The 144,179-nt window shown below is 32.8% G+C and overlaps 8 protein-coding genes and 2 pseudogenes across 10 annotated transcripts; 2 read left to right on the plus strand and 8 right to left on the minus strand.

Moving 5' to 3' along the window:
• Nucleotides 1-25,707: 25,707 nt before the first annotated feature.
• LOC120201033 lies at nt 25,708-38,942 on the plus strand (annotated as a pseudogene).
• A 3,917-nt stretch (nt 38,943-42,859) lies between these two features.
• LOC120201035 (30S ribosomal protein S31, chloroplastic-like) lies at nt 42,860-43,554 on the plus strand. Its single transcript, XM_039201727.1, has 3 exons — nt 42,860-43,043; nt 43,131-43,195; nt 43,352-43,554. Exons 1-3 carry the CDS (start codon nt 42,878-42,880, stop codon nt 43,484-43,486), a joined length of 366 nt encoding a protein of 121 aa, XP_039057658.1. The 5' UTR covers nt 42,860-42,877; the 3' UTR covers nt 43,487-43,554.
• A 1,128-nt stretch (nt 43,555-44,682) lies between these two features.
• LOC120201032 (E3 ubiquitin-protein ligase APD2-like) lies at nt 44,683-51,520 on the minus strand. The gene is made up of 10 exons (XM_039201726.1): nt 51,181-51,520; nt 50,943-51,049; nt 50,711-50,836; nt 50,531-50,624; nt 50,335-50,409; nt 50,177-50,259; nt 49,177-49,323; nt 48,890-48,962; nt 45,029-45,377; nt 44,683-44,833 (listed from the first exon to the last, which is right to left on the minus strand). The coding sequence occupies exons 1-10, from the start codon at nt 51,503-51,505 to the stop codon at nt 44,758-44,760; spliced, it is 1,455 nt and encodes a 484-aa protein (XP_039057657.1). The 5' UTR covers nt 51,506-51,520; the 3' UTR covers nt 44,683-44,757.
• Nucleotides 51,521-60,934: 9,414 nt separating this feature from the next.
• Nucleotides 60,935-66,019, minus strand: LOC120201022 (annotated as a pseudogene).
• A 1,875-nt stretch (nt 66,020-67,894) lies between these two features.
• LOC120201013 (mitochondrial inner membrane protease subunit 2) lies at nt 67,895-69,847 on the minus strand. Of its 3 annotated transcripts, none has more exons than XM_039201710.1 (5): nt 69,720-69,847; nt 68,960-69,172; nt 68,802-68,874; nt 68,186-68,345; nt 67,895-68,108 (listed from the first exon to the last, which is right to left on the minus strand). In XM_039201710.1, the coding sequence occupies exons 2-5, from the start codon at nt 69,123-69,125 to the stop codon at nt 68,001-68,003; spliced, it is 507 nt and encodes a 168-aa protein (XP_039057641.1). In that variant the 5' UTR covers nt 69,126-69,172; nt 69,720-69,847; the 3' UTR covers nt 67,895-68,000. The 3 variants fall into 3 exon arrangements, with proteins under 3 accessions (XP_039057641.1, XP_039057642.1, XP_039057643.1); XM_039201711.1 differs by lacking the exon at nt 69,720-69,847 and adding an exon at nt 69,566-69,697; XM_039201712.1 differs by lacking the exon at nt 69,720-69,847 and adding an exon at nt 69,403-69,493.
• A 6,108-nt stretch (nt 69,848-75,955) lies between these two features.
• Nucleotides 75,956-79,522, minus strand: LOC120201036 (probable envelope ADP,ATP carrier protein, chloroplastic). The gene is made up of 10 exons (XM_039201728.1): nt 79,117-79,522; nt 78,342-78,398; nt 78,114-78,176; nt 77,945-78,001; nt 77,763-77,846; nt 77,390-77,458; nt 77,200-77,312; nt 76,947-77,116; nt 76,531-76,609; nt 75,956-76,237 (listed from the first exon to the last, which is right to left on the minus strand). The coding sequence occupies exons 1-10, from the start codon at nt 79,447-79,449 to the stop codon at nt 76,105-76,107; spliced, it is 1,158 nt and encodes a 385-aa protein (XP_039057659.1). The 5' UTR covers nt 79,450-79,522; the 3' UTR covers nt 75,956-76,104.
• A 6,405-nt stretch (nt 79,523-85,927) lies between these two features.
• LOC120201037 (vacuolar cation/proton exchanger 3-like) lies at nt 85,928-89,666 on the minus strand. Its single transcript, XM_039201729.1, has 11 exons — nt 89,385-89,666; nt 89,206-89,273; nt 89,044-89,072; nt 87,858-88,054; nt 87,563-87,775; nt 87,350-87,475; nt 86,977-87,093; nt 86,835-86,888; nt 86,613-86,729; nt 86,047-86,137; nt 85,928-85,977 (listed from the first exon to the last, which is right to left on the minus strand). Exons 1-11 carry the CDS (start codon nt 89,649-89,651, stop codon nt 85,931-85,933), a joined length of 1,326 nt encoding a protein of 441 aa, XP_039057660.1. The 5' UTR covers nt 89,652-89,666; the 3' UTR covers nt 85,928-85,930.
• Nucleotides 89,667-94,183: 4,517 nt separating this feature from the next.
• Nucleotides 94,184-94,755, minus strand: LOC120201023. The gene is made up of 2 exons (XM_039201720.1): nt 94,618-94,755; nt 94,184-94,535 (listed from the first exon to the last, which is right to left on the minus strand). Exons 1-2 carry the CDS (start codon nt 94,713-94,715, stop codon nt 94,184-94,186), a joined length of 450 nt encoding a protein of 149 aa, XP_039057651.1. The 5' UTR covers nt 94,716-94,755.
• A 10,080-nt stretch (nt 94,756-104,835) lies between these two features.
• On the minus strand, nt 104,836-105,808 carry LOC120201014 (probable pyridoxal 5'-phosphate synthase subunit PDX1). Its single transcript, XM_039201713.1, has one exon. It carries the CDS (start codon nt 105,791-105,793, stop codon nt 104,861-104,863), a length of 933 nt encoding a protein of 310 aa, XP_039057644.1. The 5' UTR covers nt 105,794-105,808; the 3' UTR covers nt 104,836-104,860.
• Nucleotides 105,809-124,506: 18,698 nt separating this feature from the next.
• LOC120201021 (transcription factor MUTE-like) lies at nt 124,507-126,264 on the minus strand. The gene is made up of 3 exons (XM_039201718.1): nt 126,120-126,264; nt 125,617-126,006; nt 124,507-124,599 (listed from the first exon to the last, which is right to left on the minus strand). Exons 1-3 carry the CDS (start codon nt 126,213-126,215, stop codon nt 124,507-124,509), a joined length of 579 nt encoding a protein of 192 aa, XP_039057649.1. The 5' UTR covers nt 126,216-126,264.
• Nucleotides 126,265-144,179: the final 17,915 nt, after the last annotated feature.

A 144,179-nucleotide genomic window follows, 5' to 3' on the forward strand; every position in this document is an offset into this window, starting at 1 on the left:
TGAACTAATTTGATAGATACGATTATCTTATTTTAATATAACGCTTTAATCAAATTTCAAAAAATTTATTTTATAATTAGATATTATTTAAATTAATTATAAATTGTTTTTTAAATTGAAAAATATTCAATTGTTATATAAATTAGAAAATTTTAAATTTTTTGGTTAATTCGAAAATGGACCGAATTAACGGAAATTTGTTCGGTTCGGTTAATAAATTTTTATTCGGTTAACGGTTAAAAAAAAGTTTGATTAATTCGGTTATAGTTAATTTGGTTCGGTCGGTGACAGAATTAACCGTTTGAACACCTCTAACCAAGGTGACAAGTTATCGGTTAACATGGACTACGTGGGTGTTTTGTGTGGAATATTATTAACATTTCTTCCGTTTAACATGGACTTTCTTCTGCCTTTGTACCTGGTGGCTCCACCATCCAGCACCCTTGTCACCGTCACTTCCGTCCTCATCTCGTCCTCCACTATTTGTCTTAATTTGGATAATTATGGTACAAAGTTTTATGATATATTAAGTCATCTTTTATTAAAATTAATATTTGTTAAATTACTTGATTGATTTTTTTAAGTAAAGTGATATTACATTTAAAGTAAATATCGAGATTCAAACTCAAACAATATAGAACAATATAAATATCTTTAATCATTCGACCAATTAATAAATCTTTACTTGATTGATCTTTTGTTATTAGTTTTTGAACAAATTAATCCTATTATAAAAGTAAACATTTTAGTCTTCATATGTTTTACTTGATTTTTTAGTGTTAATTATCGTCGCAAATATTTATTTATTTGTTCTTTATTTTTTTGGCACAATGATAAAATTACCCTTAAAGTTTACACAAATGTTCATTTTGTTCTCTTTTTAGAAGTATTTTACTCTTGACATTTTAATATTTGGTCAAAACAAACTTTGTTAGATGAAAATCATTAGTTAACTAATGATCAACCCATATTGCTGACATGTCATTTTTATATGTGTATAATTGATGACGTGGCACATGTCTTGTCATCATTTTAAGTGATGCGACACATGTCACGTCATCATTTTGAATGACAGGACACATGTCACACCATCAATTGAATACATATAAAAATATCACATCAACAATATGGGTTGACCGTTAGTCAACTAATAATTTTTATCTAACAATGTCTATTTTGATCAAAAATCGAAACGTTAGGAGGTAAAATGTTAAAAAAAATGAATATGAGGCAAAGTGATCATTTATGCAAACGTTTGAGGGTAATTTTTTCATTATGCCTATTTTTTATCTCGCATCTTTATTTTTTTTTCCCTAATAACTCTATCTTTATGGCATGATTTTTTTTTCTGTCTTTATGATATGTTTTCTCTGTCTTTTGACATATTTTTAGAGATTTTCTTCGTTCATTTGGCCATTCCTATCATTTAATTTTCTCAATGTTGAATTTGACTTCACTGCGGTTGATTAAGATGATGCTCATATGTTATATTGTTGATCTTCCCTATTTTTTTATCATCAAATTAAATTTGGACACGCAATGTGCATTCGTAGATAGTTTTTTCACGATGTTTGACTCTGATTAGAGTTTATCGATGGTCTTTAGTAATTAAATCTCATGTTGTCGTTCGTTTACCATAACAATCCTATATGTTCGTATCTATCTATTGTTTGAGCTTTTTTTATGAGTTTTTTTACCTTTTCATTGTACGATCCTTATATCATTTAAGTGGCTAGTTTCTTATTTTAATGGTTATAGAAGAATATTCTAATTATGTCTTTAATTTACGAATCTAGTTATAAGCTCTCATTTTAATTTTAGATATATTTTTTTATTTTTTAATAAAATTAATTGCTTTTATTTGAAAATATAATTAAGATTATTTAAGACTATTAGATTTTTAAGAATAACTTCCAATAAAATATCCATTCGTGAATAAAAAACTACTAATATTATTTAGTTGATGTTTATTACGACATTTTTTCATCTTTTATCTCCTTCAATTTTTTTAATCTTTTTGTAATATCTCAAAATTTGGATAGACGCATCTTGTTTATACTCGAGTAGTCGATTTGAATTCTATATTTTTTTAGAAAAATTGAATTATGCAGTGAATTCTATATTGCCAATGGTTCCACATTTTGATTTACTACACAAAGAAGTAGAGTTCTCATATATGAAATGTTCTTTTATTTCAATGGCCTTAAAACAATAAGTAGGGGTAATATAAGTATATAGAGCATACAGTACAAGAGATTCACGCCAGCCTAACAAACTCTATGCCAGCTTCAACAATCAGAACTACGCTAACGTGAATTGGCAGCTAAAATTCAAATATGTACCCAGCGAAGCAAACAGGGTTGCAGACATCATGGCAAATTTGGCATGCTCACGTGCATTTGGCTATCAATGCTTCGAGCAGCCATCACCCTTCATCAACACATCGCTGAATGAAGACAGTGCAAGCAGTGACGGAACTCGAAATTACTTTTTGAAGGGACCATTTAAAAATATTAAGCAAATCAATAATATTGAAAATGTCTGATATTTTTCTCAAGTACGCTCGTCGAATTTCATCTCGTTGATTACTTGGATATTTTCATATTGGCTTACATAAGGATCTCATTCTATATACGGAAGATTAACATCTTTAGCCTTAACAATCGGAGACTTAGGAGGAGATTGACTCTAACTATACTACTCATACCTTGAAATTTTCAATGACATACTAATTTCTATAGGAAATTCACATAAAAATCTAATCTTTTTTGTTTGTCCATGATTTCACACAACATATAACCATAAAAATCTATTAATTTAATTTCATAATAAATTCATATAGTACACAAATTTAATTAATAATTTAAAAAAAAGTATATTTATAGTTATATAATCAAGATATTTAGAGACATTTTAAAATATTTTCTTATATATATAAATATGTGTCTAGGTTATTTTAGAGATGAAAATTAATGAATCCACGTAATAAATATAGATATATGAAATAAAATCATTAATACAAACAAAATTACCTTCCACTGAAATGAAATACTTTATAATTTGATTGAAGAACTCAACACAAAGAAAAAACAACCAGAGAGAAAAAATATATATAAAAGAAAATTGTATCTTGAAATCAGAAATAATAAAAAATAAAACACTAAAACTAAAATATTGGATGTTAATTTTTTTTTAAAATAATATTTAAGTAGTTTCCAAATTTTAAATTCCAAATTTAATAACTTATGATACACATTTCTTGAAGAGGTCAAATTTAATAGTTTAATATATATTATAACTATATGGGTTAATTACTCGATTCATACATGAGTTATGCCCGATTCTTCTTTTCATAGTTAAAGTTTAAAAATTATCGATTAACTACAAAATGTTTTCGGTTGTTAATGGGTATACCCATTTTCGTCACGGAAGATGACGTGGAACCTTTGACCTATAAAAATCTGACATGTGGCAAATAAAATAATATTTTTAAAGTTTTTTTTTAAATATATTTCACCCATTTGGCTCCTAAGTTCCACATCGGTTCAACTGTCAGAAACCCATATTTACAAAGGGTTGTCTTCAGAAAAATTGAGGATTGCAATTCTCAGAATTACGAATCAGCTCAAGGGTTGTCTTCTGAAATTTTAGGTGTTCGTTTGGATTTCATTTGGTTTTTATTTGGATTATTTTTTATTTGTTTTGGTTAATTTGACAAATTTGTTTCTAGGGTTCTTCGTTTGGGTAATTTTACGAATTTGTTTGCAAAGGCAGTTATTCATTTGTGTATTTTCATGATTTGTTTTTAGAGTTCTTTTCAATTTTGTATGGATTGTTGCTTATTTCGTTTTGAATTTGTTTTTCATTATATTTCTTTAAAGGATATAATCATATTCCTTAAACTCAAAGGGAAGAATCTGTCAAGAATTTGTCTGCGATTGTGAGAAGAAAGTTGTAATTCGTACATCCAGAAAAGAATTAAGCAAAGGCCAGCGATTCTTCGGTTCCCCAAATTGGTTCGAGGTTAGTTAATGTACATGTAAATTCTTTTGAGTTTATGAAATGTGATGCATATTGGTTAGTTATGAAATGCTTCACTGTGATTTGTTCTTTTATTTTAACTAGACTTTATGAAATGTGATGCAGGACAATGGATGTAACTTCTTTCGTTGGGTTGATGAAGATATTGGAGACAAATACGATAGGGACATTCTTCTTGAAGTTGTGAAAGAAAATAACATGTTAATAGAGAATCAAGAATTGAAGGTTGCTCAAGTATTGCTGAAATGAAAAAGAGATTGTTGTGTAAATGATGGTTCAAAATTGTTGGAAGTGGAGGAGAAGTTGAGGAAGGCCAAGTGTGAAGCATTTATGTTCAAGCTCATGATATTGTTGTTTATGTTTTTTGATGTATTGTTCTCCATGAGTAATTGATAGATTATAATTGGTTTAGGGTTTAGGGGTTATTTATAGTGTACTTTTTATGTAGTTGTTAATCTTAAGCTTGTTTTAGTTGTATAAGGTCGGTGTACTTGAACAATTGAAATGTTTATGAAATATTACTTTTTATACATCTATTGCACATTTACAGTACCAAAGATGTTAACCTTCATTTAAATTTATAGTTATATAAAGTTGACCAAAATTTTCATTCAAGATTAATAAAATATATAAAGTTACCATATTTCCATTCAATATTTGACAAAATACATAAAGTTTAACTAAAGGTAAGTTGTACAAAATATGATAAAAGGCAGTTCATTTAGTAGTTCCTTACAGAGTTTAACACAAAATGCAAAGGGACAGTCCATCTACTTCCATGGTGTTGTTGCATGTGGTGGTGATGCCTGTTGTGTTGTTGTTATCTGTTGAGGTTGTTGTTTATGTTAAAAACATTTTGATGTTTCAATATAACAAATAGAGTATTAATGAATTTTAAGATTTTATATTCAATTTCAAAAATAATATTCGATCCAATTAATCGAATATAACATATATTACTCCAAGTTTTCAAATGTCAATTTTACTCCTTATTTAAGTGAAAATTTGTGGTTCAATCTTAAAACATTTTTGAAATAATTTTTACAAAGTATTTTGAACCAAAATCGACCCAAAAATGAGTTTTAAATAGGGAGGTATCGATACCCCTCATACATCGAATGCAATAAGGGTACGGATACCCTATAGGGTACGGATACCCTATAGGATACCGATACCCCTATGCAAAGAGGTACTGATACCTAGCTCAAAGGTATCGATACCCCTTATGTTGATTTTGGCTCCGAGAAAAACAGAATGTCATATGGGTACCGATACCCCTGAGAGGTACTGATACCCCTAGTCTTATAACGGTCGAAATATTTGAATTTTACACAGGATGTATCGATACCCTTGAAGGTGTACCGATACCCCTACGCTCCCAATAACTTTTTGAAGTCGAATTCACACCACAACGATTCTATTTACTTTACCAATGATCCTCAACATTCAAAATTGATCCAAGGTGTATTTAAACAAGTTCTGAAGCCTATGATCATCAAGTATTGAGAAAGAATCAAGAGAGAAAGCATCAAACATCAAGTTTGTGAAATTCAAGCCAATTTACATTCAATATTCATTTTGCTTTCAAGAACACATTTTGTGCTCAATTGTATTTATTCTTGAGTGTTCTTTTCTTGTTCTAGAATTGTGCAAACAATCTACCTTCTGAGGCTTTTCTGTAAAGTTTGTGAATTTGTAATTTTCTCTTTGGGAGAGAGTGTTCTCAAGAATTTAGGGTATAATTCTTAAGGGAGTTGTAAGGTTACTCTTTGTCCTCAAAAGAAAGACAAATTAGTATATTTTTCGAAAATCCTTAGTGTGGATAGCTAAGGTATTGGACGTAAACTTTGGTTGAGAAAGTCGAACTACTCTAAATCGATGTCCAAATATTTTCAATTTTCTGTCAAAGCTTCCACCAACATTTTAATTGCCAATTCACCCCCTCTTGGCCAATTCATTCGATCGATTAACTCAAAATTGGTATCAGAGCTACACTTATTTGAAGGTTTTACCACCTCTTGAGTAGATTTGAGAAGAGTTCGATCGATATTTAAGTCATCAATGGCCTCCACATCAAACTTCGACTTCATCATTGATTTTTAACCCGTTAACAAACCTCTTTTCTTCAATGGAGCTAACTATGTTTATTGGAAGAATAGGATGAGGTACTTCATAAAAGCAAGTGACATGGGAGCATGGAAAATCATGATGAACGGATACTCTGAACCATCCATAAATCTGAATTTGTGGAGTGAAGAAGAGACGAGATTATTCCAGCTCAACTCAAAGGCTATCCATATTCTTTTCTGTGCACTTGGACCAGATGAATATGGGAGAGTATCATCTTGTACAACCGCCAAGGAGATATGGGACAAACTACAAGTTACTCATGAAGGAACCAACGAGGTAAAAAAATCTAAAATCAGTCTTCTTACTCATAGCTATGAAAATTTCAGGATGAAACCGGATGGAGACATCAAAGCTATGATGGATAGATTCTCCGTGATTGTAAATGGCCTCAAGGCATATGGAGAAATCATTCCAAACGAGAAGCTTGTGAGGAAGATAATTTATTCTCTTCTAAAAGCTTGGCAATCGAAGAAGACGTCGATTATCGAAGCTAAAGACCTAAAGTTTTTAACTCTAGATGAGCTTATTAGTTCTCTCCTCACACATGAAATGATGATTCAAGATAAGGTAGACCTCGAGAAGAAGGGCGAGACAAAGAAAGAGACGGAGAAAAAATAAGAATGTTGGTGTTGCTCTCAAATCCACAAAAGATGAGATTGATTCTAATGATAATGACGATGATGAAGAAACGGCATTATTTGTCAAACGGTTTAGAAAATTAATGAAGCCCAACAGAGGAAGAAGTGAAGGATGAGGAAACTCAAGATGCCTTCAAGAATCTAACGATTGAAGAAAGGGAAATCACATACCCAAGAGAAGTCAACTATGTCAAGGATGGTGAGATTTTAGGTGATTCATCCAAAGGGCAAACTACTCGATCTTCACTTAGGGACATTTGTAGTTATGTTGAATTTATCTCATGCATAGAGCTTAAAAATGTTAAAGAAGCATTAACCAATGAAAATTGGATTACGGCTATGCAAAAAGAGTTAAATCAATTTGAGATAAGTCAAGTACGGACATTAGTTGAAAGGACTGGTAATATATCTAGTATATGTACTAAATGGGTGTTTAGGAACAATTTAGATGAAAGTGGTAACATAGTGAGAAACAAGGCTAGACATGTTGCTCAAGGCTATACTCAAGAAGAAGGAATAGACTATGATGAAACATATGATTTCGTAGCTAGGATGGAAGCTATTAGAATGATATTAGCATTTGTATGTTTCAATAAATTCAAATTATATCAAATGCATGTTAAAAGTGCATTTTTAAACGGTTTTATAAAAGAAGAAGTGTATGTGGAACAACCTCCTGGTTTTGAAAACTCAAAATTTCCAAATCATGTTCTTAAGTTGACAAAATCTTTATATAGTTTAAAACAAGCTCCTAGAGCTTGGTATGAAAGATTGTTAACTTTTTAATTGAAAAAGGTTTTTCAAAAGGGAAGGTTGACACTACATTGTTTTTAAAGCGAAAAGGTAAAGATTTATTAGTAGTTCAAATTTATGTTGATGATATAATATTTGGTTCTACTAATTATGCTCTTTGCCAAGAATTTTCAAAGTTAATGCAGAGTGAATTCGAGATGAGTATGATGGGGGAGCTTTCATTTTTCTTGGGGCTCCAAATCAAGCAAAGAAAAGATGGCATCTTCATCGATCAAGCAAAATACGTCAAGGGTATGCTCAAAAAGTTTGGATTGGAGAATGTGAAACCCTAAGTCACTCCAATGAGCTCATCTGTAAAGCTTGACAAAGATGAAGGAGTTAAATGTGTAGATGTTAAACTTTATAGGTCTATGATTGGCTTTTTGCTTTATCTAACCGCAAGTAGACCAGACATTATGTTTAGTGTTTGCTTATATGCTAGATTTCAATCATGCCCTAAGGAATCACATCTACAAGCCATTAAGAGAATATTTAGATACCTTAAAGACACTCCTAGTTTAGGACTTTTGTATCCTAGAGACTCTAACTTTAGTTTGCATGCCTTCTTTGATGCGAATTATGGAGGATGCAAAATAGATACGAAAAGCACCTCCGATACTTGTCAATTCCTAGGAAATATGTTGATTTCTTGGTTTTCAAAGAAACAAAATAATGTTGCAATGTCTACCACTGAAGCGAAATACATTTCAGCCGGTAATTGTTGCGCACAAGTTTTATGGATGAAACAACAATTTTTAGACTATGGAATTGAAGTTGGTACCATATCTATCAAATGTGACAATACTAGTGCTATTTGTCTCACTAATCTAACACTCTAGAACTAAACACATTGAAATTAGATATCATTTTATTAGAGATCATGTCACAAAAGCATATATAGTTCTAGAATTTGTTGATATTTTGCATCAAATAGCTGATATTTTTACAAAACCTTTAGACAAAGAAAGATTTTGGACACTTAGGAGAGAATTAGGTTTAACTTACCTACCTTGACTTAGTGTTTAAAATAATTTTAGCACTTTTAATTAGCAAATGAAAAATGCTTATAAAAATAAAAAAATTTAATGCATTCTATGGTAATAGTTAGGGGGAGTTTATGATCTTTAGTGAAAATTAATAATATGTTCAAATAAAATTTTAAAGATAATTTTGATTGATTGAACATAGTTAATTTTCGAAATATGAGTTACCAATACTACTAGAGCTCATTAATTTAGCACTCTAAGTGTATAAATGCAGGTTTTTGACATTTTTGTGCTCTAGATATCGATACCCCATAAACAGGTATCGATACCCCCTTGCTAGGTATCGATACTACTTCAACGTGTATCGATACCCTCTTTGAATGTGTATCAATACCCCTCGATGGGTACCGATACCCCCTATCATGTTTAGGTTTTAAAATCCCTAAAATATCAAAATTTTCCAAACCCTTTCTCTCAAAACACCACGCTGTTTGCTCCTCTCTCACTCAAAATCTCCACATTGCTCATTTTCAATGAAATCAAGTCGGAATTCTTTTGTTCTTCATTTTCTAAACCTGTTACAATCATCAAAATCAGTGCAAACAACAACAAAATCCACTCAATCTTCAAATTTTCACTGTAACTTTTCTAAAACCACTATTTTATTGATTTTTGAACATAGGACTAGTTATAGTTCGAAATAATGATTGGGCATTGCTTATATTATGATTGTATACTAGAATCTACAACAAATTTCATCAAAAACACATGATTTTTCAAAAAAATTTAAATTTTCGAAATAAAAAAAAATGTTTTGTTTTTAAAGTGTTGTTTTTGATTTAATTATGTTGTTTTTAATGAAAACTATACATATAATGATTTTTCAAACTTAGTTTTTCAAATAGTTTTCAAAATTGTCCATTAGGTTAGTTTTTAGAGAACCTTGAATATTGAGGACTCATATTGAGTTTTGGGATTGATTGTGTTGCATACATGGGTTTTAAAATTGCAGGTACTCTTATTTCGATTTCGTAAATCATGTCAAAACGCCCTAGGTCATCTTCGAACCGTTCAAACCGACCTCCAAACCCACCTCCAAATCCTAATCCAAATGAACCCGATATTATAATTTGAAATTATTACTTTAATGAACCTGGTCGTAGTGGTCTCTACATTAGGTTTGTTAACCTCTTCAGTCTTATAAAATTCAAGAAGAACGTATCCCTTCTCTTCAAGCCATGATAGATATGAACTTTAAATATCTTTCTACTCCAAGCGTGGAAATTTGATAAACGTTTTTAGCTCGAACCAGTTGTTTACCACCAACTTGTTCATATTTTCTACTCCAATATGGTATGCATCCAAAACGAGTCCCAAACCGCCACTGTAAGTATTAGGTCTTATCTCCTAGGCCAATACATTTATATTGACTCATACTACATCGCTAACGCATTTGGTCTAGATAATAGCGACTTAGATAATGAGCGAGAAATAGTAGGTACTCCTTATAAAGCCAAGTCTAGTACAAGTACGTTGTTAGATCACCACGAACATTTTCTTCATCTGATCATCTTTTGGTGGTTTAGACCATCCGAAGGCAAATACTCCACTCTTAGAGCTTTAGATATATGGTGGATACATTGTATCCAGAAAAATAAGAAAATAAACCTGCCCCAAATTATCTTTGTCAAACTCTTTGAAACAGTAAACAATGTCCCTTCTAAACGCGTAGAGACTTTAGTTTACAGTTGTCTTCTGAGTAATATGTTTATCAAAGCCAAGCTTAGGGTAGAGCTTGATGTAGCCATCCCTTTTACCACTCAAATAAATATCAAAACTTTGCATAAATCGGGATGGACTGGTGACAAAGATCAATGGGTTCATTCAACTCATAAAACACCGGGTGCTAGCTCCTCACGAGCTGCTCCGGCTTCGACTGATGATCCAGAGCTTGACGAAATTCTCCGGAATGTCGATGATCCTGTAAACCTAGCCGAGGATGAGCCAGCACAGGAAGAGAGCTCAATGTCTCCATATTGTAGCTCATTCATGGAGATATTGGATATGAGGTTTGCATTATTAGAGTCTCACTTGACTGCTATAGGGACTCAATAATTGGAGAATCAGCAAGAAATTCGAGCTAACCACGAAGCAATGAATAATCAACTCAATGCTATGGATGAAAGACTTGATGCGCTTACACGAGATGTGGCTAATATATGGGCACATCTATCTCCTTCTGATCCTCCGATAGATGATTGACCCTGATTTGCTAGTTTTCTTAGGTTGAATTTGGACTTAATTGTTAAACATTTTGATGAATTTGGATTGTTTGTTTTGGATTGTTTATGTTGTGGTTTCTTTGAATGCATATGAATGATATTTAGAATTTGAACTTACATTGAATTTTTTCTGTTAGCTTATGCATCATTTAGATCAATTATGATCAATTATCATTACACATTTTATGAATATTGTTTATGGACTAATGGCTAATATTCTCTTGACTTTGATCTTAGCAACTATATTATTAATCAATTTTCTTTAAAAACCTGTTTAAACGTTTTAATATAGTATTTTTTATTTAACAAAAAGGGGGAGAATATAGTAAGGGGAAGTGAGAGTAAATTTTTCAAAAATGATTTTTCAAAAGAAAATCTTAAAATTTCTAAAGTATTTTGTTATATCAAAAAGAGGGAGATTGTTGAAAACATTTTGATGTTTCGATATAACAAATAAAGTATTAATAAATTTTAAGATTTTATATTCAATTTCAAAAATAATATTCGATCCAATTAATCGAATATCACATCTATTACTACAAGTTTTCAAATGTCAATTTTACTCCTTAATTAAGTGAAAAATTATGGTTCAATCTTACAGTTTTGAAATAATTTTTATAAAGTATTTCGAACCAAAATCGAGCCAAAAATGAGTTATAAATAGTGAGGTACCGATACCTTCTTAAGAGGTATCGATACCCCTCATACATCGAATGCAATAAGGGTATGGATACCCCATAGGGTACCGATACCCCTATGCAAAGAGGTATCGATACCTAGCTCAAAGGTACTGATACCTCTTATGTTGATTTTGGCTCCGAGAAAAACAGAATGTTGTATCGGTACCGATACCCCTGAGAGGTACCGATACCCCTAGTCTTATAACGGTCGAAATATTTGAATTTTACACAGGATGTATCGATACCCCTTGAAGGTGTACTGATACCCCTACGCTCCCAACAGATTTTTGAAGTAGAATTCACACCACAACGGCTCTATTGACTTCACCAATGATCCCCAATGTTCATAATTGATCCAAGGTGTATTTAAACAAGTTCTGAAGCTTACGATCATCAAGTATTGAGAAAGAATCAAGAGAGAAAGCATCAAACATCAAGTTTGTGAAATTCAAACCAATGTTCATTTTTCTTTCAAGAACACATTTTGTGCTCAATTGTATTTATTCTTGAGTGTTCTTTTCTTGTTCTAGAATTGTGCAAACAATCTACCTTATGAGGTTTTTCTATAAAGTTTACAAATTTTTAATTTTCTCTTTGGGAGAGAGTGTTCTCAAGAATTTGGGGTATAATTCTTAAGGGAGTTGTAAGGTTACTCTTTTTCCTAAAAAGAAAGACAAAATAGTGAATTTGTGGAAATCCTTAGTGTGGATAACTAAGGTAGTGGACGTAGACTTTGGTTGAGAAAGTCGAACCACTCTAAATCGTTGTGCAAATATTTTCAATTTTCTGTCAAAACTTCCACCAACTTTTTAATTTCCAATTCACCCCCCTCTTGGCCAATTCATCTGATCGATTAACTCAACAGTTTACTAGGACATTTCCTTGAGTTATGTCCCTGTTTGAAACATAGTTGACACATTTGTCTACAATCTTGTTTCACAACTACTTTCACATTGTTCTTGCCTTCTCTTCTTTTTCTGTCTCCCAGGAATTTTCTTCTCAATGGTGGTTTGAGATGACCCAGATTTGTCCTTCGCCAGAACTTATCACCAGGTAATGTAGGGAGGACACAACTATAAAGATTATTATTAACTTCTTTCTTGTAAAAATGAAATACATAATCCTCAATTGACTCATTTCTAAACAAAATGACACATATAGTATGAGGGTAAGATATACCAGTTAAATCCCATGCCTTACAGAAACATCTTCTTCTATTCATGTAACAACATAAGTATCTTCCCCCCACACTACTTCATACCCATCAAAACCATTCCAAGTAACATGACAGTAAGAACTCAACTCCTTATTGGCTTGAAGTTTTCCCATGATTTTAGGCCCAAACATTGATTTCCAAGACAGTTTTTTCCTGTTTTCCACAATCCTATTCATTACATAGTACCTAATGTACTCAAGCAAGGATATTATGGACATGAACCTTGATTGTAGAATAGCAGCATTAAAGGATTCAGCAAAATTATTATCAACTACATCACTATGAGAAGTTGTTTTTAAAAAAGCCCTACACCAGTGTACTGGGTCTTTTAGTAACAAATCCTCTAAAACTTTACTTTGCAACTCACCCAATCTCGATGCATGATGATAGAAATCACCTTCATTGGTGCTCTTGCAACAAGTCCAAAATAACTTATTTAACTCAATACCCTTGTGATTTTTTCCAAGAAGCATAGAAGTGTCTTGCACAAAAATGATGCTCCACAACTAGCAAAACTATGTTGATTTCTTTAGTTAAACTCTGTATTCAAATAATTAAATTATAGTTAGAGGTTAGATAATTTAGAAAATGTTAATGATTTATATAAGACAAAGTTTTGCATTATTTACCTTTTCATATCACTCATTATGGTGAACCTTGAACCATCACCTAAATGGAGATCAGACTTCAAGTTCTCCAAAAACCATTTCCATGACTGCCTTGACTTCATTTCTACAATAGCCCAAGCTATTAGATAAATATAGTCATTTGAATCTCTTCCAACAGCTGCTAGTAATTCTCCATTAAAATCACATTTCAAAAAGCAACCATCTAAGTTAATAATTGGCCTACAATAGTTTCTGAAGCCCTCTTTGGTTACACCAAAGAAGATATAAATCCTTCTGAACATCTTAGGGTGATTGGGACTAGCTCTTACAACCATTAGATCTACATTACAATTTGGGTGAGCTTACCTTAAAGCTACAACATAGTCAAACAAACCTGTCAAACTCATATGTAACCCTCCCATTAATCTAATACTTTGCCCACATCCTTGCTTTACTACATAAATTGATAGGGACATCCACATTTAACTCTTCTTTGGTTAAACGTTGCATCTCTTGCAAAGTTAACTTTTGTATGATCCACAATTTCTTTAAAAATTGTTTATATAACACCCCCAACCCGTATCTGACCCGAATACGAGTCCCAGATGTCACATCAACTTTACAAACCATTTTCTTATATCAAATGGAGAAATATTCAAACTCAATTTAAAACATAGTAAGTAATTTACATATAACTACTCAAAACATTTACAAAATTGTTTAGAGATTATACAATGTAATCCTTTAAATACATGCCAACATTATATATATATATATATATATATATATATATATATATATATACATTTACAACAAAAGACATACGGATAGCAATTCTTCTGATCTGATCTTCAATGAGGTTATATTGTCTCCACTACCTATCTTCTCTTTGTACTTCTTGGATCCTACGTGTGAAACACTCAAACGCTAAGTCATAGACTTAGTGAGACATGTAAATAAATAATAAAAACTATAACTACTTAGCAAATACATGTACATATCAGGCAATACAATACTTACATATACATATATATCATCATTAACATGCAAAACATTAATTATATTATTTTCATTAATTCCTTTTTATCATGTAAATATGTACTTATTATTTCTATACACATCATAAAATGAATAGATCATTTCACTATAAAACACACATAACATCAAGCCAAATTTATTTATTTGTTCACTTTAAAGCCCATGTATACTTCTGAGAACATAAGGTATGTGAGTACATAGAGGTTGTGCACATATGTTGTACCACAACTCGTATAATTTCCACTAGGGGCACTTAGAATTTGTCCCGAATGACCATTATGTCCCGAATAACCATTATGTCCCGAAGGACCACTCCTTAAGAACCATATACATAATACAATAGACCAAATAAGTGTATCGAAGTACAACATATATGTTCCACAGAATTACATATATGTCCCGAAGGACCACGTAGAACCCTCGACTCTTGGCATGCCAACTATACCCCTAGCTCTCATAACACATAACATAGACATTTTCATTATGTCATTTCACATATACATATAATCACGTGGTTCACTTACACGTAGCATATTTTCATATAATTCACTTTCACATATCTTATCACATATACTTATAATCTTTTTCATATCATGTCTCATGTAACCACATATGTCCTATCTCATATCATATATCTCTTTAGCTCATAACTTATGTCACATGTTCACATTTTCTTGTATTCATATAACTTAAATCACATATTCACATAGTTTAACACACATACATGCATTCACATATATCACAAACATAGATATGCACTTACATCTAGACATATGCATGGACTCATATATCTCTAAACATCATATCACTACATTCTTACATCTGGGTACTCGTATAATCTAATATCAAAATTAGACTCCTCGCAAGTCATAATTCCCTAACATAACTACACTTCATATCATGTACTCACCTTGGTTTCTTGCCAATATCAAGCTCTCGCTCTCTCTCTCTCGAATCTTACTCTGACAGCCTACCTGATACTTTCGATCGATATCTACACGAATACGAAATTTAATGAATGTCTAGATTTGAATTACTTGATACGATTCATATTAATGCAAACCAAATAAAACTCCAATTCCAACTTTCCAACTTAAGTAGTATCGGTACTACCCTTAGGGTACCGATACCTCTATGCTAGGGTACAGATACCCTACCCCGATATCGATACCAAAATTAGCTTCGATGTTCCCTGGTATCGATACCCTCCACATAGGTATCGATACCTCCTCCATATGGTATCGATACCTCCTCTATATGGTATCGATACTGTTAACACAAGTATCGATACCCCATGCATCATTTCCACATAAATTGCCTTGTAGTATCGGTACCCACTCAACAAGTACCGATACCACTTACCCAGAAAATGCTTCTTAGCCCAAAAATATCCAACAGTTTACCCCAAACTCTAATTATTTACCTCTCCTCATACCCTTAGACTTATCCATACATATATAAACCCTCTTTAAACACTATTACACTTCATTATCTTCAATATCTCATTATAACTCTTGAATCAAAGAATTTCATCAAACTTTTCATTTGTTCTAAATTCATTTCTACTACATCTAACTTCTTAATTAGACCCTTGACAAGTCAAATTCATCATTAGAACTTCAAACACCTCCTCATACTAACAATTCATTTCTTCACCCTTTTTACAATTTCCTTTCTAATTATCTCTTCTTGTTGATTTGATCTTAAATAAGCTTTCCCAAAGCTTATATAACACCCAAATAACAAAACCCAACTTAAAAATCCAATAATTAAACAACTAAAATTAAACAACTAAAATTAAACTCATCTTTGGAAGCTGGAGCAAAAGGGAAGAAGAAGAAGAAAACACGAAGAAATAAGCTTCTGGATATTTCTCTCAATCCCCACACGTTATCTCCCTAAATAAGGAGATAAAATATCCTTTAAGCTAAATTTACCATAATACCCTTTCAATCCTTCCATAATTACCATTTAATCCCATACCAGAATATTTCAATTTTAATCCCTAAACTTTTTAATTTTTCCTAAATTGATCACCAAATTCCAAAAACTCTCATTTTAGTCACTAACCCCGATTTTGGGATATTACAAATAATCTCCCCCCTTTTTAAGAAAAATCATCCTCAAATTTTCACTTCACGACGAGATGGAACAATCATTTATAATACTCAATAAATCTTGGTTTACCCTTACAATTAACCTTATACTCATACTATATACAAACTCAACATGGCTAATTCACTTGAAAACCATGCCCTATTAATCGATCTCTAATAGTTCATTACTTATCACCTCAAATTATTTTTCACTTCTCCTTCTAATTGTCACTAGCATATAACTATATCCATCTCAAATCTATTTAAACCAAAACTACTTTACCACATTATTGAAATTTACCTGCCATAATCTCTGGATCCTCGAAATCTTTATTTGCGTTCAAGTTATAAACTTGTACAATTGGATGCATATCCTGTTGAGTAGATGACTCATATTGATTTCTTCCACGACCTCCACCTCTATTTCTCTGAGATACCGTAACAGATTTCTCTCTCTGTACAGTCTCATCAGTCAAAAAAGGACAGTCTCGAATAAAATGTCCAATATTACCACATTTAAAATAGGCTTCTGAAATCACTCTACAAACTCCTGTATTATTCTTTACACAATATGAACATTGCTTGGATTGACTTATATTTGACCTTTTAGCTGTAGAAATAGTTGTTTCAAACATATCCTGAGTTGGAGAATCCAAATCTCCACTTTTATTTGATGGAGAAGAATTCGATGAATTACCAATTCTCTTATACTTCTGAACCTTCCTCTCTTTGAATCTCTCATTCTTAGCTCTTTCTAATGCTTTAGCTCAATTAATCACTTCTTGAAACGATGAAAAATTTAAGGTTATCGCCAACTCTTTTAGCTTCGGACGTAAACCCTCCACAAACCAATCACAAACATCATTTTTGGTCGGGATAAGCTCAACAGTGAAACGACTTAACTTATTAAACTCACAGTCATATTCATACACTGTATAATTCCCTTGCTTCAAATTCAGAAATTCTTGTTTCATCTGTCTGATAAATTGGTCACCAATATACTTACGCTTTAATTCATCCAGTAAGAATAACAATGTCACTTGATCACTTCTCAATCTCATGGTGACATTTGTCCACCAAATTCTAGCTTGACCGCGCAACAGGGAAACTATTTCATCTAATTTCTCCACTTCAGAGCAGTTGAGTCCCTCTAAAATTATCTTAACATCATTCAACCAAAGATTCGCGGAAACAGGATCTTCCTCAGCTTCACCCTTAAACTCGGGTGATCCTAAACCTTTCAATTCCTTAACTATATTCATTCAAGGATCTGAGGGAATAGGAGGTTGAAAACGCGACAAAATAACATTTAATGTCCCGAAGAACAACCTTTGATCTCGTACTGGTATTTCTGGAGGTGTTCGCTCTTCACCCTGCCTGGCTAGGGCAGGTGAATTACTACTACCTCCAGGTCCATCACTTATTCTTTCATTTCGAGAACTCTCATGATCAGACATCTAAGACATAACCATATAACTCTATTAGAAGATAGCATACTCTTGACTCTATCATATCAGAAACTTTCACTCTTTGTTGGCATGTATACATTTTAAAACACTTTTGACATTGGTTTAAGCCTAGAATCGACTAAACCTTAGCTCTGATACCATTAAATATAAAACCCCTAACCCGTATCCAACCCGAATACGAGTCTGAGATGTCACATCAACTTTACAAACCATTTTCTTATATAAAATAGAGAAATATTCAAACTCAATTTAAAACATAGTAAATAATTTACATATAACAACTCATAACGTTTACAAAACTGTTCAGGGCTTATATAATTTAATCCTTTAAATACATGCCAATATTATATATATATATATATACACATTTACAGCAAAAGATATACTGATAGCAATTCGTCTGATCTGATCTTCAATGAGGTTATGTTGTCTCCACTACCTATCTTCTCTTTGCACTTATTGGATCCTACGTGTTAAACACTCGCACGCTAAGTCATAGACTTAGTGAGACATGTAAATAAATAATGAAACTATAACTACTTAGCAAATGCATGTACATATCAGCCAACACAATGCTTACATATACACATATATCATCATTAACAAGCTAAACATTAATTATATTATTGTCATTAATTCCTTTTATCATGTAAATATGTACTTATTATTTATATACACATCATAAAACAAATAGATCATTTCACAATAAAACACACATAACATCAAGCCAAATATATTTATTTGTTCACTTTAAAGCCCATGTATACTTCTGAGAACATAAGGTATGTGAGTACATAGAGATTGTGCACATATGATGTCACACAGCTCGTATAATTCCCATTAGGGGCACTTAGAATTTCTCCCGAATGACCACTATTTCTTGAAGGACCACTATGTCCCGAAGGACCACTCCTTAAGAACCATATACATAATACAATGGACCAAATAATTGTACCGAAGTACCACATATATGTTCCATAGAATTACATATATGTCCCGAAGGACCACGTAGAATCATTAACTCTTGGCATGCCAACTATACCCTAGCTCTCACTACACATAACATGGGCATTTTCATTATGTCATTTCACATATGCATATAATCACGTAGTTCACTTACACGTAGAACATTTTCATATAATTCACTTTCACATATCTTATCACATATACTTATAATCTTTTTCATATCCTGTCTCATGTAACCACATATGTCCTATCTCATATCATATATCTCTTTAGCTCATAACTTATATCACATGTTCACATTTTCTTGTATTCATATAGCTTATATCATTTTACACATATTCATATAGTTTAACACGCATACATGTATTCACATATATCACAAACATGGAGATGCACTTACATCTAGACATATGCATGGACTTATATATCTCTAAACATCATATCACTACATGCTTACATCTGGGTACTCATATAATCTAATATCAGAATTAGACTCCTCGCAAGTCATAATTCCCTAACATAACTACACTTCATATTATGTACTCACCTTAGTTTCTTGTCAATATCAAGCTCTCGTTCTCTCTCTCGAATCTTACTCTGACAGCCTACCCGAACTTTGCTTTCTATCGATATCTACATGAATACAAAATTTAATTAATGTCGAGATTTGAATTACTTGATACGATTCAAATTAATGCAAACCAAATAAAACTCCAATTCCAACTTTCCAACTTATGTAGTATCGGTACTACCCTTAGGGTACTGATACCTCTATGCTAGGGTACCAATACCCTACCTCGATATCGATACCAAAATTAGCTTCGATGTTCCCTGGTATCGATACCCTCCACATAGGTGTCGATACCTCCTCACATGCATTAATTCCTCATAAATTGCCTTGTAGTATCAGTATCCACTTAACAGGTACTGATACCACTTACCCAGAAAATGCTTCTTAGCCCAAAAATTTCTAACACTTTACTCTAAACTCTAATTATTTACCTTTCCTCATACCCTTAGACTTATCTATGCATAAATAAACCCTCTTTAAACACTATTACACTTCATTATCTTCAATATCTCACTATAACTCTTGAATCAAAGAATTTCATCAAACTTTTCATGTGTTCTAAATTCATTTCTACTACTTCTAACTTCTTAATTAGACCATTGACAAGTCAAATTCATCATTAAAAATTCAAAAACCTCCTCATACTAACAATTCATTTCTTCACCCATTATACAATTTCCTTTCTAATTATCTCTTATTGTTGATTTGATCTTATATAAGCTTTCCCAAAGCTTATATAACACTTAAAGAACAAAATCCAACCTAAAAATCCAAGAATTAAAAAACTAAATTTAAACTCATCTTTGGGAGCTGGAGCAAACGGGAAGAATAAGAAGAAAGCAAGAAGAAATAATTTTCTGGATATTTCTCTCAATTCCCACGTGTTATCTCCCTAAATAAGGAGATAAAATATCCTTTAAGCTAAATTTACCTAATACCCTTTCAATCCTTCCATAATTACCATTTAATCCCATACCAGAATATTTCTCTTTCAATCCCTAAACTTTTCAATTTTTCCTAAATTGATCACCAAATTCCAAAAACTCTTATTTTAGTCACTAACCTCGATTTTTGGATGTTACAGTTTACCTATAAACTTGTAGTTTGCCTTTGAGTTTTTTAAGGTTATTGAAAAATCATGTTGACTTATTAGTTTTTTAACCTTAAGCTACTGTCAACAGAGGCATAAATCTCCCATTTACATCTTCACCCTTGCATTTTGCACTGACCTTGTCTCTTTCATTTCTCACTAACATATAATCAAACCTTTTTGACACAACATAATTAACTAAAGCATCTTTGAACTATCATGTGCTAGAAAAAATCAACCCAATAGCTAAATTAGGGATTGGAAAAGAAGGGTCATAAAATACCTTGTTACTTTTCTTGTAAACAACTTCTACATCTTCCTCACTTTCATAACTTCCAACATCTGATGAATTAATATAATTTGTGTCTTCTCCACTATCAGAATCCCTATATTCCTTATCATCCCTGTCACTCTTCACATTTGAGGCTTCATCAGTTGCAACATTTTCAAAAATGGGCTCCTCATGCACATCATCACTTGACAGTTTCTTACTATTTTGCTTCTTATAGAACTTAAGACATTTTCCCCTATTCCCCTAATTCCATCATCATCATATCCATAACCATTTATGTCTACAAAAATAAAACCTAAACCATCAGCAGCAGCAGAGCTATCACTCTCACTATCAGTCTTACCCTTATCACCCTCACCCTCATTGTTAAACTTCTCAGCCTCACCATCAGCACCCTCACCCTCAGTTTTAGACTTCTCAGCCTCACCCTGAGATGTTGGGACCGTCGGCGCACCCCGCAGCGGAAACAAAACTTGACTGTCTCATCAACGATCCAAGTATGGAAAAACTGAAATCGAGAGGAAATGATATGAATACTTACAATGGGTTCCTTGAAAAATAGAAAAGGCAGCAGCGACTAATAGTGATCACGAACGGTTCAAATCGTAAGCCTCCACGAAAACACGTCTCGGCCTCTACTTAGATCACCCGATTGAAAGAAAAATTTTCTTTTCCCAAAAACAGTTTTGAGAAAAACAACTGAAGAAGAAGTGGTTGCTAGACCTTACCTCACATTAAATATATCAGTTACCCTAACCTCTTAGGGATTTTAAGTTATTTCGAATTAATAAAAATCTTATTTAATTAATTTAAATTAAATATCCATTAAAGACTTATAATCTGAATTATAATATTTAACGTTTATTTAAAATCTTATTTAATTATTTTGAATTAAATATCGATTAAAATAGTAGTAATCAAAATTACATTATTTTAATGTTTACTTATTATATTCGGGATAATTAAAATCTTATGTATATCAAATATACATATATTAACTCCAGATATATTTTAGTAACATACAATAAATTGTATATCTTTACACATTTCAATCCTAGGGTGTGACCCTGTAGGTTCTTGTAACGTTAGTAGTAATTATTAGAAAATTTCTAGTATTACATACAATAAGTGACATCTAGCATTATATCATTGTCACCTATGTTACAAGAAATAATGATTCGACATATTATCTTCGTGATTAACTCTTTTATGTATTACATCCTTTTTTCCTTTATATCTAGAATAGGCACAAGTCTTGGAATAGTCACACTTGTATAGCCCATCTATTGTTTCTTGATATCTAGAGTAGACTATAATTAACGAATAATTTGTGATATCTCGTATCAACTTATTTGAGCATGGCCATGCACTTCTAGTCTCACTCAATCAAGTGGCCTGTGATATATTTCCTATTATGTATGAAGGACAAATCCTATCTTAATCATATGCACCCACCACATATATCAAGATATATTCAATAACAGTCTTAGTGCAACTAGTTACGGAGCATGTTTAATTATATAAAAACATACAACAATATATGTTGGGATAACATTGATCTCAAGTCTGAGGATCATACATATAGTCATCACCATGAGCAATGTTATTACCGTTACATAATAATCCAAGACATATGCTCATGGTGGGTCAATCCAATACATTGTTCTCTAAAAATATAATCATGTATCAATTCTGACATCTATATATCAATGACAACTCGTTGTCATCAATCAATAACATGTTAGTCTTAAGCGTATTATTATTGTCCATGCCCATAATAATACTTGACTATGGATCTTTTAATTATAATAATATTATTATATGAACTTTATTATGTTTCAGTTTATTTTAAACACGAACATATAATTGAAAATAATAGTGGCAATGCCTTCATTCAATAAAATCGGTAAACAAATGTATTATTACAATCATCGTATGATTGGTCTTTGGGCATACTCTTACACCCTCAGTCTCACTTTTCAACTTCTCAACCTCTGTCTCAAGCTCAGTCTGAGATTCTACCTCAAACTTTGCTTCACTTATATTTTTGTTTTCATTCGACATGTAGACCCCACCATCATTTGTTGTCTCACCTACACTGTTGTTAAGTCCATCAGTATTATGATGTGTACCACCAATATGTGACTCAGACAACATCTCAATGGGTAGACTTGATTGGTCTTCATCAACATATTCTGGGATATCCACTTCATGATCAATATACACATGCAGTACCCCTTTTATACTACGTAAAATCATAGTCCTAAAATATGCATCATCATAACAAACTATAGGCCCATCCTTTAAAGTTTCTCCTGGTACCAAATAGCTAAACCACTTTACTCCTCTATAACCAGCCTTATGTACCAAGTCAATTAACTGAAAATAACTTAATAAATCCCTCTCAATTTCCCACTCAACCTCATCTCCACAAACATATTCCAAATCTCGGTTCTTAACAAACTTGCCACCCATGTGCATAACAATTATTGTTCTGTCTACACTCATTTTTCAATTGAAGCCTAACATATACAAGAACAAATTTAACTCAACATTATATTCAAATTTTTAAGCATTTCTATTGTAAAGATGAAAAATGCATAAAATAAACAAAAACGTTGCATCTCTTTGAAAATAATCTCAATAATTCACACTTTCCCCAAATCTCCACTAAATTCAAATCTCTAAAAGCAACAGTAGTCACTCTCTAAAATAAATCAAACATACAAAATAAATTATAAAAAATTATCCCAATTTATAACCGTTTTAAAAATAATAACACCCAAGAACCTCAAACCCCTATTCAAAATCGAATAACAAAGAACATTTCCCCCAAAAAATCGAATGCATTATTATTATTTAGATAAGGGTACTTACCTCAAATCAGATGCGAATACGAAGAAGATTAAACCCTTTTTTTTAGATTTTAAAATTTCCTTAAAATCGATTAACACCCAAACCTTGTTCTCGTGTACAAACCCTAACCTTGATTGTTTAAAACCTCAGTAAAGTCAAAGTTGAAGTGGGTATTCGCGTAGAAACATAAGTATGCACACTTCTCTCAGATGTACAACCTTCTTCTTCGATGAACAAAGGTGCAAAAATGAAACTGGTTTAATCCACGTGGGAATGAGGCAGTTTAAAATCAAATGGGGTTTCTTTTGACAGTCTAATCCACATGGAAAATAGGAGCCAAATGGGTTAAAAAATTCAAAAAAATTGTTTAAAAATTATTTTTTTATTCACCACGTGTCCGATTTTTATGGGTCAGGGGGTTCCATGTCATCTTCCGTGACAGAAATGGGTATACCCGTTAACGACAGAAAACATTATGTAGTTAATCGAGAATTTTTAAACTTTATGTATGAAACTAATAATCCGGTATAGTTTATGTATGAATGAGGTAATTAACCCTAAGTATATAAATATATATTTTATTTTTTAATAATCAAATAAGTGAACAGTTGAGAGATCAAAATTAAACAGATCGATAATATAAGAGATTAAAATTAATATTTTTTTAATCAGTTACCAAGATCGAACGAACCGAAAACATAAGAAATTACCATGGTAGTTTATCCGCAATTTTTTGATGATTTTAAAGTTTAATTAAATATAAATTAATTTTTTTTAAAATTCAAGGATTTTTCATTCGCTTATTTTATTGATAATTGTATAATATTTTTGAAAAGAAAAATCTATATATAAAAAAATGGGCCTCTAAATTTCAATGGTTGGTTGGGTTAGGCGATCCTTTGGAGTGAAACCGCGCAAAACGTACCACTCAAGTACAATTCAGTTGTTTTCACGCGCGGGACAAAATGAGTGAGATGAGAAAACAAATAAAAAAAAAGGTGGAATTTAAGAATTATTGACTGAGATTTGGATCTGAGCTTGCAGCCTTCAGCCTTGCTCAAGGCGGCAAAAGAACACAATCATTTTCTTAAAAGCCTTAAACTAAAAACAATCCCTAAACTATACTTATTTTTTGTTTTAAGCCCTTAAATTATTATATGTAATCATTTTAAATATTTAAACTATTTTTTGTCAAAATAAGTCCTTAAACTATGCCCCTAAATTATTTTTTTGGTCAAAACAACTATCTAATTTTATGTGACATGTCAACATCTCATTGGACAAAAAAGAATTTTCTAACTGAAAAAATAGTAAGACCTAAAGTAGTTACATATAATAGTTTAAGGACTTATTCTGACCAAAAATACTTTAGGGGCTTAAATAAAAAAAGGATTATAGTTTGAGGACTTTTTGAACAATTCCAAACTATGGGGAAATAGAAAGGAAATTTTACTCCTAATAGATAACGAACTTACAATCTAAGAGAGAAAAGGAATATCAACTGAGAATTTTTAACCACATATTATAGAGATTGTTAACGTTGAAAGATTTTTTTACATTAAGCCTTCTCAATATATATATATATATATATATAAACAAAGTTTTAAGTGCTTTCAAATCTATCTCTAAGCCACCATTTAATGTCCAACTGAAGTATAATTTCAAAATTAAATATGTTAGGTTTTTTGTCAACAATTTGCTAGAGTAGATAATTAAAAGTTCTCAATTGACATATTTCTTTTTCCTTAAATTGTGGGTTAAATACTCATTAAGAATAAAATTCTCATTCCACCCCTTAAATAGAAATTATTCCAAAAAAAACTATATCGAGTCCTTCAAATTATATATTAAATTTTCAAATTAGATATCAACTCCAGCAAAGAACAGTCTTTGAAGATCTCTTCTTGATTTTCTCTTTGGGTTTTGCTTTGTGAAAAAACATGTTCATCGTGGTTATTTTTTTTATAGTCCAGATCTACTAGGATTTAGACATCAATGTTGGCCCAGAAGCAAACAGAGGAAGCAATAGTCTCCTACATCAGCGAGGCCGAGCAGCATGTTGCAACCAGAGATGAATAAAAAGAATAAGAACAATCATTGTTTAACGTTAAGAACCTCTTCTGGCATGATAGCTCTGCTTGGGATGTCTGGTTCAGCTGCGCCTCCAATCAAGTAAACCCAATTTTCCTATTAACTTTAGCATCCTTGTTTTTTTCTCAATTGGGTGGCACAAGTGTTGTTGATACTGCCATATTCGTTCTCTGAACTGGGTATTGTAACATCCCAAACTATGGGTTAGTGATTAAATTATAAAATTTTATAATTTGGAGATTAAAGTGGAAAAGTTGAAAAGTTCAATGATTTATTTGAAAATGATATCTGAAGGGTTATTAGTAATTATTGAAAGATTCAAAGGGAAAATGGGTCATTGAACAAATAAAGGAATAAAATAATGATAGTGGGTATTTTATAAACCCATGTGAATCATAATTTGGGAAATTAAGTTTCCAGATTGCTCTTGCCTCTTCTCTATTCATCTTCTTCCTCTCCAACGTGAAACCCAAGCCAAGGTGAGTTTGATTTTTCTGGTTAATCTTTAAAATTCAAGAGTGGGTTTTGATCATTAGATGATAACTAAGCTTAAGGAAAGCTTAAGTTATCTTAAAATCAAAAGATAAAGGAGTTATGACAGATTAAAGAAAATGGGTTTTGAAGTGAAATTTTGAATAGGAAGATTTAAATGAATTTGGAGGATGATTTTGACTTGTCATCTATGAGAACAGGAAGTTAGAAGTGTTAGAATTAAGTTTGGATAACATGGAAAATTTGGTATGGTTATTGATTTCTATATGGAGAATAGAATTTTTAGATTTAAGATGAAAGAAATGGATATAAATTAGTTTAAGTATGTATATTTGAGTTAAGAATATGAAAGGGAATAAAACATGATGAATTTAAGTTGATATAGTGAATTTTCGTGCATGAATAGTGATTTTCTAGGCAGGTGCATCGATGCACTATGAGTGTGTACCGATGCACTAAGACAATTTTTGAATGTGCATCGATGCATTAAGGGGTGCATCGATGCATGGGAATTTCGAAGCTATTCTAAAGGAAAACTGAATTTTGGGTTTATTAAATTAGCTCAAGTTATTAGTATTGAATTATAAGTTTTAGGCTTCTGAAATTCATCTTGAAAATTATGTTCATGTAGATATTGAGCCTAAACAAGTTCTGGAATAATCAAAGGATTAGGATCGAATCAAAGCAAGGCTAAGATGAGTGCAATTTAATTTGTGCTTATGTTATAGAACGAACATTGGCTTGCGATGAGCAGTGACGAATTTACTATGGTAAGAAGTAAATTCTAAAATGTTATGTGATTTATATGTGTTAACAGGTTATAATATATGTTACATGATTTGCATAAGTATATGTTAGTGTGATAAATCATATGAAACAATATAAATAATCTATAAGATTATATAAGAATATGAAATATGTTATAGAAATTAAATGATGACATGTTTGTTCCTTGGTGTTGTGATATATATGTGTTATTTGATATGAATATGGTAAGTAAAATGGGTTAATGGGAGGATAAGAATAATAAGGATAATGAAATGACATGTATATGGGAATATATGTATATTCGATCCAAGTTATGTGAATATATGAGAATACATGCCTATGTGATGAGCTATGTGATGTATATACGAACATATGTGAACAAGATATGACATACGTACATGGACAAATGAGAAATGATATATGTTATATGATATGAACCTATGTGACTACGTGAGAAAGAATATATGTCTATGAGAAGGCATAATAACAAAGTATAAGCTATGTGACATATAAATATGAATCATATAGAAATGTTCTATGTGTAAGTGAACTATGTGATGATATTATATGTGATAAATATGAAAAATAATGCCCATGTTATGTTTCATGAGATCTAGAGGTATAATTGGCATGCCAAGAGTAGAGGGTCTACGCGGTCCTTCGGGATAAAATTCTACGTGGTCTTTCGGGACATATATGTATTCTTTGGAACATGTATGAGGTCTCTTGAGACACCTATTTGATCCTTGGTATATATATATGATTCTTAAGGAATTTCTATGTGGTCCTTAGGGACATATTATATGGCACTACGGTGCAATTCTACGTGGCACTTAGGTGCATTTCTATGCGGTCCTTTGGGACAAAGTCTATGTCGCACTTCGGTGCAATTTATATGAGTTGTGGTGACAGTATTTGTGCACAACCTCAGTGTACTCACATACCTTAAGTTCTCAACAGTGTACATGGGCTAATAAAGAGATTTAATAAGTATATTGAATATGATATGTATATGTGACTTGTTATATGGAATAGATCACAGGATTTTTGTAACGGTGTATTGCTTGGTTAATGCATGGTACGTTATGTATAAAATTGTTAATTATAAGGATTAATGATAATGGATATTAAATGTTAAACGTTAAACGTTAAACGTGTTGATCAGGATATATGTGCATGTGGGTATATATTACAAAAATAATATATGTTTTTATATGATATGATCGTAATAAATGTTCATGCAGTTGATATGAGTTATATGAGGTTAAGTGTATTTATTTATGAAATGTTTTACGGTTTCCATTATATGGTTATATGCCTCACTAAGTCTATGACTTAACGTGTGATTGTTTCACACGTAGGTTTCGAGAAGAGAAAGATTGATAAAAGATATACAAGACAGGTCAGTTTCTCCTTTCCAAAGATCAGATCAGAAAAGAAGTTAATAGTATGAATTTTGTAATAATTATAGTGGTTGGCATGTAATAAAGATTTGAATACGATATGCTCTAATTGGTTTGTAAAATCATATGAATGAGTTTTCTAATATTAAACGTATTTATGTAAATGTATAGTAATAAACGGTTAAATTTTTACGAGTTTTATGTGTGTTTACGAAAATCATTGTAGCACTGTTCATGGCACTGTTTATTACTGTTCACGGTATTGTTCATACCGTATTTTACTGTTCATAAATATGTTTTTATCTCAAAATTTTATACCAAACACAATTGACAAAATATGATCGCATTTTCTTAATATAAGTTCAAATATTTTGATATTTTGTAAGAATATGGTTTTAAAAAGGCAATGTGACATTTTGGACTCGTATTCTGGTTGGGGGTGTTGTATTTAATGGTATCAGAGCTACGGTTTAGTCAATTCTAAGCTAAAAACGAAGTCGAAAGTGTTTTAAAAAGTATACATGCCAACATAAAGTGAAAAATTTTCTGATCTGATAGTGTAAGGAGTATACTGTCTTGTAAATAGATTTAAATTATTATGGTATATTAGATGTATGATTCTTATCAAAAGTTATACTAGATGTAAGATTATAAGAGTTTCCAAAGTGAAGCACAAGGCAATAGACTGAAGGTAATAGCATTCACCTGCCCTGGCCAGGCAGGGAGAAGAGCGAAAAACCTCAGGGCGTGCCTGTACAAGATTAGAGAATGTTTCATGATGTTAAATGATATTATGATGTGTTTTTAATTTTCTACCTCTATAATTCATAGAATGAATGTATCAAAAAGAGTTGAGAACACATGAGTTCAAGGATGAATTTGAGAAATGTTTCATTGTTATGGAAATTTGATTAAATAATAGAAAGATAATGTTAGAAAGTTTTTATTTCTCCAAATTGGAGAAGTTAAATTGAGTAGTTTCGTTACTACGTGGGCAAGCTATAAGTATGGTGGACAAATGTCACCATGAGAATGTTAAAAGACTCAGTGATGTGGGTATTATTTGTAGAAGAATTCAAGAATAAGTACATGGGTGCCCAATTCATAAGACAAATGAAGCTAGAATATACGAGCATAAAGCAAGAGAATTACACATGCATGTGTATGAGTATAAGTTTAATAAGTTAAGCAGATTTATTGTTGAGTTGATTCTGATTAAGAAGGATACGAAGGATACATGTGATTGGTTGTTTAGGGCTTGCACTTAAAAAAATGTTATTGGTTTTGAAATTTTTCTCATTTCAAGAAATGGTTAATCGTGTAAAAGCTCTATAGAGAGCTCAGAATGAAAGGATTGGAGAAAAAAAATCTCAGATGATTAAGAGAATTAGTGCTTCATAGAGTTAAGCACCATCACTGAAAGGTAGAGATTCTAGTTTCTAACTTTAAACCATATATGAATTAGTTGTATTCTCCGCTAGAGAATCAAATTAGATGAGAGTCAGACAGACTAAAGCAGTAGGGTATGATATTGGAAGATTAAACGAGGAGTTAATTGATAATACGTCAGGGTTAAAGACAACCTTTGTGGATTGGGTTAAAAGCCCTGTTAGAAGTTATGTAAATTGAAGCAGAAAAAGTATTTTAAATGGATTAGATGAGTATTGAAATCTGGTGATTGTTGAAATAAGTGAAGAAAACATAACTATAAGAAGGATAAAGAATAAGGTTTTGTGCAAGTAAAGTTGACCATCAAAGTCATGAAAATGTGATAAGGAGTGATAATTAAGGATAAATATCTATGATATACAAGAGCATGTGAGTATGAGGGACATGATATGATTTAGTCATGTGTAAGAAAATGTTGATTATAAAAGGTAAATGGAATGGACGAATTCAAACCAAAGGAATCGTATTATGGATGAGTGAGAATGAAGGTTTGATAAGTGAAAGAATTAGATGATGAATTATTTTGACTGGAAAGAATACATATATGGATAGTTTGATGAAGGTTTATGTTTTGATTGAAAGAAATAAGTTGACTAATAAAGTAGTGCGATAGTGAATGTATTAAAGTTAAAGGATTTGTATGTTTGACGGAAACAAAGGATTGATAGAAAATTTAAAAGGGTAAAGAGGGATAAGTATAAATGACATGAAAAGAATGTAAAAGCATAGGGAAAAATATGAAAGAATTAAAGTAATGAAGTGAAGTTTATGATAGCACGAAAGATTTGTTAAAGAGGTGATATGTGAAAATGAATAATAGATCTATAGATAGTATTGTGTATAAGCAAGAGTGTGGATATGTTAAGGGGTTTGCATTATAGACGGAAAGAGTTAGCGATGACTAGCAAAATTATGTGATGGAAATGTATTGGAATCATAAGATATTATCAGGTTATGATAACCAAATGTGAAATGGATTTGAATACAATGTATATTTTAATTATGTAATGTGATGTACTGAAGGAGATAAGGATTTGAATGTTCAAGAGAATATAAAGAGTAATAGAAGAGTTTAAGAATGAGTATGTCGGTGAACAATTTATAAGATAAAGGAAGTTATAATGTTTGATTTTGAAACAGAGGGATAATATTGTATTTGAGTAAAAATATGAATTTTGAAAGTTGAGTGAGATATCGTTGAGGAAAATTTCAACAGAAAAGAAGGTATATGATCGGGTTAATAAGAGTTGTACCCCATATTAAAAGTTAAGGATTGTGTTCAGGAATTGAATGTGCAACCGAATAATGTTAGAAGATATCCACTATTCTAAAGTGGAGAATATAGATGAAGAAAATTAGAATGTTGAGTTTAAACAATGGAAATTACATGGTGCACGAGAATGAATATGGATTTGATAAGTTAAGTAAACTATTGTTGAGATAATTCTGATTGGAAATGGTGTCTATGATTAATTGATCAAAGTTTGTGTTCTAGATTGGACAGTTGCTATTGACTAATTATAATAGTAAAGGTGGTAGAGTTATAAGATTGGAAGAAAAGATAAAATGAATTAATCAAACATGATATGGATTTGAATATGGTTAGGTATTTGGATCATATAAATATAAAGAAGGTAATGAGAAAGGTATTTATATGTTTTAAAGGGGGCTTTGAGGAAGAAAAATACCAAGTAAAGGAGATTATAAAGAATGAGGTTCTATATAAGTGAATATGTTTATCAAAGTTACGAAGATGTGATGAAGATCAGTAATAGGAAAAGAGTATGTGAACATGAATGAAAAGATATGATCTATGTATAAGGAGATTTTGATTTTAAAAGAATAATGGAATAAGGAAATACAATGATAAAGTATAAAGGATCAGATGTGATAAAAGGTTATATGAAAGTTTACATGATAAGTTCGATATAGAAATATGATAAGTTTTAGAGGCAATCAAGAAAGGATGGAATAAAATTTGGTTATAGTTGCAAGGCAATTAAAAATTTATGAGGAATTTAACTGATTTATGATGTTAAGTAATGAGAATGGGGATTTCTGTTTATATAATGAGTGACATTATATGGATTTTAGAAGTTCAAAGGATAATGCATAATTGAAGAAGAGAAAATACAGACATGGATTGGGTTCTTTGAAAATTGAAGGCAAATCATTGAGTATAAATTGTGAAGGAGTAAAGTTGTGAAAGCAACATAAGAACATTAAAAGATATGTTCTTGTTGATATGTACAATGAAAATTAGAGGATGAATTTTCTTAAAAGGAGGGGAGATTTGTAACATCCCAAACTATGGGTTAGTGATTAAATTATAAAATTTTAGAATTTGGTGATTAAAGTGAAAAAGTTGAAAAGTTCAATGATTTATTTGAAAATGATATCTGAAGGGTTATTGGTAATTATTGAAAGAGTCAAAGGGCAAATGGGTCATTGAACAAATAAAGGAATAAAATAATGATAGTGGGTATTTTATAACCCACGTTAATCATAATTTGGGAAATTAAGTTTCCAGATTGCTCTTGCCTCTTCTCTATTCATCTTCTTCCTCTCCAACGTGAAACCCAAGCCAATGTGAGTTTGCTTTTTCTGGTTAATCTTTAAAATTCAAGAGTGGGTTTTGATCATTAGATGATAACTAAGCTTAAGGAAAGCTTAAGTTATCTTAAAATCAAAAAATAAAGGAGTTATGACAGATTAAAGAAAATGGGTTTTAAAGTGAAATTTTGAATAGGAAGATTTAAATGAATTTGGAGGATGAATTTGACTTGCCATCTATGAGAATAGGAAGTTAGAAGTGTTAGAATTAAGTTTGGATAACATGGAAAATTTGGTATGATTATTGATTTCTATATGGAGAATAGAATTTTGAGGTTTAAGATGAAATAAATGGCTATAAATTAGTTTAAGTATGTATATTTGAGTTAAGAATATGAAAGGGAATAAAACATGAAGAATTTAAGTTGATATAGTGAATTTTCGTGCATGAACAGTGATTTTCTAGGTAGGTGCATCGATGCACTATGAGTGTGTACCGATGCACTAAGACAATTTTTGAATGTGCATCGATGCATTAAGGGGTGCATCGATGCATGGGAATTTCGAAGCTATTCTATGTACCGATGTACCTATAGTGCATCGATACACCCCTAAAGGAAAACTAAATTTTGGGTTTATTAAATTAGCTCAAGTTATTAGTATTGAATTATAAGTTTTAGGCTTCTGAAATTCATCTCGAAAATTATGTTCATATAGATATTGAGCCTAAACAAGTTCTGGAATAATCAAAGGATTATGATCGAATCAAAGCAAGGCTAGGGTGAGTGCAATTTAATTTGTGCTTATGTTATAGAACGAACATTGGCTTGCGATGAGCCAGTGACAAATTTACTATGGTAAGAAATAAATTTTAAAATGCTATGTGATTTATGTGTTAACAGATTATAATATATGTTACATGATTTGCATAAGTATATGTTAGTGTGATAAGCCATATGAAACAATATAAATAATCTATAAGATTATATAAGAATATGAAATATGTTATAGAAATTACATGATGACATGTTTGTTCCTTGGTGTTGTGATATATATGTGTTATTTGATATGAATATGGTAAGTAAAATGGGTTAATGGGAGGATAAGAATAATAAGGATAATGAAATGACATGTATATGGGAATATATGTATATTCGATCCAAGTTATGTGAATATATGAGAATACATGCCTATGTGATGAGCTATGTGATGTATATACGAGCATATGTGAACAAGATATGACATACGTACATGGACAAATGAGAAATGATATATGTTATATGATATGAACCTATGTGACTACGTGAGAAAGAATATATGTCTATGAGAAGGCATAATAACAAAGTATAAGCTATGTGACATATAAATATGAATCATATAGAAATGTTCTACGTGTAAGTGAACTATGTGATGATATTATATGTGATAAATATGAAAAATAATGCCCATGTTATGTTTCATGAGATCTAGAGGTATAATTGGCATGCCAAGAGTAGAGGGTCTACGCGGTCCTTCGGGATAAAATTCTACGTGGTCTTTCGGGACATATATGTATTCTTTGGAACATGTATGAGGTCTCTTGAGACACCTATTTGATCCTTGGTATAAATATATGATTCTTAAGGAATTTCTATGTGGTCCTTAGGGACATATTATATGGCACTACGGTGTAAATCTACGTGGCACTTCGGTGCATTTCTACGCGGTCCTTTGGGACAAAGTCTACGTCGCACTTCGGTGCAATTTATACGAGCTGTGGTGACAGTATTTGTGCACAACCTCAGTGTACTCACATACCTTAAGTTCTCAACAGTGTACATGGGCTAATAAAGAGATTTAATAAGTATACTGAATATGATATGTATATGTGACTTCTTATATGGAATAGATCACAGGATTTATGTAACGGTGTATTGCTTGGTTAATGCATGGTACGTTATGTATAAGATTGTTAATTATAAGGATTAATGATAATGGATATTAAATGTTAAACGTGTTGATCAGGATATATGTGCATGTGGGTATATATTACAAAAATAATATATGTTTTTATATTATATGATCGTAATAAATGTTCATGCAGTTGATATGAGTTATATGAGGTTAAGTGTATTTATTTATGAAATGTTTTACGGTTTCCATTATATGGTTATATGTCTCACTAAGTCTATGACTTAACGTGTGATTGTTTCACACGTAGGTTTCGAGAAGAGAAAGATTGATAAAAGATATACAAGACAGTTCAGTTTCTCCTTTCCAAAGATCAGATCAGAAAAGAAGTTAATAGTATGTATTTTGTAATAATTATAGTGGTTGGCATGTAATAAAGATTTGAATACGATGTGCTCTAATTGGTTTGTAAAATCATATGAATGAGTTTTCTAATGTTAAACGTATTTATGTAAATGTATAGTAATGAACGGTTAAATTTTGACGAGTGTTATGTGTGTTTACGAAAATCACTGTAGCATTGTTCATGGTACTGTTCATATAGTATTTTACTGTTCATAAATACGTTTTTATCTCAAAATTTTATACCAAATACAATTGAACAATATATGATCGCATTTTCTTAATATACGTTCAAATATTTTGATATTTTGTAAGAATATGGTTTTAAAAAGGCAATGTGACATTTCAGACTCATATTCGGGTTGGGGGTGTTGCATTTAATGGTATCAGAGCTACGGTTTAGTCGATTCTAAGCTAAAAACGAAGTCGAAAGTGTTTTAAAAAGTATATATGCCAACATAAAGTGAAAAAATTTCTGATCTGATAGTGTAAGGAGTATATTGTCTTGTAAATAGAGTTAAATTATTATGGTATATTAGCTGTATGATTCTTATCAAAAGTTATACTAGATGTATGATCATTAGAGTTTCCAAAGTGAAGCACAAGGCAATAGACTGAAGGTAATAGCATTCACCTGCCCTGGCCAGGCAGGGAGAAGAGCGAAAAACCTCAGGGCTTGCCTGTACAAGATTAGAGAATGTTTCATGATGTTAAATGATATTATGATGTGTTTTTAATTTTCTACCTCTATAATTCATAGAATGAATGTATCAAAAAGAGTTGAGAACACCTGAGTTCAAGGATGAATTTGAGAAATGTTCCATTGTTATGGAAATTTGATTAAATAATAGAAAGATAATGTTAGAAAGTTTTTATTTCTCCAAATTGGAGAAGTTAAATTGAGTAGTTTTGTTACTACGTGGGCAAGCTATAAGTATGGTGGACAAATGTCACCATGAGAATATTAAAAGACTCAGTGATGTGGGTATTATTTGTAGAAGTATTCAAGAATAAGTACATGGGTGCCCAATTCATAAGACAAATGAAGCTAGAATATATGAGCATGAAGCAAGGGAATTGCACATACATGTGTATGAGTATATGTTTAATAAGTTAAGTAGATTTATTGTTGAGTTGATTCTGATTAATAAGGATACAAAGGATACATGTGATTGGTTGTTTAGGGCTTGCACTTAAAAAAATGTTATTGGTTTTGAAATTTTTCTCATTTCAAGAAATGGTTAATCGTGTAAAATTTCTATAGAGAGCTCAGAATGAAAGGATTGGAGAACAAAAATCTCAGATGATTAAGAGAATTAGTGCTTTATAGAGTTAAGAACCATCACTGAAAGGTAGAGATTTTGGTTTCCAACTTTAAACCATATATGAATTAGTTGTATTCTCCGCTAGAGAATCAAATCAGATGAGAGTCAGACAGGCTAAAGCAGTAGGGTCTGATATTGGAAGATTAAACAAGGAGTTAATTGATAATACGTCAGGGTTAAAGACAACATTTGTTAATTGGGTTCAAAACCCTGTTAGAAGTTATGTAAATTGAAACAGAAAAAGTATTTTAAATGGATTAGATGAGTATTGAAATCTGGTGATTGTTGAAATAAGTGAAGAAAACATAAGTATAAGAAGGATAAAGAATAAGGTTTTGTGCAAGTAAAGTTGACTATCAAAGTCATGAAAATGTGATAAGGATTGATAATTAAGGCAATGTATGAACAATATATTATCGCATTTTCTTAATATAAGTTCAAATATTTTGATATTTTGTAAGAATATGGTTTTAAAAAGGCAATGTGACATTTCGGACTCGTATTCGGGATGGGGGTGTTACAGGTATGTTGTCTGGGATTCTGCTCCAAGTTTTCTATGGACTGATGGGTAGTTGGACTGCATATCTCATTAGTTTACTCTACATATAGTATAGAAGCAGGAATGAGAAAGAGAACCCATCACCTCCATTCACAACAATATTTGCAATAGGACTTGCCTTCAACTGCACTTTCCTCTTATTCGGATTTGTCAAGCAACTTATAGCTTGTGCAAGGTTTGCATCAAACTCAAAATTGGGATTTTAGGGTTGTTGTTCATAGTAAAAACACGATGGTAAAATAGTAAAAGAAAACTAACCCTTGTTTGATAACAGTAATATTTACTACATCAATGATAAATTGGACAAGAGGACTTGGACCTACATATTTGGAGCTTGCTGTGCAACTACAGTTTTCATACTCTCCTTGTTGGTAATGCTCAATCCCACATAGTATTGGAAACACTATTAGAAATGGGTATTTAAAGTTTAGATTTCCCACTTCTTTGTTGAGTGAAAAAGAACAAGGGGACTCTTGCGCACCGCCGCTGCCGCCGTCCGTCTCGATTGATGGAGTTATATGATTTAATTTCAGGAGTTACATGATATAATTTCATGAGTTATAACAGCTGAATAATGATGCAACGAACCTGGACTATTTCTGAATCAGGTTCATCTAGACGTTTCAACTGTTACAATGAAGGGTTTTAATCCTAATATTTTATGGACGATTTTAACCCTCTTTCTAGCCTATAAATAGAGAGTTGGATTATGCTTCTCAACTCATTCTCAACATTTAGAATTCACTCTCCAAGTGTTTTCTAAATATTTTCTCTGTGTGCTTTCCGATCAGAAGTGCAATACCACCAGCAGTCCACTCCGATTTCGGGTGTACGGAATTCGGAGCGATCGTGTTAACCTTGGGAGACGGTCCGCCTACTGCAGCGATTACACACATCGGGACAAATTCGTTTCTAAGGCAGTGATTTTACCACAACACAGTTTACAAATCTGTTCCTTTTTAAATTAATGTTTATCTTTCCTGTCAATGTTAACGGTGTAGTTTTGCAGTACATATTTCCAACACTCCTTTCACAACTACCGTATTTGGTCTTTTCTAGGCCTTGTGATGACCACTTATACGGCTTGGTACTTGGCTATTGCTGCCCTCGTTCACGGCCAGGTAAGAAACAAAAAGTTGAAATCCAAGGCATGACATTTTCCAAGGTTTTTGTTTGTTTGTTTGTTTGTGTGTCCTTACGTACGGTTAATTTTGTTGTTCTGATCAGGCTGAGGGGGTGACGCACAGTGGTCCAACAAAACTAGTGCTTTACTTCACCGGAGCCACCAACATTCTCTACACCTTTGGCGGACATGCTGTGACTGTGTAAGCCTTTTCTCTTCTTCAAAACTTGAGAAGAATAATTTTGAATCGAATTTCATTTTCTGGTTGAAAATAAATGGTTTAATTTTCAGGGAAATCATGCATGCAATGTGGAAGCCTCAAAAGTGTTGGCGACGCTTTACGTGTTTACCCTTACCCTTCCATCAGCGGCGGTCGTTTACTGTGCATTCGGGGACAAGCTCCTCAACCATTCCAATTCCTTCTCTCTCCTCCCAAAGACCGGCTTCCGTGATGCTGCCTTCATCTTAATGCTTATTCACCAGGTGTGTTTTTGTTCCCAAAGTCCATAATGATTTCTTACTAGTATGTCTTGTTCTGGTCCTAATTTGAACATTTGGTGAAATTGCAGTTCATAATGTTTGGGTTTGCTTGCACGCCACTCTACTTCGTGTGGGAGACGGTGATTGGGATGCACGACACAAAAAGCATATGCCTGAGGGCGTTGGCAAGGCTTCCGGTAGTGATTCTGATATGGTTCCTAGCCATCATCTTCCCATTCTTTGGGCCCATCAACTTTGCTGTTGATGCTCTTTTGGTTAGCTTCACCGTCTACATCATCCCTGCTTTAGCCCATATGCTCACCCATCGAAAGGCTTCGGCTCGACGGGTAAAAACTCTTAGATATCCATTTTCTCAACTCGAATGACTCATTTCCTTCACTTTTTTCGTACTCTTTGGTGAAAACAGAATGCAGCAGAGAAGCCTCCCTTCTTCATGCCAAGCTGGACTGCAATGTATGCATTCAACGCCTTCGTGGTGGTGTGGGTTCTAGTAGTGGGGTTCGGGTTCGGGGGATGGGCAAGCATGACCAACTTCATCCGACAAATCGACACTTTCGGCTTGTTTGCCAAGGGCTATCAATGCAAGCCTCCAACACCAGCACCAGCTGCTGCTATGCACCATTAACCTAAATTCAGGCCCTCCATTTCTCAAACAAAGGTTCCCATGTTCTGCTCCACAAGATTAATGTCATATATTGGGGGAGATAGTAATATCCCCCTCCTACATGTTTAGTGTGCTGGATTTCCCTTTTTTTTCCTAATATTTTTTTAGCCATCTCCCCTTTAAATTAGTTGATAATTAAAAAAAAAAAAACAGTGTGTTGGATTTGTGATATTGATTCCTTTGCTGCCTAAGCCTATCAATTAAATCATATAAATAGTAAATTTAAGTTTTTTTCTCTGTTTAAATTTTTTTATTAGTCTGCAATGATTATAGTACGATATATTTTCAAAAAATTCTTAATCATTTGTTAATAAATACTCAAACACTCGTATAAACATTAAATTCAAATTCAGAACATATAGAGATAATAATCATCCATAAACCACTGAGTTTAGCTTTCTCTCCTAAAAACTTTCATTTAATTAATATAGAGTGATTACAATGTGGTATCTGTTGTAAAAATTCTAAATCATTTTGACAAGAAATGTTTATACACTTATACAGACGTAGTGTTCAAACCCAAAATCTTAAACTATAATAGATCAATCATAAATCACTCGTTTCAGCTTTCTCTTTCCTAAAAACCTAAAATAATACTATACGTTTTCTGCAGTGGCAATTATTACAATTATAATGCTTCCAAATTGTAATGTATTTGGGTTTGATTTTTCATAGACTGCATGTGGGCATCTTTTAATGTGTGAGTCGGATATTAGATTCTATGACTAAGGGGGCGGGCCGAGGATCCGCCCACCTTCACATGGCTTGCATGTTGCCTCATTTGTTTGTAACGTGCCACTCTTTACTCCTAAATATTCCCCTCGTTCATTCAATTTCACATGTGAACCAACATGCAACCCCTACACTATCTCATCAATTTAATTATCTATTTATGAACCCATTAGATTAGAGATGTACAAACAAATTTGATTCGTTAATTTTTTGATCCGATCCGAAAATTCAGATATTTGATATACTTTTAAATTTTTAGATAATTCAGATTGAATATTGATCAGATAAATTTTAATTTCGAATTATTAAAAAAATATGAAGAAAAAAATTCATAATTTAGAAGATTTTACCCAAGACCAACAGTTCCAGCCCCACAGCACCTTTGCCCCTCAGTGCCTCTATCCCCCAACCAGCCTGATTTTTTATTTTTCTCAACTTTAAATTATTTGTTTTTCAAGCCTTTAAATGAGATATTAAGTATTTTTTTTAGAATTATTCAAGTATATTTTGATAAATATATAGTAAATGTATATAATATATTGTATATAGTTATAAAATATTAAATTTAAATTTAAATTTTTATTAAATTAAATTAAAGAATATATTTGAATTCAATACAAATCACAATTTTAGTGATCCGAAATTTTGAGTATTCGAATTTTTGGAACAGATAATATATGATATCCTAAAATGAACACCTCTACATTAGATGGTCTTAGTGGATGGAGAGAATGTTGTTTTTCTTTGAAGTCATGGGTTCAAATAGTTACGTCTACAGGGGTGTGTGTAATGTCAATAGTTAAAAAAGATTATAAACAAATATTATTAATATAATTCCCTAAACTATTAAAAACATATTTATTTATTTTTTAAGGGCACTATTCTTAATAATTGAATAAAAAAAATTGAGATTTAGTTTTACATTTAAAAGTTAAATTATTTTATTTAATTTAAAATTTTCAGTCGAATCTGATTGTACTAATAATGATTTTCATCAAAATATTTCATCAATAAACTAATGAATTATACCAACTCCATGAGCAATTCAGTAAAAGTTTTGACAAAAAGTGATAATAGTGTATAGTTTTTAATAAAAATTTATTTTAGTATAGAGACTATATATTATAATAGAATCAAGTGTGATTAATGGATAAATTAGTTTATTGTTGCACATGCACGCCATAGACAGAAAGTGAGTGTCCCCATTTGAATCTGATGGACTTAATCAAAGTTTGATTAATTAGTAAGAGAGAGAATTTAAGAGGCTTAATTTTGAGAGATTTTAATCAGATTTCAACAGGTCAAACCCCAAATTTCCTACTCTTTTTCTTTCATGGTTAGGTAAACCAAAGAATTTTACACAACTTTGTGATTCAGGTGGGACACTTGGTGCCAATAACATCTTGTTGGGTGGTTAAGCAGCATTTCAATAGTGAGGATTACGATATCTAAAATAATTTCAACCCTTGGATCAAAATGAATCTTAAACATTATTTCAATATCGTACAATCATATCATCAACATTTATATAAAGTATTCCGATTAAATTAGTTGAGATTGTGAATTTTACATCTAAATATAATCAGAAAATATTATAAATTATTTGACACATCTAATTATATTTCAGATAATTTTTAAACGTCGTTTTATATATTAGTTTATTATACGAGGTGCAAGGATTTATGAATAACTCTTAGAATTATTCGAAATAGGATTAGATGTGTGTATTGATACGGAAAACTTATTATGTTTCCTAATTATATTTAGATACAAAATTTACAAGTTTTGTCTAATTTAGTAAAAGTACTTTATATAAATATTGATGATATGACTATATTTTATATGTATAATATATGTTTTTTTTTATATTTTAATTTTTAATAATTAATAACTGTTTTTATTACTTGTGATATATTTTTATTTTTTATTACTTTTTAATAGTTTTTAGTATTTTCCGATATAGGTAAACCCTAATTAATATAGAACTAGGTCAAAATTTAAATAAGAACATCTATTTTCTCTATTCACACGACGTAAGTGTGGGATTTTATCTATTTACAAGACTTAAGTATGGGATTTAATCACTAAATTCTTTTCCCCTAGACTAAGGTATTTCCTTATGATATTTTTATTAATGTCAATAAAAAATGATAAAGCACACAAATGGTCCCCGATAATAGGGTATTATTTCGTTGAGTCCCTCAACTATTAAAAGTTACAAAATAGTCTCTTAATTATAGGACAATGCTTTGTTGAGTCCCCTTATTATTAAAAGTTACAAAATGATCACTCGACTGTTCATATGTTCCAAACTTGTTTTTTTTATTAAAAAACCGGTGGTCGTCTGAGCAGGACGTTAACTTGTTGATTGAGGTATGATAAAATTTGATTCAATGACCATTTGAGTTATATTTTATGGATCGACTCTCCGTTTATATTATACCATTTAGTTAGTGCTTAAAACATTATACTATCAAACTAGTTTTGAAAGCAACGACGATGCTAGCAAACATCATTAAAATAAGATTTTATCATATCTCAATCAACATGTTAACGTCCAACTCAAACGGTCATCAATTTTTTAAATAAAAATGATGAGTTTAGAACATATAAATAGTCGAGTGACCATTTTATAGCTTTTAATAGTCATGAGACTCAACATATTCTATAGTCGGAGGGCATTTTGTAACTTTTAATAGTAGATGGACTCAACAAAACGACATCTTCTAATCTGGGACAGTTTGTATACTATACCCATAAAAAGTGACGGAAATTGATTTTAAAAATTTTGAATCATTTAAGGTTTCTACTATTTCGAGTGTTTGAGTGATTTGAGGTTTAAATTATTTTTTATTGGATCATTTGTGTTTGTGAGTGAAGCTCTTCGAATCACATCATTTCATGCTTTAGATTTAAGTCTTGGTTTCAAGATATTGGTGTTTCTGGTTTGAGTTTCAATTTCCAATATTTATGGTTTGGGTTCCGATCAAAATTGAGAGATATATTTGATGGGCTCGACTGCACTGGGTCTGGCTTACACCCAATGGGTTCATCTTTGTCACGGAGCTTACGTTAAAAATTCTTTGGGCCGTTGATTTCTACCCGGAAGTATATAAAACCCAGAAAGCTGAAGTGTATGTGACTAGTGATAATAGATAAACTTATCAACAAACAATGGCGTCACTGCTACTCGGAGCTGCTCCAATTCCAGCTCCAACTCTCAATCTTTCTTCATTTTCTCGTATTTCCTCTTCTCATTCCCAAACTCTTGGAGCTTCCTTATCAGTTTCGACTTCATATCTTTCAGTCTCTCCAGCTTCTTCTCCTTCAATCCCTTATGGTAACAAAAACAGATAATCAATTTCCTTTTACTTTATTTTCTGGGTCTTTTGAGGATTAAAAATTTTGGGTTTTATTTGTTTTTCAGTTTACTGCGGCAGAGGGGATAAGAAAACGGAGAGAGGGAAGCGTTTTAATCACTCCTTTGGCAATGTAAGTGCTTTTATTCCCATTTTTTGGGTGATACTTGATCTTCATTATTTGTGCTTTCTTCTTATTCTTCAAATTATGGTATTTTTCTTTCATTATACCCAAATTTCAATTTTAATCTGTTTAATATTTGTTTTGAAATGTGATGAAATTGAATAGGCAAGGCCTAGGAACAAGAAGAAGGGGAGAGGGCCACCAAGGGTGGCGGTTCCACCATCACCACCGAGAAAAGATAAGTTTGATGATGTTGAGAAGATCAAGATTGAAATTGACGAGTCCCTTTTTTCTGGTTAATTAAGTAAGCCCACCATTATGTGTTACTTCTCTTGCATTTCTTAAACTGAAAAACTTGGTTGTGCTGTTAACACTCTTTTAATTTGAGCTCTTCTCTGCTATTCAATTCTCGGGTTTCATTTAGCTTTCTCAAATTGGGAAGGTGATAACAATCATTCTATAGCACCTTAATCACTGTAGCTATGGACTATTGAGAGATACAGAATTGTAGCAATAGCCGTCCACTTGTTTACAAAAAATTTAGAAAACTGAGTTGAGAGTGATTTATTTTGAGATTTATGGGTTTTTTTTATTACTCACTAATATCTAATCTATTTACCAATTAATCAGATTTTACAGAGACACATAATAGAAGTGACAATCTCAACTCAGTTTGTTTCATTTGCAAACGTCATTGTTCGAACCTCAAGCATTGTTTGAAGTACGAGTGTTCAAATAGATGGTTCAGCCACTGAACAGACCAAATACTCATTAACCAAATTAATCAAACTTTTTTTCTTTAACCTTTAAGCGTACTAAACTTATTTTAAAAAAATCATTAACCAAACCGAATAAAGTTCAATTAATTTGGCGGGTGGAGGAATTAATTGACTTTTTTAATTAGATTAATTTGAGTTTAATAAATATATATTTTTTTATTTGTATTTAAATTTAATTAAGTTTGGACAATTTAATAGGTATTGTATGGTTAAAAAATAGTTTGGTCTTAACTCTTAATGAATTTGAGCTAAAATATGTATTTGATATGTATAAATATATTTAATATTTAATATTTTTGATTAAATCGGTTAATTGATTGGTTTCGAACTAAATTAACCGTTAACCAAATATTGAAAAAAAATTGTTTTCTGATCAAACTAATTCAGTGGCCGATCATTTTAATTGAACTAATTCGGTTCGATCAGTTAATTCAGTTAATTTCGAGAAGCTAATACCCTTAACTTGAAGAATCTAGTGTTTTATCTTACTAGACCAACTGGTTGTTGGTAATACATTTTCTTTTAAACTAACGAATAGCGTTTTTATTAAATATTATTAAAGCACAACTCTATATAAAAGAAAGAGTAGAAAGCAAAAAGAAATTAGTTACTTGTTTCTTCTAATCAAATGGCTGATTCCAAGGAAGAAAATTGGCACTATGGGAAAACAAAAAGCATGGCACATTGGTTCATCCCACCTTAAAATCTATGGAGATAAAGGAATCCATCAGCATCAGCCCATCAAAATACACCTACTGCGCTGCAACTCACTGTTCAAATGTATCGTATTCATTACACCGTAAAAATCTTCCTCACTTTTCTCATGTTCCTACGGCAAATGGGGCAAGTTCCACCAGCCTCTGCTAATCTGCAAAACATTTTATTCCAACACTTGTCAATTAAGTCGAGTCAGCAAGATCATAAGTCTCTGATAGGACCAGACTAATTAGTAAGCTAAACAGAATCATGGCGGATAACAATTAGCACATCATTGTAACTATGGTGCAGGCTAAATACTTAACTGACAATTCCAAAGCAACCTACATTTCATTTAGGGATTTACCTAGTTCCACATGCAAAGCAAGCCACACAGTGCCCACATGGAAGGAAGAAGCATTCCCTTGGAGCATCAAAGCAAATTGCGCAAAGTCGCTTGGTATTGTTACTATTTTCACCATCTCCTATTGATGTGCCTTCAACAGAACCTGTCAGAAAGTCTTCAAGATCTGCCTCATCACTTGAGATGGAATCATAGGATGATCCCCAACTTGAGACATCATCGGCTTTGCGTGAAAGTAGAGGGGTTCTGGCAGAAGCAAACTCCCTATAACGAACACTTGCTTCATCCCCACGAGTAAATTGAAACTTGTTTAAGAAGTTGAAGGCAACCAACATGATTGCAGTCATTCCACCTTTCAAAAGAAAAAAAAAATAGAATTTAAATTTTTAAGAGGATATTCCTGTAAAGGTTGTTATTATTTTTTTTATAGGAATTGAAGACCTCGTTAAAAACTCTCCCCTTCTTGATTAAAGGAGCTTGTAGAGAAGCTCCTTAATCAGTGGAATGAGGAAAAGAGTGCCTTAAGATTTCATTAACCAAAAGAAATTACATAAGATACAATCAGATAAACACCCCCAACATAACCAAAAAACCAAAAAACACCCGAAGACACCCCTAAACAACAGAACAGACTCATCCTAAACCATTAAAGGTACTAACACAGTCTTAATTTTGGCTGAGCTGTAAACCAATCTAGCAACAGCAAAGAAGACTTAACGCCTAAACAATTCCTGGAATACAACACAAAACAGTACAACAAAATGCCTGAAACAATGAACCAAACCCCTCCTAAAGTAACTTGACTGCCGCCAAATTACAAGACCTAGGAATAAGCTCCAACAAAGTTGGAGGGCCTGGATCTGTAGATACTATGGAAGAACCCATCGTCCTGCCTTCCTCAATATCAACTGACTCATTCCATAGAAACCAAACTCTAACACAAAAGCCATGAGCTTCCACACTATAAGAGAACCAAAAGCTAGCTTCTAAAATACTCTAACCGCCTTTCAACCACTTATTGCTCGTCTTGTCCTCGGAGACCATCCAAACCTCCAACTTCATTCAAAACATTTATGCGAATCACCTGTAACTAACCACTCTTCCATCGCAATAGTGTTTCGAAATCAGAAACACTTGTGAGCCTTCAAGGTCAGTCCAAATTTCCTCGCGATGCACCTTCTTCTGATTATTCTTATTCCGGCAGTATCTAGACTTCTTATGGGTAGGGCTGTTCATTCGGTTAAAACCGAACCGAATTAATCATAACCGAACTTTTTTTTTCTTTAATCGTTAACCGAACCGAACTTTTTTTCGAAAATATTAACCGAACCGAATCAATTTCTGTTAATTCGGTTAATTTTCGAATTAACCGAAAATTTTACAAATTTTCTAATTTATATAAAAATTAAATATTTTTTAATTCAAAAAAAAGTTTATAATTAATTTAAATAATATATAATTATAAAATAAAAATTTCAGATAAATGTTTTAATTAATTAATATTGATTTAGGTTTAAAAGTTATTGGATCTTAAATTATTAATTGGGTTTTAAATGGTTTGGGCTGAGCCCATATGTTATATATAATATATTTAATATTTTTTAATTAAAAAAATAGTTTACAATTAATTTAAATAATATATAATTATAAAATAAAAATTTTATATAAATTTTTTAATTAATTAATATTGATTTAGCTTTAAAAGTTATTGGATCTTAAATTATTAATTGGGTTTTAAATGGTTTGGGCTGAGCCCATATGTTATATATAATATATTTAATATTTAAAATTTAATTTCGATTAATTAACTGATTTCGAACCGAATTAACCGTTAACCGAATTCTAAAAATTTTCTTAACCGTTAACCGACCGAACTAATTCGGTAACCGAACCGAATTAATCGAACTAATTCGGTTAGGTCGGTTAACCGAATTAGTTCAGTTATTTGAACACCCCTACCTATGGGGAGCCAAATATTTCTCTTCAAATAATTGAAGAGAGCTATGTTTATTGTTTATCCCCTCCTGAGCTCTCCGGTTCTGTCTGGAATTGTGCGAGAGAGAAACGTCCCTCAATTGTGATGACATACAAAGGCTATGGTCAAAATCCTCACAAACAATCCCCGATTTGGATTTTCCAACCACCCGTTCAGCCACAGCCCTAACCTGTTGGACTTCCTCTCCCTTGGATCTAATGATAGCACAATTATTTGTAAGGCCCATATTAATGACATCCTCCACCTCCTTAGATTTTAAACGGCCATCCAAGATGGGCAAACTTAATAAATTTTCCTTTATCCCCTCATTAACACGTGCAGTCTTGCAAATAATACTGTTTTCATAAGCTGCCTCTTTCTCCACGTGCTGCAGCAGTTCCTCGTGTTCCACCACTTCCAGCACTTCCTCGTGTTCCAGCACTTCCTCGTGTTCCAGCACTTCCTCATGTTCCACCACTTCCGGCACTTCCTCGTGTTCCACCGCATCCTCGATTTGCGTAAGAACCATCCCCTGACCAGCAACAGTATACCCTAGACCCATAATTAATTCCTCCCCTATGTTCCTTTCCTCCTCTTCCATACCCGACAAGTAGCTACCTTTATCTCTGTTCCCCATACAACATAACTGTCTATCATCTTCCTCAGAACACCTCTCGGAATCCACCTTCTCCGACGAGTCCACGCTTCTTCCTGCCGGAGAAAATACAACCTCACCTTCTTTTACTTCTCGCTTTCGAAACAAAGGTTCACTGCTAGCTTTGGGAAATTCCACTACTCTAATTCTAAATACATCTCTCCCTGCTTCCAATTCAACCACTTCATCAATAAATTCTTTCGTACTAGTTGCTATCAGAATCGACATCTCCTCGCAGCCCAATTCTTGAAGTGCGTTTTCTCGCAGCGCTAAGCAATCTCCCCATTGCTGTGCAATCCTCTTAAAGGTGCTATGATTCCAGCAGTGAAGTGGCATTCCAACCAGCTTAATCCTTGTTACCCTCTCCGACGCTATGTAAGATTCTGACCAAGGTTGAACTTCCTGGAAAACCTCATTTAAAAACGACCAGTTCTGCTCCTTCAAAATTCTGTACGACTCCTCATCATCTATTTGCAATAAGAAATCTCTCCCCCCCCCCACAAACTTGGTCTTAATTTCTCCTAGACCTCCTGCTTGTAATCTGTCTACCACCTGACTGAGAGAGCAAAACGACGCCATCGTTCCTACGAGGTATTTCTGAAGCTTTCGAACAACTTCCTCATCTACATCGCCCTGAATTAACCTAGTCCTCCTTGCTAGAACCTCCGGACTATTCCACTAATGCTTTTTCTTGGTGTAGCAATGGAAGATGAAGGATACTTCTGTTTCCAGATTTGTTTCCTAGCTCCATACTGAGCTTCGTTGACTGATAATTGATAAACAAATGACCAGAATCCATTAAATCTTTGGACTGCTTTAACTTTGTCATCTCTATTGGAAAATCTAACAAACCCAAAGCGTTTTCCTGTTCTATCATTTTTTCTTGCTATATAAGAACTAATCACATCTCCATGCCTCCCGAATAGTTGACTCAACCCCCTCCAATGATACCTAGGTGGAATGTTTTGCACAAACAAAGTTACTATCTCACCAACTTTCCCTGAGCTTTGAGCCATCTGTCCTAAAACCTTTCTATAAATCCCAGACAATGCCGGTTCTCTATTTTTCATGCAAGCATACAGACCCGAACATTGTAAATATGGATAGTTGAATCCTCCATTCCAATTGCTATGATATTATTATCCTGAGGATGGAATGCCAAGAAGGTTGAAGCTGGAGGAGAAGACATAAATCCTGTAAAGGTTGTTATGAGAGGAATCAAGATAGAACTTACCAATGCCGACGATATATGTAATCCACCTTGGCCCATATGACACTCTGACTGACCAGTCATTTGCAGATGAATGCTGTAGCAGCCAAAGAAAGGGACAAAACCAAATGTGAAGTCATTTTAAACATTCAGTAACCAAGGAAGATTTACGACATTATGCGTCTGGTATGAAGAGTAAATGCATGAATCCATGATTCTAATACCATGGGAATGCCTATGTAACAACCTTCAAAACCACATAATCTTGAAAGACAATAAAATAATACTGTAGGTTTGAAAGATAGATTTACCTGTTCTGGACCAGGAGAAGTCAAGACAATTGAATTTCCCTGAGGAAATAAGATACTCAAGCTACACACACCATTAGCGAAGGTACACCTGTAGTAAGCTTCCGTCGTATTATAAATATAAGCCCTGACTGTGAGGTTTAGTTCCACCTGTTCAATGTATCAATACAATTCTCACATGAGAAAAAACAGAAGAAATTGGAGAAGGGCAGGGAAATGGTATCCAGGAAAAATATGGGTTTAGTGAAATAGAATGGCAGGCTTTTTGTCAACTAAGGCATCTACTTGAATTTGATAATGAGATATCACTCAAATCTGAATTGGTAGGCTCAATGTTTCTTGGGAATAAACACACAGATGATCATTAAATGGATCCGTGGCAATTCAGTTCTTCCCACTTTGCTCATCTGATACTCGTATTAAACTTTTAACATGAAAAACTGAGACAATCAACATTATTGTTCTCATGTTTCAAAGCCCTTGCTATCAGGGAACACATTGCATCGGTTACTCTTATCATATAAATACCAATCTGTGTTATAGTGTACTTTTTACTTCAATAACTGCAGCCTAGTTGCACGTATAAACACTATCATCCCAAAGTTTTATTTGAAATAGCAGTTATTTTTATCATACAAATACCAATCCATGTTACAGTGTACGTTTTATTTCAATAACTGCAGCCTTGCAGAATAGGTTCACGTATAAACACCATCATCCCAAAGTTTTATTTGAAATACATTTCCCACCACAGTTACAGCTTACAAAGCAGTATTGCTTTAACAGATTAAAGTAGGAGTCTCTTAGTAAGCTAATAATATTCATCAATCAAATCTTGAAATCCATTCCAACAAACTAAAGGGACAAGCAGCTTGAAATAACTCTATTTCTAAAGTTGGTAAAAGAGGCAGCTACGATTTCAACATCTCAAATGTTTTAGCAGCACTCGAACAAAAGAACCAAATGAACAAACCAAGATAAGAAGTCCAATTTTCATCATTACCTCAATGTCCTCTGAGTTCAAATTACCCAGTGCAACATAATAACTTGAAGATCTATATATGACCAGTTCAATCATACCACTCCCTACCAAAACATCAAAAGTCAGTATTAAACTTTTTTTATGGAAAGAATATTCATGCTTTACCACTTCTATCTCACCGTCAACAATGTTCCATGATAAAGTGGTGTTGGGATATGTTGGGTCTTCAAGCCATCGAGAAAGGCCTTCCCTCCCTGCAATGTGAATAAATAACTTGAAAATGAAATTCCTATGGCGCTGTTACTTAATTTACAACATTTTTGGGCACACTTTATGTAAGCATTTCCTGGGAAAGCTATTCTTGTTTCAGGGTACCTTGAGCAATTACAAGGAATACAGAGGAGCTAGCTGAGTTCACATTATATGAAATATTAACTTGAGATCCCCTGTTCAGATAATGAATCCACTCCTGGATAACATCAGAAAATTGCAACTCAACAACATAATCAGTACCAAATTATTCAAGCAAAACAATAAGGCAAGAATCAAACTTGCCATGTGAGAATCAGCTTGAACGGTGGCAGTGTAATTTTCAGACCAGGTAGTCACTACATCAAGATATGGAGATTTATATAATCCATAGAGTTTGAGCCCTGGCTTGGAATCATCTATCTCCTCCACCTAGTACAAGGCCCAAAGAAACTATAAAGCCGAAAATCACCCCTTATTCTATAGAAAAGCATAAATTAATAAAAAAAATTAGAAAAGAAAATAAAAGGCAAATCACCTTTACACTTTGAACAAAAAGAGGATTGGGTTGAATAAGTAGAGAACAATTTGGACCAAACTGTATATTCACTGCCCCGTAAACCCCCAGAATCAAAGTCACTGAAACTGTTCCATTCCACCCAAGAAATTATGATAAAAATAAATTCAGCAAGAAAATAAAGAGCTTTAATTCTAATTACTGCAACGAAAAAGAGATTCACGAGAAAGGTAAAAGGTATGGAGGGAAAAGAACGAACCGAAAAACAAAAAGGTGAAAACAACGATGATGCAAGACCACGTGTCGTCTCTAATCATCCTTGGTGAATCATCATCAAAAGCAGGTAAATTTTCTCTATAAGAAAGAAGGCCGCCAATGTGGTGATTCTCTAGCTCGGGATTATGAAAATGATGTTGCCCAGGGTACTCGCGATCTCGCTCCTCCTCTTCTTCTCGAACCTGCGAAGAAGAACCGGAAGACGATGCTGCGGCGGCGGCGGACAAGGAGGCGGCTCCTGAATCCCTTCTGTGAGACGAAGAAGAAGAGGCAGAGGCGGAAGGTGAGCTCCAATTTGGACCAGCCATGCTAGATTGATGAATTAGAAGAAAAATGGTAGTTAAAATTGTTGAGAAACTAAAAGGCTAGGGATCTAAGAAATTGTTACCTTTAAAGTTAGGGGGAGAAGAGTCCATGAAGAAGACAGTGCAGAAATTGAAGTGTGCTTGAAAGTTCACCAATCAGTCTTCCCTCTCCTTCCCTTGACCGGTAGTTGTTGTTGGAAGCTGGTGCGGCTGACGCCTATTATATACTATTTGACTCCATTTTACCGATATTGAAAAACAACATTTAAGTCTCTTATCTTTAAATATTCCTCATAAATAATGTTATATTACTCGTGTACGAAAACAACATCATCATCGTCATCAATGAGACCATCGCTTGTTGATGAAGATTTCGAATGGACACTGGCTTTCACAACGGAGAAAGGAAATAATGCAGACTTGTACGTCTGCAGAAACAACAAATTCAACAATGCATGTGGCTTACCCTGAACAGACGATGGAAACCAACTTTTGCCGATGTCCAATTCATAGCACAACGGTTCAAACTCAAGTACAGCTCAAAGTACCACCCGGTAAAAAAGGAGGCAAAGAAGCTTGCTCATTATATCTCTTTTTGCTAACTTTTTTTTTTACTTTGTATTGTTCTAAAGATTATGGGAATGTCTCGGGAAAGGTAGTTTAATATACGATTAATATACGATGTTATCAGATACATTAAAAGATATTTAATAAATTCGGTTTAGCGCTATTGGAAATGTTGAGTAATAATAATGTAGTAGGTCAAAGTCAAAAAGAAATATTAAAAAATTTGGTAACCGGCAAACTTAACTTGTCAATGTGTCGATCGATATCAATATAACAGTTAAAAATATCGATAAAACCGGTCACGAAAAGACAATACCGGTAAATCCTTACCGAATATATTGAACGTGTCGATACTTTAATTTAAGAATTGACACTTTGTGAATTTAAAAGTGAAGCATTTTTAAAGCCTATAAAGTGTCGATACTTTATAAAAATGTATCGATCCACAACGATATAAGAGGTAAAAATATGACAAAACCGGTATCGAAATGATAAAATCGGTAAAGAGCTACCGGATATATTTAAAGTGTCGGTACTTTAATATAAGTATCGACACTTTGTGAATTTAAAAGAGAAGCAGTTTTAGTGCCTATAAAGTGTCGATACTTTATAAAGATGTATCGATCCACAACGATATAACAGGTAAAAATATGATAAAACCGATATCAAAATGATAAAATCTGTAAAACGCTACCGGATATATTGAAAGTGTCGATACTTTCATAAGTACGTGTAATAAATTATCGATACTTTCAAAGAAATAGGTAATTATCCTATCGAAAGTATCGACACCTGACATAAAAGCATCGACACTTTGGTAGTTGTATCGATTAAATATAAATAACATATCCGATGAAAATATAAAGGTCATAGCTAAATATCCTCTGAAAATAAATAGAACGGACGAGTTTTTGAAATCGAAGCGTAATTGTTGTTGCATTTCAGAAGGCGTTTCTAAAGCAAAGTTTGTTTGTTTGTTGCTGCAGTCGAATCGAAAAGTATGTTGTCGAAACCCTAGTTTTTTATTATTACAGTAATCGTAAATAGGGTTTTTATGTGTTGTTTGGAGTTTTAGAGTAAAAAAACATTTGAGACCGATTATAGGTAGAAAGTGATATTCAAGGTAAAATATAAATGTTGATACTTTTATTAAATATTATAGGTAGAAAATGATATTATAGGTTGTATAAATGTGCCGACACATTTTGTAGTGGCCATTCAAATTCTTTTGAAGAAAACCGTTTTATCACAAGAGTAGTTATCTATATTTGTATATTAAATAAAGTGTATGTAACAAGTATTTGATTTGATTTGTGTAAACTGATATATGAAGGAAAAATAGAGTCAATGGTGTCTTTGCCTACATCTCAATACTGCCTGCAGGTTTTAATTCTGTTATTTTGTATCTATTATTTTAACATATAAGCGTAGAACTTTAATCTCATTTTCTTCATGTTGTAGATGTTGTCCTCAGAACAGGATTATTTGAATTTATGAAATTTTGTGTAGACAATTTTGTTGTTGCCATTTGGTCTTCCAAGATGAGGTTAGAATTGTTGAGCAATTGAATTACTGTAGCCAAAATCGTTAATATACAATTGAATGTTAATATACAATTGAATGTTAACATTCAAACTTGATTACAATCTCAGGCATAACGTCGACCGTGTACTTGAGAAACTACCTTTATTTTCTGAGCATTTTCTATTCGTTTGGGTAAGATGAATGTCATTACAGTTTGCTGACTTTTCTTTGTCTATGATTCCTACATATTTATGTTCGACTGTTTGTGAACAGGATCAAGCAAAATGCAAAACATACGATAATGTTACCTACTGTAAAGATCTCAATGATGTTTGGAACGCGTGTCCTGATTTTAACGAGCTAAATACACTTTTGGTCGATGATTCAGCGGAAAAAATGATTTATAATCCGGTAAGTTGCATTTATGCAATATGTTTTTCCAGTTAAACAGGTGTTCATACATTGATTATTTTAACAATTTATGTGTTTATATAGAAATACAATTACATATGTCCACATACCTTTGACGCTGCTTCCCATTCGAACGACAGTGCTCTAGGTATGACACAAATTTATTCATCCTTATGCGAATTTAGTTTATTGTTAGTAAAATTGCACCTCATTAGTTTGATAATTGAAATTATTTATGTATGTTCTCAGAAAAAGGCAAAAACATACTAAAGTATTTGGAAAATTTGTTGAAGGCACCTAATGTTCCGGATTTCGTTAGAAATAACCATTTTTAATCGGATTAATTTCATTGTCGGTACATTATTTGAACATTGTTGTGTATGTATCTTTTGGTTTGATTATATTGTGTGTATATTTTCATTAATTATTTCATATTTGCTTCTCTGTATACAGATACATTTAAGGATTATTGAAATATCAATACTAGTTATTAATGTATTTTACAACTGCGTGTAAATATATCGAAACACATTATTAAAGAAATGTTTTCTATGATCTCTACAACAAAGTTTTCATACTTAGAAATATCGGTATATTTATAATCGTTTTCTATAATGTATCCAAACTTAAAGTTTCTCATAAAGTGTCGATCAATATATAAAAAGTAACGACCCAAAAAACATCGAAACTCATAATTATAATGTAATGGGTAATTTTTCAATGTAACCGGTATAAATATACCGGTTTTATGAAAAATATGTCTACAACATTTATCAACACTTATTAGTATTGTGTCGATACTTTTTTTCCAGAATGGATGCCAAAAGGGGTGAACCTATAAAGTGTCGATACATTTTCATAGAGTGTCGATCCAAAAGGGTTGCAGGCATAAAGTGTCGATACATTTATTAAAAGTGTCGATCCCAAAAACATTGAAACCCATAATTATAATGTAATAGGTAATTTTGCAATATAACCGGTATACATATACCGGTTTTATGAGAGAATAGGTCTATAATATGTATCGACACTTCTTAATATTGTGTCGATAATTTATGTCCAGAATGGATGCCAAAAAGGGTGAACGCATAAAGTGTCGATACATTTTAAAAAAGTGTCGATCCCAAAAATATCGAAAACCCATAATTATAATGTAATAGGTAAATTTACAATGTAAAATATACCAGTTTTATGAGAGAATAGGTATATAGCATGTAGCGACACTTGTTAAATTTGTTTCGATACTTTTTTTCAGAATGAATGCCAAAAAGGATGAACGCGCAAAGTGTCGATACATTTATTAAAAGTGTCGATACCGAAAACATCGAAACCCATAATTATAATGTAATAGGTAATTTTATAATATAATCCGTATAAATATACCGGTTTTATGAGAGAATAGGTCTACAACATGTATCGACACTTGTAAATAAACCCCAGGTTTTATTGGTTATGCTGTCAACATGATTAACCTGGATAATCCCAGTTACAGAACTGATTTCGGCCATGATTGCGGGAGACTATACTCTACAGATTGTTTGGCATTTATGTGATGATGCGGATGAAATATTAAACAGTCTCGTAATCCACAATAAAAATAGACTAAGAGAGTAAATTTTGTAAATATAGGGTTAATTTTGTATAAATTACATTATACTCAAAATAGAATATGTCTTCTTGTGTTTCAGTGCAATCGCTAGTGAAACATTCATAAACTCGCACCTTTGTGTTGAGCGAATATAGGTAAAGAAATGATCAGTTAGATATGCTTGTGCCCATAAGTGCCATGTATTTCCCTTCTCAATCACCCATGGATGCTTTTCGACGTTGAATTCTGAAACAACCGAATGCCATTGAATATCAAATTCTTCGGTTGTCCACCAGGAAGCCATGCATTTTGAGAATGCTGCTGTAAATTTTGGGTTACCAATGTTAGCTTGTGCATTGCGAGAAAGATGCCAAGAACATAATTTGTGCTTAGCATAAGGGATAACAGATTTGATAGCCCTCTGCATTGTCCTATCCCCATCTGTGACAACTGAAATAGGTGATTTATTCATCATTGCTTCTAAAAAATTATGTAGCACTCACTCGAAAGATTGAGACGTCTCGTCAGTGATTATGGCAGTGGCAAACACAATTGTGTTATGGTGATGATTGACACCGACAATAGGCATAATTGGTCGACCATACAAATTATCTTTGTACGTTGTGTCGAACGCAATTACATCACCGAAGCATGTATAATCCGATCTCGATGTAGAATCCGACCAAATAAGATTATACAATGCCCCTGATTCGTCTACTGGGTATGTCATAAAAACCCCAGGATCATCATGTTTCTTATAATCAAAGTAGGCAATAAGCGCATTCACATCCCCATCGACGATTTCCTTTGCTTTACCTCTTTGAAGTGCATTGTAGAGGTCTTTATGTGTAAATCCAACATTATGATAGCCCCCTGCCTGCTGCGTTAAATAGTTCATTACTTGTGACGTGCCAACACCGACCTCTTTCAATGTTGTTGCCTCATCGATATCAGCCTTACTTATAGCTCTATTAGAACGCATAAATGGTGTCATAACAGGTGTGCACAATGCATGATTATGTTCCTGATAAGACTTACTTATAACCCACTGATCGTTTGTATTTGTGGTTGGCTTAACATTATATGCATCAGTATGATCCATGGTAAAAATTTTGTTGTGCAAGTTTAGTGGTCCCGGAGTTGATGGAGATGTAAGCAAAGGTTCATTGAACATGTTTCAGTCGTGCTGCTTTCAATAGGATGTGGTATTGATAGTGGTAGTTAAAGGGTGAGTACAACATTAAATTCGCAGTACATATTTAGGTATGTACAATAACTACCTAAATATGTGTCGATACATTTTATACAAATATCGACCCAAAAAATATCAAAACCAATAATTATAATGTAATAGGTAAATTAACAATGTAATCGGTATAAATATACCGGTTAATTAGAAAACAGATCAACATAATGTATCGACACTTGTGTAATTTGTGTCGATACTTATTGTCCAGGATGAATGCACAAACGACACGCATAAAGTGTCGATACATTTATTAAAAGTATCGATCCCAAAAACATCGAAACCGATAATTATAATGTATTAGGTAAATTTACAATGTAACCGATATAAATATACCGGTTTTATGATAAAATAGGTCAGCATCAAGTATCGACACTTGCTAAATTTGTGTCGATACTTTTGGTCCAGAATGAATACCAAAAAGGGTGCAACCATGAAGTGTCGATACATTTATAAAAAGTATCGATCCCGGAAACATCGAAACCCATAAGTATAATGTAATAGGTAAATGTTCAATGTAACTGGTATAAATATACCAGTTTTATAAGATAATAGGTCTAAATAATGTATCGACACGTTGTTAGTTTGTGTCGATACTTTTTTCTAGAATGAAATATGAATGCCCAACCAGGTGCGAGCATAAAGTGTCGATACATTTAAAATTGTATCGATCTAAAAAACATCGTAACCGATAATAATATTGTTATAGGTAAATTTGCAATGCTACTGGTATAAATATACCGGTTTACTTCGAAAATAGGTCAATATAAGCGTTATCTATTACATTATATAAGAGCTGCCTAATATGTTATTGTACTTGATAATATTTCCAGTTAAATGTCTATTTTATTATATAAGCGCTACCTATTACATTATATAAGCGCTACCTAATATGTTATTATACTTGATAATATTTTCGGTTAAATGATATAACATTACCGGTCAAAATTTTAACCGATTATGCCGTTTTTTAACCGCCGCACAGTAGAACTACCCAAAGATTATCAATCGTTTGATAATGAAAACTCAAACACCCTTGCAGTCTTTGATGCTCGAACTTAGGAGTTCAAGGGATAAAAATCATCCTTTAACCACTAAAGTAGCTTGATTTATGTTCTTTTTGCTAACTCTTTATTTCTTCTTTGTTATTCGCCGAATGTACCCAAAAATGATATATATTCAATTAAACAAGTTACCAACGATAAGTTGATCTAGTGGGATGAGGCACTAGATATCTTAAACAAGATTATGAGTTTGAATCCTAGGCTGCTAGCGTTTTCGAGTGGAAACAAGATTATGAGTTTGAATCCTAGGTTGTTAGCGTTTCCGAGTGAAGCAATCTAGGTTAAGAATGTCGCCTCTATAATGGATCTTTACAAAATCCGATCTTAAAGTTAAAAATCGGTGATTAAAAGAAACTTTTTAGAACTATATATATGAATATTTAAAAAGCCACTTAAAAAGGTTAATCGACGGTCGATATTGTTATTTTTGTAAGATACCGGAGAATATGAATTTGAGAAGGCTTAACACGTGTTATTTAAAAATGTGTCTTGGGAATGCCATCGAGCTCCTTTGTGTTTTAGAAAGTAGATGATATGCAATGGAGCAAGTAAGGTGAGCATGTGATAAGCCTTGCAAGTGATAATCTGTTTCTTATTCGATTTACAACTGTCAAAAAGAGATTAAATGTCCAAATAATACATATGAAGTCATTTGATATTGTTTGTATGGCATACAAGTAAGATGTCCCATACATGTGGATGTTGAGTGAGTTTCGGGTGATGGAGTCATATCTGTTACATGTTACATTCGCATGGTGTTAGCATAGCTACACAATATAAAGATATATGATAAAAGGAACATACATGAACTAGAGCTAGGGCTCGCATAAGAAAACAACTGAACTTCGACTCATACATGTTATAAGGATCTGCTCATCTCTTGAGTTTTTCTTGGGCTAACTAAAGACTATTTGTTGAATAAATATGTGTATGTTGTTTTTAACTAAAGCATATTGAAATGAACATTTTATAATACGTATCATGGGAAAATTAAACATGCAATGTATTATAGTATATGTGTTCCATTATGCTTGACAAGGTAAAATGTGTCATGTCTTCAATTATGGGTTCAAGATTTTTAATTAAATTATGCTTATGTGTGAGACTAAATTAGGTAAACTAAGAATTTGAAGAGAATGATGAAAACTTAAATTAACAAAATTATGGGGTCACATTTCGAAACCTTTGGAAAAACCAAATTTCCTATTCATAAAATAATCTAGGGTAAAGAACACAAATGCTCCTACAACTATATGGCACTGTTTTATTGAGTCTCTCGACTATTGAAAGTTACAAAATAATCCTCAATTATAGGGTATTTTTTGAGTCCCCTGAAAATTAAAAGTTACAAAATTGTCACTTGACTATTCATATGTTCCAAACTCGTTCTTTTTTCATAAAAAAGTTGGCGGCTGTCTGAGCTAAACGTAAACCTGTTGACTGAGTTATGATAAAATATGATCCCAAAATCGTTTTGAGTTGTATTTTGTGGACCGATTCTCTGTTTATATTATGTCATCAAGCCATTGCTTAAAACATTATGTCATCGAGCCAGTGCTGAAAAGCAACGAAGGTTTCAATAGACATCATTAGAATATGATTTTTATCATATCCCAATCAGCATGTTAACTTCCAGCTCATACGAACATTAATTTTTTACGAAAAATAATGAGTTTGAAACATATGAATAATCGGTGACCATTTTGTAACTTTTAATAGTCGGTGACTCAACAAAATATCACCTTATAGTCTAGAGATCATTTTGTAAATTTTAATAGGAGGGCTCAATAAAATAGTGCCATTTAGTGGGGAAATCATTTATGTACTTTACCCAATAATCTATATAATAGAAGAGGGAAGGGACACCTTTTGGAACCATAGTCATTAAATCCTTCCTCTTTTTTAATCTGTTTCCATCCACCTTATGACCACCACTACCGTCTATTATCTTGCAACCTTCAGCCGTGCATCCCGAAAATCCCAACCGCCTAACCCCAAACGTCAACACTATCGGAAACTATTCATCTAGTTAATCATATGAACCACTTTCACAAGTTGCTTACAACATTCCCCCCTCACTGTCCCATTCTCCACCCATCACCACACCACACCACCATCGATATTGCTACCTTAATAAATCGTAAAACCAATTGGCTTTTTGTCCTTCATACCACCCCTTTTCAGAACCCAGCTAGTTTCAATATCTATCCGCTCTTATATTGCTTGTTGTGTGCACTATATACCTTTCGTTTACCACCCTGCTACCCTAGCATCATTAAGTTTTATTCTTCACCAAATGACCTATCGCCTTACCGGAATCACACCCTACCATCACTATTTGCCAACTCTTGCAACCAGTCACTATGGGTTGTCCCTAGACTGTCACAACCCAAAATTAGGGCTAAATGTTTTGATCTTAAAACTTTTGAGCTAATTGAAAATTTTGGAAGTTAGGTACCTTTTTCGTGAAAGTAGGAAGTTTAGGAACCTTTGGGGTGATTTGCCTGTTTTCCTCTCAAATTGAGAAGATATAATGGTTTATTTTTGCAAATTTGAGATTCATTTTAACTAATTCTAATTCAAAATTCTTCGTTTACATTCTAAATTAATTATTTAGACTTTTATAATGCAATTACTATTTAAAATTGGACTTATATGTGACTCTTTGTTTACGACGGTAACCCGATTTTATCCGAGGGACCACAAGTAGATTCAGATTTATCTCGTCCAGTTCAATTAGATCCAAACCATTTGATTAGATTTACTCGTAAGATAAATGAACCTTGGATCAATAATTCTCAGTAGTTTATTTTAAAATTTATTTAGTTATTATATTTGAAATCTCATAGATCTATTAAAGACCGCATTAAGAAATGGTAGTGTTACGTGATAAACATGAATTTTCTTAACAATGAATGGTATAAAAGGAAAAACGGAAACATTAAACATCTGTGCGAGTGCCAAAAATACATTTGTTAGGTGCATATGCAACGCAAGCAAGAGAAGAATTGGATGATATTGAACTCGTTTTCATCATTGAAATTCTCCAAGTGAAGATAAACTCGGCTATAAGATCTAAGGATATGCTCTTCCTACACGACATAATGCAGGAAATGACGGGGCAAAATGATGAGACCAAAAGATAAAACATTCGCCTCCACATTTCCTGAAGAGATCTCTTCACCTCAGAAGATTTTAAAAAATTAAAGGTCGGAGATGGATCTACGCACATCTGTTATGCAAAATTCAGTCATCTCAGAACCTTCTCATGCCTCTTGAATGTACTCACATATAACACTAAAAAAAAAAAACTTGGTCAGCGAATCCTACTTTCCATAAAATATTCAAGGTTAGGCGGAAGAAATAAATCCTCCAAAAGCAAACAGAGGAAAACATATACATTGGTGAATTGGCACGCTTTTCAACTGGTTGATTTGCTATACTGGACGAGTTACTCCCAGGTTCCACATCAGCAGCCTGAGATTTAGCAATCAAAAAGATAAGTGGGTTAATCCATGCCAGTTTCAATCACAAATTGCAATGGTTCCAAATCTTTCAGGAAAACCATAATAAATTATTAAGATTCCATTCTAATACCCAATTTCAAGTCTGCAAGTACATAAATAAACTCATTAATAAGATTGCTCATAACAATTCATTATCAGGTAACAAGCAAGCAAAATCAGGCATGAAACATTCTCCAAGTACATAAGTCAACTCATTATGCTTGACAAGCTAATTAATAACAGCAACCGAGGCTTCATGTTCAGCAAAGTTACGTCCAGGATATTAACTTCTACAAATGGGAATAAGAAGCTGAAAGAATTGTATTGGGGGACCTTGGATAACGGGTAGAAACTAAAGATTGACACCAAGTACTTACCTCTTAAAAGGATAGCCAGTTAAGGCAGCAGTAGCAGACATGAAGCCAGCCCACTCTCCTTTCAGAGTTTCAGCTCTTACATCTTGGTGCAATCCAAAGAGGAGTGGTTTCTCTCCGGATAACCACTACCTCATGTCTGGAAACCTTTTTCCCAGAGCCCTTTATCCAAGTATCATTTTTTTTTTCTTTTTATTTTTTTCTAAAACAAAGAAATCAAATCAAGTAATGGAAGCATCATCAGGAATGCCCACCTCAGAAGTATTATCTTTAGGTAACACGTCTTCTCTTATTGCTTCATTTGATGCAGGATTCATGTCCCAGAGAAATCCATTTTCAGTTCCAGTTATTGAAATCTCTATCAACGGCTCCCGAACGGGGTGCTACATATGCTACATATTTTTCTGAGATACCATGTATAGAAAAGTAAGTTCCTTCCAGCACTTCTTCTTGAAGGCATAGTTGGAAAAAGAAACATGAACTGAAGAATACAAAAAAATCTTAATCATCTAATGATGCACCCATATTATAGCAAAATCAAATTATTTACCAAGTATGACTATGAAAATATGTATATCCATAGCCCTAGAAGGCTCCAAAAGAGCACTAAAAAGTTTAAACTCCTTCCATTGCAACTAAAGAGAACTCAAATATAATGGCGATATGATTCAAAGGACCTTTGGAAAACGTTCAGAAATTATAGCCCAATGACTATATTGCCAATCATTCATGTTTGAATCAATCATATCAAACCAAGGTGCATGCTTCCAGTCTTGAAACAAACAAAATAACTCATATAATAACAAGCAAAGCAAGATAAACAACAAATAAACTCACCTGCTAAATTATGCAGCGAAAGCTCAGCAGCTTGCAGCACAAGCATCCCTCCTTGTCTTGCCCATTCCAACACCACCGGTGAATAAAACCTAAATAAAATAAGCCAGAAAAATGAGCTGCTTTCTGAAAAGTCAACCAAGATGAAAAACAACAATCAGAGAGGGAAAAGGAAATGAGGGAACAAAGAGCGTTAGTGAAGCTGATTTCAAGGAGAAATACAAAAGCATTTTCACAATATTAAAAGATAAAACACGGTGGAAAACTCAGATTAGTCCATGATAAATCTATTTATTAGCAAGGAAATATAGCTTTCACTGACATCAACAGAAAATTGCAAATCCTTACTGGTGCTTACCACAGACTTGAACTCAATCTGTGGAGTACAAATTTGAAAAGCAAGGTAACCAAGCTTAAATATAAATAAGCATGAACCTAAAATGAAAGCTGGTCTATCCTCTATAATTTTTTGTCCATTACTTTACAATACACTCATGAGCACAATTCACATGTTCAGGTGCCACCTATATACTGTTATGAATGGTGATTAAAGTTTAATTGGATAGCAAGGTAGAAAATAATGGATGGGATCCTAATCCTAAAAGCAAGGGTACCTTTGAACCACATCTTCGCCCAATATCTTGTAGAACACCTATGGACAAATGGGAGGGTAGAAAATTCATTTTTCCACCTTCAGGTTGCAATTCTCTACTAATAAAAGACACGTGATTCTGAGTTCCACCTGCCTCTGTAAGAGATTTCAAACAATCATTTACTGAGGATCCAATCCTCTAAAACAGTCTCTACTCCAAATAATAATAATAATAATGCGTGTGCATTAGAAACCTTGGAACCATGTTCTTCTCCCAGAATATCTAAATTAACGCGATGATCTCAGAAAGGCCAATTTAATTCTTGCATTCCACATACAACTCTTCGACAGCATTTGCCCTTTCTAGACAGCTCTTTTTTCTTCTTTTTCATTTGTATGTCTATTGATCAAGTACACTTTAACAAGAATACTTAATTCAATTTATACTCTATAACTTATCCACCATTCGTAACAGTTCTCATTATTCCATAGCAAAACTATTTTACGAAGTACAGATTTGCAAGACTACAAATCCTGCTTTAAACAGCATATCAATATCATGTAACAGCTGCCTGACACAGAAGAGGAGCAATAGAATCACAAACCTGATACATGAGCTGTAGGCGGAACATTCTGTGTTGGTGTATCAAGTCTGGTATGTGCCAGACGTATACAACACAAAATTCAGAATGCACCCAGGTTATATGAGATAATCTGAAGGAATTTTGATCGAACCTCTTCAACCTTCACTTGGGAGGCATGCGATGGCAAACCAGCAGAGACAGAACCTGGTGCAGTATGAGAGAACAGATTCTGATAAGCTCGCAATTTATCAGATTTCATTGCATCAGATTCTTGTGCAATGCCTGATGGTCGATCATTTAGATGCACTTCATTGATGTCTTCTTCCACCAACCAACCTCCCAGAGGGACAACTGATGATGATGTTTGTACTGGAAATTTCAGTAAGAGTTGAGGTTGGACTGAGCTCAGATTCCTCAAGTCTAAACCCTGTCTTGTGCCAAGGGCTCTTCTCTTCATGTCATAATCACTGTCACTACTGTTGTTATCTCTTATTACAGAAGCTCCAAGTGACATAGGATTTGAAAGCAGATCAGGAGCTCCAAGTAAAGTGGGTTCTAGGATGCAGATAAAAGAAAAAAATAAGCTCAAATACATTCCAATCCAGTAAATCATGCCTTCTATTCAAAATAAAATAACGAATAGGAAACCCTACTCTGAGAAGGCAATGGCGCTATTGAAGATGCAGGGCCAACAACATCTGTAACAGGTGGCTGAGAGGTTTCTGACTTCAACTCAGGGTTATTTGTAACTGGACGAGTGGAAGAGTCCAAAGCATGTTTCTCCTCCTGAATAAACTATAGATATTATAATTATGAAAACTAAGGGGAAAAATCATTTCAAAATAATAGAAGCCCAAAATGAGCAATGTACATCACTAGAAGCAACTGAAAAGAATATATATATCCAAAAGATGGCAAACTGTGACGATAACATCATCACGAGAATAGTTTATTTCTTGTTTTTAGTGCATGTCTGCAATAAAAGGTTTATCCCAGACCAATGACCATTGACAAATTTACATTCATTCACCCTGTAACTAATCAAAACTTACCGACTGATTCATTATCTGCTCAACTTCAGCTCCATTCATTCCTTCACAGGCAGGAGCACCATTGTTTCCATTTGGAGCAAAACTAGCTTCCTGCAAACCAGTGACGAGTAACTGCCTTGGGGGAATTCAAATTTCCTCTCAATTAATTATCATATATTGTCAACTTATGTACCTCTGACATCAAATAGCTGCTCACATCAGGGGCAAGAGGCAGATTTACCACATCTTCATAAAAAACTTAAGATAATCTCCGTAATACATTCTCATCAAACTCTCTGGATAAAAAAGTATTAATCAGAAATTACAAATACAAATGCGAGAGGATGACAGTGATGAACAGCCATCTACCACACGAATTTAATGGCTTACTTGAAAAACAAACCCCTGGCATTGCATGCAACAATTCTTGCCACACAGAGGACCGGAACTGCATTTGCTGTCTAATAAAGAGGGAGAATATTTGCCATAAAAAATCAGAAAAACAAAACCATATCTCAAATTCTCAATAAGTTAGCTTGAAAACAAGCACAGTATGTACCTCTGCCTGAGGAGCATAATATGGAGCAAAGGGGGGAACTACATGAACTCGAGATTGATCCTTATCCTCCCAGACCTTTGAACGATCATCAATTATCATTGCCATCTGTGGATGACACTTTCCATCTTGGAACACATTTAGTAAAGATTTCCTAGAACCTTTGAAAATCATCAATTACAAAGTTGCTAAAGTAGTTGCCAAGTTGGGAGTACTAGCAACAAAGGAAGGCTAACTACTACTAAATGTTCATTGTTTGAAGCATCTGCTTTCAACTATGCTAATAGAAAATGAGAACCAGCAACTTAAATTCCAAAAAACACCAGAATTTAAGTTTCATCTTTTAAATGACAGCACATCAAGAACTCTCCAGTACAAGATAAGATATCTAAAACTGTTATATAGACTTGCCACATTTGACACAAACAACTCGGTCCAGTAGTTGCTTTGAACCTATCAGGTGTCCCCCAGGATCAAGAAGCCTCCACATCTCTAATGCATAATCTCTTTCAGCCATAGTACAAACATATACTTCAAAGCGCTTTCGTCCTTTTGCAGTCAAATAGCTTCTCAATTCCTCCCGTGCAGGACGTAACCTCACAAGCACACTAGTATCACGTATCTGGAAAAAGAAAACAAATCATAAACGAGAAAACATACACAAGTTCACAGTCCAAACCAATAACCATACAGAGCCTATCCATTCATCCAGTGTCAGTAGAAACATGTTGCATTAAGCACTTATGATAATGCCTATTTCATGGTACGATAATAAGCTCTGTAAATTGCATGCGACACTCTTAAGTCTCAATTTTAAGATATATCCCAATTTATATACTTAAAAATGTCACATAGGGTGTAGCTTCTTAGTTCTAACTTCTGAAAATGTCACATAGGTTAGGGAATTGACATGATGCATCGGTCGCTGGTAGGGGAGATGTGGTGGATTCGTATTTCGTTATTCGGGAAATGGAAATTGGAGTCGGGGACAGGGACAGGGACAGTGTTGAGTTCTCCCAAAAAAAAGTCGCCATGATACACCAGGGATTTAAACCCTAATCGACTCATTAAAGAAAAACAAAGCGAATCGATAATATTAACGCGGAAACTTTTGAAATGACGGGATTGATGCTATAAACAGTAAATGCCGAGGGATTTTAGGCTTTAACAAGAATCCCTCGGGTGAACTTCTTCGTTACTCTTTTCCTCTCACCGTATGTATATATTTTTCTTCTCCCTCCTGATTTTCCGTGGGTTTCAGTATTTTTATAGCAGCCCAGAAATGATGTGTTCGGTTAAATAGGCATGAGGTTTACATGAAATTACCAAAATACCAGAATTACGGTTCTGTTCTCTCGCGGTCCACCTCATCAGAATGTGAATGTTGTAAAATATTATTTTATTAAATTTATTAATTATTAAAATTTATAAAATAATTTATTAATTATAAGATTTTGTTTCGTTGAGTTCCTAATTTTTAAAAATTATATAATAATTATTCGATTATTTATATATTCCAAGCTTATCATTTTTCGTTAAAAAATTGACGGTCGTATGAGTTAGACATAAACATGTTAACCGAGATATGATAAAATCTAATATCATAATAATTTTAATTGTATTTTGTGAATTGATTCTCCATTTATATTATGTTGCCTAGTCAATGGTTGAAATGTTATGTCATCGAAAAGTAAAGACGGTACTAGTTGACATCATTAAAATATGATTTTATCATATATCATTCAATAATGTTAACTTTCAGCTCAAACAAACGTTAATTTTTAACATAAAAGAACAAGTTTGAAATATATAAATAATCTATTTTGTAATTTTTAATAATCGGAGACTCAACAAAATAATGTCCTATAATTAAGTGATCATTTTCTAATTTTTAATAGTTGACATCATTAGGAACCGATGGAAACTTTATTGTTTTTTGATATTATTTTTTAAAAATTAAATAAAAATATATATCTTTGTAACACATTTTCCTCTATTCTTATGATACGTTTTTTCTCTATTTTTGTGGAATGTTTCTTATGACTTTTGGCACATTTTTCGCATCCGTCTGTAGTTGTGTTGGTCCTCGCACAAAGATCCTCATGACATTTATTTTCTGATTAGTTTGTCAGTGATCACATATTATCAGATCTCCTAGTTGGTAAAAGATTCCAATATAATCAGAATTCTGTAACAACTTAATTCACTCACCACTCTTTTATTACTTCGTAAAACATCTCATTCGACATAGATAAAGAACTTTATGAAGGTTATTGGGTTCTTTTGATGTTCGATGTCATTTTCAAGGGAAATTTTCGTTTTTCTTCGTAACTTTGAATTTAATATTTTTGTTTTATGTACGGATTTTTTTGTGACTATTGTCCCTATTTTTCTCTCTATATTTGGATGTGTTATAGTTTTGATTCTTATCATTATTTTATTAATTAAATTCAGTTGTCATTGTACAAAAGAAAGAAAAAAAGAATCGATGGAAACAGATTGTATTGCTTGTCCGTGGAAGAACTCTGCCAAAGCATTTGATAAGTGCTTAAAGTGAGAGAGTAAAAAGTTGTAATCCATTGGAAAAGAAGGAAAACAAATGTTCAGAATTGTGATGCCAATTAAGAGGAAGAAACTCGGTTTTGGGGAATTTTTCTGTCGACGCTGCCTACTCTTTGTGGAGGCCACAATATATGGGTGATCCTTCCTTTAACCAAACCCAAGGGAACCTGCAGTCACAGTATTAGAAATACAAAGAATTTCAGCCTGTAATATTACAGAATGCAACCAGGGTAAAGCAACTTACGGGGCCAAATGACCTCGAGTCTAAGCTGGAAGCCGAGTTGTCTCCCTCGACCCAGCAATGTCCTTCTGGAACATGCACCACGTCATAAATAGTCCCGACCCAGTCTCCTGGCAAGCCAACAATTCTCTTTACATGTTTCTCCTTGTGATTATTTGGGGAGCTGAAAAGGCATTTAACGAAAGCAGCATTGGATTTCAGTGCAACATCTCATGAACAATATCAAGTATTTGAAAGATTGCATTTGAGACAGCGCATTGTACATATGGCACATGGAATCAATATTTCATCAAAATACTTATCGAGCAACAGCAACGACCGAACCATAGGTAAAGTTGCGTTCTTAATAGAAAAACAAAAGGCTTTTCCAGGGTCATGTCAGATGGACTCATTAAAATGTGATTGTTTACACTATAAATTTCTCTAAAGTCTCCCATTTCGATTTTAACGAGTTATTCTACAATGAACAAAAGCTTGATAACTGGGGGCCCAACTCTGCTGCGGTGAAATAAATGATTGGCATGAAGAAGCAAACCCCAAGTGTTGATTCATCCAGGAGGTGGTTGCATTTGACTTAACAAGTAATCAAGATAGATGAGCAATAGCAATGAACAATTACCTGAAAACTATTACGTCACCATGGGAAAATTTGTAATTTCTAAGGCACAACTTCTCGACCAGAACACGATCATCTGCGCCCAAAGAAATGATCAGCCACTTACAATCAGTAGTAATGCAAAAAACTTCAACTCTCCCTCTCTATGTCAAAAGTAATACCACTCAATGAATCAAGCAAGCTATTGGTTTTGGGATTAAATGTGGGAGACATTGAGGCACCCCGGACTGGGACAATGCTGGCAAATAGATCCGAAACTGTAAGCGTGATAACCCCAACTGTGAAACACTTCTTTGCAACATTCCACAAAACACTAGGGGTTCCCATCTCCACTTTTCCAATAAAACACAAATGTCAGGCTAAAATGGAACCATCTGCGTACACAATTGAAATCAAAACCAATGGTTAGTATAAAAACTTTCATCCAAGATGCCAGTGAATTACAAGTTACAGAACTGACGTACACCCTAAATTTTGAAAAAGACAACATGGGCAAACAATTACTCATACACACGACCAGATCATACACCATGATATTTTGATTAGGAAAAACACCAAACTCTTATTTTCCGTGGGACGAAATACGTTATCTTCTCGATAATACCTAAAAATTAATCTTGACTAATGTAAATAACTTCCACCCAATTTGGCGGTGAAGTACAAGTTGCGGAATTGTCATATTGGTATCCTGGAAACTCCATAAATTTTGAAAATTACAACATGGGGAAACAACTAAACAAAGAAAACCACAAAATCAGATCAAATACCATGGATTAACAAGTTTAAAAAATGCCTATAGTTTGATTAGGCAAAACATCGAACACCTTACGTGCAGTGACACCTGAATGTAAAAGAGAACCATAAACACACTTGCTGAGAAGTAAGGGAATAGAGAAACATTCAAAGGATGAACTGAGTTACCTGGAGAGCAGGGGAAGCAGTTAGGTAATAGTACAGACAGGCTCTAGTCCCTGGATTTTAGCTTGTTTTGCTTCTTTTTTTCTAGCGGCGGTCAGCAGGTTACTTCGGAAATGGCTAAAATGGAAAAATGCCCATTGTAATTTTGTAGCGGCATAAAGTCAAAAACGAATTTGGTTGGGCTCAATTGAACTATGTTTCTTTACCAACTCTCTAAATAGGTATTTGTGTCTATCGAATACATATAACTTTAATTATTGGCTTAAAGGCTAATTATATATATATATATATATATAATAGACTTAATTCATTATTTTTATTTTTATAATGTTTTTTATTAATTTATCCCTCGAAGTTATTTAAGGGCATCATCTTAATCTTCGAAGTCCGTTAACCGTTTTGATTAATATAATCGTTAGTCTTATGCGTCTATGAATTAAGGGATTAGATTAAAATATTTATTAATCATAACAGTTAGAAAAAAAAATCTAAAATTTTATTATTTATTTCGATGAGATTTAAAGATTATATTAAAATTTTGGAGATTTTTTCTAATTATTGTGTTTAGTAAATATTTTAAATGTTTTATTATTTATTTTTTTAAATAAATGTCACGTCATCATCAAACTACATCATTAGTACTGGCTGACATGGAAATTGTTGGCGTTCACAGACACAAAAGTAATAATTTTGTTAGTCAAAATGGACTTAAAGGATAGGATGATGCTCATAAACAACTTCTATGGTTAAATTGATGTGAAAATACTATAAGGGCGAAAATGATAAATTTTGTTTACTACATGAGTAAAAGTAGCTCTTAAGCCTTAATTATTTTTAAGATATACATAATTGGTCCCTCGACTATGGTGTTGTTTTGTTGAATCCATCGACTATTAAAAGTTATAAAATGATCACTCGACAAAGATTAAACATCAATTTTCTTTTTTTGCAAAGATTAATCAAATCTTTTAATACATAGGTTTTGCCATTGATTTTATGCTTTAATATGACATATTTCAAAACAAGGACGATCCTATTGAAAATAAGAATATTGTGTCGTGGTACATCTTGGGATTCCATCATATTCCATGCCACGAAGATTTTCCCTTGATGCCAACAGTGACATTAGGATTTGAGCTTGTAAAATTATGAAATAGAATACTTTCTATTGTGTTTTATTGATCAGCAGAGATAAGTGTACATACAACTCTAATATTGTTAAACTATGTATCATAATATATTAAATTAAATATAATTAGACTAAGAATCAACCTATGAATCTATAACACTCCCCTTAAGTTGGATTATAGATATTAATCATGCCCAACTTGTTACATAGATAATTGTTTTGTATTCCGTTGAAAGTCTTTGTGAAGATATCTCCTAATTGTTCTATGGTCTTTATATATCTAGTAGTGATCAAACCTTGTTGTATCTTTTCGTGAATGAAATTACAATCAATATCAATATATTTCATTCGTTCATGAAAGACTGGATTGAAATCAATGTGAAGTGCAACTTAATTATCACACTAAAGTTTTGCAGGCATTGAAATTTTAGTTCCTACTTCATTGAGGAGCTGATATATCAATATGATTTTACATACGGACTTAACCATTGCTCTATATTCGCTTTTGCACTAGATCGTGAGACTACATTTTGTTTCTAACTCTTCCATGAAATCAAATTTCCTCCAACAAAAGTAGATCTTCTATCTTCCTTGCATCCTGTCCAATCTGAGTTTGAAAAATATTCAATCCTAGTATAACCATGATTGTTATATAAAATTTCACGTCCAGAAGTACTTTTCAGATAATGCAAAACTTGTTTTACTATTTTCCAATGATCGATAGTTGGTGATGACATATACTGGTTCGGAACACTCATCAAAAAAATAATATCATGACTTGTTATAATAAGATAATTCAATTTTCTAATAATTCTTTTATACCTTCCAAGACCATCAAATAATTCACCTTCTTAGACCATCAAATAATTCGCCTTCTTTGGTTAACTGTAAATTAGGAAGCATTGGAGGACTATAAAGTTCAGCATCCAATTTTCTCAAATTTGGTAATAGATCAAGCATATATTTTCTTTGGGGATAGCAAGATTCCTCTGTTACTCTTGTTCACCATAACTCCCAAGGAACATTTTAATATCCTCAAATCTTTGGTGTGAAATTCAATACGGAGAAAAATCTTCAAAGATGAAATTCCACTAGAGTCACTTCTAGTGACTATAATATCATCCACATATAGAACTAATAAAATAATGCCTCCATCAGAATTTCTAAAGAAAACAGAATAGTCTGACTCACTTTTTTACATCTCGAACCTCTCAATAGCCTAATTAAACTTTCCAAACCAAGGCCAAGCCCTTTGTTTCAAGTCATATAAAGATTTCTCCAGACAAAATACTTTCCCATACTCCCCTTAAGAAGCAAAATCAGGTGGTTACTTCATATACACCTCCTCTTGAAGATCACCATGAAGAAATACAATTTTTATATCCAACTGGTACAAAGGTCAATAAACAATAACTGCAAGTGAGATAAATAACCTAACAAAAGCAAGTTTAACAATAGGACAAAATGTACATAATAAACCACTTTATATGTCTGAGCACATCCTTTGGCAACAAGTTGAGCTTTCAATCGATTAATAAAGCCATCAAGATTAAATTGAATAGTAAACACCCACTTGCACCCAATAACTTGTTCGTTAGTAGGTAAAGGTATCAAAGTCCACTACCATTGACATCCAGAGAAGTCATTTTCTCAAGCATAGTTTTACGCTATCCAAGATGAGCTAATGCCTCTAAAAGAGTTTTAGGGATATAAACAGTATCTAAGGATGTAAGAAAGGAAAGAGGAGAGAAAGAAAAGTGATTATAGGAAACAACAGAAGAAATTGTTTATGTACATGTGTATTTACCTTTTCAAAGGAAAACAGAAAGATCGAGATCATTTTTGGTAGTCGGATCTAATGGCGAAGATATTGGCTCATCAAGACATGATTCGAGAACCTTTATAACCTAGTTAGAGCTAGGTGGGTGTGGGCGACGTGAGTAGGTTTTTTTATGGGAGGCTTAATAGATTAAGGTTGAACCAATGTAGAGCATAACAAATCCAAGTTTGATGGGACATAGTAAAATAAGAAATCACCCTCTTCTTAATGCACAGAACCTGAAGAAAAAGGAAATGGTGTTTTTTTCTTCAAAAAGTAACATCGATAGACACAAGATACCTACCTAGACTTGGACAATAACAATGATACCCTTTTTGTGCAAAGAATACCCAAAAACACACATTTCATATACTTGGGATCAAGTTTTATAACCTAAGGACGAATATCCCGAACAAAACAAGAACAACTAGAAATGTTTGGTGAGATGAAAAATAAAGTTTTATTAGGAAGTAGAGTATGAAAAAGGATGTTACCCAACAAAAGAAAAAAAGAAAGAATACAATTGATTAGAAAGCAAGCAGTAGACACGATATCAATCCAAAAACATTTTGGAACCTACATTTAAAATAACAAGGCTTGAGCAGTTTCAAGAATATGCCTATTTTTTCTTTGAGTAACACAATTTTGAGAAAGGGTGTCGACACATGAGATTTGATGGAGAATGCATTGCTGAAGCATGTATTTTAAAAAATGACTTGAAACATATTCTTTTGCATTATCACTTCATAATTTTTGTACAAGTGTACCAAATTGGGTTAAAATTTTAGCACCAAAAGAAGACAAATGAATAAATAATTGAGAACAAGATTTCAACAAATGAAATCATGTCATTCTAAAATAATCATCAACAAATATAACAAAATATCAAAAAATGGCTTTAGACATAACTAGACTAGGACCCCAAACATCAAAGTGGACTAACTCAAAGGGAGCAGAAGCTCGTTTATTGACTCTAGGACTAGAACTAAGGCGATGATGCTTAACAAATTGACAAAACTCGTAATCTAAAGACGTTAAGTTAGAAAATTGAGAACAAAGTTTCATAAAAAAAAGAGTAAGGGATGACCCAATCGACAATGTTCTTCAAAAGGAGTGAGAATCTTAGTGCATACAACTATGTCTGATTCATGGGTGTCAAAAATATAGAGACCATCAGGCTCATGTCCCTTATTAATAATCTTATTCGTCAAGATATCCTGAAACAAACAATAACCAGAAAAATGAGATAGAATAGTTAAGGTATGCATAGTTTTACTAACTAACATCAAATTAAAAGATAATTATAATAAATTTAAAATAAATGATAAAGTAAGAAATGTTGTAGGATTTTTAGTGCTAAAACCAATAACATTGGATGTGGAACCATCTGCTAAAGTAATATGAGTGTTAGATAGATTGAGATTTAATTTGAGAAACAAGATTGAGGTTACATGTCATGTGATCTGTAGCATTAGAATCAATGACTCATTTGGATGAGGTGGAAACAAAACATATATTGGATTTATCTGACTCAACAGAGGCATAAATAATACCGGATGGTTGTTTGACAGTTTCTTGGAGGTGGATGAACTTGACATACTCATCCTCAGATATTATAACAAATGTTGAAGACATTTCTACACTAGAAGCAACATGAGCAAATCGAGTTTTCCTGGATTGCAACTTCCGACAACCACACTTGACATGTCCCGATTTATGACAATAGTGACATATAACTTCTCCATGCTCTTGTCCACTAACTCCAAAATGTTGATCAAATTTGTTAAATTTCGACCTCATGTTTCTATTAGAGCCGCCACTTTTGTAAATGTTGTTTTTCAGAGTCGAAAGTGGTAGCACGACTAAGGAGAACACTGGTAGACTAAGAAGACAAGACATGTAAAGAATTTTTGGTACGATGAATCCTAAAAAAACATCTTCTAAACTAGAAATTTCTAGACTATAAAGTATCTGAGATCTAACAGTCTCAAATTCTGACGAAAGACCATCTTTAAAGCTCATAACCGTCATTTTCTCTCATTGACTTTGTCAGGCCTCTATATCTGCACCGAAAGGAATTAACATATTAAGTCTTCATATGTCTTCTTGAAGCCCATAAAACAACTTGTTAGAGTCTGATCTTCTTTACTAGCCCTGTAAAAACTCTGACTAACATCATAGATACGAGAGAAATTTTCTTTATTAGAATATAAGAATTGCAAATGTTCATCAATTGTTTCATCGTCTTGAAATGATTAACCTTACCCACCACTATCGATGAAGTTACGAATCTAGATATACAAGTGAGCATCTTCTCTCATCCAAGGAAGTTGATAATCATTCATAGGAGGATCATTAGTCAAGTGACTATCCATAGAAAGACTTAGTAAATACAACTCAATTGTATGATTCCTATCAAAAAAATTTAAACCAATTAACTTATAGACAGTAGTTTTAGAAGTAACTGAGACTATATCATACATAAATTCAGCCTTCTTATCACCCATAAGTGTGTGAGATACCAACGAACCCACAAAAGAAATTAAACCGATAACCAAACAACACCAAAAAGAAGACACTCAACCCAAGAAAGAATTAGCAATAGGGTGTGGACGGAATCAAGCAACAATGTTGACGGAAGAAGTCGACAACGTAACTCCCAACCACACGCTCTCACGTGCCAACATGTGAAGAATCCGCGAAAGTTTGTAACGGCGCATGTGGCTCACTCATTGGGATGTTGGTGGCCGGACTTTCTAGATCGATTGATCGACGCACAATGGATCTCTTTGGTGCTGGTGGTGTCAAGAGAGAGGCCTCCAAAAGCGACCAACGAAGAACGACCAAAAAACACCTTTCTTTTGATACCCAAACAACCCCCACTTTTCAAGGGAAAAAAAAACACCCCCCTAAAAATGTATTTTAGAACATATGATACCATGTAGAATTATAAAATAGAATACTTTCTCGTGTTTATTTGATCAGTAGATCAGTAGAGAGGTGTATATATACAACTCTAATATTGCTAAACTAGGTAATATAAGAACTAAAGCCTGTTAATTTCCAGGAAAGACCAGCATTTGAGAACACACTTACATGCCTGCTGGCTTAGTGCTTCTTCTTGCAGGAGAATACTGCAAACAATCTGTATATCCAGGAAATAGTGAAGAAGCTCAATGATAAAGTAAAGATTTTTCTGGTGCAATCATACATAGTTTCCCGGTGATACAAATTTCTGTATCATTATGGTGGAACTTAAATTGCAGTTCCACCGAAAATTAATAAAACGAATGGCAGCTTTCAATTCTCACTAGCATACAGATGATCCAACTGAAACCTAATGCTCGCAAATAATAGGTAACTCTAGCTGAAGCCTGAAAGTAAGCTCTTGAACAAAAATTGGATAGCCAACAAACAACAAAACTGAGATGACTTGAAGATTATGAGGATGAGGATTGTTCAACATTCGCTTCCTGTTTTTCTTTCTGACAGTTTTCATCCACGATTTGCTGCAACTCTTTTTCACTAGCCGCTATTAGACGTTTGACAATGTCAAAGATGGTAAGCCTAATGCTGCGGTCGAAACGAGATACAAATGTCAGTACTCAGTAAAGCTTAAAATTCATTACAAGTTGTTTCTTTTATGCCGCAAGAATCCTTGCACCCACTAAATAGACATGACGACTTTGACTACCAAAATCATGATATGTTAGCTACTTCAGTTATATCTCCTACATGGGTCTTAGATAACGAAGTCCACATGGACATTGACTACTACCTCAGGATATTCCAGCTCTAAATCAAGCATTATGAATATGGCACAAACGTTTTCTTGTTCAAAATAATGGAAAGAAATGAAAGTGAACCTGCTATTTGGAAGGGTTTTCAATGCATTTGGAACAAAACCTCTGTACAAGCCACCAACACCATCACGTTCAATAATACCTAAACAAGCAAGAATACGTTGAAGTCAGTGAAGCCATCAAGTCCAAAGTTTTAACCTTTTTTTCCTACAACAAATAGAACTGAACAAATGAAAAAAGAATCCCGATTTGATATTATAACACCAAATGTATGGATGATGGACGATAGTGAATACCAATAGTTGGAACATTAACAACAGTCAAATTCTAATATACCCAAGTCAATGCAGCTATATCTCGCACTCAGTGAGAAAAAGTATGCAGGAATATATATATAAATGGAAAATGCCAATTAAGTTCAGTACATTTTATATCGACTAGGTTCAGTCATGACAATACAAGTAATATCATCGACTTACCAGGAATGGCTTCCATGACTGATTTGTACGGTGTACCCCTCATTTGCATTTGTCTTCTCACTGTGTCTAAAGGATAGCAGGTCATGGTAGCTGCAGCAGCTGAAGCTACAGCTGTCAGTAGAGATGCTTGAGTTGTTTGGCGATATTTTTCTGGCAAAGCCCTCTTCACACTGTTATAATCATAAGAATTTTCAACACAAATTTAAGTTTGGGTTCTCATATGATGTTATTACTAAGTGTCATTGGGACTCACAGGTCAAATATGCAAAAGTTCACAGCAATATACGGAGCTATGCTGATGAGAGAAGGTCCAAGACCGTAATAAAAGGAAGCAAAACCTTCCACCCGCAACATGGTCAGGGCAACCTGGAAAGAGCACAGCGAGGTTTATCTTCCAAAAAGTTGGTGATCTTCATGCAGTAATAATAAGAGAGTTGGCATACCTCAGACATTTTTCGATACCCTGGTTCGACAGCTAACCGTAGCCTTAGGACATCTAATGGATATGTTATCTACATAAGAAGAAAGAACCGGAACGGTGAAAGACTGAAATTAGTAAAACACACAAAGCAGTCAATTAGAGAAACCAAGATTCATTCAAGGGGGAAAATAGAAAGAAAAAAAAATCAAACCAAAATTAACTGGTCATGGACAAACTTGAATTGCAGAAATAATTTCTCCTTAAAAAAAACTCTTTCTGGTTTTCCCATTACAGAGTAAGTAAATAAGTATAGTCAATAGTAAAAAAGCAAGAATCATAAAGGAAATTTTCTACTGAACAGAAATATGAGAAGGCTCTATTATTGCATCACTTACAAAAGTAGATGTCATGCCGGCACAAGCTCCAGCAGCAAGTCTTCCAAGTACAGATAGCTCACCATCTTTTCCCTTGAAAAGTTTCTAGAATTCGATAGGAAATGGAAATCAAATGACCAAATCCATCAAGGGACACAGAATAAGTATGATGCTAAGATTAAATCATGCATTGTATATAATACCTTATAAGTTTCATAAGCAAAGAGCTGGACAGCGCTGTAAGGAACGACTCTTATCACCTGAACCATTAAGTAATGAATCTATATCAAAGTCAGCTTAAAAAACCATCGCTATTAAATTATCAATATTTATTCTCAAAATAAGGGATGGAAGTAAAACGTTGCAAAGAACCTGCGGAAGATTGCCCTTCCAGTACCCTTTAATTCCATCATCCTTCCCAATCAATACAATCGCCTGCAATTTACTCCGAAATATTCACCAACATTTAAAATATAATCCAATAAAACTACTTTAATCAGCTAAAATTCAACAAACATATAATTACCAATACTTGCAAAGAAATAATCACACATATTTTCAAAGATACCCCAGAACTAGAAAAATAAACCAAAAACATACCTCCATAAAACCAATAGACTTTTTTGCAGTCTCTTGCCCAGCTCTAACACCATGAGTCTGTCAAAGGAAAATTCATCTTAAATAAGTTTAAATATGTTGCAAGTCCTTGTAGTTGAATAGAATTTGAGACTTCATCCTTGCAATAAAAAGTTAGAAATTAATTCTTTTACTTTTCCGATTTAAAAACCTCAATGCAATCATTGGCAAAATGGGTGCTTTCTGAAGATTTTGCCATCAATAAATCTAAACTATCATCCTAAATTCAGAACCAAAGCATAAGCAATTCAACATGAACTCAGTCTGCGCACTTTATAGCAAAGGAGAAGGAAAATGAATTCTGGAAAATTATATTCCCTTAGTCCCAATAAATTTGTCACTTTTGTGTTTTAAATTATCCAATTCAAATTATCACTTTGAAAAATTCAACAATTATTAAAAGCTATATTTCATTTTCTACCCTTTTTCTTAGTTTTGCATCAGAAACAAAATTGAACTTTTCAAAAACTAAATTGCCATTTTAGTTATTTTACAACTTTTCAATCCTAAAACTAAGTAAAATAAAATCAATATATGTGACAATAAAATCAGGACAGAGGGAGTACAATTCTGAATTCCATAAAAAAAATAATTTTCTCAACCAAATAAAAAATGCTAAATTATCCAAAATAGTGGTAATTTATTCGAAATTTATATTGTTGTTAAGAGATAACTAAATAACAAACTAAAGGATACTATTTTTCTTTAAATAAAGAAAGAAAACCGAAAGGCCTTTAACCTGCATTAGAAGCTTGACGCGGTCGAGGGGAGCCGTGACGGTTTTAGCGACAGCACCAGCTGCGAAAATTGCAGCGTCTCTGGGGACGTAAGCTAGAGAAGCCAAAGGATGATTCAGGAGCTGAGCCGGAGAGGGTGCGAAATCCAGTTGCTGCTGTCTCCTCTCTTCCATGGAAAGAGAAGCGAAATTACGAGCAGTGGCCCTGGCGTAGCGGCTATTGAAATTGAAAGTGAGGCGGGCGTTTCGACAGAGATAGTCATCGGGCTTCGTTGTCCCCAAAGGGGGGAGACCTTGGATGGACTGGAAGCGTAAAATTGCTTTGTCTTCTCTCATGGCGGAAGGGTGGAGCGGGGTTTTCAGGGGTAACGAAAAGATAAGGCTTTGTTGCAGTGCTGAGAGAGAGAGGGAGCGCAAAGTTGAGTGACAAGTCTGAAAACTTTGCCTCTCCTTATTTTTATGTAAGGTTAGAGTTACAGAAAAAATGATACTTAAACTGATTCCTTTTAATTTTTATTTCTCTTAATTTAGTCATCAGTTGTCAACGCTTTATCTGTACAGAAATAAGCTCATTTGCAGAGTATTCTCTCATCCTTTTTCAATCCCATATGTTTGATTTTATAGATGGGAGTAAAAAATAAATAAAAGGGGAAATGAGATCACATGCTCAGACTTTGTCAAACAAGAGTTATTAATAGACCTTCAAAATAGAAATGCTCCAATTACACCTCTTGTTTCTCCATGTTCTCGGATCAAATTATATAATTAATTGGACTCAATTCTCATTCGATTAAATTCAAATTTTATCTAATATATTTAACCACACTTTTTATTTGATCGATACACGATTCAGGTTAACGTTTGATTGTCGATACAAATGAAATATAAACTAATCCCATTAAAAATAAAATATCAATTGACTCCATAAACGTTTTTTAAAAAAATCTTCTTTATAAAATTTTAAATTAAAAAATATTCAAAATAAAAATGATTGATGCAAAACTAAAACCCATGAGAAACCAAGCAGCACCTCGAAAAACCATGCAGCAGACAAGACTCTAGCAATAGAAGCGCACACTTTCGCTTATCTTATCAATAGAGAAAGACAACCTTTTATATTAGAATAGATAAATTTATAAAATTTTAAGTGTAAAAAAATTGTAGAATTTTAGAGGACGAAAATATATTTTTAATAGAAAATACAAAAAATATTTTAAAATATATATAATTTAAAATTTTTAGGAGAGATGATCGCTTTCATCCGCCCTCTGTCAAAATCATAAGGGTGCGTCTGGTTCACGAAATATAAGATTATCAGTGATAATAGGATTACCGGAATATAACATTACCTAACACATTACTGTGAATGTTACATTATTGTGTTTGGTTTGTTTGGCTATAATGTAAGATTACAGTGTTTGGTTGAAGGAATAAAATATTACTGGAATGTATATTTTACCAAATTACCCTTATTCTATATTTTTTAACATGTGTAATTCTAAATATTTATGTATATAAAAATTCATCGATAATATATTATTTTATTATTTAAATATATCATTTATTATTTTAATTAATATTAATATTAAATTTTATATAATTTATCTAAAAATATATTAAAATTTCACTTCAACATTTAACTAAATGTTCAATATTATGGATTTTTAACTTTCACTATAATATTGAATCGACCACGACGATGATTCTATTGGGTAATGTTTTCCACTGAAAAAGGAGCGTATGGGTATCGATACTCCACTCATGGGGTATCTATACTACCAGTTATAAATTCAAATTTTCGACCGTTGCAGACAATGGTATCGATACCTCACCAAGGAGTATCGATACTGAAACATAAGATCCATACCATTTTGAGATTCAGTTAAAATTTGGAGTCAAAACCAAAGAAGTAGTATCGGTACCGTGTTTATGGTATCGGTACTACTATAAGACATGGTATCGATATCACTAAGGCAATATCGGTACTACCTCTTTGAAAATCAATTTTTGACTCGATTCAAGTTCGAAACACTTTGTAAAAATATTACAAAAATATTTTTAGTGTGAATCTCAATTTTTCATTAAATAAGGAGTAAAAATTGATATTTTAAAACTTTGAGTAATATTTGTAATATTCGAATAATTTAATCGAATATAATCTTAAAATTTATAAAAAGTAACTAACATATTCGAAAACTAGCACATTACTTGCAAGCCATATACTACATAACAAAAAGAAGTATAACATTAACCATAAGAAATTTGTACAATGTTCAGACTTACAAAAGATAATAGTCATGACATTATAAACTTAATCATATATGTTGGCTATATTATATATATATAAAAAATTCTCCCAATCAAAAGATTGACATATACCTGACTAAGCTACACAAAAAAGTTGGGACCATATTCTAAAGTCACAATAAAAAAGAGATCGACATAATTGTAGAAGGACCACAATCAATGTTTTTAAAACCGGACCGGACATTGAACCGGTGAAGGTATTGGTTCACTGGTTCAACAGCGGTTGAACCGGATTTTATATAAAATAATATTTTTTTTAATTTTACATAAAATTCAAAGCAATATTAATATATATGTAACATTTTTTTTAAGTTTACAATATTAAAAGGTATAAAAATATCACAAGTCATAACATATATAAATTAAAAACCATAAAATCAAGTGAAACAAAATGATTCAAATCAACTACAACATAATATTTAAGGTAAAACATATTAAATAATAAATATAATTATATAACTATAATCAAAAAAATAAAATTAGGGCTTAAAAAATCATAACAAATGATGTAATTTGGTTTAATTTAAAAAAAAAATTTCTCACATGGCTAAGAAACATAGAAGAGCATCCCAAAAGTTTAAAGAGTAAAAATATGATAACAAAACAATCGCACATGGCTAAGAAACATAGAAGAACATCCCAACTTACTTCTATAAATAATAGAGGTAATTTGACATTCAAAATCATGGAGCCTTTCGGTGAGCACAGAGCGAACTATTCTTTCGCTTCAATTGAGCTCAAATTTTAGGCTTCAATTGAACTTCTAAATTTTTTTTGAGTTTGAGCCTTTTCGAGTTCAAGTTTTAATATTATATTTTGAGCTTGAGTTGAATTTGATAATTTTTAGCTTGTGAGTTTTTGAGTTGAGTTGAGCTTACTTTTAAAGTTTTTCGAATTCGAGTCGAGCTCAGCAATACTTGAATTTGACTTGGCTCGTTGAACAAACGATGTCGTTTGGTTTAATTTTTTTATTAAAAGAAAAAAAGTGAACCGGCGGTTCAAACCGATTTTGTCGGTTTTCAGCTGGTTCACCCCGATTTTACCGGTTTTCAATCGATTCATTGCTATATCGATTTTGTGAGGTAACCGGACCGGATAGGCCACCGGTTCACGGTTCAACCGGTTGAACCGACTGGTCCGGTCCGGTTTTGATTACCATGACCACAGTCAAAAGGATGGTATTGCAATAAATCAATACTTATTTGTAGAATTTTGGATTTTAAATCAATACTTATATCTTGTATACGTTGAATGAGCGTAAAAGCCATTGGTATTGCAATAAAACTGACATTGGAGGGCACAAATCAGGCCAAATACTTGGAAACGTGGATCATTGCAATGATTGCAATTTCCTGTATCATCATTCAATTAAATTACCTACACAGGGTAAGCATTTATCCATACTCTTAAATCTTATGATGATAATTGTATAGCAAAAGCAACATGCATATAGTAGATGCTTTCCTACACAAACTATTTTAACAAAAACCTTATACTTCTATTGCAGAATTCTAGAAATTATGTTTTGGAATTAAAAATTTGTGTCTGCGTAAGGTTTGACTTGTTAACCTGCATGAATAAACTAATTAGAAATTACTGACACATTTGTTTCTATTTTTTTTTTGTTAATGATTAGACTTGATCCAAGAAGTGTTGCAATATCATGTCACAAGTGAAGAGAAGGAATATTCCACTAAATACTTGGAAAATTCATTACAATCTAGCAAACCATAGGCACTAGGATTGCTATTAATGCAGTTGGCTGCTCATTGTAAGAGATGTATGGGTGCAAGGGACTATCCGTAAGAATTGTATGCTCTGAATTATGAGAAACAGAAAAAATAATTTGAACGAGGAAAATGGAGGAGAATAGATCCATAAGCTTCGGACTAGGGTTCCTTAGAAGTTAAATCTGAAGTTGATTGTGTCCCACTATCAATAAAAAAATGAAATATCCTAAGATCTCTTCTACGACCCTGTGGTATACCCGAGGTTGATTGCATCTCGCCATCACAAAAGTAGTTATGTCATAGATTCTGTAATAATACTCTACGTTATTTATATAGATTCCTAGCACCCTTGTTCCTTAAATAACTACAAATCCTATTTCATTTAGGACTTTAATAAATCCTTTGACTTCAAAATAAAACTAACAAAGTTAAAAAGGCAATATGAAAAGAAAAGCCAAATTATGATCCTCTAACCTAATATAGATGCAAAATACCGAACAAAAACTCTGACCCAATTACTTGGAACGTGCAACATACAAATTAATGTTTAAACCTAGGTAGCCCCTGCATTATTTATGTTTAAGCTCTTAGCTTACCTTGTCACGGCTCAAAGGGATGCGATTTATGTCGACAAGTCATTACAAGGTCAGTGTTTTTCCAGTTGACGTGTTATATTTCTCTTAATCATTTGTGTTCATTTAAAAATCAGAAGAAATCAAACCAAGCATAGATAGAAGTTCCAGTTCAATAAACAATGCGTGAGTTTCATAAACGAAGAAGAAAAGGTTCACATCTATGAAAACATACCTGGTTTTTTCAATGAAAGATGGATAACTCCTTAGATTTTGAATGAGTTTAACTGCTGCAACTCAAGTGAGCTCAAATCTGGGTGCATTGAAAAATAGTTGCATCTTAATTAGTCCCACGAACCCGTAACTAAAACACATTAACGCGATCCAACTTAAACATAGAGGTTCTCATGAGCTTCTAATTTTCTAATCTTCCACAAATTTGACTTGGTCTAGGTAAACAAAAAAAACACCAAACGACAGTGCACAAAATAAAATCTTAACGTTGAACACTAAAAGTTGGAATTAAATATAAAAATGTACCACAAAGAGAACATTGGATGAGTCCGCGCTTATGATTTGACAAAGACAGAAGTCGTAAAAGAAGAAATTGAGGTGCAGATTACAGTTTTTGGGTTCCAATTAGAACAGCTTGAAAAAGTTTCAACGCTCGAGTTTAATTTCGAAGTTGGGTTTCAAATCTCTATTCAAAGCGGATTCCATTGCAGTCGGGTCACTGATGGAATAAGAAAGGGAAAGAACAATGAAACGCTAAACACTACAGTCATCAAAAAAACGAGCAATAATGGGCAGATCAATATAGTAGTAGAGAAAAATACAGAAACGTGAGTGAAAATCAAACCCATAAAAATTGAATAATAAAACAAATTAAAATATCAACGCCAAGAAACAAATAAAAATGTTGAAAATATCAACGCCAGAAGCAAATACCTAAAAGGGAGATGAGAGACTAATACGCCAAAAGCAAATATCAACGCCAATTCGAAGAAGCATATTTCTTTCAGCCAGAACCAAGCGGAGAGAAGGGTATTTTATACAATGGGGACCGGAAATAAGCAAATACCTAAGGGAGATGGGAGACTGATATTCTCGGGAAAACATAAAAAATACCACTGTTGGTATTCATTCTTTGCTTGCACTTGGGAATATGGCACATCCAAATGTGGGTATCGATACCCGGAAAAAAAAAACATTCCTCCTAAGAATGAAATATGACGTGAACCGAACGGAGCCTAACGGTAATAGTCCCTAATCTTTGGATCCCATTGATAATAGAACGGTGGTCGGAAAGGCCACAATTTTCTTCCATCCAGCAAAATATCAATGAATTGAAAGTATAGCAATGTCATTATTGAAGTTGGCATAGCTACATAACCAAGAGCACAGAGATGAAATGGGGGACGGCTCTCTCAATCTCTTAAAAATTTAAAATTATCATATATTTTAATTTTTTTATTATATATATTTTTTTATTAAAAATCTATTTTTACCATTAAAATTTTATAAATTCGTCTCTTTCTAAAGTTTTAAAAGTTTGCCTCTTTTAACATATCAGTGAAACTAATCTTTGCTTTCCTAAAACACCAACATCTCCGTGACTAAGAAAAATGTAAAAAGACCATGCCAGAGAAAAAGTTCAGCAGACGAGCAGAATTTGAACGCCACAGCACAACCAACAAGGAACCGAATTTCATGAACAAAGCCTTCTCAATCACTTAAACAATCACAAGATCGAAAATCTCCTTAACTGTAAGAGAAAAGCAATGAAATTTTTGCCCCAATTTATCACCTATTCTTTTGAAATTAAACGAAATTATAGGCCTATTTTCCAAAATGAACAGAAAAAAAAACAAGGATTTCATTTTATTTAATTATTATAAACTTACATTACAATAGCTCATTTGGTACTACTTTCAGGGAGTAATTTAGCAGCAGACCTCAAACTGAATCAAACACACTAAGATAGATATATACAGAGACAAAACAGTATATATACTGTGAGCTCATATGGCCTATCTTCATCAAGCTTCATCTGTCAGCTTTCCAACGGGCCACGACATAAAAAAAACAAAAGAAGGATTGCATGAAATCTTTGTCCCCTAGACGTCAAACCCTGCATTCATTTGTAATTTACGCTCTTGTTAATCTTTACAATTTCATAACAATTGTTTTAAAGTAAACACTTACTCGTCATGCACTGAAGATTGCGTCTCCTGAGTTTCTGTCGTTTACTGGGTCTGGGATGAAAAATGGGAAAATATAAATAAATATTTATTGTAAATAGTTCGAATTAAATTAATCCTTACTCAGTGGTGTTTTGGATAGAAAAAAGCAAGCTCCAATAACAATGTAGAGCAGTAGAAGCACCAGCCCCTTCAAGTAGTGAGAAGTGCCATCCTGCAATGCATAATAATGCAGGATTTTAGCTCAACATCATCAATCATTTACAATGAATGAAATTTATTGTTAACCAAAAATAGTCAACTCATTGAGCGGACTCGGTGGTTGAAGGGAATGTTGTTTTCCTTTAAGGTCCTGGATTCGAACAACCACATCTGCAAGGTATGTGCGTAGAATACAAAGAAAATATCTAAAATATAAACTAATTTCAAATCATCAGGGGAGCGACTGCCCCACTCGCTCCCCTCGATCCATCCCTGCTTGTAATCATCCCATACTAATTAAAAAAACGAAATAGTTAACAGAGTAAACCATTTGGACCAGCTAACTACATTAGAAAAGGAAAGGACCAAGTTATGTCAAATTAAAGTATGGGGACTAAGTAATAGGAGGACCAAAATAGAATCGACATATATAGGATGCTTAATGACATGTAAAGTGCAATTGGTCCGAAAAAAGGAAACACAATTACTTGTAAAGTGAAGGCAACGACAATGATAGATAGAGCAAGAGAACCAGTTTCGAGGAGATTGAAGTTGAGATCCATCTTAATACCCATAATCCAAGCCACAACAACACAAAGTGGGACCTGAATCACAAATTAAATGTTATTTAAAAAAAAAAAGTTTACAAGTTCTAGATTTTATAAAGATAAAGCTTTGAATAAGTGTAAGTTTGGGAGATATATATATACCACAAACATGGAAATCTGAGTTGCAGATCCTAACGCAACACCTAAAGAAATATCCTGCAATTATTTCAATTCCATAAATTTTTTAGTCAACAAATCTTTTTATTGATAAAAAGAAAGAAACAAAAAGAGTATTAATACTGACCAGCTTGTTTTTAAAAGCGAAAATGATAGCTCCTGCATGTTCTGCTGCATTTCCAACAATCGGTAGCAGAATAATGCTGATAAAACTTACAGATATTCCCCATGAATCCGAGGCATCCTGAAATTTACTTTCTCATACAGTTTACTTGATTTTATATAAAAAAAAGACATCATTTTGCTCATTTCTTTTTAATGGAACACCACAAAAATAGAACACTCTTGTTAGCTTGCATACTGCATATGGTAAGTACCATATGGTAAATTATGCATACTTACCAAATGTATTCATGTGGTAAGTTCAATCTATGTGAACTCTCTCCCTCAAGTTTGGATAACATAGACTATAATGAACATGATGTGAATGAATTAATTACCTCGATTGTTTGTACAACATACTCGGAGAGCAAAGAGATGACAGCAGTCATGCCAACCAGCCAGATAAATCCACTCCAAATTCCAATCGCTGGTTCTTCTTCTCCATTGTTGTCGTCTTCTGATTCCTGATATGAAGGACTTGTATCAGCTCAGATATATATATATTACGGAAGAAACAGGCTTTTAGAAGCTGAGAACATAGATTGAACTACCTCTTGAGCTTCAAACAATTGCCTGTGTGTGAATAGCTGGAAAATCAGGTAAGAAAGGTATGCAATCAACATCACGATGCTGCTGGCTCTCGATAACTGCAGCGTTGGGTCCGCTGTGACGGCATCAGGTTCCCCACTCATTCGAAACAACAATGGCAGTGAATGGCATAATAATGCAAGCAATAGGAGGAGAGAGTTCACATCCGCTTGTCTCTGTCAAGTTCAACAATGCTTAACACCATATATATATATATACAGAGAGATACAGTAAACAACAGTTGAAGTAATTACTTACTCTATCAAACTTTTGTTCCAATCTGAGGTTGGCAAAGCCGCCACAAATGAGAGAGGTCCCAAGAACCAAGAGCAGGTTTGAAAGGACTGAACCCAGCAGGGAATACTTAACAACTTCTATTTTACGTTGACTAAGTGCAAATATTGCTATGATCAGCTCTGTAGCATTCCCACAAGTTGCATTCAACAGCCCTCCCACTGCGAACATTACAAAATCATCGTACTATTTTCATTAATTTTCGTCATTATTAGTTGGACCTATCCAGTAACTTTTAGTAATTAAAGTAATTATTATTTTTTCTAAAATTATTTAAACAATTATGTCTACAAAATAAATAATAATTAAAAATTATTATGAATAATATTATTTGTAATCATGATACTAAAAAATAAAAAGTATTTTTCATCATTATTGCAGCAGCAACCAACCCATGTTACGTTGCCTCAACTTTCATTTAATATATATTCTGACATAAATACACTATAATCAGGAGTTTTTCATATATACTAGAACCTACATTAAAATTATACTCCAGTCTCATTAGAATTATTAAAATTATCTTTTATTATTTTTTATAATTTGTTTTTTAAACTTTGAAAATACTTGTTTTAAATATTTTAATTTTAAAAAATATTTTTAAAAAAATTAAAAGAGTATAATTAAAAAACCAATGAAAAATGATTTTAATGAAAATATATTTATTGTTTAGGTAAAATACACAAATGGTCCTCCGACTATAGGAAATGTTTTTGTTGAGTTCCCCGACTATTAAAAGTTACAAAATGATCCTCTGACTATATGATATTGTTTCTTTGAGTCACTCGACTATTAAAAAGTTACAATATGGTCACCTGACTAATTTATATATTCTAAGCTCGTCATCTTTTGATAAAAAATTGAAGTCCTATGAACTAGACGTTAACATGCTGATTGAGATATAATAGTCGTTGAAATTTTGAGATTAGATTTTTATCTCTAGTCAGTACGTTAACATTCAACTTAGATTGTTGTCAATTTTTTAACAAAAAATAACGAGTTTGAAACATATGAATAATCGAGTGATCATTTTGTAACTTTAAATAGTCAGAGGACATAACAAAACGATGCCCTATAGTCGAATGATCATTTTGTATCCTTTACCCATATTATTTTGTAGTGAAGTAAATGAGATGGAAGTAAATTTTACCTGTCGGGCCAGTGTAATAAGCAATTTGCCTGCATGTAAAGAATATTTGTCAACTTCAATTTAGACTTAAAAAAGTAGATCATATAATATGCGTTACACTCGAACAGAAATAATTGATACATAATAAAACAGTCAATACAAATAAAATCATATATGGCTTACTCGGTGAGAAAGCTAACTCGTTCAGCCAGTGGTGTAAGCCCAAGTAAACTCAACGCAAAAACCCAGGGCTGTTTACAAGACAAAATCATAAAATTTCAGTAGAATTTTCAAAGGAAAATACGTATTAAATATTATGATCAATACTTAAACAAAGAAAAAAAGAGGGGAAAGGAACTGACTCTTGCAAACACATAGCTGTGAGCAACAATGGCCAATGGAATAGCAGGGAAGAGAACTGAGAGTTTAGTTCCTAAAATGACCTCTTGAAGATTGGCCAACAACCGCATAAGGATTCCGCATCGAACCTTGGAAACAAGGGTCAAATCCGACTTCTTACGTAATGAAGACGTCGACATGTTATGTGCAGTCCTTCCATGGCGATTCTCCCTGCTCGATCCCTTCAGGTTTCCATTTTCCATTACCCATGGTTCTGTCAGAGAAGCCATTAGTTTTCTCGTTTGCCAAACAAACAAGGCAAAGTAAACAAATTTGAAGAAGAAGAAGAAGAAATAGTGCAGAGAGTGACAAAAACAACCGTTTCAGAATATTATGTTGATGTGTTCAAAAATAAGCTAATATAGTGTGCTCTGAGTAGGAGTTACTTGAGTGCAGCTTCCATGAAGCTTCGTCAAAAGAAAACAATTAAGGGGCCACGTGGGGTTGGGGAGAGATAATAATAATAATTCTCTAATTTTGAGAAAATCTATTTATTATTAATTAATTTTTAATAGTTATTTTAAGATTTTTTTTTTATTTTTTTATTAATTTTATTAAATTTGGGCTTAAGAAATGTTCAAAATATATAATTTGAGTACTTAACGTCACAAATATTATTATTTTAAGTGATTTAGTCACGATGGTTATTAAAATATTCGTTGAATAACATGTATCACGTCCAAATAATTTAAAAAAAGTTATTTTTGAAAAAAAATTAAAAGTATTATTATATTTAAAAGACAGTTAAAGGACATTTAAATAAAAAGTACTATTATAATTTAGTCACCTAAATAGTTGAGCGGCCACGTGAGGTCAGAGAAAGAGAATAATAATAATTCTCTAAATTTGGGAAAAATCTAAAATTTTTATTATTAATGAATATTTTAATAGTAATTTTAAGAATTGTTTTTACATTTCGTTTGTTAATTTTATTAAATTTAAGGAAAGTATTAATTGGATTTTCCTTCCTAATATATTATCTGAATCAATATCATTTATCGGTATTTAACCATTCATGTTTTAATTATGGGCCAACAAGGCATTGGGTTCATGAGATAATGTTTGCATGCCGCATGCTACACTAACGCAAATTATTTGTGAGTTTTGGTTAGTTTTAATATGAGATGATTTAGTTGCTGAGTTATTTATGTAAATTGATATTATTGTTTTAACTGAAAACTGCAATCTCAAAGAAAAAAGGTTGCAAGTACAATTAAGTTATATTTTTTTGGTCTTTTTATAATTATTATCTATTTAAATATATTAAAACCGCTCTTCCTCCACTCTTTCTCAGCTTATGGGCATAAGCTTAAGTGATACACATACCTCTATATGTATATAAAATCCAAAATCAGGGAGCACAAGTCTTCCCTCTATCACTGGCCGCCAAACGGTCGTGGAATATCAGATATCATTCAAGCGGTGCAGTGCCTTAACTCCACCGGCCAGAATTACGAACCACATCTTATCCGCCGCATTCGGCATCCTCTCGATCGACAATGGAACGTCGTGTTCAGCTACATACCTCGCGAAGCTAACAAGCTTGCAGACAAAATGGCGAAGCTCATGGTATTCTTAAATCTGATCAGGGGTCCATGGGAAGGAGACTTTCCCACTGTTAATAACACTGCCTTCATTTGTGACTTGAAAAAAAACCAATGATGATAGTGAGTGGCGACAAATGGTGAGGGACTTTGGTCTCATGAATTAAATTGACATTTTATCTAAAATTTAATGGCTAAATTAATACTTTATCTAAATTTTAATGGTCAAACTGATATTTATCTAAAATTTATAGGTTAAACTAAAAATTAACCCTTTTTAGTAAGATATCGTGTCATAAACCTAATATCATTTAATGTCTGAATTACCTTAATGTTGATAACAATGACTAAAAATTAATACTCCATCTGTCTTCCTAAATATGTCTCCTTTTGTTTTTAAAATTGTATCATTCAAATATTATATTTGAAAAGTCAACAAACAATAACACTTATAATTCCTTTTTTACCATTGTATGTCTCACTCTTTTACACCTATCAAAAAAATCTATCAAATCTATCAATCACTTTTTAAGGATAAATTTGTCATTTTCCTTGTCAAATACATCTCCTAAAACTATATACATAATCAATATAAGATACAAATAATGGGACGGAGGGCGTATTATTTTTACAAATCGATGACCCAAGGTAAATAAAAATAAAACAACGATGACTATTTTGATAGTTTACCCTTTAATTTATTCAAATTTGGTCACATATTCTGCTTGAATAGAGCATAAAAAAAAATCTACAACGCTCGTCGAGTGTGGATGAACACGTTAACGATGAGCACCATTAAATTAATTTATAAAACGTTAAATTATAAAATATTAAACGTATAATTATAAATTAGTTAAAAATCTAAATGTAATTTAATTAAAATACAATATTTATAAAATCTTAGTTTTTAGGGTAAACTATACGATTGACCACCTACTATTTACCCCTTTTATTTTAACCACTGATTTTTTAATTTCGTCAATCGGGTCACCTAACTATTTAAATATTGTCAATCAAGTCACCTATCGTTAAATATTAATCGATGAGATGACGAGGTAGTTAATAAATTTGTATAATTACACATTTAGTCCCTATTACTTCACGTTCTATTAATTTGGTCCTAACTTTTTAATTAATTCAATAAATTTAATCCTCAATCAGATGGTGACATGTTTCACTATGTGATTGGATGTTTTATCTTAATATTTTTATTTAATTTAATAAATTTTCCATCCAATCAAATGGTTCCACGTGTCACCAATTGAATGAATAGAAAATAAATTGAATCAATAACCACTACCGATGGGGTTTAAACCCAAGACGTGAAGAGAGGAAGAAAACGCCCCAACCACTGGGCTGCACCATTCAAATGACAAACATATCACGACATAATATATATAATTAATGACAAAAAAAAAGGAAAATGACCTAATAAGAACTCCAACATGGAATAATTGAATAATAAAATAATATGATATATATACACAAATATTATAACTGATTAACATGTGAATGTATTTTATTTACATTTTAAATCATTTTAATGAAAAATAAATAATTTTAATATATTATAATTGAAATATAACGAATATATTCGTTGAGTTAGAATTTTCCTGATAGTTGAGGGCTTATCGTAGTAAGCATTTTAACTTATGCGTTGATTTGTTTATACCCTGGTTAGAATAAGAATTTTATATTTTATTATTTATTCATTATATATTTGAAGAAAATTTTAAGGGAACTTGATTTTATTGAATTAGTCTATTTTAATATGGAGTTGTTAAATAAGATTAGAATCCGATCGACGTTATAATATTTTCAAATATAAGATAGGATACATTTCAATTATAACATATTAAATTTACTTTTATTTTAATTTTAGCATTAAATGTGATTTAAAATGTAAATAAAACATATTCATTTATTAATCAATTATAATATTTGTTTATATATATTTAAAATTTTTATACTATTCAATTATTACATGTTTGAGTCTTTATAATGTCATTTATTTCCATTAACTATATTATAAATTAGATTATGTTTTGTATACTAGACAAATTTAGTGGTTCAACTTAGTGGTTAGGACGATCAGTTTTTCGGCTTGCATCTCATGTTCAAACCCCACTAGTAGGGTTATTAATTTAATTTATTTTCTATTCATTCATCTGTTGACATGTGGCACCATTTGATTGAATGGAAAATTTATTAAATAAAAATATTAAAAGAAATCCAATCATACAGTGACACATGTCACAATCGAATTTATGATTAAAGTTATTGAATTAAATAAAAGTTAGGACCAAATTAATAGATTATGTAAGTAATGAGGACTAAATGTGTGATTATACAAATTTTATTAACTACCACGTCATCTCCTCCATTAATATTTAACGGCAGGTGGCTTCATTGACAAGATTTAAATAATTAGGTGACTCGATTGATAAAATTAAAAAATCGGTGGTTAAAGTAAAAAGGATAAATAATTAGGTGGTCAATAGTATAGTTTATCTTAAAAACTAATGTTTTATAAATATTATATTTTAATTTAAATTACATTTAGATTTTTAACTAATTAATAATTATACAATTAGTAATATATAATTTAACGTTTTACAAATTAATTTAATGGTTCTCATCATTAACGTTACTCGTCTGTTCTTGTTGAGAGTGACAACATCATCATAAAATTTAATATTCAACTTGTTAAAAGATTAATAGGATTAAAAGAAAATGAAGAATAGAAAACAACTAATTTTATTCTGATGTAAATGAATTCTAGAATTATTTTTATTTAATTTGAATTTAGAGGGATTAACCCAAGGTAAAAACTGATCATCCAAAGTTTGAGCAGGACTCGATTAAACAAGTGCGTGGTCTGGTCTTGTTATTTTAATTTTAGAGATTTAACCTGAGGAAAATAAAGGCAACATAGAAAACCAAAGATTCACAATAAATCAGCTGCTTGTAGACATCAATCTTCATTGATGCGAATAGCTGATCTAATACGCATTAAGCAATGAAAACTAAAACCTGTAGATTATGCCATTATGGTTTTCTAAGATTCAAAAATGGTAACTGCAAAAACATCAACAATTTGAAAGAAAACATAGGGGGATGAGGAAGCTAACCTTTGATCCAAGCTAGCTCGCGAATTCCTTCACCAATTTCAATGCACTAACGAACTACAGCTGAATCGTTTTTGCATTTTCAAGTCTTCAATGTTCAAATTTTTTCAACGCCGTTTTCCTGAAACGCTGAAACGAGGAACGGATATTTTCGTCTCCATCGCCGATCACATCGAAATCATAGTTGAGATCAAAGGCTTCGTTTCTCCGGCTGCCTCTGTTAGAATTGCTTGAATCCTCTTCCGCAAACAAATTGAGTTCGTCAACAGGCCACTCAAATCCGAGACCATCTCTCTTGAACATCGTCTCTAATTTTGCCTTCTTTGAACGTCCAATTTTGGATGAGAGCGCCGCCAGAAGGATCGGATCTAGGTAATCTTCCAGCTTCTTTTTAACCGTTCCGCTCTTTTTCAAATTCAATGTCGAAGAGTTTAAACATTCCCTGAAAAAAAGTAAAATTTGCAATTTAAACCAAAGCAGAAACCCAAAGCAGTTAGATTTGGAAAATGAAAAAAATAAGGTACGAGGGAGAATGAAGATCGGCAGGGCGGAGGAGGCGTTTTTGGATGTCGTCTACGGTGGACAGAGGATTGGAATCTTCTGGTCTTGCGTTTTCTTTCATAGTTTTAGGGCCTTGAATTCCAGTGATAGTTGCGTTAATCAGTTATCAGCTAACTAGAGAACTTTTACCCATATAGTACATCTTTAAAAAAATATATCAAAACAACATTCATTATAAATTATTTATTAAAATAATACTCTTCAAATTAAATTTAGGGTAAAGTATAGTAATGATCACTGAACCTTTCTAAAGATTTCATTTAAGTCCCCAAACTTTTAAAACTTGTAATACAATCCTCCAACATTTAGTCCGTTTGCAATATGGTCCCCGACGTAACCGACCGTTTGACGCCGTTACACTGCCGTTAGTACACTTGCAATATGGTCACTGAACTTTTCAGGCGCTTTCATTTAGGTCCCCTAACTTTTAAAACTTGCAACACAGTTCTCAATTTCCAAAACATGTAAAAAATCCAATTCGTTCACGATATATCAGTCTCATAATCAACATGAACTTATTAAAAGAATACGAGCTCACAAGACGCTGAAAATCACAGGTCGGATCAATACAATTCCCAGTAAACTAGTACTAGCAGTCTCTCGGATTGAACCTGACGATTTCACTATGTCGATACTCACAACCAATTCCCTGATTTAAAGATAAACCAAACAAGAAGATCAAAAAATTTAGCCTAGGACCCTCTTTGACTTCTATTCTGATGGGCTTAATATCTTTCATAAGGAGTACTAAAAGTTTTTATTAAGAAGAAAGAAAGAAAATTAGATTGTTTTGGTTCAAAACTAACACTGAATATCCAGATCATTGACATGCAGTTCTATAAACATAAAAATTTCAACAAAAACACACAATGCGAGCTGAAAACGGGAAAGTGCGAAAGAGGAAAAGCTTACTTTCGGATAGCCCAAAAGAGAAAATAAATACCTTATTTCAAGTGAGGGGAGAGGCTAAGAAATAAACAATCGATGTTGCATTCCAGCAATTCTTCCTCCATTTTTTCTTTGTAAATAAAAAGCTGAAAGACATATCACTGCTTGGGTTTACAATTTTACATGCGGAAAATTAAAGAACAAAAACCAAACGAGAGTGCATGTGAGCGAAAGAGACTGAGAGGTGAATGCCCTGTTTGAGATTTCATTATATTTGATCATCTGTTGGAAAATCTTTAACCACACAAATTAAATGAAGAAATTATTATATGTCATTTATACAAAATAATTCCAGCTTTGTTGGTGACTTTCAACAATGATACTTAGTTCATCTTAGTAGTATTTGTCAACTCTGCATTTCTAACCCATTTTTTTCACAAGCATTTCATCAACATTTATGCTTCACCTGAGATGACTTGTATCTAACATTACACCTTGAATCGTTGATGGTCCCGATATTCCCTTGGTCGGGTCTTCTCTCAATGAACCCGTATTCAAGTCAACACCTCCACATAATTCAAAGTTAGATTAAAATTTTCCATACATCCCCGAATGAAAAGTTACGCTGGAAATAAGAAGAGAGAAGCAAAAAAATGAAAATCGAGATCGAAAGGAATTTGGGGTTTAGAATGAAATTAAGGATTATGTTGCAAGTTTTAAAGTTGGGAGACCTAAATGTAAGCGCTTGAAAAGTTTAGTGACCATATTGCAAATCTACTAACGGCAATGTAACGGCGTCAAACGGCCGGTTACGTCGAGGACCATATTGCAAATGGACTAAATGTTGGAGGACTATATTACAAGTTTTAAAAGCTAGGGGACCTTAATAAAGCTTTAGAAAAGTTTAGTGACCATACTACACTTTACCCTTAAATTTAATAAAATGCGAATGATTAGACGTACTTTTATGTACATGACACTTTAAACTAAAAGCATGTACTAATGATTGGATGATTTTTTTTTTTGCGTACATGACATGATCATAGGACCAAAATAATTTATGAATATATAAAATGATCCTTTGATTATAGACATTATTTTTATTGAGTTTCTAGATTATTAAAAGTTATAAAATGATATATTGATTATATGACATGCTTTGTTGAGTCCCCGACTATTAAAAGTTACAAAATGATCATCTAACTATTCATATGTTCTAAACTCGTCATATTTTGTTTAAAAATGACGACAATTTGAGCTGGATGTTAATATGTTAACTATGATATGATAAAATTTGATCTTAAAATCTCAAATGATTATCATGAATATCGGTCAACAAGTTAATTTCTACCTTAGACTGTCATCAATTTTTAACAAAAATGGATGAGTTTGAAATATATGAATGTCAAGTGACCATTTTTAAACTTTTAATAGTTGAGGGACTCAACAAAATAACGTCCTAGTATTGGGACTATTTTATAATTTTTTAATAGTCGAGAGAATCAATAAAATAACACCTTATAATCGGATGACCATTTCTGTGCTTTATCCAATAAAGAAATAAAAATTATAAGAAAAAAATAACTTTATCCTATAAGAGAAAACACGGCGTTCATATCAGTACAGTATGAATCAATACAATACAAATATATTTTAATGTCCAAAATGTTATATTTAAAAACTTAAAAAATTAATATCTAACCAATATGAAATATAATAATACAAATATCATTTAATATATATTACTAATATTTTTAGTATTTATATATAATCTTTTGAACATATTTCTTTAACGATTAAAAATAAAATTCATACATATATTACCGTCGTTCAGTATGTACTTGTGTCAACATGCATCTTTGGTATGTACTGTTTGTATTTCTTCTTTTTATAAAAAATCTGTATACATTTTTAGATATATATATATATATATATATTAATCTTTTGATGCACCTTCCATATCACATAGAGAAAAATATCTTGTTTAAACTCAAACATATTTAATCAGATTTATGGATTTCAAAATAAATAATTAATTTAGACATCAATGTTTATAATTTTAGACAAATGTATATATATATTATAATCAAAATCATTTCTCAACGATGTTATGCATACAAAATAATAAATTAAAATAAAATGTTTTTAGGGTAAAGTATAGTAATGGTCACTGAACATTTCTGAAGCTTGCATTTAGGTCCCAACATTTAAAACTTGCAATACAGTCCCCCAACATTTATTCCGTTGCAATATGGTCCCCCAACTTAAACCACAGTTAGAAAATTAGATAAATTATATAAACGGTCATTGACTTTCAGTCACTTGAATTTAGGTCCCCAACTTTTAAAACTTGCAAAACAGTCATCAATTCATTCTAAACCCCAATTTCCAAAGTAATTCAATTTTATTCTAAACCCTAAATTCTAAAATACTTCAATTAAATTCTAAAATACTTCAATTTAAGGTAATATAGGCTGAAGAAAGAGTTCAAGGCACAGACACAACGAATAAAAATATATTTATATAATGTATATTATATTTAGATGTATAAATAAAATATATTCATATATTAATGTTGAATCATTTATATTTTTTGAATATTTTATTTTAATAAGAAATTAAATTATTAATTATATTAGAAATACTCAACTTAAGATTTATATATAATCATGAATTATAAATATGAAAATAATTATTAAATTTAGTTTAAAATATATAAATCTTAAATTTATCTTTTAAAATATTTATCAATAATATTTAAAAATATATTAAATCTATCAAACAATTTATCAAATATAATATTTTTTTATTGTAAAATATAATATTTTCCATCATTTATTGCTTTCAAATTTTTGCCGAAGTTCAAATTCTTATTTCCATTTTAATTATTCTTTTTTTTTCTGGCATTGATCATTACTATTAGTATATGTATTATTGTATATCTCTTAACACAAACGATGGTGTTAGCTTAGTGGCTCCACCCTGTATCTTTCATTTGCGTGACTCTCAGGTTTGAGTTTGCCCAAGACCTAAATTTACTTCTTTGTAACTTAATTTTCTTCTAATTAGGAGGTGACATGTGTCACCAATAACACATATCATGATCATGTGTTAACACATGTCAGATCCTGATTAAATGATTAATTTATTAAATTTTATTTAATTTAGGACCAAATTGATAGCATATATAAATAATAGGTGGTAACATGTGTCCCAATGACGTGTCATGATCATGTGCTAACACATGTCAGATCCTAATTAAATGATTAATTTATTAAATTTATTTAATTTAGGACCAAATTGATTATATAAATAATAAGACTGGATGTATAATAATGTCAATTCTTTTAACTGCCATCATCATTTTATCAATTGGTAACGACTAGTGGCTTAGTTGAACAGTTAAATAATTATGTGGTATGATTGATAAATTTAAAGACGATGACAAAAGTAAAAAGGGCTAGATAGTTAAGTTGTCAACCGAGTAGTTTTACACTTTTATTTATACGTCAAATACCTTTTATAAATTTAAAATTCGAATTATTTTCAACCTCTCTATATCCTAACTACTTTTTTTAATTAAAAAATTTCTTCAACAGATAAGAATTATACTATTATATTTATATAAAAACGTATCACATGAAATAAGATGAAATTAAATAATAATAAATTGACATAATTGAATTTAATTAAGTATTTTAGAATTAGGGTTTAGAATAAATTGAATTACTGGAAATTGGGGTTTAGAATGAAATTGATGACTGTTTTGCAAGTTTTAAAAGTTGGGGGACCTAAATTCAGTGACTGAAAAGTTCAATGACCATTTATATAATTATCCTAATTTTCTAACTGTGGTTTAGTTGGGGGACCATATTGCAAACGGAATAAATGTTGGGGGACTGTATGGCAAGTTTTAAATGTTGGGGACCTAAATGCAGCTTCAGAAATGTCAGTGACCATTACTATACTTTACCCATGTTTTTTGCATCATCATTTCACAATATATATTTATTTAGTATTTACGAACATTACATCAATAATATATATAATTACATAAATAAATATGAAAATAATTTAAAATTTTTAATGAAAAAAATGAAGTAATGTCTTTCTTAAACTTTGTTCGTTTACATCATCCTACCATTTTTTTCTTTTCCCTTCATGTTCTGTTGTAACTACAGTTCACACTGCGTTGTGATGTGTTTTGGAATATCTGCAAATAGAGTTGAAACTCTTTTTGTGTGTGTATTATATATATCCATCTGTTTTTCGTGGTTAGTCATTATCCGTACTTTTAAAACAACATAATAGCATATAAGTCTGCTTAGACCATCTCCCACATATATGATGGGATCAAGAGAATAAACAAAGAAAGGATAATTTATAGAGTTGACTTTGTATTAATTTGTTAGTTCAAAATCATTGTTTTTTCTCCTTTCAATTATAGGTTAGACGAATACGTATGCGGATGGGACGCATTATTTTATGTTATGAGTAAATTTTTAAAATTTAAAGAAAGGATAAATTTATAAAAAGATGGAAATAAATTTAAATAATTTTTTAAATATATTATAATTTTAAATTTTCAAAAGACAAATACCCCACACATCCCTCGATCCATACATGTGTAATTGCAAATGAATTATGGATCAGTTGTTGTGCACTCGTGATATGTTGAATGGATTAGTATTGCATTTGAGTCAAAGCAAAATACTTAATACACGGCATATGCTTCACCATCTCTCTTCAATGCTTAAGCCGTTACAATAATCATCTTTGATTTTTGCTAGCTTTAGGCAATGTTGAGTACTTGGAAATTTTCTTTAGATTGAGAGTTTTGAAAGCAATAATAAGGAATATCTTATAATCAGCTGAAGATATCTCATCACCATTTTGGATAAACCTATAGCATATATTAAAGAGAAAATATTCATTAGTATCATAGATCAGTAGTTGTTAGGATATGACGTGTTTTACAGAAAGGAAATACAGGGAGAAAGGAAGAAAATATAAATATACTTGTTTAATGTAGTATTATAATATATTTTTTTGTTAGAATTTTATATGAAGTTTTATGAGTAATAAATTATTTATGAATCTTTACATATTATTTTATATTTCTGGTGTTTTTTTTATTTTATATTATATTTTAATTATCTTCATTGTCATATTTAATTTATTTGTTAGAATCCATTTATTCGGCTTTTAAAAGACTCAGCTCATACTCAGATTGAAACTCATTATGCTATTCACGCAGTCCAAAGGTGAAAGGTAAACCCAACTTAAACCAGACCTACCATGTAACATTCTTAATCTGATGACAAATCTCCGACGAGTTGATGAGTTTCACATTCAGTCATTGGAAACACCCAAAAATATCATATTGAAATATTTGTACGGCATTCAGAGCTCCTTTAATTATTAAACAAATATTGAAATAATTTACCAATTGACTCGATATCAAATATAACTCTTACATGCTCACCTAAATAGCCATTTTGTATTAAGGTATTCTCACTTAGACCCCATCGATGATGTTACTATTCTACGTGATTTAGCTTGTAACCCCTGCACACAAATAAGCTGAACTCTAAACTTACAAAGCTCAACGATAAACATACAATTTATCATATTTTATAGGTTTCAAACATAACATGTAAATCATATAAAGTATAAATATTGAGCTATATATCTATAATATATATCTTTTCCATATCTAGATATCAAAGCTCAACGTATTTTCTCAACTTTAAGGAGTATTATATGACACAACATTACCATTTTATAGATATCATACATATCAACATTCATCTAAATACAACTAGGAGTATCAATCACCTATTAATTCATGTCTCTATCACTTATCTTCATAATCATTTATTAACAATAGGTTATTAAGTTTTCACCTAGTATCGTATGATAATCAACTATAATACATTATCTCATCTAACATCAAATACTAGTATAATAATGATACATAATATCATACAACATCAAATATCATAAATATATATATACTTAATCACACGACATCAAGTATAGTAAATAATATATATATATTTGGCAGTACTAATTGTCAAGTATCAGATGACATTAGTATCAATACAAGACATTTATTTTTATTATAAAATTTTAATTATTTTATTAATTATTTGTAATTAAATTAAACTTTCTTTTATTTATTTAGGATAATTTATGATCTTATTTTTATGGTAAGATTTATTTTATTTTAATTTGTGTATTTAGTATTAATAAAAATGATACTAAAGTTTTCTCTTTAAGATTTTTAGAAGTTACAAATAGATATTCATCTTATGTAATTGAGATAGGAAGAAAAAGAGATGAGGAAAAGAAAGAGGGGGAGTCACCCTGAGAATTATAGTTTAAAATATACAAATAATAAAAAAGTGAAATTTTACTTAAAGGTAATTTTTTTCGTTATATTTTTAATTTTTATGGCTTTTGTTCTTGTCGTTTTGGTTGATTATGGCCTTGCTTTTGAAAAACCATCGAAGGAGAGAAAACGATGATCAAAGAACAAAAATTTTAGATAAATCTTCAAAAAGATCTAACCTTTCATAAGGTTTTTTTTGATGAAAATCGATGAGGATCTTGAATGAAAATAGATTTTTGATCCAAAACTTGGAAGATAGAAAAAATTGATATTTTTAAATTTTAGATTTTGTATTCAATTAAATGATTAAATGACTTGATCTAGATTTCTGAGATTCGTGTGTATTCATATGGGTAAAAAATAATACGTCTCTAGTATTTCTTTTAACCTTTTATCCTTATCTTTTTAATTTATTTGATTTTTTCTTAATTTGATTTTCTCTTTTAATTTTGGGTAAATTATAAGATTGGTCACTTTCGTTTAAATTTCATACATTTTCCTTCGTCAAATTCAAAAAAACATATTATTGACCACTTTCGTTTTTGTTTCATTAAGATGTGGTTATGCTCATTTATTTAATTAAAATGTGACCACTTACTTTATCGACTTTTAAATATTTAGTTACATAAATTTTGACTATATGTTAGTGAGGAAAAGTGAATAAATTGGATAAAAGTGGCCAAATGTTATGTTTTTTTAAATTCAATGAGAAAAAATGTACACAACTTAAACGAAAGTTGAATCTTATAGTTTACTCTTTAATTTGCTTTGATTTCTCATATATTTATTTGTTTTTTTCTTTATCTTTTTTTTATTTATTTCCTAATTAACTTCTTTTAATTTGTTAGATATTTTTGTTTTTTAATATGATTATTTTTTTATTTTTATTTATTTTCGTTATGTTTGATTTAATTTTAGTTTATTTTTAAAAAAAACTCTAATTATTTTTTCTTTTAATTAAACATTCTAAAAACATATTTTTATTTTAAATTATTTTTTTGCATGTTATTATCATTTTTTATTTATTAAACATTCCGTATTTATTTATTCTTTCATGTCATTTAAATTTCCCTTTTTATTTTAATTTCAAGATTAATTTACTTTCTTATGTATTTGATTTATTTTTTATTTTGGTACCGTGATCCACATATATAAACTTTGTGTGATGAATTTTTTATGTATCAAATCTTTTTCTTTCGTATCTAAATTAGACACAAATCATGGAAACATTGGACACAAACCATGGAATAATCATGGAAACAAATATATGATATCTAATATCAATTTATTTGAGCATAATCATACATTTTTAGTCTCAATCAAGTGGCCATAAGATATTTTTCTATTATGTGAGGGATAAATCGATCAATCATATCTCAAACTCACAATGTGGGATAATGATGATCATATTGTATACACAGTTATCACTATTAGTGATTGTGACTATTGCATCATAATTCAAAAATATATTCATAACCGGTCAATCCAATATATTTTTTCTAATACATACTCACTCATGTATTAATTTTGACCCAAAAGTTGTCAAATCAAATTTGAATGGATCGATTTTTAAATTCGGGTCAAAATTACAAGTCCAATTCAGTTCATCATCAAATGTTTCCCAAAGGCTATCAACACAAATGATAAGTATGAATATGTCATCATCCAATGTTCTGTGGGTTAAATGATCATGCATATGAACATCTAACCAGGCAGATAAATGGCCAACAAAAGCCAATTGCAGAATGCAACCGAATATGAAACAAAAGAAAATTTGATAACCAGCAAAGGCACATGCACGAATACCACCTGAAAACGCAGGTAAAGTTTCTGCAGGCCTAATTGATAAAAAGGTTACATTTTAGTTGCAGAATGCAAAGATGAGTTATTTAATTCCTAGAAATCTTAGAGATCTAATTTTAGAAAATGAAAGAGGTAGCGCTACATAATAATAGGTCACTTAATCAACATTATGACATAAAATGACATCTTGCTGTAAGAAAGACTTGACTTGAATAATCGGAAAGAGTGCAAATTAAGCAGGTGATTGTAGTTGCATGACCAAAGGATTCCTGCAAAAGCCCAAAACAATCATCATACTCTCGGCGGTGAGTTCAATGGTCGGAAACAATTACTGCATGTGATAGCAATGATCACTGCTGATGTTACAAGAAAATGCTAATGCATTGGAGTAAAAAAAAGCTAACATCAGAATCAGGAGCTACATATACTTATATCACTACCGAAGCATGTAATTACAGTGTCCGCTTCTCACTATAAATCCCTACTTAAACAAAGTATACGATAACACAACATCAAACTACAACTACTCTGAATTTCTTACCATAGACCATGATGAAAAGATGCAGTCCAAATAATCATCAAATTATGTTCACAATTGGAAATTATGAAACAGGAAAGTCAACTGTTCTTCACTTTGTTTTAATCTTACAACATAAAACAACATCATTCATATCGTCAAAGAATAACAAATGAGTTCACATTTCTAAGCTCAAACTATACTGTATCACTCCCAAAGCATGTTATGATATCCGCATTTAGCTATCAATCACTACTTCGAAATTACTTGAAAGTTAAAAGAATACACAACAGAACATCAAACTGCAACTATTGTAAAACACTTCCATAATCAAAATCAAATACACTATATAATCAGGATTTAAATTGCGGTCCGCTATCGGAATAAAGATAATTATATAACAGTAAAGGTGTCATCTGAAACTGTTATTCATAATTACTCGTAATGACAGCAACAGCAGCGTGTGCGGCAACCATGATAAAGACAACTGAATATGTGACAGCAACCGCAATTTAAATCTATGATATAATCAAAGTTTAATGTTAATGTTAATTAAAGAAATGAATCTCTCACCCCCAAAGAAGCCCGAAAAGCTTGAAATATACTAATCAGACCGAGCAGCGAACCTCTCCACATTCTTATCATTCAAATTAATACCAACCATAGCCTCACCAAGACCACAGCTAACTTCCGCAAGGACCTCAGGGTCACTGTAATGTGTGACGGCCTGAACAATAGCCCGGGCACGTCTAGCCGGGTCACCGCTCTTGAAAACCCCAGACCCCACAAACACTCCATCACAACCCAACTGCATCATCAGCGCTGCGTCAGCCGGCGTCGCTACTCCACCTGCGGCGAAGTGAACCACCGGCAACCTTCCCAGCTGCTTTGTCTGCATTACCAAATCATAGGGAGACTGGATTTTCTTGGCGAAGGTGAACACCTCATCATCATCCATGTTCCTAAGCACCCTAATGTCTCCCATCACGGATCTCACGTGCCTAACGGCTTCGACGATGTTGCCGGTCCCAGCTTCCCCTTTGGTTCGAATCATAGCAGCTCCTTCTCGGATCCTCCGAAGCGCTTCGCCCAAATTCCGACAGCCGCAGACGAAAGGGACCCGAAAGTTATGTTTGTTGATATGGTTCTCTTCGTCGGCGGGGGTAAGAACTTCGCTCTCGTCAACATAATCGATGCCAATGGCTTCCAGGATCTGGGCCTCAACGAAATGACCAATACGGGCCTTGGCCATGACGGGGATGGTAACAGCTTGCTTAATTTCCTTGATGAGTTGTGGGTCACTCATTCGAGCGACGCCACCTTGGGCTCGGATATCAGCGGGGACTCGTTCGAGAGCCATGACGGCACAGGCTCCGGCTTCTTCAGCGATACGTGCTTGTCCGGGGGTGACCACATCCATTATGACCCCTCCCCGGAGCATCTGGGCTAGCCCCACTTTTACTGAGAAAGGGGATTTGGTGTGGGTCTCGGTCATTGCCCCATTACCATAAACAGCAACAACCCCAGTTCCTGCCATATCTAAATTAAAAATAAAAAAAAAATTAAAGCGAGGGATTTGTTTTCCTTTGGGAAATGAAAGAGATTATAAGATATTGAATGGTGGGAGAGAAGAGGTGCAGCAAAGAAGTTGCCGAAGATGTGACGAATATAAAGGTAGGTTTTTTCCCCTTGAATGGTTCCTGGTTGGAGGTGAGAATATTGGTGTGTGGTCCAGTTCACCTGCAACTGGTCATGATTTAGTTTTTGTCCTTTATCGGACGGATGGAAAGAAAAGATGTGAAGGGATTTTTGGTTTTTTTGAGTGGGAGCGTTGTCAAAGAGATTTAGTCGTCGTCCATAAAAGGAAATAAAGAGATTTAGTCGTTGTCCATAAAAGGAAATAAAAATAATGCATACATGGCATAAATTGATAGCATTCTATATGCCGAGGATAACCAAACTTAGTTATGGGTAAATTCCATGTTTAGTATTTTAACTATCACTTTTATTTTGTTTTGGTCATTTAATTATTAATTTTTAAAAATCATACTTAATATTATGTTTTGTTTCATTTTGGTTCGTTAAAAAATTAACATAAATACTAATGTGACAAATTTTAAAATTTTTCATTTTGTTTATTTAATATGATATGTTAACTGGTAATGATTTGTGATGATCGAGGAGTTAAAAGGCATCTTGAATCTGAATTTCAAGATGAAGGATTTGGGGGAATTAACGTTTTTTTCTTGGGTTTTGAAATACTTAGATCAAAAGAAGGAATACTTTTAAATCAAAGGAAGTATGCCTTAGAATTGATAGAGAGTATACTGGTCTTGGGGGTGCAAAACCGAATGATACCCCCATGGAACAACACTGGAAGCTTACCACTGCAGATTATGGTCTGAATTACAGTAGAACAATGATGATACGGTTCTAGAATCAGAGAAGGGGTTGTTTAAACGATTGATTGGAAGACTAATCTATCTAACTCAGACAAGACCAGATATTACATACATAGGTCATTATCTTAGCCAATTTATGCAGCAACCAAAGAAATCTCACACGGAAGCTGCATTTAAGGTGCTAAGATAAATCAAGAAAGAACCAGGTTGTGGAATTCTGTTGAAACAAGCTAAGGATCATCAATTGAAGGCTTACTGTGATATAGAATGGGCCTCTTGTTTGATGACTAGAAAGTATATTACAGGTTTTTCTATTAAGTTTGGTGAATCTTTGATATCTTGGAATCAAAGAAGCAAAACATCACTGCTCGATCATCTGCAGAAGCAGATATAGAAGCATGGCAATGACAATGGCAGAAATAGTTTGGTTAAAAGGGTTATTACTGGAACTTGGAAAAAGTAATCTGAAGACAATTATTCTCTAGTGTGACAATAAAGCTGCTTTGCAAATCGCAGCAAACCCAGTTTAATATGAAGGACTAAACACAGAGAGATTAACTGCCATTTTATGAGAGACAAGATATTAGAAGGAAATATTCAAACAGAGCACGTAGCATCAGGAAATCGACTTGCTGACATTATGACAAAGGCTTTGGGAGTGCAACCGCATAATGTTTTGTTATCTAAGTTGGGAGCTGAAAATATACTTCAACTACCAACTTGAAGAGGAGTGTTATGATTAGTTTAGTTTGTTACAATTAGTTGTAGAAGTTATTAATTTGTTAGCTAGTTAGTAAAATCTGACGCTATATATGTACATCTTATGTAAACATTATTTTTTTATCAATACAAGAAGTATTATTTTACTGTGCTCTCCTTGGATTTAACATATATATACTGTGAGCAAGATTGGGAAATAAAGTGCGATGATCTAAAAGGGGTCTCGAAAATGTGAAAAGGGATTCTCAAAAATATTAAGCACGACGAAGTGGCTAATTGAACGAGGATGTCTCTTTTGTTTTAGGGAAATTTTTGGTGTGATGAATGCACGTTAAAAGTAAGCTTCCAAGTCTTTTCTGTATTGCAAAAACCAAGGGGAACGTAATTACCGATGTATCTATCAATGGTGATCTGTTGAACGTAAACTGGATTGGTATCTTTAACAGGCCGCTTAGGGAAGGGGGATTGAAGAATCTAAAATGTCGTAATCGATTTTCGGCGATACGACGTGTCTCGACTTGTTTGTGAAAAATTTGATTTTTTTTTTAAAATAAATGTTTTAGAGTCATCATCGACCTTTTGGGTTCAGGTAGGTCGAATATCCATAAACCATTTTTCAAAAGAGTTTTAAGAAAATATCATTTTAAAAGATGCACTAATCTATGTGTAACCAAAAATTCATTCTTTTTTAGTAATAACAAAGGGGTTCGAGGGTCGATTACGCGTGGGGAAGGATAAGCACCCCCACAACGCCCAAAATTAGTACCCCATTGATTATAAATTGATTTTAATAGTGGAGATCTAAGAATTCAATATACATTTAAGTTACGATCCTATTATCCAAATGCCCATGCAACCAATTTTTATTTAACAAAAAGTTCTAAGGAGAAATAGAAAATATTCCTATATTCCAATCAAAGAGAAAATATCGCTAAAATACTTTTGGACGAATATTTCTTTTTCTAACTGAAATAAAAAGAATATAATTTCTCCCAAGAATTCGAGATTATATAATTTGATTCGACCAAAATAAGAAATTAAGACAATTTATCCAAATTTAATTAATCATGCTAGATGATGAAAGTTTAAACTAGAATGGAAGAAATATAAACACAATAAAAAGCAAAGACCGAAAAATAAGTATCACACAAATATAAGTGCTCAAATAAAATAAAATCATAAATAACATAAGGACCAAATTGCAAGATAACAAAATAAGGCACTCAATATGATATAAATATGAAACATGCATATATATATATATATTCATGGGACTAAAATAAAATAAACATGAACTAAAGTGCAATAATTAAAGGACTGAAATTAAATGCTGAAAAATAGGGGACAAAATAAAAGATAAAAAATTAAAGCAAATAAAGTGTAAGGACTAAAATTAAATAAAGAAAAAAATAAAGGCATAAATTTAAAGGTGCATAAAATTAAATAAAAAAATGAGAACTAAAAATAAAATGTTAGTGTTAATTTTAATTTTTAACCCATACCGTAAATAATGCGAGTCATACCCGGGGTAAGTCATCGCAAGATCGCACTATGGTTCGAACATAAAATAAATAAATAAATAAATAACAAGTTAGTGGTTAGTTGTTAACAAAGTCCGAATCATAATAATATAGATCATATCCTGGATCGAGTCACCACAAGGTCGGTTCGAATAATAACAATAAATTTTTAGCAGTTGTGGTTAGCAGTTAGATGTTAACAAAGTCTGGACCATAATAATATGGATCATACCCCGGATCGGGTCACCATAAGGTCGGTTCGAATAATATCAATAAACAGAAAATAGTGAAATTGATGCATCATGTTCGAAACAAATAAAATAAAAAGCAGTGAACAAAATATAACATATAATAATAATAAAGTGACCAAATAAAATAAAAGCAAACAGAATGACAAAGTAGAAAAATGAATAAAAAAGAACAAGGCATTAGTGACCAAAATAGAAAAATGCACCAAAACTAAAGGGACCAAAAGGGAATTAACCCTTAAAGTAGGGCCCAAAATATAAAACACGTAAAACTTTGGGGGGACCATAACGTGATTAACCCAAAAAGTCTAAATATATCCTAATATTAATCTAAACACCTAAACATAAACCTAACTTTCATCTTCCTCAACTTTTCTTCCTCACGAGCGGCAACCAACCCCAAATACCCAAGGGCCACTCTTCGCCAGCCACCAAGCAACGATGGCCTCATCGCTCATACCGATCTTCCACCCGGCCGAGGGGGACCATACGACCTCATAAGAAACCTCGAAAGCTTATTCTTCTCACCAAATTTTTAACCCGAAACCCATGACCCACTACGACGACACCACAATTCGCTCTCAACGCCAATGGCTATGGACGTAAGTCGACCTCAAAACCTTACTGACCACCAACATCGGTGGTCGGGCTGATATGACGACACACCCAAGACACTTCTTCATCTTCTAAAACCCGAACCCAAGGGTCCTGAGAGCCAAATCGACCCCCTAAACCATCGCCAAAAATGACCGATCAACTCCCCGAACTCGACGGTGACCCTAGTGCTCGACAAATCCTGACGGTTTGACTCCGACAAGGCCCTATTCGATTAAGACAACGATAGCTAACCCTCTCTATTCTCTCTATTTCTACCACTTTTTTGCTTGGATTTAGAAATAAAAATATGGTTACCCGAAAGATAAGTGAAAAAGAAAACCTTCATTATATTGTTGCTATATTGGTATTGAAAAGAAAAATGGGAACCGATATTTTACAATGCTCTCTTTGCTTTCTGGAGAGAAACAAAAAATTGGGGAAAACTTTTTTTACACTGTGATTGGGGTTTTTATACCTCTTAAAAGTGAAAAAATGACATATTCTATATCTATTTTGTTTTGTGGATGTTGACGAGGCTGGCTTGGTGCTGGTGCAGTCAGGCGGTAGGTGACAGGACATGGAGCTAAGTAGATGGTAGCTACTAGGATTTGGTGGCAGTAGGGTATAACTATAATTACCAATTTTTTGGGGTAAAATTGGTGATTACATCTACCCCTATTCGCTCATTATTATGAAATGAGAATGAACCGAAGGCATAAATCACCAATTTTATCCAGCTTGGCCACCCGAAATCTTTATGCTCTAAGTTCTTTTGATTATGTACTATTCACTCATTTTTAAAGGCAACTGTTGAGGTTGAACAATATTTTCTTTATAAACTTCTTCTCACTCTTCAGACGAGTTCTTCTCATTATAAAATTTCCATTGGAAATGTTAATCCACCTCTTTATATGATGGATTCGAGCAAAAGGTCGAACAAGTTCTTCTCATTATGAACTTCTTCTCCTTCTTTGGATGAGTTCTTCTCATTACGAACTCTTCTATTAGAAATCATGATCCACCTTCTTCCGAGATGGATTTGATCAATATATTGATCCTGATCTATCTCATGCTGCGATAGATTCGAGCAAAATGTTGAAAAGGTTCTTCTTATTATGAACTTCTTATCATTCTTCAGATGAGTTCTTCTCATTATGAACCATTCCATTGAAAATGTTGATCCACCTCCTTCTGTGATGGTTTTGAATATGTAAAAAGATTATCATATGTTAGTAACAATTGTATTTGAAATACCTGGAGGTATTGGCCCAAAGGTCTTCGAATCATTGCTGAGATCCACGTTTTCAAAGATTGAAAAGTGGACTAATTCTTTGCTGAAATCTTCTTCAACAGGGAAATGTGAAATCTTTGCTAACTTTGGAATTCCTGTCAAATATGCAACATTTGGATAAGAAATTTATTTCAAGAGAATCTATCTCAGGTGAGATAAAATTTGGTTTTGAGTGAACAATTTCAATTTTGTATTCTAAGGGAAAACTGTCTCAAGCGAGAAAAAAATTGATTTTAAGAAAAACAATCTCAAGTGAGATAAATCTTGTTTTAAGTGAAACAATTCCAAAAGTTGTGCTTCAAGGGAAAATTGTCTCAAGCGAGATGAAATTGGTTCTAAGAAAAATAATATCAAGTAAGATCAATTTTGTTTTGAGAGAAACAATTTCAATATTTGTGTTTAAAAGGGAAATTGTCTCAAGTGAGACAAAAATTATGAATGAAATAATTTCACAATTCATATTTCAAGAGGAAATATCTCAAGTGAGATAAAAAATTGTTTTTAAGAAAAACAGTCTCAGAAGTTCGTATCTTAAGTAAGATTATCTCAAGTGAGACAAAATTTGAAAAACAATATCAAGTGAGATAAAAATTTTCGTACTGAATTAGAAGCTTTGAAAATCGCTTTCTCATTTTCCATGAGTATCATATGAAAATATCATAATGATTAGGTACTATGCCCCACTTTAAAGTAATGATTCTTTTGTTGGGTTTCTCCACTCTTGAGGTTCTGCCACTCCAAACATGATTTTCTCTATTTGAGGTTTGAATTGTGACTTCCTCTTCTCGATGTCTTGATGCCACAAATCTTCTTCGTTCTTTAGAAGATCTATGAATGATCATGCGTCTATTTATGAAAATATGAATATAATTAAATGTGTCTAAATGCAATGTATTTTCTTATGCAAATGATGTTCTCATGGATAAAAATGTTGTTTCATTTTCCTTTGATTTCAAAGTGGAGAACTAGATCTTCCTTCACTTAATCAATCTTGGCTAGAGCTTACTCCAACATTAGCACGGTGATTTGTCAGTTCAATCAAGCATTCTTTGAAGAACAATATCATCAGGTTATGTCGCCATGTCTTCTCTCTCATCTTGCTTTTGTTTCTTCATGAAAATATCAGAAGAAATGTTCTCTTTAATTCTTGTTGTAGTCAGATACATGATCTTGATGCTTTTCATCTCTAACCCAATTGTTATATTAGAGTTGTTTCTTCAAGAATTTTCTGCCAAAGCATGAATTGTTTATTTTTCAAAGTAAGCTCTTATTGTCTATATATTTTGCCCCTGATACTTTGAGCATCGAGGTTTATTCTTAATACATTATTGATTTGAATCTTGTTATCCCCACATGATTTGGGTCTTTGGTCATGCCCCAATGTGGGTACATTTGAAGTTCTTGATCATGATTATCAAAACTTCTTATTTTCAAACTTGCTCAAACAAGTGATCAATACATCTAGGAAAAGAATGCCCTAAACATTTGTTATGACTTGAGATGCCAGAAAATCCTAAAACAATACATGTCCCTTTCTTACTAAGGTAGTTGCATGCTTCTTGGTCAGTTATTGATGATGTCACAAAGAAGTGTGAAAATTTTTAGTCTTGAGTCTTATGACCTGTCAGACTTCATTTTTCCAAGAATCAAAGAATGTCTCCTTCCCCTTGCATTTTTATTTAAGACAGAATAAGCGTCACCAACTTCAAGAATCTCTATCATTCTTGAGAAATCATCTTATTTATTTGCCCTAGATGAAAACATCTTGAAAAAATATCTTTGATGGGGATTGAATAGTTGTCCTCATGAATTCTTATCATATATCTTTTATTGACATAGACTCTTTTACAAATGAACACGAGTGTCAAGGTTTTGGGCTACTTTGGATTCCCCACACTTTAAAAGATTAGCTCAAAGTAATACCAAGAATCTTTTGTTTTTAAAAGATTAGCTCAAAGTAATACCAAAGAAATCTTTTGTTTTCTTTTGAATTATGTGATATACTTATAAGATTCTTGTAAATGAACAAAATTGGGGTTTGAAATGATAAAATTAGAATTTTACAAAGTCGTGGCAATCATAGAAAGGATAAAATCAAGAAATAAAGTCAGATGTCTAAAACATCATTAGCATGAATGTTCCTGAACCAATCAACTTGATAATTTGGAGCACTGAGGTAAGTCTCTATCCAAAAGATATCAAATGTTGCCGAAATGCCTGTAGATATGAAGCTCCTCTCAAAGTATCAGGCTCTCTAATTAATTAAATGGATACAACCCCGAAGCTAGAGACAAGCTTTTATCTAAAGACTTTAGACATTGTCAAAATGTTGCAGCTATGAAATTCATCCCAAAGTACCGAACTTTGAGAGGGTTTAAATGCCAGATGTCTGATATCAAATGCATTTGAGCCGCTCTTTCAGGTTTTCAACTCAAATCCTTCATTTTTTCAAGACGACCTTTTCGGATTCTCGTCTTAAACCCTCATTCAATTTTTTTTTTTTTTTTATTTCTCTCATTTTTTCTTATTTTTATTTTTCTATCTTTTTCTTTTCTTGTTTATCATTATTTCTTTTTTCATTTTTACTTTTTTCTTTTCTTTTTTCTTTTTTTTCTCTCTTATTTTTTTTCTTTTCTTTTCTTCAAGTGTAATTCTTCTAAATCTGAATCTAAATTTATTGGATTACTTAATTCAACAACACCCTCCGAAAATGACCTCATTGACAACGCATGGTTGTTTCCCAATTAGGCATCATTTCCCACAGAAATCTTATGAATTGACAAGATCGTTTCAAACACTAGATCATCCTCTCATACTTCTATTAGATGAACTTCTTATCATAAGCTTGTACCATCTGCTTCTGACACAGCTGTCCATGATAGATGGTTTTTAACCTCTTCAACGAAGTTCAACTAATTATACTGAGCTTGAGCACATCCGCTTTGTCTTATCTTTACTTCATCTCATACTTGAAAGATTACTACGAGGAACTTTCACATGCTTTAAGCACTTAAATTTTATTTCACGACTCTTCTTATCTCTAAATCGCAAGCCTCAAATACTACATATTGTCAATCCAAAAGAACTTTGGTCTGCTTATGCAATGAACATACATTTTCTGAAGAAATCACCACTGCTCCAAATTCTCATCCCAAAGCATTGGATGCCCCATTAAAGATTCCATGATTCATTGCATGCTTAATTTATTCTAAAGATGCTCAATAAATCCTTATCTAAAAAATTAAAACCCAGGGACTCATCATCATCTGATGCCTGTTTTGCTAGAGAATTTATTATGTCATTCCTTTTAATCGTCTTTTGGCTCATATACACAATGTCAGCTTCGATAACAACACTTGCTATTGAGACATTCTTCTAGTCAATGTTGGTGACTGTACCAAGAACTCTAGTGAATTGAGTCTAGAGATTGACCTAGTAGTAATATATTGCCTAAGCCTTTGGGTAGTCCATACCAAAGCACATCATGCCTCTTGGATTGGTAGGTATTGGATCTTGCAATCAACGAATTCTTGCTAGATAATAAATGGCTCTTCCATTCCTTCCCGACTCATCAGACAGCTTCACACATATCTTAATGAATTTTCAAAAGACATCTGGGCTATCAGGAACTTGTGCCACTATATTGTATTCATTCTGACATGTTTTGATAAGACCATATGTCTTTGAAATCTTGAGGCAACTCTATCAGCTCTTGTCTTGTTTCATGTGAAAAAGTAGTGCCAATTTCTATCTCTCTTTTTCTTCATTAACTATAGATTCAGAATCTCAATCCATTCTTTGTGAGATAAGATCTTTTTATCCTAATTTTTCACAGCCTTGATGATTTGCTAGAAACGTCATATTCTACCTCATTTTACACTCATAGATTTCTACTAAACACAAGCCGCTCAAATTTATCTCATGATTAAAATTCAGAAACATTTATGTTATTAATGATTAAGGCACATGTAAATAAAATTTGGAACGAATATACATTTGGAAGAGTAATAGACATTTGTATGGAATGATTGGAATAAAAAAGGTCAAAAATGAAATAAAAGATTGTAAAGAATGTAAGAATGATAAAGAATATGAAAATGTATAAAATGATTGATACTTGAGAAATAAAGGAAGTATCTTCAATTACCAAAAAAAATTAACATAAAAGCTCTTCACAAAAGATTTCTTAATGCTCGTGGGCAAAATCATAAGGGTTAATTCTGGGTATTACTCTAAATTTGTCTAAAAAAACTACAGGAGATCCTCTATAGTCCACTTGTTTAGTTCCTCTTCAAGGAAACATGGTCAATTTCAGTGCTAATTTTCCAACCTCACCATCTCAGGCAAAATGGTGATGTGCAACTTATGCTCTTTCAACATCTATTATTTTTTAATTGTTTCCACCAAGCGTGATTCATCATTGACTTTTCTGAATTGGAAGGTATTATTTGTATGATCCAAAATACTATCATTTTCTTTCAGGCTGATCACTTTTTCTTCTTGCTTTTTCAACTCTTTTCCATGGTTGGAAATTGGGCCCAAATTGGATCCAAAACGGTTCTTCTTAGGGATGATAGTCTTAGCTGGGTTTTGATCATCAATTGTTGTAGTGATTGGTGTAGTATTTGTCAGACTCTTTGAAATGTCTAATGCCTCGCTTGTCATCAGAAAATCTGATGCATGTTTTTGAGATGTTTTGAGGCTTGCATCTGACCAATTCATTCCCAATCCTATGGGTTGATCTCGAATTACATCCACTGAAACCTTTTTCTTGGATTTTCCTTCTCTTTCTCGTGTTCCATGTAGTCTTCACAGGACTTGACTACATTAATATCTATTGAGAAAGAAATTTTTTGGGCATTGAATTATAGTTTTTTTGCTTCTCTTCCTTGGATCTCTTAATTTCTCACTCGAGAGGATCTTGAAATTTTCCTTTATGATTACTAGAAAAATTAGCTAAACTTTTGGGGTTTCAGACTGGTTATCCAAGCAATTTCCTTATAGGACCATTTCTCGTTCGGAGAACATTGTGGAAGAGTCTGATAGTTCTTGGCGTTCTAGATTGGTATTTAGGCTTCCTTTACACCTCTATTCTTTGAGTGAGATCTATCTCTCATAAGGAGACCTTCACCTTTCACTGCTTCTTCATTTGCTATTAATTCAATGATGCATCTTAGGATAATCTGATTTCTGGAGTTGGCTCGAGTACCTTGCTCTTTATCAGGTTCTTGATCATCTATCATTTTCATTTCGACCTCATTCATAGTCTTTACAGCGGGATCCTCTAGTGGCTTCTCCCCGTGAATCAAAACAATCATCATATGCATCAATTTAGACATCTATTCTCTTGACTCGTCTTGGAATTTATTTGCTCGATCAATCATCTCTTGCTGAGTCTTGATAAGCTGCTCTTGGAGTTTCTCAATTCTAGTAACATGTGCAAATCTCATTCATGGCTCTTATCATTCTCTAGGAATACCAAGTTGGCTCCAATTTGTTTTTTTTAGAATTTTGTCATGGGATACTCCACGAATTACTCCTAAATTTTCATGATCGAATACTTGTTGAAAAATTTGAAACAAACAAAAAGAAAATTCATGATGTAAGAATAAAACTGTGAACATAACGATGCTAAGATATGAATGCAAATACAAATGCAACGAAGGTGTTGATTCCAAAGTAATTGTCATAAAACAACTTTCAAAGAACACATAATGTCTTAATACACCGAGGAAGAAGAAAACTACAAATCACATCAACTGCTCGACTTCTTTAATTTTGATCGAATTAACAAAGAAACAATCTTCTTTTATCATTGGCTTGATGAAAAATTCCAATGCTTCGACTTCTTTTCCAGAAATGCATTTGTTGAGCGACCATATGTGACTGCCATCATCCACAGTCTCGTGTTGGTTATCATTGTTGCTTGATGACTTCAAACATATTTTTCTTTTTGGCTAGTTGTATCAACATCGTCGTAGTACTCTTGAAAAGCTTATTTTACTGCAACATTGAGCTTCATGTATTCGGACTTGGTGTACCTTCTTCAGCTACTTCCTAGAGCACCCCTTTGGACCAATGGTGCATTTTTGCAGTTCCACTCTACCTCTTTGAGTGACATTTCCGTATTGAAATCCTTCTAATACGACTATTAACTCGAAAATCAATACATTTTATGACATGATATGTATGAAACATGTGTTAATTCCAAGGTAATTATCCTAGAAACTTTCAAAGAACTCACAACATCCCAATATGTCAAAGAAGATAAAAAATCTACCACTTCGTGTGGTGTTATCGTTTTAAAAGTCTTCTAATTTGATAATTACCCAGGAATTAACACCAGTTTATAGATAAAATAAAAAACAGGACAAGGAAAAGATGTTAGCAAAAATAATAATCAAAGAGAGGAAATATATGTTAGTGAAATATAAATGATTACATTTAACTGGTAGATGAACCATAAATACAATAAATAAAACAGATAGAGGAAATTAAAACCCTAACCGTATAATTTCTAGTTCACATGCATTTATTCAAAAATAATATATTGAATAAATTAAAAGATGAAGGCTAGAGTTCATTTCTCCTTGTGTACACTTAGTTGGGTACTTATGGACAAAGTTTCGGCATGGTTTTAGATCGTAGGTTTCTATAGTTTATTAAATGCAGAGTTTCGGTTCTATGAGTAAAGGTACTCGAATTATCCTTGTCAGTGCCCCTTTGGGTGAGATAGACCCTCAATCCTCACTCATTATAGGCTTAAACAGATTGAGTTAAATTCGAGGCGCACGTTTCTCTATGCATGGCACAGAGAATGAATCCTCAAAAGATATAGGGCATACAAACCCCAAAAGCTACTTACTAGGTCTAACACAGAGAATAAATTCTCACGATGACGTCGCTTTCACTCCCACTTAAAGGGAAATAGTTCGAGTATAATGTTTATTTTTATGCAATGCATGTGTTGTGTGAGGAGAAATTCTCAAACCTTTAACAACAACCACACAAAAATCGAACTAAAGTAAATCTAAAATTTTAATATCTGAAAATCAATCAAGTACAAACATTAGTATACAAGGATATAAAAAAAAAAAATTAAAAAAAATTGAAAGAAACCAAAAGAATCGTGAATCAAATAAATTGAATTCTCAATTTCCAACTATAGAGACAATATATCGATTTAGGGCTTGATCCACTAAGTCCCCAGTAGAGTCACCAATATGTTGTAACCAATTTTCGACGATATGTCATGTCTCGACTTATTTGTGAAAAAATTGATTTTTGTAAAATAATTGTTTTGGAGTCGCCATCGACCTTTTGGGTTAGGTAGGCCGAATACCCATAAACCACCTTTCAAAAAAGTTTTAAAAAAACATCATTTTAAAAGATGCACTAATCTACGTGTAACCAGAAATTTGTTTTTTATTAATAAAAAGGGTTCAGGGGTCGATTACGCGTGGGGAATGATAAGCACCCCTACAACGCCCAAAATTGGTACCCCATCGATTATAAATTGTATCTAATAGTGGAAATCTAAGAATTTGAATATAAATTTAAGTTACGATCATATTATTCCAAATGCAAACATACAATTTTTATTTAACGAAAAATTCTAAGGAGAAATAGACAATATTCCAATACTTCCAATCAAAGAGAAAATAATCCTAAAATATTTAGGACGAATATTTCTCTTTCCAACTGAAATAAAAAGAATATAATAATTTCTCCCAAGAATTCCAGATTAAATAATTTGATTCGACCAAAATAAGAAATTAAGCCATTTTATACAAATTTAATTAATCATGCTAGATGATGAAAGTTTAAACTAGAATGGAAGAAATATAAACACAATAAAAAGCAAAGACAAAAAATAAGTATCACAAATATAAAGTGCTCAAATAAAATAAAATCATAAATAACATAAGGACCAAATTGTAAGATAACAAAATAAGGCACTCAATATGATAAAAATATGAAACATGCATATATATATATATATATTCATGGGACTGAAATAAAATAACCAGGAACTAAAGTGCAATAATTAAAGACTGAAATTAAATTGCTGAAAAATAGGGGAAAAATAAAAGATTAAAAATTAAAGCAAATAAAATTTAAGGGTAAAATTAAATAAATAAAAAATAAAGGAATAAATTTAAAGGTGCATAAATAAATAAATAAACGAGCAATAAAAATAAATGTTAGTGTTAATTTTAATTTTTAACCTGGACCGTAAATAATGTTAGTCGTACTATGGTTCAAACATAAATAAATAAATAAATAAATAAATAAATAACAAGTTAGCTGTTAGTAGTTAGATGTTAACAGAGTCCGGACCATAATAACGTGGATTGTACTCCGAATCGGGTCACCACAATGTCGGTTCAAATAATAGCAATAATCTGTTAGTGGTTAGTGGTTGGTGGTTAGATGTTAACAGATTCCAGACCATAATAATTTGGATCATACCCTAGATCGGGTCACCACAAGGTCGGTTCGAATAATAACAATAAATAGAAAACAGTGAAATGATACATCATATTCGAAACAAATAAATAAAAAGCAGTGACCAAATATAATAATAATAATAAAAGTGACCAAAATAAAATAAAAGCAAAACAAAATGCCAAAGTAGAAAATGAATAAAAAAGAACAAGGCATTAGTGACCAAATAGAAAAATGCGCCGAAACTTAAGGGTCCAAAAGGGAATTAACCCTTAAAATAGGGCCAAAATGTAAAACACGCCAAACTTTGAGGGACACCAGTGTAATTAACCCAAAAAAGTCTAAATATATCCTAATATTAATATAAACACTAACCTTAAACAAAACCTAACTTTCATCTTCCTCAACTTTTCTTCCTCATGAGCGGGGCTAACCTCAAAGACCCAAAGGCCACTCTTCATCGGCCACCAAGCAATGGTGGCCTACGCGCTCCTACCGAGTTTCCACCCGGTCAAGGGGGACCACACGTGTAACATCCCTAATACCATGATAGTGACCAAAGTGTAAGCTTTATAAACTTGGTGGTTAAATTGTGATAAATTGAAAAGTTCATGGACTTAATTGGATTATCTTTGTGTTGGATTGAATATCAAAGAAGGAAAGTTGGAAGGGCATATTTGTCAATAGTCAAGAAAATAATTAAAAATCCATTTTGTTGTTTTTTATATCCATATGGAATAGAGGAGAAGGAAAATAATTCACAGAACTCTAGAAAATCTTCATTTCTTCCTCAAACTCTCGTGACTCCATATCTAAGGTAAGGATTATTCTAGTTAGTTATTTCTTGCAATTTAAAAGTGGTTTTGATTCTTGAGGTGTTAGAGAAGCTTAAGGAAGTTTAAAGAGAGGTAAAAACTAAAGGATTTATAAGTTATAAGAGATTGAATATAAGGGGTTTTTAAGTGAATTTTGAGAAAGAGTTAGTAAATGAATTTTGAAGTATTGGTACCATTTTCAGAAATGAATTCCAGAATGTGGGAAAGGTATCATACTGAAGTATAGTATTGATACCACAATAAGGAAGTATCGGTACTGTACCTTGGGTACCGATACTATTCAAAGTTAAATTTTGAATTAAGTGTTTCTTTTAGCTTAGGTTATTAATGATTGATTCATAGTGATTAGAATTCCGATATTCATATAGATCGTATATTTGTGTAAATATCGAACACAAGCAAGTTTCGAAATAATCGACGAGTTAAGATCGATCAAGAGAGAGATAAAGAGTTATAAGCGTTGATTGGACTAAGTGAAGATAAGGTGAGTGCATATTAATATAGTATATGATTATATGGAAATTAGACTTGCGATGAGTCTATTTCCAATTTTTGATTTCATGAGTACATGAAATAAGCATTATGGTGATTCTATACTTTGTGACATGCATTGTTATATTCATGCTATGTATATTGATCTCTGTGATTACATGAATATGTTATACAAGCTATGTGATATGATCTACGTGATTACATGAATATGTGATATAAACCATGTGACATGACCTACGTGATTACATGTCTATGTGTTTAAATGCTTATGTGACAAAAGTTATTCGAAATATATAAATGGTAAATCCCATAGATTTGATATGAGAGTTGCGGGTATAATTGGAATGACAAGAGTCGAGGGTTCTACGCAGTCCTTTGGGATAATTCTACGTGGTCCTCCGGGACATTTCTACACGATCATTCGAGACAATACTATGTGATCTTTCGGGACATTTCTATGTGGCGCTTCAGTGCAAATTCTACGCGGCACTTCGGTGCAATTTATACGAGCTGTGGTGACAACATTTGTGCACAACCTCAATGTACTCACATACCTTAAGTTCTCAGTAATGTACCATGGGCTAATAAAAGATATAACATTAAATAACATTGCATAAAGTGATATGTTATTATTGGTTAAATGCATGACTATGTATGTTCTTGTTGAGTAGATATATGAGGATTCTTGTACATTATGATAATATATGATTGCATGTTCCATGATTTCATTATTACATTAATGTATTATATGCCTCACTAAGTCTGTGACTTAGCGTGTGAATGTTTTACACGTAGGTTCAACGAGACAAAAAGATCCAAGATAGAACAAATCAACAAGACAATATATCAACTGAAGATCAATCAGAATTAAATTAAGCTGTATGTACTTTTGTTTTATGTTATTTTGTTGGTATGTAAATGAAGACTTAAATTAAATATGATCTGATTGGTTTTGTAAACCTTTTTGATTGTATTTATGTAAATTATTTCAGTTTTATTTTAATTAAAGTTGAATTTTCAACTATCTTGTAAAAGTAAAAGTTTTAAATAGTCAATGTGACACCTCGGATTCGATTCCGGGTCGGATACGGGTTAAGGGAGTTATAACACGACCTCATAAGGAACCTCAAAAGCTTATTCTCCTCTCCAAATGTTTAACCCGAAACCCATAACGACGATGCCACTATTTGCTCTCAAGGCCATCGACTATGGACGTAACTCGACCTCAAAACCTCGCTGACCACCAACATCGGTGGTCGGGTTGCTATGACGACACACCCATGACACTTCTTCCTCTTCTAAAACCCGAACCCGAGGGTCCCGAGAGCCAAATCGACCCCCTAAATCGTCGCCACAAATGACCAATCAACTATCCGAACTCGAAGGCGACCTCAACGCGCGACGATCCCAACGGTTCGACTCTGACAAGACCCTATTCGACTAAGACAACAGTAGCTAACCCTCTCTATTCTCTCTATTACTACTACTTTTCTGCTTGGATTTAGAAATAAAAATATGGTTACCCGAAAAATAAGTGAAGAAGAAAACCTTCATTATATTGCTTCTATATTGGTATTGAAAAGAAAAAATGGGAACCAATTGTTTACAATGCTCTCTTTGCTTTCTAGAGAGAAATGAAAAATCGGGGAGGATGTCCCCTTTTTTACACTGCGATTGGGGTTTTTATACCTCCCAAAAGTGAAAAAAAATTACATATCCGAATTTCTATTTTGTTTTGTGATTGTTGACGAGGCTAGCTTGGTGCTGGTGCAGTCGTTGACGGTAGATGATAGGGCGTGGAGTTGAGTGGATGGAGCTGGTGGGATTTGGTGGCAGCATGGTATGGGTGTAATGATTAATTTTTTGGGATAAAATTGGTGATTACATAAAAGAGCTTGTTTTAAAGTTGGTCAACATCAATTTAACTTAAGAGATTGAGGATATGATAAGACATAAGAGTTTTATGTTAAGAAATTGACTATACTACTCGTTAATAATGACAATGAAGATCCAAAATTTAATATTGATATTATCTGGAAGTTGAAAGTCCCACCCCAGATTTACAGTTTTATGTAGACGTTGGTTATTAATAGATTTCTGATTGTTATCGAAAGAGATTGATTTGGATCCTTTGTTGGATATGGGGCGTTCAAAGAATGGGTTGTTGGATATGGCGGTGTTCAAAGAAGGGGCGAGGTATGTGCTGTATTTCCGATCCAATTTCGATAGTTTGTTTGGATCGTGCATAATTGATTGATATGAAAACAACCCTTGATGTATTCTATGAGTTTGGGTATGGCGATCAATGTGATTGATTGTTGAATCGGATTCGCAAACTGCAGTGTTATAGGTTACTAAGTCGTTATTAAGACTGGAGGTGTGTTGCGCACGTACTAAGGGGACGTTAAAGCAATGTTTTCGGGTCCTATAACCCCGGTGAACTCGGATTTTTCAGAATTGGTAGCAGTTAAAACAGCTTTGGAAATTTTCTTTGAATCTGGGTGCTTTATTAATTTCTCGCTAATCTTAGAATCGGATTCCCAAACTGTGTTGAATTGGATCGAAAATTTATCTTTAAGGCCATGGAGATGGTGGGATGTTTTTGCTGATATCGATAAGATAACAAATAAATTTCCAGAGATAAAATTTATGTATGTCCCAAGAGAGGGTAACGGGCTAGCGGATCAGCTGGCCAAACAAGGAATGGTACGTTCAGAGATGTTCCGAGCATGGTGGGATTAGCTGATCGTTCCTGAGCATGACATGGCTAGGTGTGGGCGGTCTTCTTTACAGGGTCTATTGCATCTTCTAGTGTGGAGGTGGCTGAGCCTAGTGGTGTGGCTAAATGGGGATGAGGTGTTTGCTGTTTTCTGTGAGTATATTGGTAGTTGAAGAATCCCTTCAGGATTTGGGTTAATTATTTTCGGGGTCCTTCTGTGTTGTTGCTTCTTGTTTCTGTTTGGAAGTGTTATGGAATTATACTGCCCGGCTAAGGAGTGCTGTTCACCGTGAGCCTTTTCCTTTTTTGGTTATTCTTGTTCTCGGTTATGTGGTTTATTGGGGGGTGGCCTCATTTTGACTGGCTGGTAGTCTGTGGTGTGGGTCGTTGTTAGTTCATTAGCAATCTGATTTAAGTTACTGTATTGTGGCTGCTACACTTTGTCCAGTGTTGTTGTGGGTTGCGTGTGGTGTAGTTGGTGTCATTGTAATTTTCCTTGCTGGCTATATGTACTCTTTTCCTCCACTTAGGTTTAGGGAGGTTTTTATTGAGACATATAGCTTTACTTGCAACATTTATAATAAAATTGTTTGCTGATCAAAAAAAAAAAAATCGTTATTAAGACTACGGATGTTTCATTTTGTTATCAATATGATTTGTGTGTGTCGCTCGAAAGTGTAATACTATGACTGATCTGTTAGCGAAAGAAGTAAATATATATATATATATATAAAGCTTGGTTGTAATGACCTATGATAGTGATATTTCTGCTTGTAATGTTTTTTGTGTCCTATTATAAACCTTGTAATGGAGAAACTGTATCCCTCCACATAATAGAAAAAGTGGATAACCTGGTAATTTTCTTTATTTAGAAGTAAATATATTTCAACCTTAAAAAGAGAAATGAAATTATATGTTTCATTTCTTGTACGAAGATATAACAACTATGAGGACATAAAATTTTAAGACTATGAAAGCTATATTTGGTTAAGGAAAACAGGGTCCGAGAAGAAGCTTTGCTGAACTTCAACAGCAAGCTCCTCCAGGCTCAGCTGACATTCCAGACCAATCTGTCCAAACAAAGAACAAAATAAGATATGAGTTTCGTTCTGAAATTACATGTTATATCATATGCTAATTTCAAGTGGTTTCTAAAAGTTCATGTTATATCATATTGTTCGGTAAGAAAAAGAGAATAGGAATGCTTTCTTTATCCTGATGGGTGAAATGCAATGTCAAGTTCATTTTTATTTATATATTTATTATTCCATAGTTGACAATGCTTGCCTTGAGGAATTTAGTGAAACCTGCTTCAAATGAGCATAGTGTAATAGACCACGAGCCCACAGCTGAGTTAACACACGAAGGCGTTGAAGTTCCAATGACGTGACAATATGATTAGAAGCACATAATAAATGCATATTGGAAAGTACAATCTCCCATCTTCTATAAAAGATATATCTAACATTGCACGTCTCATTGAAAATTAAATCGAGCTACAGTAAATATCAAGAATACGAACATTTAATGTCAAATGATTGATAATTATATTTGAATAGTTATAACATTATACTTATCCTAAATTAATCAAAAGCAAAAAATAGAACTACAATCATTTTTCAAAGAAACAAACGGCAAGAAGAGGTTTTCCATTAATTTTTTTTGTATAACTACCGGCATCCGATCTATTAATTGATTAACCCAAATCAAGTATTATAGAGGTTTAATATAGAAATGAGTCTCTTTCAACCTAGTTTGTTTCATTCACAAATATCATGATTCGAACCTTTGCCTCTTTGAGGGATTCGAACCCAATTTCCCATTATAAAACACAGGTGAAGCTGTCAAATTAATTCTTTGAAACATTACCAAATTGGTTATCGTGTGTAATAATACTTAATACCCATAACAACTATGGTGGAAACAAATGTTTCATTATAAACCCTAAAACCCAAAACAAATTGCCGTACCTTTATGAAAAAAGAGTATAAACCTTAAACTCCAAAATCCCCGTGATATGATCAATTTTAAGTAATTAAAAACCCGCAATAGAAACTGTGTGGTTGGAATAAATAAATGATGGATACCTTGACGACAAAGGAGTATAACACAGTGTCTTCCATGCTGCTGATGTTGAGGTGAAGAACTTCAAATGAAAATCTCTCCAGCACAGATATTATCTTTATAATCTGACCGGGTATTCGTCGGCAAACTATTTTCAGGACGACATTCGATCCCGAGATCCTTGCTTCGACATCCGCAAGCGGTGAGTTGCAACATGCGCCAATTTCTCCCACAGTTTCTAATCCGACAGCGCTACAGTTAGGTTTTGCAGGCAAAAGTAGTGATTTTGGAGTACTTCGACTAGGGCTAGGGCTTAAACTCTTCCTTTGTTTCTTCGATTCAAGAGCCTGTAAAACTTGCTGCAATTCCTTGATGAACTCTATCACACCACCTATGATCGATGCTTGGTCACCCTAAAAAGAAAAAAGGAACCCTAAAATTAGTTTTTTCAAAAAAAACTTGAACGATTTCGGTTCGATTCCACAATTTCCATAACGGAATAGAAGAAAGAAAAGAAGAAAATTACCCTCTTAATGTAGAAACAAGGGGTTAAAGAACGCAAAACTTTGAGATGTTCATTCATTTGCCTTCTCCTATTTCTCTCCACAGAAATATGAGACATGTTTAATATGATTTTAATTTAGGGTTTATCTTGTGATTGATCTTTGAGCACTGATGTTTTGACATGAAGTAGTGTTTTGTTTATATATAGTATAGAAGGAAGTGGTGGATGATGACTTAGTTGGGAAATAAATGCTGTGGGATGCAGTTCTCGTGAGATTGAAATGGTTTACTCTTGGAAATAATTGTTATTACGTAGAGCTCACGTTTATTATATTGGAACAATTACATGCAATTTCGCTCCTCTTTTAACTGTCATTCATGCTCTTTCCCCTCTTCTTACTACTACCTCTCTCTCTCTCCCACCACATATTTATACACATGGTAGAGTTTATCACACAACACCGTCTGGCTGAAAAAAAATATTTTGCACTTAATTTATATTTTAAAAACAAAATATTTAAAATTTGATTTAATTTATACATATGATGAATTTATTAAATGACTTTAGTGGTCAAAGAGAATATTATTCTCTATAGAGGTTTTGAATTTGAGTAGCTATGTATGTGACACTAGTTTGGGAATACTTCTGATAATGGAAAAGTGGTTTTCCACCCCATATTTTTTTGGATCAGCAAAAATTTATTAATTATTATATACGTCTAAACTTGAGTTGAGTGTCTCATTGAAAACCTTCCTAAGAAGCCTAAGTAAATAAAAAAGAGAACACCCAATCAGGTCAAAACTACGTGAGAATCCAACGCAATACAAGCAGAATATATACAACTTCTTACTTTATATCAACCTGTTGCCCACTACCCTTAGAATAACAAAGATTTAAGCCTCCCCAAAAGAACACAAAAACTAAACACTTATCAATGCCACCTTGTCTTGAATAATTCATGTTTACTTAGACCCGCTTTTGCAAGGTGGTCTGCCATAGCGCTCGTCATCCTTGGGGCATAAACAAACTGAGCTCTTACAATCTTAATTATCAATCGATCAATTCCTCAAAAGTTCCACCATATTCAAGGTCAAAGTGTGAGAGACAAGATCCAATTCAAGACTACTTAAGAATCAGTTTCAAAGACTAATTCATCTTTTTGGGTCCAGCTCACCTCCACGAATCAAGCACTTGATCCAATGTGAGCTTCAGCCAATGCACCATCACCCATTTCTTGATCACTTTAAGTTGGTAACATCGAAGTCTTGGGTTGCAGGAGAATGCCATGGGACAATGACTAGGCTGCGCACCTAGTGGCTCGAATCTAAATCACTAACGATTATGACTTTCGAACCCGATATTCCATCATTGCGCCCCATATGCAATGCTAAACACTCAAACACTGATTTACCAATTTGATATTATTTTTGAAAAGTGATTTTAAAAGTGTTGTAAAAAAAATATTTTTAAAAAATACAGTTTTAAATTTAACGGTTTGGAATTGTTATTAAAAAATGATTTTTGAAAAAAAAAATTCATTTTAGATATATATATGTATTAACTTAAAAACCAATTAAAATTAGAGAAAATAACCTCAGTGACCGAAAATGCCTTATAATTTACGATTTTAACCAACTTTTTTTGGATTTGCCAAAATGACCAACAAATTCGCAACGCGAACTCCAATGTCGCAACCTAGTTTCCAATTTCACAACGCGAATATGTAAATCGCAACGCGAATTTGTAAATCGCAACACAGAAGTCAAATTCACAACACAAAACTCAAATTCGCAACACAGAAGTCAAATTCGCAACACGATAGTCAAATTCGCAACACAAAAGTCAAATTCGCAACGCGAAATTTCAAATTCGCAACTGAATTTCAAATTTGCAACTGAATTTTAAATTCGCAACTGAATTTCAAATTCGCAACTAGATTTTCGAATTCGCAACACGAATTTAATTTCGCAACAGGTTTTAGTTTCGCAACACAAATGTTTTGGGTATATAACGACACAGCACCAACAACTCATAACCTAAATCCCTAAATCGCAACTCATTCCATCTCTATCTATCACTCTCTCTGGCGACATCCGTTCCTATATCCAACGACATCCTTCCCCATCTCTAATTTTTTTTACATAATTTTATTTCTATATAATTTTTCAATGATTTCTCTCCCAAATTATCAACTATCAACTTAATAAAGGTATGTTTTTCTCTAAGTTAGTGATGATATCTAGTTTATAGCTCATTTGCTTAGTAAATTAATTTACAATTTGTAGAATGAAATCATCTAATGTTGATCATGTTTGGATAGATTTGTGTTTTGGAGGGTCATGGGAGAATGTTCACGGTGTTTTACAATATGTGTCTCTACTCATGAATCTTTAACTAAAACTGTCATTAAAAAAGTTAACTTATGAAACTCTAATGTTACGTGTTACAAAGAAATTGAATTTAGAGCCTTTAAGTGGATTTAGGCTATCTTATCAGAGAAAAGGTAAAGTTTATTTGTTAACAGACAATGAAGATGTTGAACGATTCATTGCTTACATAAGTGTTTCGCAAGAAGATGATGTTACATTGTATGTTGTTGAACCTAGAAGTAGTGAAGTTGGGTTAGTAGCGGGTAGTAATCAACTAAGTTCTTCAAACCCAATTTATGGTGCTCACAATGTACACCGTTGTTATCAACCTCAAAATTTAATGGTTCCACCACAATTTCATCACCAAGAAAATTTTGTTTCACCACATTTCCAATACCAAACACAATATCAAACACAATCTCAAAACCCACAACCTTTTCCTAATCCAAATCCCAATTAAATTTCAACACCAAATTCCAGTTTTCGTATTGACCAGTTAGACGATTATGAGCCAACAGAAAAAATTGTGAGTATTAGTTAGTATTCAAAATTTGATCTTGGTCAATACCCGACCTTGATCTTGGTCAATACTCGGACTTTGATCTTGGTCAATACTCGGATTTTGATGATGTGATGGAAGAAGAAACAGACCCTGCATGTAATGATTTTGATATTGGTCAATACCCAAATTTTGATGATGAAACAGCCGCTGCCGAGGAAGATGTTGTTGATGATAATGAGGAGAAAGTTACGACTGTGAATGAACATGTTGAACATCCATTCTGTAATTTGTATAACCCTGAAGAAGAAAAAGAATAAGAAGAAGTCCTCGAAGAAAAGAAAAAGAAGAAAATGCCACGGGAGTATAACTGGAATATGCCAGAATTACTTCAGATACCTAAAGAAGAGTTGGTAAAGATAGCAGTTGATTGTTACACAAAATTTATTCGTATCAAAAAGATGATTGTTTTGATACAAAGGAAGACTTTAAGATAGCTATGTATACGAAATGTGTGGAAGATGACTATCAACTAAAAGTTAACAAATCAAGCAAAGATCGTTTCGAAACAAGGTGTATGATTGACAAAAATTGTACGTAGCGTATGATTGCAAAGATGATAAAAGATTGCGAAATGTTTCAAGTTAGGACTTTTATTGATAAACATACATGTTCAAGAACCCAAGTTTTTCCTCACCATAGACAGGCAAACAAAAAGGTGTTGGGTGGTTTTCTGGCTGAGTTAATGTTTTTGAATGGAAGGGTATATAGGGGACATGAAATTATGAATAACATGAATGCTTGGTTCAAGATTAGTAACTCATATTCTCAAGCTTGGAGAGCCAAATGTTATGCCTTGGAATTGTTGAGGGTGTCGTCAGAAGCATCGTTTGCCCAACTGCCGGCTTATTGTCACAATTTAAAGATGAAAAATCTTGGGTCGAAAACTCATATCAAAACAGATATAGATGGACGCTTTGAGTTTCTGTTTATCGCCATTGGTGCTACGGTTAGTAAATAATTATAATTTTGTTGACTCATTTTGTTAGTTGCATGCATTTCACGTTTAAATGATTACATTTCTTGTGTATATGATTTTGTAGATTCGTTCGTTTATTACTTGCATGCGCCCAGTTATTATAGTTGATGGAGCACATTTGAAAGGTCGATACCTTGGAGTAAACTTATTAGCAGTAGCCATGGATGCTAACAATGGGATACTGCCAATAGCTTATGGGGTTGGCAAATCTGAAACCTCTGATTCATGGACATGGTTTATGGGGCATCTTAGGGATTGCATAGGTCCTATTAGCAATCTGACAATCATATCCGATAGGGCAAACTCAATTGACAACGCTGTTAGAAGGTGTTTCCCAGATGCTTTTTATGGACTTTGTGGTGTTCATTTGTATAAAAATCTAAAATCAAGGTCTGCTGGTATAAAAAATCACAAATGGACATACTGGAAGGCTGTAAAAGCTTATCGAGAAGTGGATTTTAATAAGCATATAAATTGTTTAAGACATGTTTTGCCTCAATATGCTCAAACACTAGAAGATGTCGGGTTTGAAAGATGGTCAAGAGTACATCAACTTGGAGTAAGATATGGTTTCATGACGTCTAATAGTGCATAATCAATCAACACTCTAAGTCGTCATTCCCGGAAATTACCCATTACTATGTTAATGGAGTTTTTTCGAGTCTCTATTCAATAGTGGTACTACAAGAAAATAAACCATGCATGTATTATTTCTTTAAATTCGTAACTTATAATATATTTTACTAAGTATTATTTATTTAAATTTACATGAACATTGGAACGTCGTGTTACACCATGGACTGAAAAAAGATAACGAAACATGTTGTGAAGTCAACGTCATGGAGAGTTGAACCATGTTCAAACACTTTGTTTGAAGTATTGGATAATAACTTAAATGGGCTTGTCGATCTAAATGCAAAGTCGTGTAGTTGTAAGAAATGAAAAACATCTGGTTATCCGTGTGGCCATGTTATAAAATTTGCTCTTCATCTAAACCAAGATGATTCAAGCGCATATGCTATGGATTGCTACACTACAGAAGTATATCAACAGACTTATGCTTAGATTGTCTACCCATGTCCACATCCTTCTGAGTGGGACATACCAGATGACTTACAAACAGTTTTGCCACCAGTCATGGACATCAGGCTACCTGGCCGACCAAAAAATCACGATCGTATACCGTCTAAGGGTGAAGAGAAGAGGATATCGACATGTAGTCGCTGTAAGGAAAGTGGTCATACAAGGTTGACCTGTGGATCACCAATGCCATCACAATCATCTTTTTATCTACCAAAAATGGATCCTCATCAAAATCCAAAGCTCATATGGTGCCAAGCAAAAGGAAATCAAAATCGCAATCAAAATCAAAATCCCAATCACAACCGGCTTCACCTTTTGGGACTTATTAACTTAGGTGATTTTTAAATGCAAACGTTGTATTATGTGTATTTTATGTGTGAATGCATACATTTTCAGTTAGACACTCATTAGTAACTTGAGTTTGAACATTGCTATGATCTGTTCAGTTGTTATCATGTTGGGATTTTATCTTGTGTATGATTGCTTGGATAATTGTTCTCTTGCTTCTTCAAGTGTCCTTAGCTTGTATTTATAGCTTGGAATGTGTTTGATGTTGAATATAACTTGATGTTGTATGTTACGATCAACGCGAAAGTCAAATTCGCAACGCGAAATCACAAACCGAAAATTGCAACGTGAATTTGACTTTCGCGTTGCGAATTTGACTATCGCAACGCTTCTTTTGCGTTGCGAATTTTACTTTCGCGTTGCGAAAGTTTACCTTCAACAGGTCTTTTTTACCTTCAACATAATCATATTGAAAATTAAACAACAAATCAATTAAACATTATTGTGGGTACATTATTTGAACATTGTTATGGGTATATTATTTGGAAAATAATGTTCTGAACTTCGTTAAAATAACCCTTTTTCATCGGATTAATTTCATTTTTGTGGGTACATTATTTGAACATTGTTATGTATAAATTTATTGTGTATGTATGTTTTGGTTTGATTATATTGTATGTATATTTTCATTCAGATGAGATAGGCTGTGCATAACAAAACAATCTATCTCTTCCATGTGAGTACTTTATTCCAACCATGTGACAAGTGTGACAACCCCATCAACTCACAACTCAGCTTTGAACTCAATTAATATTGTCTTTTAGCTTGATGGTTCATAAAGCATGTTACTTGAACAGTATGAATCAATTATGCAATTTCCATGTTCAATTTAACACTGCATTTCAAATTCATTTCATATGTAATTGAGTTTGAATTTAAATTTCAATTTGAGTTTGAATTTCAATATAAATTTGGCTCCACTATAAATATTAGCCCAAGCCTTTGTTCCATCCAAACAACAACTTACTCAATGGAATAACTTAGCCAATATGCATGTTATCATTGATTATTCCTAATTTCCATTGTTTTTTTTTCAACTTTAAATGCCAGGGAAATCCCGACCATCGTAATTTTTGGTTAACAAGCAGGAAGATTGGATATCCGAAGAATGACTTTCGGATATTATCCATTTCAGTCAGCTCACTGAGGTAGTTTAACCCTAAACCAAAACTGTCTTAGCTAAACATACTTGATGTAGAAGCAGCTGCAGATTTAAAATCTCAATGGTGATGCATTTGGTTCTCAAACAGTTAAAGCATCAGAAATGTTTCAGGCATATGATCTGGGTGGTATACGAGAAATGCAACAAATGGCAACTAAAAATCCCGATAATTGAGGGCTACAACTTATAATAATAACAAAAATAATAAGTCCGAAATGCTTCCGAGTACCACCCAAATCATAAGTCCGAAATGCTTCCGATGCTTTAAATATTTGAGAACCAAATAGATCACCTTCGAGATTTTAAATATGCAGCTGCTTCTACATCAGCTATGTTTCTCTCATACTGTTTCGGTTAACGGTTATCCTATCTTCATGAGCTGGATGAAATGGATAATATTCAGAAGGCATTTTTTTTACATAATTTTATTTCTATATAATTTTTCAATGATTTCTCTCCCAAATTATCAACTATCAACTTAATAAAGGTATGTTCTTCTCAAAGTTAGTGATGATATATAGTTTATAGCTCATTTGTTTAGTAAATTAATTTACAATTTGTATAATGAAATCATCTAATGTTGATCATGTTTGGATATCGACATGTGGATCACCAGTGCCATCACAATTATCTTTTCCTCTACCAAAAAATGGATCCTCATCAAAATCCAAAGCTCATATGGTGCCAAACAAAAGGAAATCAAAATCGCAATCAAAATCAAAATCCCAATCACAACCGGCTTCACCTTTTAGGACTTATTAACTTAGGTGATTTTTAAATGCAAACATTTTATTATGTGTATTTTATGTGTGAATGCATACATTTTCATTTAGACATTCATTAGTAACTTGAGTTTGAACATTTCTATGATCTGTTCAGTTGTTATCATGTTGGGATTTTCTCTTGTGTTTGATTGCTTGGATATTTGTTCTCTTGCTTCTTTAAGTGTCCTTAGCTTGTATTTATAGCTTGGAATGTGTTTGATGTTGTATATAACTTGATGTTGTATGTTGCGATCAACGCGAAAGTCAAATTCGCAACGCAAAAGTCAAGTTCGCAACGCAAAATAAGCATTGCGATAGTCAAATTCACAACGCGAAATCGCAAACCGAAAATCGCAACGCGAATTTGACTTCTGCATTGCAAATTTGTACCTTCAACAGGTCTTTTTTACCTTCAACATAATGCAGATCGAATTTAAAACAACAAATCAACTTTTACAAATCAATTAAACAAGCAAAAAAATAATTCTTATTTACACATCAAATTAAACAAATCAACTTTTACAAATCAATTAAACAAGCAAAAAACAATTCTTATTTCCTCATCAATTAAACAAATCAACTTTCAATGTAAAATTCAATTAAACAAGCAAAAAAGTGTACCCCAGGCTGTTGTTTATACACAAATACATCAATTTCACGCAGCTCACATCAGGAATAACCTGTAGAAACCAAACATTTGCTCAAACAACACTTTCTACACATCTAAAACCATCAAACGACAAATTATTGAATTCTAAATACTTAACCAAACATTTTCAAACCAACAAAGAGTATATATGTTAACAACACTTGCTCAAACTTACCAATTGTTTATACAAACTTTCAGCACGCGGATGCAGGTAGGCAACGTCTCGCATATATCGCTCGAGCCATAAAATGCCAAAACCATAAGCCTACTGCAGCTCTATCTCTATCTGTGGGAGGTATAAGGTGTTTACTTCCTGTCGTCAAATGCTCCAAGCACATGCATACAAGAGGACCACAATCCCCTCTAGCTCCCTCCGTTTTGTTGTGGCACAGTATCGTCTCTGATCATTGTAACTTTGAACTTTTTTGGCTTCTTGTTTCCATAATTAGTCCAATAATCAATCGCGTCCAAGTATTTTGCCAAATGAGCGCTCCATCCCTTACAAATAATATCTCTCAAATCAGACAATGGTATGTAATTCAACATGCTGTCATATACCATTGTCTTCAGGGATGGGAGCTAAAGCTCGACGAGAAGCCAATGACGACGTTCTAAAACAGGGATAAACACCTGTAATCATAAATAATTGCGCACATCAAATAAAATTTATGAAAACCTTTAAAATATTCAAAAAATAAATACTAACCTTATCGACCTCCTACCACGCAAGATAAAGTTTAGCTTTTCCATTACCCAACGTATATGAAGCATCTCTCGGATCCTTCAAGTGAGCTACGTGAAAAGACGTCGGCATAATAGTCCATCGAGTGTTTCTTATTTTCCTAAATTTCCTTATTATTAGAAGACGTGACACCCACACATCAATATGTTGTTTTATAAAAAAATACATATATTAGTGAATTTATTAATAATTTCAAAAAAAATTAATCAAAATGCAATATAAGAAGAATATAAGACTTACCACCCCTTCGAGATAGCCATTATCTTCAACCCCTAATAAAATACCCCACCAAGACCGATCAAGAAACAAATGCATAACATCATCGAGTTAGCATAGGTCAGAATAACACCCCTTGCTCCGCTCATGTAGATAAAAATCAACCGCGATCTTAGCCCAAAGGGTATTATCCGTAATTGTGTCCGGTAGTGTTTCCCTCTCCTGCTGAGGAATGGTACTGGCTGGTAAAACATACGAAAGCCAACTTTCATCCATCATATCGGGAACGGGAGGGGGTTTATCAATATGTCGACATATGACGCCATGTGAATCGGGCTCTTGAACGGCCGGCGGGACCTCTTGAGCGATGACAGGGGCCTCTTGAACGGTGATAGGGGCCTTTTCAACGATAGGAGGCGCCTCTTGAATGATGATAGGTTCACCGGGCTTCTTCTTACGGAGTCTTGGCACTAGTGGGGTGAACGAATACGTAATGACACGTGCACGACGTTGATGCGTGAACCCCATCGTGCAAGAAAAACCCGATGTAAAGCATCTACCTTATCGGCCCGTTGAAAATAAATTAATACATAAATCAATAAATAAATAAATAAATAGTGCCGAAAAAAGGTTATTTGAATTTTTAGTATAGTATTAAACAAATTTATCTCATTGTGTAAAGTATGAACCTCATTCTGCAATGATAAAACAATCTCGCGTAGAGCGGCAACCTCATCACGTAAAGTAGATACCTCACCACGTAGCGCACCATTGTCATCGCGTAAAAAAAATCCACCTCACCATGTAAAGACCGAACCTCATCACGCCATGCACCATTATCTTCACGTAAAGTACCGACCTCATGACGCAAAGCACCGACCTCATCACGTAACTCCCATAACTCATCCCGTGGAGGTAGAGAACAGAGAGATAAATGTCGTGGCCTCTTTGCCGATCGCCTATCATGAGGTGATGGTGGAGAAGAGGCTCGATGATGTGATGGAATAGGTGATGGTGGAGGTGGAGAAGAGGCTCGATCAGGTGATGGCTCCGGGTGTCGAGCTGTAGAATCAGCTCGATTAGGTGATGGCTCTCGAAGTGGGGGGTGCTCATAATCCGTCCCATCAAAAAACCACTTACTAGCTTGCCACCAATCAGTGACAAGCTCAGCCTCTGTGGGTGTCAGCCTCTGTAATGGATAATTGGACTCCTAACAATATAAAAGCTCAAACAAAGTTAAACTTGCACTAGTAATAACTTGTTTATATATGGTATTATTTGTGTGTTAACTTACATCATTCACCGTCTTATATGGGAGTAACTCTTCCCAATCCAACATGTGGATCCTCTTCCAGGTAATAGCCCTATGAATGTTATTTGATCTTTTTATCGCATATGTCTGCATGCTGGGGAAAGCCTCAAATATCCAAATCTACAAACAATATAATACACAAACATTAGTAATTGTTAAATACTTAATTATATTTTTGGAAACATTATATAGAAATTCTTACCTTAAAGGCCCAAGTAAAGCCTGTCAAAGTGTATTTAGAACCATCGCCCCGAAAACTTTTTCGGTCCTCAAATGCAGATGACAACTTCTTCCAGGTAGCTTTCCATAGATATGAACCCCATGGAAATAGGTTCCATGCATTTAGGTACTCTACCAATAATATTAGGTCCTCAGAGATAGGTTGTCTGCCCTCTTTGCCTAAAAAGCCAGCATGCAAAAGTAATAAATGGCATACTCGGTCAACATCAAGGTCATCCATCCGAGTAAAACCATCTTTAACAAATAATCTCTTCAAGTCGTCGACGTGTAAACTCGACTTCGACTTTGCCAGCTCAGGAAAAACCCGAGATAACCATGATGGCCGGGAGATATGACTAGTGTATTGTGTTACTTCATCGTGTCCGAAGCGTAAACCAGTGATTAAGCAAAACTCCTCCCGCCCAAAACAAGTATACGCCGGTACCAGAGGAAAATGAAACCATATATCTTCATCACCACGTTCTATCCTCTAGGGTAGATCGTTAGTCATGGTCTGAAGAAACAAATGTGTCAACATAGCATCTCCACCCGTATGTTGTACTTTCAGCCATGGCCCGAAGCAAGTATCCTCAAACAATTTTCTTTGTAGAGGTGTAAGCGTCGACGCAATTTTAGTGGCTAGGCTTAATTTATTCCTTAAGGTCAATGCAGCCGAAAAAAATTTCTACAAAAAACAATAAACATACCAAGTTAGATATACCAAAAACTACAAATTATACATTATAAACAGACATGATATTAAACAGTGAAAACAAAGCCAAATATGTTTCAAACTAGCACGATATCACATGCTGTCATTATTCCATCATAGTTCACAAAATGCATCAAATAACATTCCCGAAGTAAGCACTTATATAAACATTTAAAAGGACAACATATAGGTTTAGTGCAGGTTTAAGGACAACATAAACAGTAGTAGTTTATTCTTGAAACTTAAATTAGCAACACTATGAAGTTAGTATTTGTCTTTGTTTTATCTTTTTGTTGAAGAAATGCAATTAATTCAAGTTTCAATTTTCAGAAGAATAGTTTTTGAAACTTAAATTTGCAACACGAAAATGAAAATCGCAACACCAAAATCGCAACGAGAAAATCGCAACGCGAAACTAAAATTGCGTTGCAATTTTGGTGTTGCGATTTTCATTTTCTTGTTGCGAATTTAAGTTTCAAAAACTATTCTTCTGCAAATTGAAACTCGAATGAATTGCATTTCTTCAACAAAAAGACAAAACAAAGACAAATACTAACTTCACAGGGTTAAAGACTAAACATTTTAGTAGTATTGGCAGTAACCGAATGAATTTACTAAGCAATCTCAGTGAAATGATTAATCTTTATATATATTGAAATTACCAGTAAATTTATCATCAATATAAGAAAAATCTAATAATAATACAAAAATTTTAAAATAAAAATAAGAGATTAAAAAACTAACCCTCGGTGGTTGATTTTCCATTTCTGACCGTGAATGGTTGTGAGGGTTGCTCTGAGAGATGGAGATAGACGGATTTCGCCGGAGATGGGGACGGATGTCGCCGTAGAGAGTGAGAGATGGAGATGAGACTGAGTTATGATTTAGGGTTTTAGGTTATGATTTGCGATAATACTGTTTACATTTGTGTTGCGAAATTAATATTGTGTTTCGCTTTGCGAATTTGACTATCGCATTGCGAATTTGAAATTCAGTGTTGCGAATTTGACTATCGCGTTGCGAATTTAACTTTTGTGTTGCGAATTTGAAATTCAGTATTGCGAATTTGACTATCGCGTTGCGAAGTTGACTTTTGTGTTGCGGATTTGACTATCGCGTTGCGAATTTGACTTCTGTGTTGCGATTTACAAATTCGCGTTGCGATATTGGAAACTGTGTTGCAAAATTGGAGTTCGCATTGCGAATTTGTTGATCATTTTGGCAAATCCAAAAAAATTAGTTAAAATAGTATATTATAAGGCATTTTCGGTCAATGAGATTATTTTCTCTTAAAATTAATTAAACGAGAACAAAAATAAAACTTCATCCATCACGCACTTGGATAAGCCGTGAATCTGTATCCAACTATAACTTGAAAATGTTACTAAAATAGAGATTTATAGCCCACTCATGTATCCATTGTTTTTCCATCACCTAAGTGCCATCGAAATGAAAAGATAGTGTTTGCACTTCGAGTAATATAAATGGTCTCGGACAAGTAAAATAGAAGACATATCTTATAAAGAAGTCTGATTTTTATTTTTTATTTTTTGTATGGTTTATACTTTAATATTTTTAAAACATATTTTTTCAAATTTATATTCTTTTATAATTTTAATTTTTTAAATATTTGATATTATTAGAAAGTTAAAACTCAAACTTTCAAAAAAAAAATTAAGTTTCTTCACCACATGATCATTCAAAAGCTGATTATGCACCAAAGTTAAACAATTATATCAATAAAATTAATTATCACGTTAGTGTGGTAAAACATTTAATTAATAAAATTATTAAATTAAAATATTTAATTAAGTAAATATGTTTGATTTCACCAAAACAGTTAAAGAAATTTTCAATCCTTAAATTTCATTTCAACGAAATAGTATCAACTACGATGAAAAAAATATAAATGACTTTAAATATTACAATTTGGAACCGTCACTATTTACGTTTTCGGTCATCCGCAGTTAAAGAATTAATAATGATCTTGACTTGTCTTCGTAGGATAATATCTCATTATTATTGAAAAAAAAAATAAAAGAGTCACATTAACGATTTTATTTATTTTTTAATAATGGGTGATTAAAACGGAACAAAAACGTAAATTTAATGATGATTTAAAATAGTTAAATTATCAAAACAAAATTACGGAAATAATTGGGTAACTAAATATGTAGTTTACCCTTCTATCTTTTTAATGAGTCCATAAAAGCACAAACCGAGAGTTCATCGAAATGATTTGAATTTCTCAGTAGAGCTCCATTATATAGCTAAACTAGGATTAGGGTTAATGAATACTCCTCTCAATAATATTATGTTTAAAATTCAACTTTGAATTTCTAAAAAATATTACTGTATTTTAAAAAAATGTTAACCGAAAGCTTTTAACCAATTGTTCTAAAAATTATTGACATATTTTATTGTTACATGTAACATTTACTGATAACATAATATGTCATGTGTGTGAATTGTGGGTTTTGATCGTATGACAAGAGGCAATGTTGGAAAAATTAATAAATAATTGAATAAAATTGATGTCTTTAATGATAAGTTATGTCATTTGGTGAACAAACTTATTATTTGGTATAAAATTACATCATTTCAATTATACCTATTAGCTTTTCAACAAACCTCTTCATCAAAAGGTCATAACATTTTGATTAATTTTCTCTCCCCTATATATAGGTTAGTTGAGGCACAATCTTAGAAACAACTTTGAGAGAAAACTTTGAGACACAATTCACAAAATTGAATTAGGAAATCACTTAGAAAATTCCTTTCAAATTCGTTCTTTCTGGTGATAGAGAAAGGCAAGATTGTGTTCGACTGATCACTACGGTTGTGCTTACTGTTGTGATTGTTTGTTGTTGTATCCTGGGAGACCGACGTCCAACGTTACTCAAAGCACCGAGGAGAGGACGAATCTGTTTTAAGGAAGCTGTTCATGCATGCCTCAACAAAAATCCTTCTTCGATTTATCATACTCTACTCATCCGATTCATTGTTTAAATATGAGTAAACCAATTTCTTTCCTCTACTTTAAATTTTATTTATTTTATTTCGTTCGATTACAAAATAATATTTATTATTATTATTATTATTATTATCTCGGATTAACAAATTTTTCTAACAATCTTAAGAAAGATTCTTTCTTAATTTTTTTAATCTGAGAGGAAATCGATTCTTTGAGTTTAATCCTAACTCAATTATTGGATTTTAGTTTTGACTAAAATTTGTTGCGATAAATAAGGTACCGAACGGAATTATGATGCATGTGAACAAAAATTGGGCCTATAAATCTGTTTCAGGATTTTAATCATATTGTTCAACAAAATTTATTTGATTTACTGTTGATAACAGAAATTGTTTGAAGGTAACAACATTGTTACAAATTTTGTTTTAGAAATTTAATTTCTATTTAAATTTTGTTGTTTAACAGAACAAATGGTAAAATAAATTGAATTAATTTTCAATTTATTGTTGGAATATTTACAATTTTTGTTACGTGTTTTTAAACGAAACAATGATAACCCCACTGATTCACCTAACTCGTGATTTGAAATTTGATTCCTATTCAGACTTTGAATAAAATTCAACGATGTCAGTGGTCGTGAGACACAACGGAAGCATGTGAAATTCATGAATAGAATTTCAAGACATAACGACATAAGATGTTATATCATGCTGAATATGGTCAAATATAGGATGATCCTCCTATTCATAGAGAGGATGAGATAGACATTGTTTTCATTAAAGCTCGAAAGCATTCTAAGTTTCTATGTGAGCATTACATCTTGAATGGATTGTCAGATACACCATATAAAGTGTATAGTATCCATAAGATTGCTAAAGAATTATGAATGACATTTGGTCATGTTCTGAGTTGTCATAGAACATGTGGAAGAAGCTATTTTATTAGCAAATTACCTTTAAATAAGGTAACTTACAAGAAAATAGGCGAGACAACATATGAGTTACAACTACATCAAAGTGTGGAGGTGCCTTGTATAAGTATAATAGTAAGTCGAGACACATATGTCGAAGACATAATATCATTAAACAATTGATCTCAACTAGAGTTATCTATATTGATTTTGTAAGATCAAAAGATAACATTATGGATCCGCTAAACAATGAGTAGAATCGAGATCAAGTTGATAAACATCGAAAGGAATGTGACTAAAGCCCATTAATATTTAAGCGCTATGTGAAGGAAAACCCAACTTAGTTGACTGGAGATCCCAAAATCTAAGTTCAATGGGACAACCTACTTGCATAGACCTTGTGAGGTCACTGTGGGGTTCTTATCCCCAAGTCCATTCCTATGATGAAAACAGTGATTAAAATGTGGAAAAGGATAAGCAATGCTTTTAATGACCACTTTGTGTTTCGGTGAGCCAAACAACATAAGTCACCTATGTGAGAGTGAAGTGGAGCCGCTTCAAAGAGACTATTGGGGCATAGTTCTATAAACTCTTGTAGAACCATGAGATGTCCACGTCTATATGGACATAACCATGAGAACCAAATTCTTGTCAGTGAAATATTTGTGTGAGGTATGTCATCGCTTACACCAACGGCAGGACAGTTCAAGGACATCAAGTCTACTTGACAACCAGTAAGGTAAACATATTTTCACAAGGGAAGGTTCAAAGGGTGACACCTACTTATCCTATGCAAATATCGAATGTAGAATCTATCACCATATCGAGTCAGTGTTTGAAATCATCAATTTCATTTATGTGAGGGATTGTTGGAAAAATTAATAAATAATTGAATAAAATTGATGTATTTTAATGATAAGTTATGTCATTTGGTGAACAGACTTATTATTTGCTATAAAATTGCATCAATTAAATTATACTTATTAGTTTTTCAACAAACCTCTTCATCAAAAGGTCATAACCTTTTGATTAATTTCCTCTCCCCTATATATAGGTTAGTTGAGGCACAATCTTAGACACAACTTTGAGAGAAAACTTTGAGATACAATTGACGCCAGACAGAATAGTGATTATCCTGTAGGCCAGCTCCGACAGACGATTCATAAGAGAAAATTCGCCCAAAAACCAGAGAAAAAAAGTCTCTAGGGTTTAATAAAATATTATAAAATCAAACAATGCCAAAAAGAAGTCCACAAGCCGGACTGTTATAGCCAAAAATCTTCTTTATTCGAATTTTTCCAAAAATAGCAAAATCCCGAAAATCACTCTAAATTGACTTCCTAATTAACAATCGAAATATTACCATAAATAGTAAAAAATAACTAAATCTAGTGATCTGGAGGGGAAAACGGCAGAATTTGAGGTTGAAAAAAGGTCACATTGAGCGTAGCTCATGTGGAGAGCGTGCGCGTCGAAAAGAGCTTTTCGGATTGGGGTCTTATGCGCGATTCTGACACCTGTAGCCAAAGTTATGGCCAAAAGACTGAAACATACTCAAAACGACACCAATGAGGAACATGTCGTAATCAATTCCCGCCTTTGCGCTGATCTGCCAACTCATGGTATCTCAGCGCCATCAACGTGCAATCTGACAGCTCAGCATCATCTGTCTCGGATCCCCCTGCATCAACAATTCACAAAATTGAATTAGAAAATCACTTAGAAAATTCCTTTCAAATTCGTTCTTTCCGGTGATAGAGAAAGGCAAGATTGTGTTCGACTGATCACTACAGTTGTGCTTACTGTTGTGATCATTTGTTGTTGTATCCTGGGAGACCGACGTCCAACGTTACTCAAAGCACCGAGGAGATGACGAATCTGTTTTAAAGAAACTGTTCATACATGCCTCAACAAAAATCCTTCTTCGATTTATCATACTCTACTCTTCCGATTCATTGTTTAAATATGAGTAATCCAATTTCTTTCCTCTACTTTAAATTTTATTTATTTTATTTCGTTCGATTATATAATAATATTTATTATTATTTTTTTTTTATTATCTCGGATTAACAATTTTTTCTAACATGCAATTCTATTTATCATGATTGTGCAGATAAAATACAAGTTATATGAATTGCAAAACTCGACGCATATCGAATAATTCTTGTTGTAGAATACCACATTGAAACCGGACCCGATTGTTTTCTATCCTTAGACAATGGTTTTGGTTGGAAATTGACTTCAACCGGTTGTTTAGTTCCTGGTTCTGGACTTGGAGTTGTTTCACCTCGTTGGTCATCTTTTCTAATTGATTCTGTTTACGCATTTGAGACCTCCGAGCTAAATCCCGGTTCGATATCATTCTTCATCGCTTTCGTTCGTCGGTTTCATTGGGGGAGCCGGTTGATTGGGCTGGCGAGGAAAGTTCCGACCAACCCAACTGCGTGATGTCGGTTTCAAGAGCTGGAAATGGTTATTGTGGAGCAATGGAATCGGGTGAAAGTATAGCCGGAACAGTGGAAAACATGACTTTGATAACTGTAATTATAATAAGAAGAAATATTATAAACGAAGGCTTCGGGGAAAGTTGGAAGCAGCAGAACTGAGAAAAGCTAAGAAATGCAGGGGACAGTGGCTCGTATTTATGGACAAACTTGATGAAGAGAATTTCTGTGTGTATCTTTTTTCATATATATTTTTAGAGTTATATCGCACTATACCTCCTCAATTTATGTTCATATTTTAAATTAAACCTCAAAATATTAATATTACTTTAATTAAATCGTTTTGTCAGTCTGGTAATATATTCAAATATTAAATATCAGTTTAGATCAATACAAAGCACACTTAATATATATATCAAATTTTAAACATAGGATGTATATATCAAAATACATTAGATTGTATTATTAAAATGGCATAATAGTAAAATTAGACTCTAACATTTACCAAAATGATCATTTTGGTCTTTATTCCTTTTCAAGGATTTTTGGCCTCAACGTTTTATTTTGGGGTAAAAAGTCTTTCTATGGGTGAAAACTATTAGACACAAGAATACGTTCCAAACATAGGGGTCTTTTTAT

The sequence above is a fragment of the Hibiscus syriacus genome, unplaced genomic scaffold (genome assembly GCF_006381635.1).
Source record: "Hibiscus syriacus cultivar Baekdansim isolate YM2019G1 unplaced genomic scaffold, ASM638163v2 tig00006753_pilon, whole genome shotgun sequence".
Classification (NCBI taxonomy): domain Eukaryota; kingdom Viridiplantae; phylum Streptophyta; class Magnoliopsida; order Malvales; family Malvaceae; genus Hibiscus; species Hibiscus syriacus.

Excerpts from the sequence above, each read along its gene's own strand:
- LOC120201013 (XM_039201710.1), bottom strand. The coding sequence starts at position 69,125 with ATGGGAACCCCTAGTGTTTTGTGGAATGTTGCAAAGAAGTGTTTCACA. Across the intron at positions 68,346-68,801 it reads GGTGACGTAATAGTTTTCAG|CTCCCCAAATAATCACAAGG; the intron begins GTAATTGTTCAT and ends ATGCCTTTTCAG. Across the intron at positions 68,109-68,185 it reads ACTCGAGGTCATTTGGCCCC|GTTCCCTTGGGTTTGGTTAA; the intron begins GTAAGTTGCTTT and ends CTGTGACTGCAG.
- LOC120201037 (XM_039201729.1), bottom strand. The coding sequence starts at position 89,651 with ATGGCTTCTCTGACAGAACCATGGGTAATGGAAAATGGAAACCTGAAG. Across the intron at positions 89,274-89,384 it reads ACAGCTATGTGTTTGCAAGA|CCCTGGGTTTTTGCGTTGAG; the intron begins GTCAGTTCCTTT and ends TCTTGTAAACAG. Across the intron at positions 86,138-86,612 it reads TCGTTGCCTTCACTTTACAA|GATGGCACTTCTCACTACTT; the intron begins GTAATTGTGTTT and ends TATGCATTGCAG.
- LOC120201021 (XM_039201718.1), bottom strand. The coding sequence starts at position 126,215 with ATGTCTCATATTTCTGTGGAGAGAAATAGGAGAAGGCAAATGAATGAA. Across the intron at positions 126,007-126,119 it reads CTTGTTTCTACATTAAGAGG|GGTGACCAAGCATCGATCAT; the intron begins GTAATTTTCTTC and ends TTTTCTTTTTAG. Across the intron at positions 124,600-125,616 it reads TATACTCCTTTGTCGTCAAG|ATTGGTCTGGAATGTCAGCT; the intron begins GTATCCATCATT and ends TTGTTTGGACAG.
- LOC120201032 (XM_039201726.1), bottom strand. The coding sequence starts at position 51,505 with ATGGCTGGTCCAAATTGGAGCTCACCTTCCGCCTCTGCCTCTTCTTCT. Across the intron at positions 50,260-50,334 it reads ATCATGGAACATTGTTGACG|GGAGTGGTATGATTGAACTG; the intron begins GTGAGATAGAAG and ends ATGTTTTGGTAG. Across the intron at positions 44,834-45,028 it reads TGCTTTGCATGTGGAACTAG|ATTAGCAGAGGCTGGTGGAA; the intron begins GTAAATCCCTAA and ends AATGTTTTGCAG.
- LOC120201023 (XM_039201720.1), bottom strand. The coding sequence starts at position 94,715 with ATGAAAGAAAACGCAAGACCAGAAGATTCCAATCCTCTGTCCACCGTA. Across the intron at positions 94,536-94,617 it reads GCCGATCTTCATTCTCCCTC|GGAATGTTTAAACTCTTCGA; the intron begins GTACCTTATTTT and ends ACTTTTTTTCAG.
- LOC120201014 (XM_039201713.1), bottom strand. The coding sequence starts at position 105,793 with ATGGCAGGAACTGGGGTTGTTGCTGTTTATGGTAATGGGGCAATGACC.
- LOC120201035 (XM_039201727.1), top strand. The coding sequence starts at position 42,878 with ATGGCGTCACTGCTACTCGGAGCTGCTCCAATTCCAGCTCCAACTCTC. Across the intron at positions 43,044-43,130 it reads TTCTCCTTCAATCCCTTATG|TTTACTGCGGCAGAGGGGAT; the intron begins GTAACAAAAACA and ends TTTGTTTTTCAG. Across the intron at positions 43,196-43,351 it reads TTAATCACTCCTTTGGCAAT|GCAAGGCCTAGGAACAAGAA; the intron begins GTAAGTGCTTTT and ends GAAATTGAATAG.
- LOC120201036 (XM_039201728.1), bottom strand. The coding sequence starts at position 79,449 with ATGAGAGAAGACAAAGCAATTTTACGCTTCCAGTCCATCCAAGGTCTC. Across the intron at positions 77,847-77,944 it reads TTGCTTATGAAACTTATAAG|AAACTTTTCAAGGGAAAAGA; the intron begins GTATTATATACA and ends ATCGAATTCTAG. Across the intron at positions 76,238-76,530 it reads AAAACCCTTCCAAATAGCAG|CATTAGGCTTACCATCTTTG; the intron begins GTTCACTTTCAT and ends TTTCGACCGCAG.